At 45.3% G+C, this 122,446-nt stretch overlaps 1 protein-coding gene across 15 annotated transcripts; it reads right to left on the bottom strand.

Moving 5' to 3' along the window:
* Positions 1–22,818: 22,818 nt before the first annotated feature.
* Positions 22,819–103,094, bottom strand: Dcun1d4 (defective in cullin neddylation 1 domain containing 4). 15 transcript variants are annotated; one of them, XR_015636700.1, is made up of 13 exons: positions 102,994–103,094; positions 102,820–102,880; positions 73,782–73,852; positions 73,571–73,610; positions 65,655–65,769; positions 63,053–63,144; positions 53,647–53,717; positions 50,536–50,627; positions 40,635–40,743; positions 30,286–30,368; positions 28,367–28,471; positions 26,378–26,480; positions 22,819–26,062 (listed from the first exon to the last, which is right to left on the bottom strand). XR_015636700.1 is itself a non-coding variant. In NM_001436983.1 (12 exon segments), coding segments are annotated over 12 exon segments (921 nt in total). In that variant the 5' UTR covers positions 103,000–103,062; the 3' UTR covers positions 22,819–26,006.
* Positions 103,095–122,446: the final 19,352 nt, after the last annotated feature.

Consider the following 122,446-nt stretch of genomic DNA (forward strand, 5'->3'; position numbering starts at 1 on the left):
AAGCCTTGGTAAATTATGCAATTCCTGGAGCCACATTCACATTACTCTGATAAAATGATGGTGAAAGTGTGGAAGGAACAGAAAATCGCATTTATCACTAAGTCACTCACAGGAAGCAAAGGATCTCAGTTACACATTATGGTTCACAGCTTCTGCTTGGGTCATCGTCAGCCACTAAGACCTTCAGGGTCAGACTCCTGTGTTGCCCTTCCAAGAACCCTTTCATTTATTGGAGGTAAACTTTATAGCATGAACCCTGAGCATGCCCAATTCTTTAATGTCCCGTCCTTGCTTTAATCTCCATGACCTTAATCTGAGTATGCTCAGGAATGGATGAGCCCCTTAGGAACATGTGGAGGGCCCCTGAATGAAACAGGCTGCCTTGGTTGGAGGGAAGCCCTGGACAGAAATCTTTCTCTGCTCATTTTTGTCTCGGATGTGCTCTCGTGAGTTTTGCTCTCACCGAGATCAAAGACCACCTTTGATTCCATCTATAGCAGAACAGAGCCCAAATCACTGAGAGAATCTGTGTCAGCTCCTGTCCAAGAAACCAATGTTACGAGTCACTCCATTCCTGACTCTTGTATAATTGGCGTTTCTAAACCTCTGCTTCATCAACCTGACGACTGGAAGAGAAAATGGCCTCAAAACTAATTGTTCTATCATTAAATTGCATGACATGAGCCATACATAGCAGGAGCTGTAAGTGCTGAGCTCACCCTTGGGCAATGTTTCCAGGAGTGTGAGTGGCTTTGTCTACGCTTCATTCCAGCGAGGTAATGCTCAGCTATCGGGTGATGCCCAACCGTTACCTGGGTTGGAAGCAGAGTTCTCAGCCAGCCTGGCACCCTGAGTCTGAGCCAGGTCCTGTTTATAGATAAGTCCTCTCATAGAACTTTCTCTAAGCAAACATTTCCAGAAACTCAGAGTCGCGTGCAGAAGTGAGTCAAAATGATCTGGTGACATTCCATTGGCTACCAACTCCGCTGTGTACCGTCCATTTCGTTTCTTAGACAAAAATTTAAAGAAGCTTTCACCTACCGTAAGAGGAGGTCCAATCTAGTGGGTATGAAGCTTTGGAGGTAGAGAATGTTCTTGTTGTTTAGATGTGGGGGAAAGTGTCTGTGGTGGTCTGAATATGCTAGGCCCTATTAGGAGGTGTGGCCTTATTGGAGGAAGTGTGTCACTATGGGATGGGATTTGAGATTCTCTTCCTAGCTGCCTGAGGAGTCAGTCTTCCCCTGTTTGCCTTCAGATCAAGATGTAGACCTCTCAACTCCTCCAACCCCATGCCTGCCTAGACTCTGCCATGCTTCCCGCCATGATGATAATGGACTAAACCTCAGAACCAGCAAGCCAGCCCCAAATAAATGTTGTCCTTTATAAGAGTCACGGTGTCTGTCCACAGCAGTAAAACCCTAACTAAGACAGTGTCCAAATCTAAGGCACATTCCTGCACTGGCCCAGCGGCTCATGAGAGAAACCAGAGAGAAAAGCAGACATTCATTTATTTCACATACCCACGCATACAGGCCAATAGAAGCTAAAAATGCTCGGACCAAAAGAAAGTATGTGGGGAGGCCTACAGAGGAAAGTCTTTTATTGCAACTTGTCCCTCTTCCCAATTTATTCAGAGGCCTCCCCCAACCCTCTCTCCTGTTGTGTTGCTTGCCTTTCAGTCCTTCCCCACACACCATGTTCTTCAGATTGAACAGACCAATCTGACTTCGGTTCCGCCATCCCGTCCTCGAAACACACGCGTACACCTCTGTGTACCGGTGTAGTTCAGGGATGAGTCAGAGGCCTGGACAGGATTTATACTCAGTGTGTGAGGCTTCCCTTTGGTCTGTTTTACTGTGTGGTCATTGTTTTACTGTTCCAAGTTGTAGTCCTTTGCCCACTGTCTTAAGAGTATATTGTCCTCTATATCATAAGCCCCTGGAAATATAAAAATTCAAAGTCAAAATAAGGTGTTTTCCAATAAGTGTGTATTGCTTTTACACTATTGTCAGTTGGAAAAATAAAATGACAAGTTAAATCATCACTGAGTTTGGGACGGCGTGTTACGGTTCCTCTGAGATGGGCACGCACCCTGGGCCAGTCATCCACGGCAGGAAGAAGAGAGGGAATATTCAAACGAGACAAATGGTAACCCTTGGGTGAAATCTCAGCCGACACGGAGGAAACCATGTCTGAGGTTACAGGAAATGAACTCTGGCCCTGTCATTAGACTTCCTGGTTTGCTTTTCTTTTTACCTACTAGCGCTGCCAAAGTTCAAATGCATCTTGTCTTCAATGTGGATCTTTCCCTACTGAAGGCAAACTTTACGTCTGTGTCGCCAATGGATAATGGATTTTTCCAGGGAGTCTTTACTTCTGGTTGTGGCAGGCAGTTAGGTTGGAGCGCCCACCCGAGTCCCAGCAGGGAGTGTGCCCATTTAGGATTGAGTTTTTAGCCTCTGGTTATAGGTCTATTTTTGTCGTGTCCTTACTGGGAGCTCTTGGCTTTTCAGATCCCTCTTCACACATCTGAAGGCTTACCAAACCTTCTCTGTCTGGCCAGTGTGATCTTGATCTTTCTTTACTGTCCCCCAGTGGTACTGTCTAGAGGTCTCCTGAGGACCCCAGCCTCTGTGTTCAGTTTTGGACCTGACAACTTCCTACAGGAGAAAAAGTGACCTCATATACTAGGAACACCTCAGATTTTTTCTTTTTCCAGATGTTTGCTGTTTGCTGCTTGGATATTTATTTTCTTAGTAGCTTGACAATTTCTTCTTCTTCTTCTTCTTCTTCTTCTTCTTCTTCTTCTTCTTCTTCTTCTTCTTCTTCTTCTACTACTACTACTACTACTACTACTACTACTACTACTACTACTACTACTACTATGTTTAAATTTTATAATTATTAACAGGTACTGACTCGAGCAATTTAGCCACTTTTAGAAGCAGAACAAAAGCCATTTTAGAATAAGAATTGGTCTTGTTTCTGGGGCCCCTTTTCGCTTTCATAACAAGAGGGACTTACTGTTGACTGTTGTGATAACTGTCACACCTGGTGACTTTTCTCAAGAGTTTTCTGGAACTGTAGATCCAATGCTGTATACGATCTGTTCTTATACAAGAAGGCACACATGCTCAGCCTAAGTAACTAGTGTTTGTGAAAAAGGGCTGTCCACTGTGAAGCACATGACATTCTCTGATGGCCTTCATCTTTGACGAGGCCATAACTTCCTCCACTCTGCCTGAGATTTGAACAATAAAGAGAGTTGAGCATGAGGAAGATTGGGGAGTTCAGAATTCCTGAGTAAAACTTATTCTCCATCACCATGTGGATCTTACATATGGGTCAAAAGGACCAGAGCATGACATCTTTTTTTCTTTTTTCTTTTTTCTTGTTTTTCTCCATCTTTATTAACTTGAATATTTCTTACTTACATTTCGATTGTTATTTCCTTCCCAGTTTCCAGGCCAACATCCCCCTAACCCCTCCCCTCCCCTTCTATTTGGGTGTTCCCCTTCCCACCTTCCCCCCATTACCGCCTTCCCCCCAACAATCCTGTTCACTGGGGGTTCAGTCTTAGCAGGACCCAGGGCTTCCCCTTCCTCTGGTGCTCTTACTAGGATATTCATTGCTACCTATGAGGTCAGAGTCCAGGGTCAGTCCATGTATAGTCTTTAGGTAGTGGCTTAGTCCCTGGAAGCTCTGGTTGGTTGGCATTGTTGTTCATATAGGGTCTCGAGCCCCTTCAAGCTCTTCCAGTTCTTTCTCTGATTCCTTCAACTGGGGTCCCGTTCTTAGTTCAGTGGTTTGCTGCTGGCATTCACCTATGTATTTGCTGTATTGCAGCTGTGTCTCTCAGGAGAGATCTACATCCGGTTCCTGTCGGCCTGCACTTCTTTGCTTCATCCATCTTATCTAGTTTGGTGGTTCTATATGTATGGGCCACATGTGGGACAGGCTCTGAATGGGTGTTCCTTCTGCCTCTGTTCTATACTTTGCCTCCCTATTCCCTCCAAGGGTATTCTTGTTCCCCTTTTAAAGAAGGAGTGAAGCATTCGCATTTTGGTCATTCTTCTTGAGTTTCATGTATTCGAGGATTTGGGCTAATATCCACTTATCAATGAGTGCATACCATGTGTGTTTTTCTGTAATTGGGTTACCTCACTCAGAATGATATTTTCCAGTTCCATTCATTTGCCTATGAATTTCGTAAAGTCATTGTTTTTGATAGCTGAGTAGTATTCCATTGTGTACATGTACCACATTTTCTGTATCCATTCCTCTGTTGAAGGGCATCTGGGTTCTTTCCAGCTTCTGGCTATTATAAATAAGGCTGTTATGAACATAGTGGAGCATGTGTCTTTGTTATATGTTGGGGCAGCTTTTGGGTATATGCCCAAGAGAGGTATAGCTGGGTCCTCAGGTAGTTCAATGTCCAATTTTCTGAGGAACCTCCAGACTGATTTCCAGAATGGTTGTACCAGTCTGCAATCCCACCAACAATGGAGGAGTGTTCCTCTTTCTCTACATCCTTGCCAGCATTTGCTGTCACCTGAGGTTTTGCTCTTAGCCATTCTCACTGGTGTAAGGTGAAATCTCAGGGTTGTTTTGGTTTGCATGTCCCTTATGACTAAAGATGTTGAACATTTCTTTAGGTGTTTCTCAGCCATTTGGCATTCCTCAGCTGTGAATTCCTTGTTTACCTCTGGACCCCATGTTTTAATAGGGTTATTTGTCTCCCTGTAGTCTAACTTCTTGAGTTCTTTGTATATTTTGGATATAAGCCCTCTATCAGTTGTAGGATTGGTAAAGATCTTTTCCAAATTTGTTGGTTGCCGTTTTGTCCTAACAACAGTGTCCTTTGCCTTACAGAACCTTGTAGTTTTATGAGATCCCATTTGTCGATTCTTGCTCTTAGAGCATAAGCCATTGGTGTTATGTTCAGGAAATTTTCTCCAGTGCCCATGTGTTCGAGATGCGTCCCCACTTTTTCTTCTATTAGTTTGAGGGTATTTGGTTTGATGTGGAGGTCCTAAATCCACTTGGACTTAAGCTTTGTACAGGGTGATAGGAATGGATCGATTTGCACTCTTCTACATGCTGACCTCCAGTTGAACCAGCACCATTTGCTGAAAATGCTATCTTTTTTCCATTGGATGGATTTGGCTCCTTTGTCAAAAATCAAGTGACCATAGATGTGTGGGTTCATTTCTGGGTCTTGGGTCTTGGGTCTTTGTGTGGTTTGGGTATAAGAGTAATTGTGGCTTCATAGAAGGAATTCAGTAGCTCTCCATCTGTTTCAATTTCGTGGAATAGTTTGGATAGTATTGGTATGAGGTCTTCTATGAAGGTCTGATAGAATTCTGCACTGAACCCATCTGGACCTGGGTTCTTTTTGGTTGGGAGACTTTTAATGACTGCTTCTATTTCTTTAGGAGTTATGGGGTTGTTTAAATGGTTTATCTGTTCCTGATTTAACTTCGGTACCTGGTATCTGTCTAGGAAATTGTCCATTTCCTGCAGATTTTCAAATTTTGTTGAATATAGGCTTTTGTAGTAGGATCTGATGATTTTTTGAATTTCCTCTGAATCTGTAGTTATGTCTCCCTTTTCATTTCTGATTTTGTTAATTTGGACACACTCTCTGTGTCCTCTTGTTAGTCTGGCTAAGGGTTTATCTATCTTGTTGATTTTCTCAAAGAACCAACTTTTGGTTCTGTTGATTCTTTGTATAGTCCTTTTTGTTTCTACTTTGTTGATTTCAGCTCTGAGTTTAATTATTTCCTGCCTTCTACTCCTCCTGTGTGTATTTGCTTCTTTTTGTTCTAGAGCTCTTAGGTGTGCTGTCAAGCTGCTGATATATGCTCTCTCCTGTTTCTTTCTGCAGGCATTCAGAGCTATGAGTTTTCCTCTTAGCACAGCTTTCATTGTGTCCCATAAGTTTGGGTATGTTGTACCTTCATTTTCATTAAATTCTAAGAAGTCTTTAATTTCTTTTTTTATTTCTTCCTTGACCAGGTTATCATTGAGTAGAGTATTATTCAACTTCCATGTATATGTGGGCATTCTTTCCTTATTGTTATTGAAGACCAGCTTTAGCCCATGGTGGTCTGATAGGATACATGGGATTATTTCTATCTTCCTGTATCTGGTGAGGCCTGTTTTGTTCCCGATTATATGGTCAATTTTGGAGAAAGTACCATGAGGTGGTGAGAAGAAGGTATACCCTTTTGTTTTAGGATACAATGTTCTATAAATATCTGTTAAGTCCATTTGGTTCATGACTTCTCTTAATCTGTCTATGTCTCTGTTTAATTTCTGTTTCCATGATCTGTCCATTGATGAGAGTGGGGTGTTGAAATCTCCTACTATTATTGTGTGAGGTGCAATGTGTGCTTTGAGCTTTAGTAAGGTTTCTTTTATGTATGTAGGTGCCCTTGTATTTGGAGCATAGATATTTAGGATTGAGAGTTCATCTTGGTGGATTTTTCCTTTGATAAATATGAAGTTTCCTTCCTTATCTTTTTGATGACTTTTGGTTGAAAATCGATTTAATTCGATATTAGAATGGCTATTCCAGCTTGCTTCTTCAGACCATTTGCTTGGATAGTTGTTTTCCAGCCTTTTACTCTGAGGTAGTGTCTGTCTTTGTCTCTGAGGTGCATTTCCTATAGGCAGCAAAATGCTGGGTCCTCATTGTGTATCCAGATTGTATGTTTGGCTTTTTTTTATTGTTTTTTTCTTTCATCTTTATTAAGTTGGGTATTTCTCATTTACATTTTGATTGTTATTCCCTTTCCCGGTTTCCGGGCCAACATCCCCCTAACCTCTCCACCTCCCCTTCTCTATGGTAGTGTCTGTCTTTGTCTCTGAGGTGTGTTTCCTGTAGGCAGCAAAATGTTGGGTCCTCATTGGGTATCCAGTTTGTTAATCTGTGTCTTTTTACTGGGGAATTGAGTTCATTGATGTTGAGAGATATTAAGGAATAGTGATTGTTGCTTCCTGTTATATTCATGTTTAGATGTAAGATTATGTTTGTACTTGTCTTCTCTTTGTTTTTGTTGCAAAATGATTAGTTTCTTGCTTTTTCCAGGGTGTAGCTTGCCTCCTTGTGTTGGTCTTTAGCCTTTACTATTCTTTGTAGGGCTGGATTTATAGCAATATATTGTGTAAATTTGGTTTTGTCATGGAATATCTTGGTTTCTCCATCTATGTTAATTGAGAGTTTTGCTGAATACAGTAACCTGGGCTGTGTTCTCTTAGGGTCTGTATGACATCTATCCTGGATCTTCTGGCTGTCATAGTCTCTGGTGAGAAGTCTGGTGTAATTCTGATAGGTCTGCCTTTATATGTTATTTGACCTTTTTCCCTTACTGCTTTTAATATTCTTTCATTGTTTTGTGCATTTGGTGTTTTGACTATTATGTGACAGGAGTTTCTTTTCTCGTCCAATCTATTTGGAGTTCTGTAGGCTTCTTGTATATTTATGGGCATCTCTTTCTTTAGGTTAGGGAAGTTTTCTTCTATGATTTTGTTGAAGATATAACTGGTCCTTTGAGTTGGGAGTCTTCACTCTCTTCTATACCTATTGTCCTTAGGCTTGTTCTTCTCACTGTGGATTTCCTGTATGTTTTGGGCCAGTATCCTTTTCCGTTTTACATTATCTTTGACAGTTGTATCCATGATTTCTATGGAATCTTCTGCTCCTGAGATTCTCTCTTCTATCTCTTGCATTCTGTTGGTGATGCTTGTATCTACGGCTCCTTGTCTCTTCCTTTGGTTTTCTATATCCAGGGTTGTCTCCCTTTGTGCTTTCTTTATTGCTTCTATTTCCATTTTTAATTCCTTCACCTGTTTGATTGTGTTTTCCTATAATTCTTTCAGGGATTTTTGCATTTCCTCTCTATAGGCTTCTGCTTGTTTATTTATGTTTTCCTGCATTTCCCTAAGGGAGTTCTTTATGTCTTTCTTGAAACCCTACATCATCATGATCAAATGTGATTTTAAATCTAAATCTTGCTTTTCTGATGTGTTTGGATTTTCAGTGTTTGCTTTGGTGGGAGAATTGGGCTCCGATGATGTCATATAGTCTTGGTTTCTGTTGCTTGGGTTCCTGTGCTTGCCTCTTGCCATCACGTTGTCTCTGGTGTTACCTTGTTCTGCTATTTCTGACAGTGATTAGACCGTCCTATAGGCTTGTGTGTCAGGAGTGCTGTAGACCTGTTTTCCTGTTCTCTTTCAGCCAGTTATGGGAACAGAGTGTTCTGCTTTCAGGCATGTAGTCGTTCCTGTCTACAGGTCTTCAGGTGTTCCTGTGGGCATTTGTACTGAGTCCATCAGGAAGGTCACTTGGAGCAGAAAGCTGGTCTTGCCTCTGGTCTCGGGCCTGGAGTCACTTCTCAGATCCGGGTTTCAGCTCTCCATGAGGGGAACAACCAGAAGGGCCTGCCCCGCCTTCGCTCGGAACCCTGTGCACAGGGGGCCCAGATGGCGCTAGGCATTTTCCTCTGGCATCAGAAATGTGGGCAGAGAGTAGTCTCCTCTGGCTTCCCAGGTGTGTCTGCCCCTCTGAAGCTCTAGCTCTACCTCTCATGGGATTTGGGTGCAGGGAGCTGTTTGACTGGGTCCCTTCAGATCCAGGCAGTGTCTGGACCACAGCAATGAGTGCCCCTATCTTCCTGTTCCCAGAGGCCCTATCACATCTTTTTTCTCTAGTGATTTGAATGAGAATGACATCCATAAGCACCCATATTTGCATGCCTAGTCCCCAGTTGATGAACAGTTTGGATGGATTAGAAGGTGTGGCCTCATGGGAGGAGGTGTGGCCTTGTCAGAGGAGGTGTGGCTCCTTGGGAGGAGGTGTGCAGCTAGGAGTGGGGAAGTGAAAGGAGATCTAAAATAAAGGTCATTATCATAGCCACCGATCAACTTTCAGACTTTCAGGGTCAAAGATTTTGAGTGAGTAGGGTCCAGAATACAAGAAGATGTTGTCTGTAATGTTTGTAATGTCCGGGACACTGTAGGAGGCTGTTCTGCTTCTTTGACTGTTCATGACCCAGTGAGACGGCTACTCTCAGTTATCAACTTGACTACATCTGGAATTAACCAAAACTCAAGCACCTGGGTTCCCCTGTGAAGGATTTTCTTGATTGACTTGAAGTAGGATGATCCACCTTCATCTGCACCTTTTGAGTTGAGATCCACCTTATATCTTCAGCAGTTATTGGGCCTGAGCAAACACTGAGTGCTCGACCACAGGCACTAAATTACTACGAGACCTGAACTGCCCATCATGAGCTGGGTGTAGGCTGATCCTCCAGACCGTAAAGTTAAGTCCACTTCAGTACTTCATCATCAAGCAGAAGGCGAGTGAGTGTATGAGACCAGGCCTGAGCAGGCCTAGAAAGCATTCATAAATCATATAAAGAAAGGTTTATATAATGGTTCTGGGTCTTTATTGTGCTATGCTGTTTTCTCTATCCCAGCTGCCCTTGGGACCAGGGGCAGGGATTAATTCCCTCGATACCTACTGACAACAGAATAGAGATTTGGGTGTTCATTATAAATGGCTCCTTGTGATATGTAGGGACCACCTTAAAGAAGGTGACTGCAGCCCCATGGCCCTTCCTGGAACATCTCTGAAGGACAGTAGTGAAGGGACATCCTCCAAGCTCTTCAAAACAGAGGACTGCCAGACATATCATTACATGAACTGTGACTAATTTCTTGGCTGGATGATCAGAGACTTGGGATAAACAAGACTGTAAAATTGGAGACAAAGTAAAGGATGGACAAACCCAACTTCTGTACATCCTGTATGAATGCTCACCAAAAGGTGTTCCCAACAGAGGAAGACCTGACTAATCAACTGATAGTTGATCTTCCCTGTGGACACCAGCCAGTCTTTATTGCCAGACAGTCTTGTCATTGTCCAGTTGGTTCATGAACAAAGGACTGTGGAAGCAGACATGGCAATCATACACAGGCTTAGCAACCAAGGTTGATCTGGTTAAGATCAATGCTGGGTGGTCAGTGTGCCAGCACCAAAGACTAACAACTGAAGCACCATAAGAACCACTCTTCTGGGGTGATCAGTGAGCTCTCTCACAGCAACTGGATTGCGCTGAACAGCTTCCATCACGGACAGGGCAATGTTTTGTTCTATCTGATCAGACGCTTGACTCTGAATGTGCATTTGCCTTCCTTACACGCAGCATATTCAGTCAAACTCCCATTGTGAACTTACAGAAGGTCTTACTCTCCAGCAGCAGCTACATGCCACACAGCACTGCTCGAAATCAAGAAACTCACTCCACCGCAAGGCAAGTGCAGCCATGGGCCATGCTCACGGGATTCACTGATTATGTTCCCATCATCTTAAGGTAGCTGGCATAATAGAAACTCACAAGATAGCAATATTTTGCAGAGCTGGGACAAGAATCTCCACAAGGCTGTACATGCCCTGAATCAGGTGTGCTATTTTCTGAAAGCCTGGATTCATGGGGTGGGAACGGGAGTGGCACCATTCGTTATCATCTGTTGTGAGTCACTTGCAAAATGTACTTCCTCAGTCTGTGGCCTTTGCTCTGCTGGCCAAGACATCTTGGTGCCCAAAGAAGGATGTTTCCACCAGAGGGTAGAACAGTAGCTGTATTGAACTGGAAGTTTAGGCTGCTGCTGGCCTTCTTGGAACGGTCATACCTGTGAACTAACAAAAGGGATTACAGGTGGTTTAGGCACACCAATCTTGTCAAGGAGAAACTGTGCTCATTTCTCAATGGTGGGAACACATTCAGCCAGTTCTGGGTACGGCTCATGGTTGCATTCATTTATTTTTCTGTGAGGTGAGTTTCCTGGTTTCAAGCAATGCTGTGCATGTGCCGCTGTTGGTGAGGGAGGCACGCCGTAAGTGCACAGAGAGAAACTCCATGTAGAAGGAAAAGACAGGAGCTCCTGTAGGCATTATGTCTCGTGAGAAAGGATCTGGGGCTGTAGCTCACCTGGAAGAGCATGTGCAAATCCCTGAGTTCAATCCGCAGCCCAACATAAAGGGGGCGTGACGGTGCACGCTTAAAATCCCAGCACTTAGAGGCAGAAGGATCACAAGTTCCAAGTCATTTTCTGCCACATCGTGAGTTTAAGGCCAATGTAGCCTACGTGGGACCTTATCTTAAAACAAAATAAAAAATTTTAAAAAGGAAAAAGAACAAAGGAAACTACAATGGCCCAATCTAGGAAAAACTCCTAACACTTCAAGGGTGAAGGTCTGGCTGGCCCATTCATCCTGGTGAATAACTATGGCCAGCTGACATGCTTGCTCAGGGCAAAGGGAACTCAGTATGGTAATAGTAAAAGGCAGTTTATAAATGTCAGTCTTCCACGCGACGTTACAGTCACCAAGGCTATAATTGTCCCAGTATTTCCTCCCATTGCCACTGTGTGTGTGTGTGTGTGTGTGCCAGGCTTATCAATTATGGCATCTATAACAAAGTACAATCGACCAGGAACCTCATAAGAAATAGAAATGCACTTCTCAGAGCTCTGTAGACAGCAAGTCCAAGGTCAGAGTATTGGCAGTCTACGGAGACTTCTCCAGACGGCACTGCCAACTTCCCTCCATTTCTCCAATGGCAGAAACAATATTCTTTGGACTCTTTTTTTTTAAAAAAAAAAAATAAAGATACTAATCCTTTCATGACCCAGATACCTCCTAATATCCCTCATACAAGAAGTTGGAATTCCAGCATTCAAATTTTGTGACAGCCACTAAGTCATCTCTCAATCTCTCTCTCTCCCCTCCCACATTCTCTTCCCCTCTTCTTTTAGTCCTTTTTCTTCTAACAACTGGGAAGTTTACATTACAGATTTAAGTATTTGTTTTTCTATCTAGTATTTAAGTATATACCAAGGAGCGTAGTTACTATAGAATTCCGTTTGTATGGCATTCTGGAAAAATTAGGGAAGAAAGAAAATTTGGATTGGGGTAAGAACAAAGAGGGGACTCCTGTAAAGAGCATGTGTGGCCTTTAAATGAACCAAGCAGCCCACAGAGATTACCCGCGCCGATCTTTGTAGCTCCTGACAGAGGTTTGTGGTATCTTGTGCCTTCCCACCAAATAGTAATGGAGAAAAATATCAGCTTCCCAGTTACTCAGATAAAGGACTTAACTTTAAAAAAAAAAAAAAAACACTAGATTCTGTGTTGGAAAAATATTTTTTTTCTGAACATCTCCCTACAACACAGATGACTGATAAAAGCCAGTGACACCTAGATATCCTATAATTCAATTTTGACAGTTTCCTAGAGATAGCACCAAATCCCATAGCTGAGGCTCAGCCATTAACTTCCAAATGTCAGTCATGAGTTCTGGGAGTTTTCCTGGTGCTTTTCATTGGCTGGCTATTAAAGAGGTTTCCATACCTGCCCCTGGAGTTAATTTGTGTGAGTTCGAAGAACTTGGGGGAGACACCCCTATTTACAAGATTATACTATTTGGGACACAAATGAAATGACAGGGTATGGAGCTGTTAGGCCCCCTCTGGGACCATCACACCCCAGTAACCGCCATATATTGAGAAGTTCCTGTGCTTTGGATTTGGCTGGGTATAAATGAGGCATGGGGAAGTGCGTTAGAATATGATGGGAGTGAAATAAATGCCTTAGCACTGGTAGGCTGGGTTGAAACATAGCAAGGCCTGCCTAGATTCTTCTTGGTCTCAGGAAGGCATTCTTCTCTCCAGATTATGGGGCAGCACCTTCTAGAAGGAAAAGGTCTATGAGTATCAGACCAAGATAGCTAAGAGAAATAATTTATAGCTAATCCAAGACCGAGAGGCAGGTGGGGAAGAGCTTCCATGACTTAACTGGGTTAAGAGACATTCTAGCTTGTTATGTATTCCACCTGCATTGGGGAGGGGAAATTCAGGAACCACAATGAAACCCCAAACTAAATATATCACCCTTTTCACCTCATTTTCTCTGTATGTTTCCTAAAATGTTCCAGGGTATCAGTGAGACCAGCATGAAGAGCCTTGTCTGGCTGAAGCATGGTCTCCTAGAACTGCCATGTAGAAGTCAGTAAGCCATCGACTAGACTCAACTGTGAACTCACAGCTTGTAGACATCCAGGCTTCACAAAGCTAGCAAAACTAGATCCACGAGTGTGCACGAGTCCTCTGAGGAGAGCCTCTGCCTTCTCCATCTAGCCCTCTACTTACAGGGCTGAGGATGTCTCGGCTGAGCCAGCTGGTCTACTGTGGTGGTGTTTGGGGGCGGGGGGGGGGGGGGCTCATGCCTACTGTGGTGGTTTGAGTAAGAAATGTCCCCCTTAGTCTCAGATATTTGAGCACTTGATTCCCAGTTGATGGTGCTGCTTGGAGAGGTTTTAGATGGGGCCATGTTGCTTAGGGGTGAGCTTTGAGATTACATAACCTCACCATACTTCCAGTTCTCTACTTCGTTTTTGTAATTAGAGGTGTGGCCTTTCAGCTTCCTGCTTTGGTCACCATGAGTGCCTGCTGCCATGACTCCCCACCATGATAGACTCCTAGTCCTCTGGAACTATAAGCCTAAATAACTCTTTTGTCCATGAGCTATTCTCAGCCCTCTCATTCTATTATCCATTGACTTTCTACTCCTTGGTCCCTTTTGCATCTTCTTACCAAATTCACATGGAAAGCCTGCCTTACACAATGAAGGTTTAGATGGCTACACCAAATTCGCAAATCAGCCTTGAGGTGAAAGAGATGGTGGAAAGGGGTTCATGCTCACTGAGACACAAGAAAGGGCTGCCAAGAGGCGTGACGTCACATCTTCAGACTGTCAAAGGATTACAGCCTCTCTCTCAGGATGCATCACAGAAGAACCACCAGAGGTCAAGGAACATAAATGAATCACTAAGCTGAGAGAAGAAGACATAGTGTGGCCTGAGAAGCCAGACCTACTCTTCCAGGATACCGTTCACTAGTAATGGGAGCAAGTATGTCTTTCTCCTCATATCTGTTTTCATTTCTGGGGAACACAAGTTTGTTTACAACTTTAAACTAGGTCAATCCCAAAATGTCAGTTACGAACCTTATTAAGGGACAAACACCTAGGGCCTGCTGAGCTGACTTTCACACAGACTCACCACGGAACGCCTTCAAAGGAATTTCTTTGAGTGTGAACACATTTCTTAGGGAGATGGGACTTCCCATCTTTCTATTCAGTCTTTCTATTGTTTTTGTTTCAGTTTCCAACTCTCAGTGTGGCCTGCAGAGCATGACTTCTGAAAACAAACTTCTTTTCTGTTCAAGTGATTAGAGATGAAATGCCAGAAGTGAATTCGAACCAGGGAAAAATTAAAACTTGTCTGCCAAAAGTAGTATGTGTGTCCATGTTGGGTGGTCCTCTGCCTCACAAGCTTAGGATGGGGCCAGAAAGCCTGAGAGTCCACAGGAGTCATTTGTTGTCTTGCCTGCTGAGAGAACTACAAAGACAAGTGACCTCTAGTGGAACCAGAAACCCTTTTCTAGGATCTACATAGAAGTTATTCTTCACATAAGGATTTGGAGATATAAGAGGAATTCAATACGAAGAAACACACACAGAGACACACACGCACGCATGCACGCACGCGCGCTTCATCTCTGAAAAAGGGCACTCTGCCTTTGTTAGGCACAAACAGATCATACACAGTGCCAAGTTTCCTCATTTCTGTAGCCCTGGGTTTGACCCAATAGTCATCTTTTTTCCAAGAAGATATTTTATTAACAGACTATTTTCTGTCAGTGTTTGTGCACAACGTGCATGCTTGGGCTGGTGCCTGTAGAGGCGTCTGTCCCCTAAAGCTGGAGTTGCAAGAGGTTGTGAGCCACTGGGGGAGGGTGGGGGTGGTGGTGGTGGTGGTGGTGGTGGTGGTGGTGGTGGTGGTGGGAATTCCAGTCTGGAAATCCCAATCCTCAGGAGAGCAGCCAGTGTTCTCAATCACTAGCTACCTCTCCAGCAATGGTTGGTTTAACTTTTTTTAGTCAGGGTCTCAAACTGTAGCCCAGACCTGCCTAAACCTCATGGCAACTGAGGCCAGACCCGCCTCAGCCTCCCAGGTGTATAGAAGCACACACCACCGTGCTTGATCTGGAAAGCTCTAGAGCACTGCTTCTCAACCTTCCCAAGGCTTCAACCTTTTAATACAGTTCCTCATGTTGTGGTGACCCCCACTCCCAATCATAAAAATTATTTTTTGTTGCTATTTTATAACTATAAACATTTTACTTTTATGAACCATACTGTAAATATTTTTGGAGATGGAGGTTTGTCAAAGGGATCACGACCCACAGGCCAAAAGCCACTGCTCTAAAATGAAATCTCATGGGTGGTGCTGTAACCAAGGCCTTGTGCATGCTAGGCAAGTACCCTACCACCGAGCTGTCTTCGGCCCCGATTTTTCCCCACATCTCACTCCAAGATCCTTTTCCTATCTCATTATTTCAAAGGGTATAAAAGGTCCTTGAGATCCACCATCTTGTAACTTTCTTCTCTGCATGGCTACAACGCATCTCAGGTGGTCTGACTAGGCCTGGGTAACAGTTCCCATTTATCTTGGTCCAGTAACACTGCTGGAAAATGTATGTATGTCCTAACTCTCCGTGTGGATGGACACTGCCCAAGACCATCTCATGCCCTATAGGAAGCCTGGTTCACCCCGATCCTTCCCATTAACTTATCATTAAATACAATATTTAGATACAAATATGTCTACTTGCCATCTTCTCTCCTGGGTATCTGGAAAAATACTTCCTTGGCTTGGTCCTTAGCTTTTGGGCCAAATGACAGTCTCCAATTTGAAGAGTATGTATTTGGATTTCTCAGTCATCTTGCTATTTCCTCTCTCCCCAAAGCTTCTGAGACTCCAAACACTATCACTTCCTGGGGTGGTGGCTTGAATATGCTTGGCCCAGGGAGTGGCACTATGAGCAGGCATGGTCTTGCTGGAGAAAGTGTGTCACTGTGGGTGTGGGCTTTGAGACTCTCCTCCTAGCTGCCCAGAAGGCAAGTCTCCTGTTTGCCTTTGGAACAAGATGTAGAATCCTCAGCTCCTCCTCTGTAGGGCACCCTCCAGTGGTGAACGACGGCACTGCGCATGTGCAGGTTTTGCACCTGTTGTCAGTTGGCCGTTAATATGCTAATGAGGGGGGCGGTACCAGGCTGGTGGGGTGATTCGTTCTCCGCCAATCCCTGGAGGACAAGTAGGGGGGTGATAGTGGGGTGACCCGTGCCCCACCAATCCCTGAGAGATTATTAGCATACTGTTGTGTATATAAGGTGAGCGTGATTGCCGCTCGTGGCCCCCGTATCAGCAATGAAGGTGTCCTGCAATAAAGGCTGTTGACAAGGATCTGACCGTGTTGCGCCTTCCTTGCCGGCCGAGGTGGGCGTGACAAGTGGTGGCCCTGTACGGAGACCCGAGAATATTCTCGTGGATCCAGAAGTCTTCAGCTTCAGGATGGCGATGTCGGAAAGTTCCCGGTAAGGGACGATAAAGTTCTCTGGAGGTAAGCAGAGATGATGAAAGCCTCGGTATAGAGGCCGAAAGGTTTGTAAACTACGGCAATGTTGTTTCCAATGGATCCTTTGTGGGTAAGGCTTGTAATTTTATTTTTTTCTTTGTGTGGGAAGCCGTTACAGCCGTTAGGACAGGTCAGAGGGTCCTTGCAGAGCAACAAGAAAGTATGTCAGAGGGAGAAAAGGTCTCGAAAGAAAAAAAGAAAAGAAAAGGAGATAAAAGGAACAGAGAGAAGGCAGAGATAAAAAAAAGAGGATAATCAGGACCAGGAAACAAATAAGATATATTCTTCTTTAAAAGCCTTGGCCTTAGAAATGTCAGACAATCTAGAAAGCATCACCGACAGCTTAGAGAAAGTGAAACTAAAGGTAGAACCATCGGGTTCCGGGCCTCCCGCAGAGCAACAAAAGGAAGCGCAGGACTCGACCTCAGTTCCACCACCAGACTCGTATTGACCCCTCGAATGGGAAATCAGGTGGTGGATACAGATTTTAAAGGCCGCAGTAAGCAGAATTCAGAAGGATCTCAGAAATTGAAAGCATGTGCAAAGATAAAGATTTGGGGTAGTGGTAGTGGTCAAAAGGGGACAAGGTAATAATGGTAAAATGTTTTTGTGTATGTGCTCTTTTAGAGTTATGTTAAAATCTAGAGAAGCAAAGTCGATTCTCATAGATGCTTTTAGTCTTTGGATCCTGACTAGAGACAGTTTACACCCTGGACAAGAGACAGAATGGGGTTGAGAAAAACAGTCCTCCCGAACTCTCCACAGATGCTTTGGCAAAAGAAGGAAAAGAGTTTAAACTTTTTGGAGCTCTCCTGGGAACAGAAGGAGGTGGGAGACGTCTTGCCTCCTTGCTGGCTCCTATTGGAGAAGTGCTTATTTCTGGTTCTGGGTTCTTTAGGCAGGATGTCTGGGTCACTTTGGTGGAACACCATCTAGTTCTTTTCCTCTGTGTCTATTGTCTGTCCTTGGTGCACCAAGCTGTCCATGTATGTCAATTTATGTCTGGGTTTTGCTTCTCCTTGCTTGAATGTTTTATGTTTCATGTTTAAAAGAAAAGGTTAAAATTTTAAATGCTGGTTGATTCACCCATTGATGTAGCTTTAACTCCTTTCAAGAAAGGAACAAATAAATAAAAAGTTTCAATTGGCTTTTGGAGCCTGCATCTGTAGCTAGAAACCTAAGTCGGCTGGGCAAGCTCCCCAGGGGGCTGGCTAAATGTTTACACTAGCCGACCCTAAAGACACCAGGAGCTTCACAGCTTCTAAGGTAATGGAACTGATGGCTGTCTCTCTTAGAAAAATTTTTGACTGTGATTATTGGACTCAACAGGTGACAAGGTGTTTCTCTTAAAACTACAGCTAGAAAAAGTAAAAATGGTGATTGATTTAAATATTAAAGGTATGTGTAGCCACTTCATTTTTGTTTCTGATTGGTTTTAAATGTATAAATATTCTCTACATGCCTTGGTTATGGACTATTGGCTTTTAAGTTATTGGATATGGTTTTTTAAAAAAATGTGACATTGGTAACAGAAAGTTGACATAAAACTGGTAAATTTGGATGGAGTCATTCTAGACAACATGTGGCATGAGCCAATCTAGGGAAACAGGTCTAAATTGGGATGATATTTTTATGGAAATCTTATCCTAGAAACCAGGCTTCTAAAAGATTTTAAGGCAATGTCTCTTTATTTAAGTATTGGAGACCGCACCATCATGTGTTCATATGTAGGAATTGGCAGTCAAACCTTGTAGCATGAAGGATAGACTTGGTGTTTTGGAGAGTGGATTTTGGGATGATGAGGCTGATCTCGAGGAAGAGGCTGCTCAGTGTGAGAGGGAGAGATATGAAGATTGTGGCACCCTAGAAGTGGCCTATGCGAAAGTGGTTAAGGTGCTTGAAAACAATCAATTGTTCATAGCACCTGAAAAGGTTCAAATGGGCCAAATGGGGGAATATCTAGGAACTAAAATCACCCCTCATAGTATTTCCCCTCAAAAAATTGAATTACGAAAAGATCATTTAAAAACATTAAATGATTTTCAAAAATTACTAGGAAGCATAAATTGGATTCGACCCTATATTAAAATGCCCAATGTAGATTTACAACCACTTTATGAGATCCTGAAAGGGGATTTTTCAGCTTACTTCACCCCGTGCTTTAACCAAGAAAGCACGATTATCCTTGAGGAAAGTAGAAGAAAGACTGGAAAAGGCAATGCTAAAAAGGTACAAGGAAAAGGAGGATCTCCTTTTGTGTATACTAAGAACCTTTCGTCAGCCTACAGGAGTATTATGGCAACAAGGTCCACTTCTTTGGATTTATCCCCATATTTCTCCTAATAAGACCCTTGAATATTACCCTTCTGCTGTTGCACAGCTTGCTGTGCTAGGCGTTAAATCTTGCATTCAGCATTTTGGTATTTTACCCAAGAAAATTATTGTACCATATACAACTGCTCAGATAGAAACATTGTGTGCCTTGATAGATGATTGGGCCATATTACGCTGTAGTTTTGATGGAGAGTTTGACAATCATTATCCTAAGGATCCTTTGCTACAATTTTTTACTGAACACCCAGTGATCTTTCCTAAGATCACTGCCTCAGAGCCTTTGCCGGGAGCGTTAGATATTTATATAGATGGCTCCAAAACAGGTGTAGGTGCCTATATGGTTGATTCTCAAGAACCAGTATTAATTCAATACAGTCCAGGTACCCCCCAAATTACAGAATATAAAATTGTACTGGAAGTTTTCAAAAGATTTCATGATTCTTTTAAGTTAATTTCTGGCTCTGCTTATGTAGTTAATGTGGTGCGCTCATTTGAAATTGCAGGGCCAATTCGGTCGACTAGTACTGTATGTCAAATTCTTTTAGAATTACAAAATTTGATTTGGGCCAGAAAAAATAAATTTTTTATACAACATATTCGAGCCCATACTAATTTGCCTGGTCCCATGACCAGTAATAACGCCCTGGTGGATGCTAGTACTTGTAGAGAGTTTATTTTTCATGCTGCTCTGGTTGATCTTGCTAGAGAATTTCATCAAAAGTTTCATGTACCTGCCTTTACTCTTCAACAAAAATTTAAAATCTCTAGAGCTGCAGCTTGTGATGTGGTATTACGTTGCCAAAATTGTGTTCAAATTCACCACCCTCCTCATGTGGGAATTAACCCTCGTGGTCTGATCCCGCTAAAACTTTGGCAGATGGATGTCACACACATATCTCAATTTGGAAATTTAAAATATGCTCATGTTTCTGTTGACACCTGTTCCGGTATTATACACGCTACTCTGATGACTGGTGAAAAGGCTCGTAATGCCATTAGTCATTGCTTAGAGGCATGGGCAGCCTGGGGAAAGCCTGATAGTCTCAAGACAGACAATGGGCCTGCCTACACTGCAAAGTCCTTTCAGGCATTTTGCCAGACAATGCAGGTCGGTCATACTATAGGATTACCATACAATCCTCAGGGTCAAGGAATTGTGGAAAGAGCTCATCGTACCTTAAAAGAGCTTATACAAAAACAAAAAGAGGGAATTGCCAGCAGCCAAACACCAAAAGAACAACTTTCTTTAGCTCTTTTTACTCTAAATTTCTTTTCTTTTTTTTTTTTTTTTTTCCCGGAGCTGGGGACCGAACCCAGGGCCTTGCGCTTGCTAGGCAAGCGCTCTACCACTGAGCTAAATCCCCAACCCCTACTCTAAATTTCTTAATTCTGGATGCGCATGGCCGCTCTGCTGCAGATCGCCATGCTACTACTACACCTATAACTAATGCAGAAGTAAAGTGGAAGGATGTCTTAACTGATGAATGGCGTGGCCCAGATCCCGTGATTTCGAGATCTAGGGGAGCGATTTGTGTTTTTCCGCAGAATCAAGAAAATCCAATTTGGGTACCTGAGCGCTTGACTCGAAGATTGCCTTCTGCTCTTCCTGAAGATGAGACTACGAACCCTACTATTACTGGGAATGGTAATCCAGGTTGATTCACTCATCTTGTGGGCTATTGCCAGATCCTGGCCAGTACCCATGCCAGTTCATAGCAATTCTACTGTTTTGCCAAACTTTTTCTCTACCTCCTGTTTGTGTGATGTTCCCTGTATGGTGCCGGATGGAGAGGTGCCCCAACGGTATGCCGCCATTAACTTTTCTCTGTTGCATACCTTATGTTTTGCTGTTGGGGACTCTTCCCTGCCTTGCGTTTGGTTGCGTAGAGCCACATTTCAATATTCAATATAATATAAGCTCTAATGTGAGCAATGTACCCATTTGGCATCTGGCTTTCTATTAGCTAATCAAAGGATAGATTTAGTTCAAAAACAAATTGAAACACTGTGTCATATGATGCAGTTGTCTTGTGTTTCCTCCCTTAGAGGTTTATGCATTACTCCTTTGCAAACTAACTTTTCTCAGCATTCTCAACAGAGCAAAGAAATCTCGAATTATCTGAAAGGAAACTGGTCCATGAAAGCAGAGCAACTATCAAGACAATTGCTGATGCAGATTGCTGTCCTCAACAGCACTAGGCTGGACCCCATCACAATTGAAGACTTTACCTCATGAATTACCAATGCTTTCTCCTTTTTTAAGGAGTGGGCGGGCATGTTTGCCTGGGGAGCTATTGTCCTCCTGGGATGCGGAATAGGTCTCTGGCTTATTGGCCGTTTAAAAAGGGAACATGCCAGACACAAAGTGGTTGTTTTCCAGGCTATGACCACCATTAAAAAGGGTGCTTCTCCCAACATATGGCTGGCCTCTTTGAAAGATTGAGAGTTCTCCCTAGATCATTTTTGTCACTGTCATGTGGAGTCATTGTATCCAGAGACAGGCAACTTTCCTCGAGCTCGGACCAACCTAAGACACGGGGCCCGGTGGTGATAGGGTAACTCTACGACGGATAAGGCCGAGTTTGGATGAGAATGACCTAAGACAGGAGCAATGACAAGATTGACGTGACACCCAGATCTAGACCAGTCATTTTATTAAACAAAAAAGGGGGAGATGTAGGGCGCCCTCCAGTGGTGAACGACGGTACTGCACATGCGCAGGTTTTGCACCTGGTGTCAGTTGGCCGTTAATATGCTAATGAGGGGGGCGGTACCATGCTGGTGGGGTGATTCGTTCCCCGCCAATCCCTGGAGGACAAGTAGGGGGGCGATAGTGGGGTGATAGTGGGGTGACCCGTGCCCCACCAATCCCTGAGAGATTATTAGCATACTGTTGTGTATATAAGGCGAGCGTGATTGCCGCTCGTGGCCCCCGTATCAGCAATGAAGGTGTCCTGCAATAAAGGCTGTTGACAAGGATCTGACCGTGTTGCGCCTTCCTTGCCGGCCGAGGTGGGCGTGACACTCCTGCACCATGCCTACCTGGATGCTGCCATGCTCCCACCTTGATGATAATGGACTGAATCTCTGAACCTGTAAGCCAGACCCAATTAAATGTTGTCTTTTATAATACAGTCATGGCGTCTCTTCATAGCAATGGAAACCCTAACTAAGATACTGCTCTTTCTCATTTTTACATCCAGATCTTCTCAAGATTAATTTACATGCTGACAGTGCTTTGTCAGACTAGAAACTATTACTTCCTTCCCAGGGTGGGTCAAAACACTGTCCTCACTCACATTCTAGTATGGGACACAGTGTGGAAAGCAGACGGGTATGCAGTTTCCTGCACAGTGTGCTTTAAGGTAGTGAAATGTTCACTGCTGCCTAGCTCTTGGCCCATAATCACTTATCAATGTTTAGCAAAACACCAATAGAGTAGACAAATCATCCTGCCATCACAATGTGACGAGTGTCTAAGTTGTCCTTGCCAAGGCTTTCAGGATGCTCTTCATGGAAATATTCTTATAAAAGTCTTATCCTTGGCTGGGAAATAAAATGCCCATTATTGATAGAATTAGGGAGATTTTAATTCTGTGCATCCTGCTAAAATTCTTGAGTATGATCCCTGCATATCATAGTATATCTTATTCCAAAATGTCAGTGTGCTGTCCATATGTAATTCACTGTCAAATGATTCAGAAAATGAAGCATTACCTGTGTGTCCATCTGTCCATCTGTCTATCTCACACGCACAGACAGGAAATGCCGTAAGATCTGCCTACATAGCAGGGATATACATGTCCATTGAGTTACTCTTGCGTTTTCCCCCTGAGCCTGTAAGATTTTTGAATAAAACAGGCTGAGAAAAAGGGGAAAAAAATTTAAAAATGGTTTGGGCAGAGAAACCAAGAGTACAAAGAACCCACGAATCAGTTCGGAAACCAAACACAAATATCTGTTTATTTATGGGCTATCATTTTACATCAACTCCATTAAAACCTAAACCAGTTTGCTGTGCTCATTAAATGGCATGACAGTATTTTAGTTAAGCTGGGAGTCACAGGACTTGCACACTTGTATGAATGTAATGCAAATACTGACGACACGAGGCATTCACAGTCACAGGCTGGCTGCTGCTCACATCACAGCAGCGCCCGATGGAAATCAGTTTATGGAAAAAAGCAACCACATTTTGGTCTCATTTACAGATACCCAACATTTCAGTTGGTCAATGAATTCTATACAATTTTATACAACTATGAAAGAATAAAGGATAAGGCTTACAGAGGTATTTTAGCAGTTGTAAAAATAAAAACCAAGGACACAAACTAAACTCTTAAAGCTTTCTGTATAAACTTCAAAAGTATGGTTAGGATGGAGACTTAGAGGCAACAGAAATCTGTTAAACCAGAATCTAGAGGTTTGTCTAATCAGATATCAATACTGAACTCAAGAGTTCAGGCTTCAAAAGAGGCGCACCTAAGGCTACAATGGGTATCCAGCAAATCTTGCCACGTAACTTCTACCTAGTGCAGTGGAAATGTCTACAAGTCGCGTACCCCAACAAGACGAGTCGCAGCACCCTGAAACACAGGTGAAGGGAGGAAGGGTGGCTGGAGCTCAGGTACTGGAGAACCGAAGGCGCCCTGGCTTCTTCCTACGCTGGCCATAAGTGCTCTTGGTGATCGTTCAACTTGCGTAACTTGGCGATTCTTCAAGAAAAGGTGTCTTATTACTGTGTCTGACTCCCTTAAAAATAGCTCTGTAAAATCGAGAAATCCAAAGGCAAGCCACGTCACAGTGGTTTGTTTCTTGAGGCAGTCCAGACATTATCTAGAGTTCTAAATACTGGTTATCCCCTCCAGAATTCGAACTTCCATACCGTATACATCATGGTGGTTCTTACTTGAGTCACTATTACCAAAATGCTCACTGTAGATGAAATGGAATTTCTCACCCTGGTAACAACCCTTTATTCACAGATCCACTGTGCTTAGTGTTTAAAACATTCTCTCGATTCCCACACAGCGTTTAAAACAATCCCATCTACGGTCCATCCTTGCAATGAGGCGATCAACAGTTGATCTACCTCCAGAACAGCGCCCTGAGAGAATGATTCTGTAACCTTGGGACACCCGACAAGGAACCCTTCTCCACAGAGCCGTGCCTGTCTTTAGCAGTCCCCACTGTCACACACCCGTATGCACTGGAATGCCTTTCACAGAGCAGTCTCAACAGCTGTGGTTTTCCAAGAAGTCTACATTGTGTTCAGATACAAATCTGTGAGACTGCGGACAAAGGATGATTAACTATGCTGAAGAAACGTTGGCTTGTTTTGTTGGTTTTTCAAACTTCTGATTTATTTTTCACAGCAAACCAAATCGCATTATTTGGTGGGAAAAGGCAAGTATTTGCCTTCTACCACACCATGATTCTGCATATGCACGCACACGGTATATACATAAACATTCTATCACACCATGATTTTGCATATGCACGCACACGGTACATACATAAACATTTCTGTCTTTGGTGGTTCAATCAGGGAAAGAAATATGAAAATAGCAACACTCTGAAAAGGAACTATAGGACGGTGGTCGGGGTAGCATTGTCTGTGTGCTCTGATCATTTAATGCCATTTAAAGGTTCACATTTAATGTAGAGGACTTTTTTTTTCTTTTTGGCAGATAATCCCAATATCCTCCAGTCATCAGCAGCCTGGGCAGGCACGGATCTTATCCCACTACACCGTTTACCCAGCAAACAAGCCATGGCTCTTTACTGGGTTAAATCTCAGACGTGTTCACAAACTTCAGGGACTGAGTGAGTCATAGCACCAAATAGTTGGAAAAACTTGTAACTGTAAGCTTCTGCAAGAGGGGCAAGGCGAGCAAGTACAAACCCTAAAAATAAGACGTAAGGTACAAATGCACAACTACCACTGTGTTGGCTCTGGTTTCTCATCCACATAATGGCTACCACCCTCTGTACATGTGACTCCGGGAATGACAAGTGGCCCCTCTGAGAAAGGTCCCAATGTGAACAGGGTTAGCTCAATGCTGGTGGTTTCAAGTCCACTGCCTGCAATGGACGTGTTGCCAGGAAAAGCCCAGCACAGAAGAAACACAGACAGAAAACAAACACTTCTCACTTGTGGTTTAAAACAACAACAACAACAACAACAACAACAACAACAAGAAGAAACAAACCAAAAAACTCCAAAACCCTCGTGGGCTACAGACGCCATACAAGAAGAACTAAAGTCTCAAGCCATAGTTCAAAGTGCTTATGCCGCCAGCAAACCAGGAGGCTCATGGGACATTTTACTCACAGTGGCACAGAGAGCTTCAGCTGACCAAACACTGCTAGAGGAACACAAAGCGGGAAAGTGAAAGATTGATGGAAACTTAATTTTCAATTTAAATGAGGAGCAACTTAAGGAGGAGGAAGAGGAGGAGGAAGGAAAAACCCCCATAAACCTGTACTTTTTGTGTTAGAAATGCTTTGTAGCATGTCATATGTCTGTGCGTTCAAATAAATTATAACTTTTGTCACTTTAAAATATCAAAGTTGCCAAGGGAACCAAGTCATATTTAGCTTATGCCACAGAAAGTCATGGCTCCTACTTCTTCCAGAAGTTGGCCTCTTAAGCAGTGAGGTTGATTCTGGCAATACTTGCTTATGGGGACAGTTGTAATGTTTTCTGAAATGCTACATTTGAGACCAAATAAAGTATAACTGGTTCATTTGAAAAAAAAAGGGGGGGACTAAAAATATGCCACAAAATTATTTTTACAATACATTTTTGCAGAAATAATCTCTAGGTGAAGCTTTTCATTTTATACACATATACAAATTTAAACAGCAATATACACATAATCACAGTGAGGACGTTGGCAATTCACCAATCTGTAGTGTGAAAATGGACTGCAGAGCAGCCTCCAAGAGAACAATGCTACACATCAAGCAGAGCGGCCCATCCAATAGCAAACACCAAACACCCCTGCGAGAGGCAGACAGTGCAAGAAAAGCAGCATGCGCTTCGATACAAACAGCAGTTTATGGCTAATGGGTGACATGACCGTGGTAACAGTGACTCTCGCGCTGCTATGCATAAGGTCCTAGGACATCTGCTTGTCTTTATACCATTCCACAAATTCGTCCAACAAAACTGGCCCTGGAGAGACAAAGAATAAATCATGTGAGGCCTAGAGATGTTGTGGAGGTCAGGCATCAGCTAACATGCATGGGGCCGAGGTTCAACTGGCAGGGAGAGAAGGGACAGGGGAGAGGGAGGAGGGGGGGGGAGAGGGGAGGAGGGGAGGGGGGGGAGGGGAGAGGGCAGTGAAAGACCACAGGCTGGGCTTAGAGGCTCTTCCTGGGGAGGAAGATGTACAGAGCACGTCTGGGAGGACTGTGGGAGGACTGTGGGAGGACTGTGGGAGGACTGTGGGAGGAAGGGGAGCTCGTTCACTCGGCACCCGGTACTCACATGCTCCGTCTTCATCGTAGTTGCTGAGGTCGAGACTTATTGTCCTGCTGAACTCCAGCACATTGCACCACTGGTCTTTGTTTATCACTTTATATTTCGATTGCTGAAGAGGAGGAGAGCGATATGGTTAATGACACAAACAAGTGGGGTGGTTTCAGCTTCTGCATGAGTCAACTTGAGAAAGCTCAGGCAGGGTTAACTCAACTGAAGCATCAACTAGGAAGATCGTCAGAGAAAGTAATTCAAAACGCTGTATTTGTCAATGCGACATTGTTGTAAGGAGGTGTCTAACCGGTGGCAGTGCCTATTTCCCCGCAGTGCTGCAAGGCTTAAATGAGCAAGAGGACTGCGTAGTTTCTAGAAAGCATGTGAGCCAGCACTCGGCACAAAGGAAATGCTAAAGCCCACACAACAGTGTTGTAGCCAAGCTGCTGCCTTGAAGTGCGTGCATCTAGCAGCCAGTTGCTGGGGACCACATAAATGCTGCCAGTGCTCAGAGCTGGGAACTCTTGCGGGGACTCTCAGAAAAAAACTAGGAGAAACATGCTCTAGCACCCTTAGACGAGAAACCTGCTACAGGGAGGTTAATATGATATCCTAAAGATTCAAAAGCAAAATCCAGAACTAACATTTTAAAAATCCTTATGATAATAAATAAAAAATCAAAACCAGTGTGTGTGTGTGTGTGTGTGTGTGTGTATGTGTATATATATATATATATATATATATATATATATATATATATATATATCTTATATATATATTTAAAGGCAAAGAGGCAAGCCGATGGTTGAGGATGCAGGCACAGGACAGGCTGGAAAGGAAGAGTTGCCACCCTCCTTCTAAAAGGAAAAAAATACAAACTTACATGAGAGCAAAGCACAGACTTTAACTTCTGAGGCATAAAAAGTCTAGAAGTTTCAAAACAGCCAATTAAGTTTCTGGGACTAAGTAATGCCAAATTTACTCACAGCCCCATCTTTTAGCCAAAGGACCTTCAAATCCTACTAAAGGCCCTGTGTACAAGAACCTACTTCCATCCCTGTTCCAGTGGGGATGGCTCGTGTCATGGAAGCTAGAGCCGCTCATATGTAGAGCAGACCGTCCTGCCAACAAGTATTAATAAGCAGCTTGTATCGGCTTTTTACAGAGTCCCAGTTCTAGTAGGACTAGGAGAAGTAGTTTCTAGTAAAAATGACATCAGTTGTTTTTTGGACCACTAACTACATAAAGCAAGTAGTAAGAAAGATTATTTCAAGTGGGAATTGAATTGGGCAAGACCCAAGATTATCCCCAAATCTTATACTCGTCCTTGAAAGCAAAGACCATGTTTCAAAAGGCTTGAGTAGGAGTGGGCAAAGCAGATGCCACACTCGACAGTCATGTCTCCGCTTCCTTCAGGTTCTGCAAAAGGACATTTCACCAAAACCCACTGTCAATTATTGGTGGCTCAAAACTTTTGACCACTGTGAAAGCAAACAGCCACAGTATAGAGAAATGCTGGTTGTTTCTGACACTAGGCTAAGCACATTTAAACTGTAGAAAACACTGCTGGGTACCTAGTCCAGTGCTCACAGCTATCCAGGTACTCCGCCAGGCACTTGGGCATGAGTGGTTATGAAGAGATGACAAACAAGTTTTGGTTCGTGTTTAACAAGATGGCTTGTGTTTAATGTTGGCTTAAGACTGGACATTCATCTGAAAGTAACCCTGAGTTGTTGGCACTAAGACTGGGGATCTGATGCCAGTGGAGTCTCCATGGCTTGTGGGGAGAGAGGGAGTGCTGTGGCTGTTCAGATACACAACTAGATATGAACACACAGACACACTCCAAACCATGCAGCAGCTTGCTGATGACAGCAATCAGGGAACCACAATTTCTATGAGCAAAAAGCTACAGCAAATAAAAATCACATAAAATGGTTAGATGAAGTATGTGTTAGTTCTAAGCAAGCAAACATAACATTTTATAAAGTAGTAACTTGGTACCTCTAAGAATTGGTGAAAAACTGGAAAAAGGGGCCAGATTTTTCCTAATAACAGTCCCAACATGCACTTGGCAGTGTTTATGTCTAGGCTGCGCTGGTCCTTTTCCTGTTTAACAAACAAAAACAAAAGTAAGCCAGATGCTTCTAAATCACAAACTCTAATAAACCAAACATGTAGTTCCCTTTAGCAAGAAGTTGGTAAACAAATGGATCATTTATTACACGTCATGAAACCCTGAAGGGGAGGACGGCAGCCAAACACAATGGAAAACTGACAACTGAGTGTCACAGGTACATTTATTCTGAGAAAGACTGATGCCAAGAGAATAACTTTACCCTAATGCCTTGCCTATCATGCAGTGGTATCTATAGTCATTTCCTGGGCAAATAAAAATCATGGCTGCTTGTCTTACACTACGATAATTACCAGAGTTTCAATTGCTGACCAGAACCCCGCAGTGGACTCAGTGGACTCAAGGATTCTGCTTTTGAGTACTTTGAATTGGGTTTCCCTAGAGACTTATTTAACTTCATTTTGTGTGATAAATATTTCTCTTCTACCTAAATACACTGGAACTAAATTCAGCTCCTAGGAAGGTTTGGAGCCCTGGAGCTTCTCCCAATCATCCAGCTGCTTTAGGGAAGCCGGGTCTGTGTGTCATACACCTGACTCCTAGCCCAGTGTCTACTGACCATGGGAAATTGGAAATCAGAACGCATGTACATGCAGAGCAGCTTACTCCACTTTTAATTGTAATTAAAGATTCTATTTCTCGTTTCACACGCATTTCCATTTTAAAACCTAAACAGGCAGGCTGTTCATACAGGGAAAAATATTCTCCAACACAGGGGGCAGGCTCACACATCTACAGCTCTCTTTCGTGTGGTTCAACTAGAGTGGAATCTGCAAAAAGACTTTTCTACAAAGGGGTGAGGCTTGGCTATCCCACTGGAGTAGAGCGTCAAGTGTCCACCACATTAAGGAACCACACTGCGACCACTGTCGGCCACCCATACCTCCTGACAAGAGCAGTGATGTGCTGGTCAGTATATAGTGAGTCTTCTACTCGTGCCATTGATCCTCAGAGGACTTAAAGTGGGTACAGCAACGAGCCTCACTCAACACACTAACGACGGAAAGGAAGGTACAGCAACTTGGCACTTAAGAAAGATGTACAGGATGGCTTCTGCTCAGAGTCGGTAAGTGTGAGGACAGCTGTTGCTAATAGGCCAGGTCAATGGCGCAGCATCGGCCTTTTTGTTAAAGGCTACCCCCCACTGAAGCCGGTGATGGAGGACATTCCCTTGCACCCAGGGATGGAGGGCCCACTTCTCTGCCTACCCTTTGGCCAAGCAGATGATCCCATCGTGTCTTGGCAGCATTAACTCAGCTAGGGGAAGAGGACAGAAGAGATAATCTAACAACAGACACTCTTTCAACGCCCTGGCTGGTGTGTCGTCTTTCTGCTTTTGTGATACTCTGGGAAAACAAATATAAAACACCACTTAGCCTGCAATGTGGGCATGGCAGACAGCAACAGCGTACCACGTCATGAAGCAAGCCACAAGGAAAATAGTAAGTGCTGAGAAACACATGTGGGACCACAAGATCTGGCCAAAGTCCATTTAACAAGTGTGTTCAGCACGACTGACCACACTGGCACCCTAAAAGATTTCCTTTGGCTGAGTTTATAAGCATTCATTAGCCCCCCACACCTCTCATATTGTATGTCTCCTGTCATCACAGGATCCCAGTCTTTCTTGACATGTACTACAGTGGGAAAAATAAAAAAAGGACAGAAGACCTGGACAGACTCTGTGACACAGCAACCATCTGACAAACTGATGTCAGGAAAGGCTCTGCTGCGTGTGTGTGGCAGCCATGCCAGAACATGGAGGGAAGGAAGGCGTGAGACTCACACGAGGACAGCTGAACAGCACTCGCTCACTCCTGCTCTGCAGGGTGCAGCCAGCCGCTCCCAATCACTCCCACCATCTTCTGCCTATCGAATAAGAGAGAGGCATTATGGACGCACGCACCACCTGAACAGGAGCATCTCACTGACCACCAGCAGTGCACATGGTAGCCTTGTGGCCAAATGCCAGGACCAGAGTGGTAAACATCCAAAGTCCTGGGAATGCCATGGTGGAAAGGGCCCACAGAGCGCCTTCTCATGCACTCAAGCAGAGATACTCCCAGGTCCCCTGACAACAATGATTTCTGTGAGGGAGCTCCTGACTCAAATGACACGGTTCTGCCAGGATGCCACCAGGAGGCCATCGGCATAACAGGCTTTAGTTATTTAAAATCACCTTTCAAATTCAAGGTACATGGATGGCAGAGACATCCAAGAGCTCTCTGCAAGCAAGACACTAAAGTAGTACAGTAGCCACAGGACTGGGAGCTGCGGCTTCCGGCCATGGGGAGACATGGGCAGATGGGCAGGTGGGAATAGAAGCTCAAGTTCACTAAGATGGCTGCCAAGAGACCCAACAGGGCTGAAAGACGAGGAAACACAACTCTTCTGTCTTTCCACCCACCTCCAGACCCAAGCACTCCGTAAACTTTAAGTTGCTAAAACAAAGAGAGTCATTCTGTGCCATTTTCCAAGGAACAGAGACCCAGCAGGTCTGGGTGCCCCCTCCATCCTGACAGACACTATCTCCTGAGGGAGAAGATGCAGTGGCTGCACAGCACCAGGCTTAGCAGTGCAGCCCTCAACCTCAGGGCCTTGGTAGACACTGCAAGATGGTACTCTGCCCAGAACGAATGCACTCCAGAGGCCACTCACCACTAATGGAGAGAAATAACCAGAAGTTTTACGAGCCTTTGATTATGTCAGAGCATCCCAGTTAGACCCTTGTGAGGGGTAATAAATATTTTTTCTCAAGGGGCACTAAGGATTCAGCAAAACCCAAAGAATCTTAAGTGTGTAAAAGTAACACCAACGTTACAAAAGGAGTCGATGTTACAAAAAAGCTTTATGTGTCTGTATTGCTTACCAGAGTCCCCTAACTGCTCCTCGAAGCCTATTACAAATTTTCATTCTTTAATGGCTTGAGATTTATACTCAACTTATTTTTTCATTGAAGATTTTATCTTTTCATTTTAAGTCCAAAGTTTTCTAAGAAGCTTTATTGGACTCCCTCATCCCCCAAAAAGGTCCACAGAAGCAGCCATGACTCCTAAGGTAGAAACCAGGCTGCCAACTGGCATATGAAATCCGAGGCCTCACCAAGGCTCAGTCCCACATGGCCTGGCATAGGAGCGGACGGCCCTTCCTGGTGCAGCCTAGAAGTAGGAGCTGAAAACTGGGTTCAGGAGAACACAAACCTTCAGTCCCGGGGCTCAGCTTATAAAACTTGAAAATATAACGACCTCGTCTTTTTGACAAATGAACAGAACTATGCTCTTAGAACAGAACTGCAGCATTAGCATACAGTTCCCAGTGTTGGCAGGGCCAGCATGGTCAGATTTTGCCCCCAGGAGGCACTGCCTCCCTTACCACAGGTTTGGTGAAGCAGATGGGGAGAAGACTCAGCAAGGACACTTTCCTGAACCTGAACTCCCACTACTTCCACTTGAGGGAATGAGAATACACCCAATCTTTACATACAAACTCACGCCATGCTCACCTCACGTAAGGAAGTGACAGATAGTGGCGTGGGGCCTGGAGGTCCACCCTCTAAGGTCTATTCTGATCCTAGGCCTGAGTGCTTCCGGAACTCTGAGGTGCTTCCTGGGCACAACCCTGAGAACAGACTCCCAAGCCAACAGACTGGACAAGCAACTCCTGACAAACTACAGCCACAGCCAAGTCCAAAGCTGAACTAACCGATTTCAGGGTTATGGACCCGAGAGGAGATGATAGTGTCGTAGCTCCCATCATGCCTCTCGTCCAGACCTAGTTTTTGTTCCCACTGCACTGGACAATGAGATTATGAGGGAAAACTGGTGTGTGTGTGTGTGTGTGTGTGTGTGTGTGTGTGTGTGTGTGTGTGTGTGTGTGTGTAAGAGAGTGGAGGCACAGCTGTCAAGAGTCTGTGTCTTGGGGGTTGTGCAGAAAATGAAAGTAGACAAATACATTGGCAAGTGAGAATTTGGTGGAGATTGGAAAGCAAAATCCTCTTGTTCCTATCAGATTCCATTTAAGATTGCAGGAAGAATTCTGTTGAGCACAAGACCGGGCACAGCCCATAGCAGCCATAGTCACTTGCAGTTTGTTGTCTGACAGGAGAAGGCAATGCTGGCTGTGTCAACTCTAACTCCTGTCTCACTTCCTCAGAGGAGCTGAGCAGCAGTAACCGACAGCTTTGCTACTGTTGAACAGCGAGCAGACCACCAAAGCCCTGACTGACTGGATCTGATAACCAGCTAACTTGTCACAGGTCTTTTCTCAAACTTCTACATGTCCTCTGCTTCCAAAAACATTCTCCATTCAAATGCTATTTCAAGAAGTAGAAAGAACCCCCCCCCACACACACACACACATCATTCATGGTTCTGGATCGTTATCTCAGCCTTCTGTCCTCATCCTGAAGGCCTCTTCTCTCCACATACTCCAGCTCTGCCGGATCCCACTCCCTCCCAAGTGCCACCTCAGTTCAGCTCTCTTCCCAACAGGCTCCTCTCGACTCCTAGACTGCAAACCCACACACTTGTCACTTGAGGCCATGGCTGTTTTGCATCAGGGAAAGAGAGCACCGCTAGAGGAAGGCCAGCCATGGTGGACCAGGGATGGTGTCCACAGTGGAAACTCAGAGCCTCTTTCTCCCCTGGCCTTTACCACTGCTGCTGACAGTAGGCCTACTGCATGTAGCCATCAGTCTTCTCAAAAAGCCACCCCTCCAACTCTCACCACAGTGGCCACCCCAACTAGGGAGATTATAACAGTCAGATACAATCGGACTGACTACTCTCACATCGAAGTGAAAAATCCCTCGACTTAGCTCTTTATCTCATTTTCTTTATTCAATATCAAGTTGTTTTCCCTAAGTCCTGTTCGAATAAGGAGTCAACATCAGTTGTGGTGGCATGTGCAGTGCAGCTCTTAAGGAGGCTGAGACAGGAGGACCAGCTGAACTGTGTCAGGAGACGTCTAGGAGAGGCTAAGGCTAGCAGGTGGCCTTCCTTGAAGTGGCCCGCCTTTTGGCATGGACTAAGAAGGGTGAGCACTGAGAGTCAAGGCCCCAAAGAGACGTCGACTCGGGATTTCTCCTCACAACTGATATGGCTTTCCTGTCATTACTAAATTAATACAACAATCCCTGGGCATTAGCCCACCCTATTGATCAGATTTCTGCAGATCAACATAAAGACGAACTTTCATGAATTAATGCTGTTTGGATGAATTAATGATTTTATAGAGTTCCTGATTTGACTCAAATAATCTTAGGAAGAAAGTTTTAAGAGATGGTTTTAGTTGTTTTGCTAGAAAGATTTAATAAAGTTAGAATCAAGAATAGAATGTGCCCACTCCTTTTAATAGTGGGCTGCATAGTAAGAAATACAATGAGCTTTCACAATTACACTAAAAGGAGAAATCAGCTTGGGACAAATTTATGATCAAGGGAATTTATATTCATTCTAGATCAGGTCCAAGGATGAAGCCACAGGTGTGCCCTATGATGAAGCAAGGCCAGTGTAACTGTTACTTTGAACTTATAATGAGCTTACAGAATGAAATACTGCTTTGAACTTAATATCAACATCCTTCCTCATTTTGTAACTCTCATTTTGTGTAACATTTTATCTATGAGGTAATTTTCTATGAACTTTTGTCTATAAAAGGCCAGAGAAAAGAAATACAAATGATGGTGTTGGTTTGGGGAGTTCTGCTCCATCCATCCTCCAAATGTACATGTGTGTTTGTTTGTATGTTCATGTGTAGGTATGTGTATGTACGTAAGCATGCATGAACACTTGTGGAGTTGATTCAGACAGTGGCTGGGTCTGGCCAGACTGTGTATGTATGAGTGTACATGTGCATACCTGCCTCTTTTCCTTTCCTTCCTCTCTGGTCCACAAAGAGTTAACCAGCTTAGTCAGTGAGAGACTAGTAGAGGCTAAAGAGAAGGGGGCACTATTAATAAACCCTTTACCTACCCCCCACTCCCTTCCTGGTTAAGCAACAGGTGTTAATTCACCTGAAGCCATTGGCTTCTAGCCTCAGAATAATGAAGAATCAAGAAGAGTAAATCTTATTAATAATAAGCAGACTTTTACTTTTGAAAAATCGAGTTTTGCCCTGCCCCAGCCAATGCTCCACTCTCTCAGTTGCCTTCCAGCATCAGTGCTTGGACAGGCTCTCTAAGCTCCTGGGATAACCTGGAGTTTGGGATCAGCCTGAAAGCACGGCCAGATGCTATCTCTATAAAAGCTCAAGGGAACTGAGGGAAAACACTGTCAACGGGGCAGACTCTTCATGGCACCAGCTATATAAGAAACAACTTTCACCAGGGGGAAATCTTACGCAGAAAATAGTCAGAGGATGTCAGTTATATAAGAGAACTCTTGCAAACTTTGATTTTTATTCCCCTATTTCTCTTATAAGATGCCTGAGGACACAGGCAAAATTGAGACAGGGAAGGCAGCATGTCTCTGTGGAAAGAAGTGGCAGGGCAATGGCCTTTAACTGCCCTCCTGTCCATCACTATTTCATCACCGAGGACGGACCAGGCTGCGCCAGGTAACCTCTTAAGAGTCACAACTATATGATATCAACAAGACTACAGAGCAGTGAGAGCCACTGAAACCAATACAAACACTTGGTGTGTCACCACATATATGTATGTGCAACCATGTGTGTGCAGGTGCCTTGTGGGTATCACCCTCAGAACTGGAGGCACAGGCAGTTGTGAGCCATCAGGTGGGTGCTGGGAACCAAACCCAGGCCCTGAGTGAGAACAAATGCTCTTAACCACTGAGTCATCTGCTGAAAGAAATGATAATTCTCCTGGACTACCAATTTTGGTGAAGAGCCATCAAAAGGGCCATTTTACCATTTTCTAATATTGTATTATGGCAGTGGCTCTCAACCTTCCTACTACCACAACCTTTTAATACAGCTCTTCATGCTATGGTTATGACCCTCAACCATAAACTTACTTAATTGCTACTTCATAACTGTAATTTTGCTATTGTTAGGAATCACAATGTATTATCCATGGTCTTAGGTGACCCTATAAAAAAGATTGTTCAACCCCTTCAAGGTCTCTACCCACAGATTGAGAAGCACTGCCTTATAGTTTGTTGTTGGTATATTAAAGTGTCACTCAAAAATATTTAATGTATTATACGGTGTTGTTTTGCAACATTTAAGATATTAACACTGTCAAGTAGTTCAACTCCATTGACATGACAATTTAAAAGATCTGTTGTGCTAATTATACCTTAGGACTCCCAAAGTCATTTTCCTTAGGACTCAGAGGACAGAGGGAAGGGCTTGGACTTTGCTTTCGCTTGGACACAACTGGGTATTCTCTGAAAGCGGAAGTGGATAGGAAATGCCTGCTCTCCCACCCTGACAACAGACTGTAATATCGGAAATACCAACAGGACACCAGGCTCCAGCAAATAAAAGGGGCAACTCAAACACAGACAGCCCAAGGGTTTTCCCGAGCTACAGAAAACAGGTTGTAGGCCAAAGAGGAACAAGGAGCCAAGAGTCACAAAACAGAGGCCTGGACGTGTCCAGAGTGGCCGCTAATCTTTGGCCACTCACTCACTGGTGTGCACAGGAGAGCCTCCAGAAGGATCTACTGGAGCAGCTAAACAGAACGGAGTTGACAGAGGACTGGAGATGGTTTGCGTTTCCACAGTGAGCATATAAAGAGCTCACACTAGGCACTGAGATGCCTCTGCCTTAAGATACCATGACACTGCTACAATGAAGGCTGGTCTGACCCTTTCAACTCACACAACTGAATCTAAGTAGGAGAAGGAACCCAGCAACCTGTAACACAGAACTCACATCACCCTCCAAGGCAAGGACTAGGCAGTAACTAAACCCCACAGCAAGAGTCAGAGTCAGGAGGAACTTGCCCAATACAACATGCAATGGAAGACAGATGCCGTGAAACAGTGTCTGCGATGAGAGATGTTAACAGGAGATTAGAAAATGCTAAAGATTAGTAACAGAGAACACAACAATAAAACTCTAAAATGAAGAGAACGTGCTATCGGTGGTCCGTGGGACAATATCAAGAAATATAACAACATTTTATAGTTGAAGAAAGAGACAGAACATAAAACACATTTAAAAGGTAACACCTAAAAGATTTCGAAGTTTAATATCAGCGATGAACCCACGGAGTTAAAAATACCAACGAATCCCAATCAGAATAATAGCCAGGAAAATAAAACTGTGTCAGAAGTGTCATGGTCTACTCGCTGGACAGCAGAGAACAGAAAAACTATCTCAGTAAGCAGGCATTATGCGTGGAGAATAAATATGGGAATGGCACCGATGCCACACTCCTGGAGACAACACAAAAGACATCACCGGGAGGGCAAAGTGCCAGCCTCTAAGTCTTTACCCACAGGAGCATCTTTGGAAAAGGAAGGCAAAGCCAAAATCTTAGGGAGCAGCAGCAGCAGCAGCAGCAGCAGGTCTATCCTGCAAGGACTGTGAAGGAAGTTTTGTTCCACAGAAGGAAAATGGTATCAGACTGGTCTGCACAAGGGGAAAGAACCACCTGGAACCATCATCACCCTGGGTACCTGCAACAGACACATCCGCCTGTTTAACCAAGACTACAGCGTAAGGCTCACAGCACGGGTAGAGTGCACGATATGATGGGCAATCCATCCCTACGAAAGCACGAAGAGAGGACAAGGCACGGTAATGACATTTTCCCCTTTGAAGGACAGGTTGGATAAAGAGGGAGAAGCAGCAAACAGGAGGAGGATGTCAGTAACATCCACATCAGACAGAGTCAGCATCTGTGTGACACTTACTGTCACATCCACATGCATGCCATCTATCTGAAATCCACTCTAGATGCACAGACACGGTGGGTTGAGGTGGGGGGAAGAACCGACACACCGTGCAGACTTTAGCCAACAAGTACTGGATGCACGGCTGCGCTTCTCACACAGTGGCTTTGGAATAAAGAAGAGACACACTTCACAGTGCAAGGGGGTCAGTTCACTCAGGACCCAACAGCACAGCTTCAAAATACATTGGAGTAGGTTGGATACAGGGTAACAGGAAGTTAGAACTGAGGAGCTCGCTATTCCTCAGCTGTTAGTTCCTCAGGAACTAACAGACAGCAGTCAGGAAAGCCCTGAGCACCTTCAACCCAACTGACCCAACAGAGTCGTCAGACGACAGATATGTGACAATCAAGAGCAGGCCATATTTTGGACCATACATTAAACAGACTGAAACTGTACGTTTCTGACTAACCGAATTAAATAAACTAGGTCTCCATAATACAAAGATTGCCCAGGAAATCCCAGATACCTGCAAAATAATTAACATGCTTCTAAATAACATACCAAAAAGGAAGGCTGAGGGGAGGATTAGGAGCTGCTGTGCTATGCCACAAGCCGGTGCAAACAGAACCTAGAAATATTCTGACTAATGCAAATGAAGACACAACTTCCCCAAACTTGTATGATACAGCTAAACAAAAGAAGCACTATTCAAGATTCACCTCAGTGTGTGTTCAAGCTGAAATGAATGGCTTTGGTAAGGAAATGATAAAATGAGCAGTAGTTATTCCTCGTTGCATAAAAAGGAGTAACTCACCACTACTGTTGAAGAGCCTGTAGGTTGCTATCATTATGCAGGTGAAGGCAGACAAGATGAAACAAGGCCTGTCATTGGACGAGAAGGAAGGGAGGCGGACACAGAGGTTTTAGAAGGCAGGGAAAGGCAGGGGAGAATGAGCAGGAGTGAGAAAGAGGACCTGGGAGAACATGGAGGCAGCTGTTACGATTCTTCTCTGCACGCGGATAGAGGTTGCTGTGACTATTTCTAAGGGTGGGTGTGTACAGGATTTTGTGCTGTCTAGATGGGCAAATTTTATCTTATGAATTGGGTCAGAGGTTATTGTGTTCTTTCATGTGGCTACTTGAGTTCACAGTAAGAAAATGCGAGATAGGCGATCCCTGTATGAAACTGGCATGGCAGCAACCCGCCTTGGGAACGAGATGGGTAGAGAGATTGCTGCCGGGCTCAGAGAGTAGCCGTCGGCAGTGTGAGATGCGATGGAGCTTAGCGGGTGAGACACTTTGCTGAGATGAAAATATCCCGGGGTTGGGGATTTAGCTCAGTGGTAGAGCGCTTGCCTAGGAAGCGCAAGGCCCTGGGTTCGGTCCCCAGCTCCGAAAAAAAGAACCAAAAAAAAAAAAAGAAAATATCCCGCAGATGCCATGTGGCCCTATGGTGCCAGCGCTAGCGTGGGATAAAATAAATCAGTTTTTTATTATTATTTTTTTTACCAAAACAGATGCCCCTCAAAAACAAAGAACTCTACTGAACACACAGAAAATTCACAGTCCTCAATCTACCAGGAATATAGAAAGCATGTACTCAAACTCCAATGTCACAGCAAGGAGTTACTGGGCTGTGTAAGTGACCGTGGCACAAACCCTTCAACATAGGCTGACCCAGAAAGCTGCAAGTGGCTGGAGATAATGTGGGAGTGCAAACAGGGCTCCAGGCAATGGCCCAGCATGACCAGAAGCAGACAGCAGAAAAGCTGAAAGGTCAGGCGTCAGGCTCAGCAGGTCACAAAATACAGTTAGTTCCCTGCAGATATCACGAGCTCAGGAGCTTAGAACACGATTATGTGGGGCTAGAGGAAACCACAGATTCAACTGTTTCAGTGAGAGATCCACTGTCTGTTAATAACGTGACAAAGGTCATTTCTCTTCCTCCCTCTGGCTCCCTTTCCTCCTGTATGAAGTGAGTAAAACCTCCTGGCTGCTATGCGGCAGATGCATCAGCCCCATGAGGACACGCGCTGGCATGCATGTAGCAGAGGTGCCGAAGGCTTCAGGAGTCAGGTGGGGATGGAGAAAGACTGATGACTTCCAGAGTGTGGAAAGACAGCTAGCGAAAGAGGCAGGTTACAAGTAACAAGGATCTCACTGACAAGCTTGCAGTGGGGTAGAAGCACCAAGAAAGAGGAGATGAAAGCTCCCATAAGGTGGGCCACAGTGACCGATCCAGAACCGGAGAAGCCAGGAAGGAGCAAATGAGACCTGAATCTAAAGTACGGAGGGCGGCGAACAGAACTGGGACACCTAAGCAAGAAGCCAAAAAGAGCTGACTTGGGTGCAGAAAGTTCGTATATTCCTGAAGAAACCTCTGTGTGTTTAAAGGGAGGGGGATTATGTACTGAACCCAGAAACTAGTACCAACCTCTACGTCCTACAAATAATTCCATAAATGTCACTCTATCAAGCACCGTGTGTGACTCTCATCCTTCCAGTCCTAGCTTCGGTTAACTCCATGCACATCGTGACTCTGTAAGGCTGCGGTTTCAGAATGCCATGAATTAACTCCACATAGCGCTGCTCACGTTCTGCTGCAGACTATAATTCATCATGGAATGCATTTTTGGTGCTAAAACTGGAAAAGCCAAAGAGTAAAGAACAAAAAAGGCCAGCACAGAAAAGGGAAGAATCATTCCTCACTCTACTGGGAATAAGTAAACTAATTAATAAGTAAAAAAGAAAGAAATATAAAAGAATGTAGCCAACCAAAGTCTAGTCATCTAAACCCAACAAACACAGAGAAGATACCAATCAGAGTAAAGTGTGGTTATAAGGGCTGAGGCCAGGTCTCCATGGTCATACCACTAAGTCCTTTACTACCTAAAGTGACCGTGTTTTTGTTCACTCCTGATACACAGGAAATCGGCCTTGGTTTGGATCACCTTCTCCCTGTGACCGCCTTCAAAGTGAAACTGGATTAGCTACAGTCAGTAGTCTGGTCTCTCTAGGGGAGAAGTCGGTTAGTGAGAACGGACGGACGGACAGCCTCCCCCGACCACCTGACAGTTCTAAGCATCAGAAGCGGGGCTCACACACAACCTGCTCCTCAGCCCCTCACAGGAGCTGCTCAGTGACACCACGGAAGCTTTTAACTAACACACATTTGCCCAGAATCAGTTTCCCGAAGCATTAGAAACACTAGCTCATGCCCTGGAAGTAACATTTCAAGGTCTTTGCTGTGGTGTAAAAAGCAAATCTCCAAAGGCAATAAAAGAAGGGAGGGAGAGGGGGACATCTGGACAGGTTCCAGAGAACTCACCCGTGCAAAGTCAAACGCGTATCTGTAAATGAGCTTAAAGTTTGTTGTATCGTTTAATAATGATCTTAAGTAATCCAAAGTAGTTCTGAGTTTTTCTGTTGTATCACATCTAGGAAACAGAATAAAGGTAAATTACAACCTGAGTGGTTTTTTTAATTGGAGTATTTAATATAAAAACCAAAAGAATAAAAAGCTGGAAATGGGACTGTGTCCATAATGACTAGTTGCTCTCTGCACTTTTTAATAAATGCTAAAGGCATAGAATGAGGATACACAGCAACCCAGCACAACTTTACACACTCCCCTTCACACGTATGCTCTTCTCACGTGTGTGTCTGTGTGTGTGCATGAGTGAGTGTGTGCTGTGCCACCTGAAAGCCTCAATGGCATTTCCCATCAGCCCTCACACCATGTCAGTGTCCCATGTTACTTTCTCAGCCTGCCTACTCCAACTGCTGTGCAAAGTGCCTTTGTAGTTGCGTTTTAGAGACCATTACAGTTGTCTTTGTAGCATGTCACTTTGTCACGTAGGTTCCCATGATTATGCATGTTGCTGATGGGAACACGACACCAAGTCCTCGTGTCCTTCCAGAGCACACCATGGGGAACCTGGCCACATCAGGCTGTCCCCTATTGCAGAAATTAATCTGTGTTGCTGCAGGGAGGGGCATGCACCAGATCCTCCAGTTATTATTTATTTGTGTGTTCATGTGTGTGTGTACATTTGGGGGCCAAAGGTCGGCTTCAAGTGCTGCTCCTCAGGTGCTGTCCACCCTGTGTTTTGAGACAAGGTCTCTTACTGGCCAGCAATCTACTGAGTAAGCTAGAATGGCTGGCCAATGAGCCCAGCGACCTTCCTGTCTCCGTCTCCCCTGTGCTGGGCTTTACATGTGTATACTACTATGCTTGAGGACAGAACATGGGGTCTGAGAACCAAGCTCAGACCTTAGCCCTGTACAGCAAATAAAAAATACTTTATCAACTGAGCCTTCTCCCCATCCCCGGAGTGTACTTGCCTAGCTTTGAAATACTAAGCAGCCCATGGGGGACACACAAGACTGTGACTACTCAGCTCATCATTTTTTTTTTAACTTGCTGTTTTCCTGACGCCTCAATTTCCCCTTAAGAAGTCTATAAATAAACTTACCGACCACACATACTTGTGCAGAGACACTGATCCTTACTGTGACACGGTGACATTCATCAATGAAAGTCCTCCGTGCCTTCTGCTAGTGCTCCCCTTAGCCACTGCAAGCACCACCCCAGCCTCTGACACCTCACGTGCATCTCCTAGCAGCAAATGCAGCGCTGCTGGATGGCTGCTGAACACCCCGTCTACACGAAGCACCTTCACACCCTGTGAGGGTCACACCTGAAGACAGCACATGGGTTCCTGACCCGCCGTCCTCCTGTGAAGAGTTATCCCTGGATAACACTGTTCTCACTCTGTAGACTTAAGGGTTGCCGTTTCCGATTCCACGTGTTCACCCATTCTGCAGTGCGTAAGCCTTCCAGTTTGGGCAGTGGCCCTTGAACCTGGCTGCATGCTTCTGGTGTGTGCCCACCAATCTCTGCACACTTCCTCCTTCTCTGGCACAGAATTTCCCAGCCCCCAATTTGTTCTTTCTCTGCTCCAAACTTGAAACCAACTGTTTCTCCAGGGAGCCCTGATGATGACAACCTGTTCTTACCAGTAACAGTGCTTAGCTTTGATAGATAAGCACACTAGCTATTTTCACAAATGAATTTTGTTTGTAACATGTAAGCCTTAAAAACTGAGACCCAGGCTGACAAGATGGCAGGGTGGGGGCAGTGACAGTGCTTACTGCACAATGTGGTGACCTGAGCTCTATCCCAGGAGCTCACTTAACAGTACAAAGCCCTCCTCTGACCTTGTAATGAACGGTGCACTGGTGAATTGTCATGTACCGCTTGAACTCACTGAGAAGCTGGCTCTTGAAAGAGGGGTGGACTGTCCTCTGGTCCCAGTCCCATCCTGCACAGTCCCTGCTCAAACACATGTAAGTGTCATCTTTGTCAGGGGCACAGGGTGTCTTCCCTGGTGGGTGGCAGGGATTACAGAGAACTGAACAGCAGACGTGGTCTCCTTAAAAACTGCTTGAAAGCAAAGTTCTTCCACAGAAGCTTCCACGGCTTGTTTACCCAGTAATATAAAAGTGCCTAAAATGAGGGAAAGGAGGGATGGGGGAGTGGGAAAGACTGGAAGCTCAGCCTAGGGATGCTGGGGGTGGTGTTGGGAATGGGGGAGCCCCACTGGGCTGCCTCAACTTCTCCAATGGGTTTCCAGCTGCTCTACCTGGACCACCCAATCAGGAACTACAGCCAATGCCTTAGTGGGGTTTCCCAGTCAGTGTCTGGGGGATGTGTGAGCTCCTGACTTAATGACATAACTTTCCTGTTGTTTTTGTTCTTTTACTTGGAAATTTACTTGAGGGGACTCAGCTCTGCCAGGGACTCTATCAGGAATGCCATTGGTTGCTTTAAAAGGGCTCCCACGATCAATTCTGCTGGACAGTTTGAGCCCTCAATTTGATGTTTGTTACTAACTATATTTATCTTTTACCTTCATTTGCTGATATACTTAATGAACTCACTCATTCAAAACCAAAAGAATATCTGAACAAGTCTCCCACAGTCCACTGTGGAAAGCTTTATATTGAATCCTACAAACAACAGAGGCAGCCCCCTAACAAAGGTGAGAGCGAGCAGGCTAGCACCCTCACCAGCTCTTCAGATCTCTCGAAGTTGGGGTAGGAAGGAAAGTTAAGAAGCTGAGAGTCTGACTATAGTCCTAGTGTCGGGACCCACATGAGGATGGCAGAGGCGTGGGGTAGGGTGGCTGGGACCCACATGAGGGTGGCAGAGGCATGGGTAGCGTGGCTGGGATTGGAGTGGCTGGCTTGGGCTTACTTGGCGTTGGGTGCACTACTGCAGAACCTAGACCCTATTAATAAAGGAAAAATTAATAACGTTACCAATACTAAGGAGGGCTTGGAGAGGGGGAAGCTAGTCCAAAACCATGTAAGGCTGGGTTCCTAACTGTCACTAGAAAGGAACCCCAAGGGGCACATTTAGTCCCGGGCAACAGATCCAGGTGCAGGCACCTGAGCGGACAGAGCTGCTGAGAGAGAACAGTGTGTGTGTGTGTGTGGGTGCTGGGGCAGAACAGTGTGTGAAACCAAGACAAGAGCTGGGCTAGGCCAGGGCGACCTCTCTCCTACAGAAAGACACCTGCAGCTCAGGTCCAGCTGTGAGACATGAGCACGGCTCCTATTTTAGATGAGATCACATATCAAATGTATATCCAAAGTTCCACCTCGAGTATCCAGTAGCACTATCACGGGGCTCTTCTTTGTAAACTCCATTCATGCCACTAAGAAGACAGGGCTCTGCTGCCCTGCCCGGGACAAGAGGTTGCCATCTAGTGGCCACCCAACAAGGCCCTGTCAGAGGATAAGGGACAGTGGTCAAACAAGTTTGTGTTCAACCCAGAGGGCTTACTGGAAAGTGGCTGGTTTCCATCTCAAGTGTACTATGCAGGGTAAGTCACAAAGTTCAAGGAGGGAAACACACTTCTAAGGTCAGATCGCTTTCCCCACAGCCCCTCAAACCTGCATCCAAAGCTGCTTTCCTAGCCCACCAGAGTTTTACATGAAAACTGGCTACCAGCCCTCCCCCTCCCCAAACTCAAGGCCCTTCCAGTTCTAACGCATTCCCACTGTGGGGTAACGACCACCGTGAGAGGCTGTCTTTTTACCAAAGGTTGGACTGCTGCAGTCTCTACCTGTGTCTGCCCCTCTCTCCCAGTCATACACACCACCCATTTGTATATGCTGGAATCTTAATGCCCAAGGCAATGGCAGTAAACTGTGGAGTATCATTCCCAGCGGATGGCCTCACGCCCAGGCACGCAGGGAAGAATTAACTACATTCAGGGGTTATTAATACCAAAAAAAAAAAAAAATGTAAAAAAAAAAAAAAGAGAGAGAGAGAGAGAGAGAGAGAGAGAGAGAGAGAGAAGTCTTTAGGAGGGAGATGGGGTGAGGGTCACCAGAAGGTAGGAAGAGTAGTGAACTGTTATGATCGAAATATATACATGTTTCATAAGATTTTAAACAAGCAGATTCAAAATATTTTTAAAATTTTGAACTGAGTCATGGAGGCAAAGCCTTTGTGAATGGATTAATGTCCTTAAAAGCAACCTAAAGCAGCTCGATTGTCCTAGCCAGCGTGTGAGCACACAGCCACCAGGCACTCCTTGATAAGCCAAATTCAAGCTGCCCCTAGACAGCAGAGCTGCTGGAGCCTGGGCCTACAGCTTCACCCAGAGCTGCAAGACAAACGCCTGCTCTTCCTAAGCCACTCGCTCTATAGCACTTAGCTATATCCATCTAAATAAAGAAAAATGCGTGTCATTGCATATAAATACAGGTTTTTACTGTATACACATGGGTTCCAACTTGAATCTAAAATATTTAACAGGACAGACTTAATAAATGTGAAGATGACCAAAACCAGGGGAAGAACTCTAAAACAGAAAACAGGTAAGTAAAGACAGACCACTTCCACTTTAGTATGCACAAGCAACTTGCCTCTGAGCTGTCCTGAGGACTAGGTAAACACAGCTTACAAACACAGGGCTCTTTGATTCAAATAGCAGAATGACTAGTATTTCTCAACTTTTCAACTATTCTTTCTTAGTCCTGCCCCTAAAGCACTTCGTCTTGGTGAGGGGTCACCTTTATGGTCAAGCTGGCTGCACTAGATTCACCCAGAAGGTGGGTAGCAGCACCCCAGGGGCTGGATTCCTGAAATGAACCAGAAGGAAGCATAAAGGTAAGTACCTGACAGTGTGGTTCATGCTCACCAAGAGTGAATTTTCTGGAGGGCTGCAGAAGAGTAAAGCCGCAAAGGTTTGAGGCTCGTGAAGTTCTAGAATGTCATAGTCAGAGCTTCTGGGGCAAGCCCAGTCCACGTGTGGAAGACTAGAGTGCCAACGGCGGGGAGGGCACACGTGGATGACCACTCACCACTTCTCATGGGGCATGGGTGGGGGATGGAGCTTTGGGAACTGGACTGGAGACCAATCATATTTGCCAAGGAACCAACTGTTCTTGTCCTAAAACCCTGAAGGCTGAGTTCAAAAGTATTGGTCCATTCTGTCCAAGGGGACACTTCACACGAAGTGTAAAATGTTTAAGCTGCAGCATACACGGCTCACATGCGTTCACCTACACTGACCATCAGGAGAACGGGAAGAAAGGAGTGTGAACACGGCTAGGTGAAGACAGACGGGCCAGTCTGGTGAGGATTTGAACTGCGTTAATACTGGGATCAGATGAGAACTGAGGGGTACAGAGCAGCTAGCTGGAACTGGTAAGAGACGAGCATCACTGCCAGGGAAAGCCTCCGCCTTCGGCTCACACTGATCCCACTTCTAAATGCAGCGATGCGGACTCACGTGACAGCTCCATGTGAAGACAGAGACGGATTCAAGCAGCACCCAGGCCGCCTGGGAGTGCTAGGAAGGTACTCCCCGGGCTCAGCTTCGAAGGCACACAAGGGTGGCTGAAGGTTGTATTTAGAGCTGGCAACACAACTTGGCTATGTTTTCAGGCATGCACACAGTACAAGAACTATGGAGTCCCAGAGAGAGAACTGCCAAGGTTCCCTAAGGACACGGAAGCCAGGCAACATGAAGTAGAAAAGGAGACCCTGCCCAGAACTCCTGAGTGGGCAGGGCATCAAGCAGTGAAACTAAAGTCACACTGCAATACAGATCCTGAAATACCACAGATGCCAGCCAGGAAGGTGGGCAAGTTTACTGAGGAACCTGTGTGAGCACAAAGGCAGCTGGCCTGAGAGATATGCCATGTGTTCCACAGGTGACACAGTGGGAGAGACACAGCTACTCCATCCCACTGGAGCACTGAGAAAGCCACCGTGAGCCCTCAGATCCTGGGCATGGAGTGTCAAGGTTCTGTGTTCACTTAGGGCTTCTGGTCTCACTTAGGCAGGTCTTTCTTGCTATCCTCCCAACTCCCCGATTGGAGATTGGAGTGTTTACTCTATGCCAAAGTGTACCGGAAGTATGTTTGTTTTCTTAATTTTACAGGGCCCATAACTAACCCATTGCCTTGACTCTAAAAAGAGACTTTGAACTTTTAAAAAGTGTTGGAATCCTAAGACTATTAAAGACTTCTAGGTTGATCTAAATGCACTTGGCATTATGAGGTGGCCATGAGCCTATGCAAAGTGTCCACCAGAGGCTTATGTTTGAAAACTTAAGTCAGCGGCATGGTTTTGAGAGGCTGTGGAGCTCTTGGGAAGTGAGGCCAGGCTGGAGGAAGCAGACCAGTATGCCTCTGCGGCCAGACCTCCCCCACTTCAGACATCCATTCATGGCGTGCGCCAACACAAGCCTCTCCTCTCTCTGGGCTGCTTCTTGCATTAGTTTTCTGTTGTTTCAATAAAGCACTTTGATCAAGGAAACTTAGAGAAGTTTATTCTGGCTTACAATTCTAGATGGCTCAGAGTCCATCATGCAGCAGGCACAATAGTAGGCAACAGGCATGGTAGCAGGAAGCCAGATCACTCAAGCAAGGAACAGGGAGAAAAGTAGAAGGCGAGGCTATATGATCTCAAATCCCAACCCAGTGACATATTTCCTCCAGCAAAGACACACCTTCTAGATGTCCCCAAATAGTGCCAGCAACTTGGGAACCAAATGTTCAAATACCCAGGCTGTGGGGTACATTCTCATTCAAATCACCACTCTTCTTGTCAGGTTGTGGTGACAGAGCTGTGACTGCCAACCTTCCCAATGCTGTGATCCTTTAATACAATTCCTCATATTGTAGTGACCCCCAACCATAGGACTATTTCATTGCTACTTTGTAACTGTAATTTTGCTACTGTTATGAATTGTATGTAAATATCTGAGTTTCTCAATGGTCAGAGATAACCCCTGTAAAACGGTTGTTTGATTTCCCCAAGGGTTATGACCCACAGGTTGAGAACCACTGAGATAGAATCTTGTTCACGGGGTTTCTTTCCCAGGATATGACATATCAGAGCCATTCAAACATTTCCTAAACAGAGGGCTAATCTGGGGAGGCTGCAGGGGGGTCCTTAAAAACTTGAGATTGTACAAAGAACAGTAACTCTATCCTGAATGAATGCCTCCATGTTGGATAAGAAAACCAGTCTCCAAATTTTACAACACACACACACACACACACACACACACACACACACACACACACACACAGATAGCAGATTCCTCTGCCTTTACAGTGAGTCTAAATTTCTAGAATTAAGTCATAGCCGCCTTGGAGAATCCACCCATCACAGACTGTGCTACATCACAGAACCTGGTTTACAACCAAGAGCTTCATGGAGTCCTGTGTCCCCACAAAGGAGACACTGGTCTCTTTCAGGAAGTGTAGTACTCAAACACACGGGCAAGACCGCATGAATAAGAAATCTGTGGAAAAAAAAATGCCTGACATAGCCTAAGACTATATGAAAATGAGTACCATCCCATCAAGAACAAATAAGCATGGGCCTTTGAGCACTGGCCTGAAAGATGGCACTGCCTCTGAAGAGCTGAAGAAAGTCTCCACATAAGGACTCTCAGAGAACAACTACAAAATACTCTTGCTGTCAGCAGCAGAAAAAGTAATGAGGGAAAGGATGGGTCAGCAGGCTCCAACACGACAGTCACCATTACACAGGCATTTCATAGGCCACCACCCCACAACTGTAGCACACACAGACAAAAATATGTGTTTATATTTCAAGCTTTTGGGCTAATATCCATTTATCAGTGAGTGCATATCATGTGTTTTTCTGTGATTGGGTTACCTCCCTCAGGTTGATATTTTCTAGTTCCATCCATTTGCCTACAAATTTCATAAAGTCATTGTTTTTGATAGCTGAGTAATATTCCATTGTGTAGATGTACCACATTTTCTGTATCCATTCCTCTGTTGAAGGGCATCTGGGTTCTTTCCAGCTTCTGGCTATTATAAATAAGGCTGCGATGAACATAGTGGAACATGTGTCCTTGTTATATGTTGGAGCATCTTTTGGGTATATGCCCAGGAGTATTGGGAAAAAAAAAAAAAAAAAGCTTGGAATACCCAAGATATAATTCACAGACCATATAAAGCTCAAGAAGAAGGAAGACCAAAATGTGGATGCTTCAGTCCTTCTTAGAAGGGAGAACAAGATACTCGGAGGAGGAAATACAGGGACAAAGAGTGGAGCAGAGACTGAAGGAAAGGTCATCTAGAGACTGCCCGACCTGGGAATCCATCCTATATGCAGCCACCAAACCCAGACACTACTGCTGATGCCAAGAAGTGCTTACTGACAGAGCCTGATATGGGTGTCTCCTGAGAGGCTGTGCCAGAGCTGCACTGATGCAGATTAAGATGCTTGCAGCTAATCATCAGACTGAACACAGGGACCCCAATGGAGGAGTTAGAGAAAGGACTGAGGTAGATGAGGGGATTGCAACCCCACAGAAGAACAACAATATCAACCGACCAGATAACTAAACCAACCAGGAACTAAACCAACAACCAACGAGTACACAAGGAGGGACCCATGGCTGCAGCTGCATATGTAACAGTGGAGGGCCTTATCTGGCATCAATAGGAGGAGAGGCCCTTGGTCCTGTGAAGGTTCATTTCCCCAGCTGGTTGAGGTGGGAGTGGGTGGGGGAAGGGGAGTGGAAGCCGGGAGCTGAGAAAGGAGATAACATTTGAAATGTAAATACATTTGAAATGTAAATACATAAACTAGCCAAAAAAAAGATATGCAAAAAGAAAAAGAAAAAAGAAATGTGTTTGTAAAAGGATGGTGACGCCACAGGATGCTAGCAGAGGAAACTGAGTTAAGAAACAAGTCTTGGTTTTCCTTCCCAGCCCTACTCTCCTAAGCCCTCAGTTTCCCCATCTGTGCAATGCTCAGCATTCAGCCAAGCTGCCCGCTTTCACACTGTGGGGTTCAAACTGGAACACAGAAAAGAGAAGGCCCTCGGTGAAGGCTGTCCCACAAAGGCAGCCAACAAGGCCAACAAACCCATCATGGCTTAAATAAAATCATGAAGCCATTTCAGTTACAACTTCAATTCAATAAATTTTAAATCTGTTATTCCTTGTTAAGGGGTAAAGAAAAAGATAAAAACACCCTGGTCCCCTGGTTCTTAGACCAAAGCTAACTAGTGCTTCATCTTGGACACCATTTGAATCATTACCTCTCCCAAGTTGCTCCTTCCCATAGAGCAAATAATGTCTTTTTGAATGAAACTCTAAGCTAAGAAAGTACGTGCGCGCGCATACACACGCGCACACACACACACACACACACACACACACACACACACACACAAATTAAATACATAAAACTACCAATCTTGGGGCTGGGGATTTAGCTCAGTGGTAGAGCGCTTACCTAGGAAGCGCAAGGCCCTGGGTTCGGTCCCCAGCTCTGAAAAAAAGAACCCCAAAAAAAAAAAAACCTACCAATCTTTTTTCTTAGTCTGGACTAAGGGGTTCAACATGGCTAATAACTGATTGGATAGACTAAAAATGTAAAATGCACAATAAATTTTTAAAAGAAAATATAAAATAGCATAATTTTTAAAGCACGATTATGTATGGGAGTATTAATGTTTTGGGTATCTGTGGCTAAATAAATTGTATTGAAACTATTTTTTTAATGTGGCTATTATAACATTTTACTTTACATACATGCCTCTCATGGATGGGTAAAGGGAGACCAGAGGAGATTGGAGAGGCCCCTCCTTTACTCTACCCATATTCCACACCCCTCCACTAACCACCCTCAACCCGCATAGCCCCGGACTTACTGTAGGGAAGTCATTCCTTTCAGCCATTCCTGCAGAGTAAAATAGCCCATGTTTTGTGCATCCAATTTCCAAGCTAGGACAAGCATAACCACCTGTTAAAATACAGAGATACAGTGACAGATCAGACCTCAGCAGTTAGCTACTCCAGCGTCCCGCAAGAACTTCTATGCACAGTGGTCCAGTCACAGAGGTGTGAAGGGTGGCTTCGAAACAGTCTGAGTTTGACAAAGATAATAGAATAAAACTAGTGATAAAATCATTTTCATTTAAAACATTAAATTAAAAAATCAGTAAGGTTTTTAGATTTAAAGAGGTCAAAATATGATTATTAAATAGAGGTAAAAAAATGTGATTTATAAATTAGTGGGCTGCTAAGGAAAGTTTCTCTCTCAAAGCACACTATATGCTCTTCAGATTAGTCATTGTAGAGTTTCTCCCAGCTCAGAGGTGTCCTGCAATTCTGCCATGTTAATACCAATTCACTCAGGTAAGCCAGGCCACATTCCTAACTGTCTGTGCATATTGTCAAGCTTAGTCTCCATTCAGTTCTGTCACAAAGACTCAAAGTAAACATGAGCGCAACGTGGATGGCTCGCTAACACGGACACACTAGCACGGACACGCTAGCACAGACAGGGGAAATCCATGAGGCATCAATCCTACACAAAGAACTGCAGGTCAGTAAGGAATGCCAGTAAGGACTGTCCAGAGTGGGAGAACTAGTCTTCCCTGGGAAGAGTATGCATCACATGTGCACAGACAGACAGACAGACACCAATTAAGGAAAAAAAGGTCATGAATTTTAAAGAGCAAAGAGGGGTATATGTATATATTTTGAAGAAGAAAGGGGAAGGGAATAGTATTTTAGCATTTGATACTAATTCATATCTAGTTTGTAATAGATGTAATAGTGTTTTTAAAGTTCTGCATAAAAACATGTTTAATAAGCAGCTAAGAGTGAAGGAACATGAACTCATACACATGAACACTCATGCACACATGCATGCATGCACAAGATAGCGCGCGCGCGCACACACACACACACACACACACACACACACACAGAGCTAAAGAGCTGCAGTGGACATTCACTATCCTTGGGTTAAGTCAATGAGAAAGCTATGTGTTTTTAAGGACTCCCTACCCCTTAACAAATGAACTTTATGGGCCTGATAAAATCAGGAAGCAGGGAGTTAAAGCGCCTTTAAAGTGCTCATTAGTAAAGGCAGAAAAATCTTTATAAGCAAACACTGCCCTCAACCATTGCTTTGCTTGCTGTAGGCTGCGGCCTGAGGACTGACATACGGCGGGCTTTATTAAACACTTCTTACCTCAGGGTATGAAACACACCGCCACCCCTGGGCATCTCAGAACAGAAGCACATACTTGGAAACACTCCAACTCTGAATTTAGTCTTTTAGTCTTCCACATAATTTTACATGTCAAGACTGTCTCTATTCCTACAGAAAGAGTTCTACAGGGTTCCTAACTGCCAGCGAGGATGCCAGGAATAGCTAGCTGCCTTTTCTCGAGAACTGCTATTGGTGAGGAACTTGGAGCACTTTCCTTTTCCAGTCAGAATCAAAGCCAGGCCATCCCACATGGAGACAGGCTTTCTGCTTCAGGTTAAACGTTCAGCTCATCCCTCAGACTCCTGCAGCCTGACCCTGAACCTCTACTCTCATCGACCTGTGACCAGTCCCTCTTCCATCTCCTCTTTGCCCGTTTCTCTAACCCCTGCCAGGCCCAACTCCCTCCCACCCTTCAGCCAACGCCTAGAGAGAACCGCCTCCCGAAGGGCAGCGGAGCCAACGTTCGCACAGCAGAGGCTGCCATGAGAGACACTAATGACCTGCTCCTCTCTAAACTTTCAGAGCAAGGTGAATAACTGCAGCCAGAACACCTTAAGACCACTTTAACATGTCAAAGCAAAACTCCACCTAATAAAACACATTCTAAAAGTACTTTAGAAAATTTAACTCTCCTCTTGGAGAGACTATGGGGAGGAAGTAGCCAGCAAAGTGGAGAAAAGACAAAAAGGGAAATGAAGACCAGAAGGTGTAAAGTCTCAATTCCCAGTTTTCATTAGAAGTACAGTATACTGGGTTCGGTCCCCAGCGCCGAAAAAAAGAAAAGAAGAAAAAAAAAAAAAGAAGAAGTACAGTATACACCGTGCGCACCAGATGTCTTTAAAAGTCTGACAAAAGGGACAGTCCCTCGAGACCTCTCCAGACCATAGCTCCTCTAGGATCTGCCCTGTCTGTTACACTGGCAGGCAGAGTAACCCTGACCTGCATCATTTATGAACTGGGGCACACATGTAATTTTTCATTTTATTGTAACATATTATGTGAGGATAAGACAGATTATTTAACAGTCATGATCCAAAGAACTAGGCAAAAATAATTACGCATATATAAAATAATTCTAAATTCCGAGGGAAATATTTAATGCTTTTACACTAAAATTCAGTCAGTTTGAGTTAAGTTCAATTAGAAGTGAAAGACCTGTGGGAAATTTATGGAAATTACCACCTACTCAACACTTTATGAATATTTATTTAAAATCTGGAACTCTTTATTAAATTGGGATAGCTACTGAGGGGGATAAAGGCACACAGCACACGGTGACTCGGACCCACTGTTCATCTGGCACTGGGTATTTATTTATGTGTGCCCACACCTTCTATACATCAGAATTAATCACTTAATGTACAAGAAATCAACCCAGTAAATGATCACAGTTACAGCACAACACTTAAAGGGAAGACATGGGGTGGGGGGGGTGGGGGGGACGCATGCCTTCAATCCCAGCATTTGGGAAGCAGAGGCCACTGGATCTCTGAGTTTGAGGCCAGCCTGGTCTACAGAGCAAGTTTCAGGACACAGGGCTACACAGAGAAATCCTGTCTCCAACAAAGAAAGAGAGAGGAGGCGGAGGGAGAGGAGAGAAAACATTGCACTTACAAATCAAACTAGAATTAGAACATATTTCTTAGCTGGCCTTACGTAAACCAGCACACAATTACTTCTTCCTTTACTGCTTTGCTTGGCAAAAGACCAACAGAGACAGGAGAGGAAGCCCAACCCACACTGCCCAAGGTGGACTTACGTTCTCTGGCTCAACACCAATGTCTTCACAGAACTTCTCCATGCCTTCAGGACCCACCGCATCCTCAGTTCCTGTAAATGAAATGTGGTGTCACGTGAACCAAATCTGGCACACTATCAAATTCGACCGAGAAGAAGGAAAGGCCCTAACTCCTTTGGGAAGAAATCAAGTACAAATTAGAAAATATTCGATTGAGCCCTTAAGGATTAAACCTTTAAGGGTCTACTTTGAACTCTGCCTGAGCTCACCAGTGTGCCTTGGAGAAGGCAGTCAGTTCTAAGGACAAGGCTATTTCAAACCACTGCTTTTTAAAGTGTCTAAAAACTCTACATTCTGACTTGGTAATGGTTCCTATAATAAACAGAGGCAACAATTTTTAGGATCATTACAAAGAGCCACACACTATCTCTATAAAATAGCAAATAAAACCTGTTTTTTATGTAGAAAAAAATCCAATGCAATCCCACATGTCTAAATTCAAAGTTTTTGAAAAAATGATTTCTATACTAAAGCCGTACTAAATTTTCCTTGCCATTATTTCCTAAGTAGGACATAATATATACTGGCATGGAATATAAATTATACTATATATTTAGTATTAGAAACAAAATGACTTAGAGTAGGCAGGCGGTTTTTATAGACCATACGATCCCAGTGCTAGCTCATGTGATACTGGAGACTTGAGTACTGTGGACTCTGGTCCCTGCTCCAGGCCCGGAACCAATGTCCAGAATGTATCATGGAGCATCTATCATTTTGTCCCCCCCCCCTTTTTTTTTCTTTTTTTTTTCAGAGCTGGGGACTGAACCCAGGGCCTTGCACTTGCTAGGCAAGCCCTCTACCACTGAGCTAAATCCCCAACCCCTTGTTCCCTTTTTATAATCAATCAATCAATCACTCCCCCCCCTCCCTCTCTCTTTCTGTGTGTCTGTCTGTCTGTCTGTCTTTGTGGCTGCCTGCCTGCCTTCTGAGGCTCAGAGGGTGTAGGATCCACTTGAGCTGGGGTTGTGATGGTGGGTGATGGTATGAATGAGGGCCAGGAACCAAACACAGTCCCCAGAAAGCTCAGTGCATCTGTCCAGCCAGATCTTACCCTCGATCTATACTCACACCTCAGTTCTACCTGTTCCTTCCCAGAGACTGCCTGTATTCTCCACTTCAGCTCATGCTTCTTCTTTCCTGAAATTTTCTCTTTCCTACACCTATCTTCCCCCTGAAATTCTTGCCCAAGTCACCAATAACTCCTTAGCTTTCCAATCTAATGGCCGACTTCCATCTGGATTGGACTTGATCTCTGGAGGTTTGATACAGCTCTTTATTCAAGAAGCTCTCCTCTCACAGACTCCAGAAATGCCTTCTCATCCTTTGGCTTCTCTGCAGGCTCTTTAGCTCATTAAAATAGATATGAGGGGTCAACATTAACTGATAGCCTTTAGACCTCCAGGCTCTCAACCTACTATAGGTTGTGACCCTTTCGGTAAACCTCTATTTCTGAAACATTTTAGATTACAATTCATTCCCAACAGTAGCAAAATTACAGTTATAAAGTAGTGACCAAAAGTTTTAGGGTTGGGAGGTTACCACAACATGAGGAAGTGTATTAAAGGGTCACAGCATGAGGAAGGGTGAGAACCACTGCTTAGACTCTTGTCCAAAATTTCCAACCAGCAAAAGTGTAACTACTCAGATCTCCTGACCAATCTACAGCGTCCACCTGACCACCCACTCTGGTCCCACGTCTGAAACTAAATCAACCTTCTCCCCAAGCTCACTGCCACCCCACTTCATTCTCCAGCACACCTCAAGGTGACATGTGGCCTCTCTGTCAAGCGTACAAACCTAGAAACAAGCCTGGGAGTCCCTCTCCCTTCTCCCTCACCAGGCAGCTATCCCAAATGCCCCACCTCCTCAGTGTGACTTAATGGCACCCCTCCTTCCCAGCCCGGGCTCCATTCTCTGAGACCACTGACTCATGCTGCACAGGTCATTAAGAGGTCCTCCCTAAATACAAATCTCATGCTGACTTAAATCCTCCAACGGTTCCTCATTACCTAAAGTCTAAGCCCAAGTCTTTAGCACATCAGCTAAGGTTCGCTATGATTTAGCAACACACACACACACACACACACACACACACACCCCACAGACACACACAGGCACACATGCACACATACACCCAGAGGTCCTATATATTAGGGCAACAATAATGGTCCTAGCCAGTAACCCTAGCACTCAGGAAGTGAAGTCAAGAAGATCAGGAGCTCAAAGTCAGCTACACAAGCAAGATGAGGCCAGCATGGGTTCTGGGAGACATTTTCTCAAAAATGGGTGGGTGGGTGGATAGAAACACATACTGACCTGTATGTGGTTTCACAATACAAGACACTGCCAGATGCCATAACATGTTTATGCCCCCGCCTACCTGTCCTCCTTCCCCTTCATCACGGGATAACTCATTCAACCACTGAGAATAAAACCAAGCAATCTCCCCCAACTCCCACTTCAAGCCACATTAACCATGTCCATTATGACTCCTTTCAATGCTGGGGACAGTGGTCCCCATTTAGCATGCCACATTCAAGAGTGCCAGCCATTTTCCCTTCCCTGAAAACTCGGGGGCAAGACCCATTTATTTTCCTCCAGCTGCAGCATTAACCTAGCATTACTTTGAAGAGCTTACTCAGCGAGTGACGTCATAATAGGGGGATTCCTGAAGAATATGTTTGTGTCCAGATCCAGTAAGCCACTAAGTCCAGCAGGATCTATCACCTTCCTATGCTTCCTTCCCAAATAAGCTCTTCGCAAAAATGTAAATGTATGGAATGTATACATACTGTACACATTGCTACCTTTGTTCAGGAAATTCTCTTTGGCCATCCAGGAAACCATGGTCTACCAGTGTTTCGCTCTGGGTGAGTAACCACTTGCCTATCCTTTCCAATATTTATATTCAGTTCTTTTTCTTATGCAATAGCACTGGCTAGTACCCCGAGCAATGGCAAGTAAGAACAGTGAGAAGGACATGCTTACATCACTCACAACTCACGTGATGCTGATGTACCTGCAGCTGTGGCTCCAGGACACACGATCACATGTGCAATGCCGAAGGAACTACACATTAATGCATTAACATGACAAACTCTTCGAGTATAAAGGATACAAAGTAAAGCTGGAAGCTGCACTTCCATCTCCTCCTGACTGGGCAAGCATCCCCTAGGCTTGCTATACCGTGTGATACAGTTGTTCAGTGGCTGACAAGTTTAAAGCTTGCTCGATTTATGTGTAACTCAGTTTTTGTCCTTGAGTCTGGTACTCCTTGTGACTCCACCTGAGTATTTATTCTTGCTTAACTGGTGCAGAGGCAGGAGATTAAAGATTACCTAAGAAAAGACCTTTATTCCCATTTTACTATAAGGTTTGCTTTGAGGAACAAACATCTTTCTGGTATTTACAGATCTTCTTGTGATTTGTTTTCATTCCTATTCTTCCTGATTTTAAAAACTCATTGAAGACAACCACTGAACCTACATACCTGTGTGTGTGTGTGTGTGTGTGTGTGAGTGAGTGTGTGTGTGAGTGTGTGTGTGTGAGTGTGTGTGTGAGTGTGTATTGTATGAGTATGTGTGTATGTGTGTGTATTGTATGAGTGTGAGTGTATGTGAGTGTGAGTGTGTGAGTGTGTGTATTGTATGAGTGTGAGTGTGAGTGTGTGTGAGTGTGTGCGTGTGTGCGTGTTTCCCATCTCGCTCTACTACCATCCACATTTATTACCAAGATGATAGTTTTCAACTTATTAGCCTGCAAACCACACTAGAACCCAGAAACACTTTACAGAAAGCCTGTAACAAGAGTTAGCATCCGGTGTGGCAGCACATGCTGGGGCAAAGAGACAAAGGCAAGAGATCTCTATGAGTTCAAAGCCAGCCTGGTCTACATAGCCAGTTCTAGGACATCCAGAGCTAACAGAGACTCATCTGTGTATTATAAGAGAACATGACTTCAGTAAATACTTTATGATGCTTTACTGTCAAAAGTATATTCTAAAATATAGCAAAACATAGCTTGTTAATAAATGTCATTTAAAACTTGCTTGCCATTGTCATTTAACACTGCTTTCAATCTGGTGGTCAGCAGACTGCTCACTGCTGGCTGCTGTATATGTCAACATGACATAGCTAGGACCATCTGGGAATAAGGAAATCTTGACTGAGAAAACGTCCCCATAAGACTGACCTATAGGCAAGTCTATAGGGCATTTTCATGAAAGAAAGAAACAAAGGAGGGAGGGAGGGAGAGAGGGAGGGAGAGAGGGAGGGAGAGAGGGAGGGAGAGAGGGAGGGAGAGAGGGAGGGAGAGAGGGAGGGAGAGAGGGAGGGAGGGAGGGAACTTAATCACTACAATTAACTGAAATGCCACTTTTATCTGCTGAGAAAGGAAAAAATCAGTTTTTCCAAAAGATAGACTGACACTGGGTATATGAACCATTCCAGGACAGGTCTCATGTTTAGGAATAGCTGACCAACATTTAATGGACCTCACAGAATTTTTGGTTTTGTATGCTTTTATTTGGTTATAGTTTGGTATTTTGTTTGACTTGATTGGGGGTGTGGTTTTATTTTGTTTTCTTGGTTTGGGGAGATTTTATTGTGTTTGGTTTTTGTTTTCTGATAACTTAAAGTTGGATGGGTATGAAGGGGGAGAGGATCTGGAAAGACTTAGGGGAGGGGAAGAATACGATCAAAATAAATTTTAAATTGTCCTAATAAAAAAAGTAAGAATAAAATACAGTAAGATTAAACAAAAGTTTCTATCAGAATTGGATGAACAGAAGGAACTAACATCATAATTGCATAAAACAAACAAACAAAAGGAAAAGAGCTCAAGAGAAGGCACAAGAATCAGAGCTCGCTCCTCCGCTGACTCAGGAATCCCACAGAGACACTAAACTGAAAGTCTAAGAGACACACCATGATGTGGTACAGGCCCACGCAGGCCCTGTGCATGCTGCCCATCTCTGTGAATTTACGTGAGCTTTGTCTGTGTGAACTTAGAGGCCCTTGCTTTCCTAATGGTCTCCATATCCCCTGGCTCTGCCTCCTCTTTGCAAGGTTCCTTTGCCCTGAGGGGCAAGGTCTGACGGATACATCCTGTCTACTGTTTGTTTACGGATGAGTGTTCCTAGGTCTCTCACTCTGCCTACTGTCCGGCTGTGGTCACTCCCATGAGTTCTGTGCCACTATTGCACTAAAATATCTTGCAGGCAACACACCACAGTCAGAGGGGTTGTGGCTAGGTGCTTACCTTTCTCTTTTGGTAGCATACAGAGTACCTTCCTTTACCAAAGTCACCAGAAGGTAGGGGTGAGGATTCTATGTAGGCACCAGCCCCACCCCTCCATGTTCGATGAGTTGTACAGGAATCTTCAGCAATGGGGCCTTGCTACAGTTCCTGAGTTTTTCCAGAATTCCCATCGGCCCTTTGACCAACACCACATTAGATGTGATCCAATCCCCGGACAAGAAGCTTCATGTGGTGACAAGAGATGGCCAGCTGGTTATTTGTCACCTTTATCTAGATCACTTGAACACGTCTTAGGAAGCATCTACTGTGTTGGGTCTCCACATGACCCCTCAAGTGGCCCTTAATTTTCAGGTGTCTCTCCCATATTCACTTATGGGAAGACCCAGCTCACGCTGGGTGGCACTGCCTCTGTCAGGTGGTCCTGGGCTCTGTAAGGGAGCAGGCTGAGCAAGCTCTGTTCCAAGGCCTCCAGGTAAGTTTCTGCTTCCAGGTTCCTTCCTTGAGTGCCTGCCCTGACTACCCTCAGTGATGGCACAAACCTGAAAGTTCTAAGTTGCTCCACAAGTTGCTTTCAGTCATGGTGTGTAACAACACAACAGAAACCCTGAGGGGAATTATGGATATATTTTAGAGTAAATCTGTCAGCTCATCTGTATAATTAAGATAATAACTTCTGTCAAGCAAGGATGTGCCATGCAGGAATATGCCACTGGATCAAGAAGGGTGGTCTGAAGGTAGAGCGAGAGAAAGATCTAAGACAAATGCATCTGTGTTAAACAGTGAGCCATGCGATGCCCTGGCGGGAAACTGGGCCACGGCTCACTGAGCACCGGAGGGAAACTGGGCAAGGCAGATTACGAGAAAAATCAAAGAGCTAAGTCATGTCCCCCATTTTCCTGCCCCTTACACAGGGCGTCTAACTAAACACATCTAACCCTTTCTGGACACCCAAGACCCTCACAATGACGTTCTCATATAGTACTAGGACATATCACTGGAACGAGAGGCTTTCCGTGGTTCTCTTCACTGGTTTTTAACATATCTTCACAGAAGACACTTTCATATTTTTATGAATGCCCACTTTGGTATTTTATTAATTTTTAGAAATAAAAAAATACTTTATATATTCTATAAACAAATTTTAAAATATATTTTATTACATTTTCCTAGTCTCTAATCCCATTTTGTTTTTTGTTTTTTTCTCATGCACCAAAACACAAATACTACAGAACTTAACTCAAAATGGCCTGAGGGTTTATAGTCACAGCCTACACAAATAACATAACCTATATGTGTGAGCACCATTTAAAAAATAAATAAAAAGTTTTAAAACCTGTAAAAACTCTGACATCTTATTGTTATATTGACTTCATAAATTATAAGGTATCTGATAAACTGTTAATATAAAATTGAGTATTTCCATTTTTCAGAAAGAATTGAAACTAAACCATGCCTTTCCCGGAGCCAATCCTATTTCCAAATTAGAATATGGAATAAATGTATGAACATAGACACTGGGAGGAAGGAGTCCCAGAGGAAATGGTTTATTTACTGAATGTCTGGAATCACTGATTGAGTATACACCGGTCTAGAAAGCTGAGAAACTCCACCTTAGCATGTGCTAGCCCATGCTGGCCTTGGACTGTGGGCTCCTAAGAGCAGCAGCAGAACTTGGGCTGCAGGCTCCTAAGAGCAGCAGCAGAACTTGGGCTGCAGGCTCCTAAGAGCAGCAGTAGAACTTGGGCTGTGGGCTCCTAGGAGCAGCAGTAGAACTTGGGCTGTGGGCTCCTAGGAGTAGCAGTAGAACTTGGGCTGTGGGCTCCTAGGAGCAGCAGTAGAACTTGGGCTGTGGGCTCCTGGGAGCAGCAGTAGAACTTGGGCTGTGGGCTCCTAAGAGCAGCAGTAGAACTTGGGCTGTGGGCTCCTAGGAGCAGCAGTAGAACTTGGGCTGCGGGCTCCAAGAGCAGCAGTAGAACTTGGGCTGTGGGCTCCTGGGAGCAGCAGTAGAACTGGAGCCTCTGGACCAGAGATCCACCACATGAATCCATCTGCCCATGGCTGTGCTCTGTTCACCCTCACCTCAGGTTAAAAGGCAGGAATGTGCTTTTGTCCTCAGCCCAAAGCAGCACACTTGCTCTGGGGCCACCCTTGTAGAGCCTCACAGCCTCTACCTGCAGACACATGCCACAGTGCATACCCAAGTCCCCCAGTGCCTCTCACAGCCTATGGGCAACTGCACTGCCAAGACATGTGTCCTAGAGAGAGTGAGTGTGGTGCCGACTGGAACTTTCAGTTACTCCCAATCTGAAGGCACTGTTCCTACTGAGAAGGCACAAAAGAAGAAAAGGATAAAATGGGGAGAGGGTGTAAGGACTAGGAACATACAGATAAAATCGCCCACATAAACTATGCAGGGATGAGTGTCTATAATTGCTTAGCAGGGACCCCAAGGAATCTAAAGAACACGGCTGTACTTTTAATTCCAAATGTCAGCTTCTGAAGTCAAAGAAAAAAGATCAAGCGAGATGGTAATTCCATCTTGCCCTCTTTATTTTTAAAAAAAAAAGACCTTTTTTCCATCTGCATTTAAAGAAAAACATATACCCCAAAAATAGCTATATTTTATATTTCTATTTTATAACATATTTTCATAGAGATAAATATGACTCACTATAGGCAACCAAATACCCTCCTAACTTAGTGAGAGTGGCACAGCGCTTCATCCACTCAGCCCTTTCTGGGCCTGTGGAAACTGTCAACCACTTGTACACCCGATTAACACATCTTCAAGAATCATGTTCTAATGAACATGAACACAGACACACTCCAGCACCATCAAATGTTTGGACCGATGCCCATACCCTGCACATACAATCTGGCTGGGAATTTACTAGATGTACAGAGGGGCTTCACAAAGACACTACACTAAGTGAAAACTAAGGAGTCAGGACTGTGTCCTTTCGACCACACCCCCTACCCCCAAAGAACACACACACAACGCTCTTCTCCCAGCACATGTCTACACAACCCAGAACCTGGTCCCTGTGGTCAGTCGCTCTGGTGAAAGAGCACGACTCTCGATAGAGCAAGGGAAAAGGGAAAACCAACTTTTATACTCGAAGTTGGACAAAACAAGTTCTGGTCAAAGTCCTGCAGATGCACAGAGAAGCCGATAAGCTGCTGTAATTCAGGAGCCCAGCCTGGGTCTCAGTGGTCAGCAGATATCAGTGGAAGTAAAACGAAGGGTCACTGTCAGATGAGAAAGTGAAGAGGGCACTCTGTAGAGTGATGTTTGAGCCATTTCTGGCATCCTGGAGGCAGCAGAGATTTTCAAGCAGCAGGCAGGGGAATGCCAGGGAGTAAGGCACATATGAGCTGCTCCATCTACTTCTATTCTACATAAGACAACCAGAGACACGTGGGGCTCAGTCTAGAACCAAGACTGGTGACACAAAAGTGGGTGTGAAAGCTGTTCAAACAGTCAAGGTGATTGTGCAAAAGTTCAACGGTCTGGTTGAAAGGCCTAAGATACGGTGAGGAGATGAGATTCTCCCTCATGCTCTGTCCCAGCACCAAGCACAGACCACAGGCCCAGGCTGCAATGCACCATCACCAGTCACAGAAAACTTAAAACAAGACTCGACCTCAAGACATTTTTTTAAAGGACAAAGTAAACATTTTCTGCCAGACGGTCTTCCCAAATTAGAGACACTGGGTATACAGAAACCCCACCACACCATGATGAGGTTCAAAACAGCAATGCTTACTTGGAGGTTAAACAAGTAACTACCCACCATAGTACTCTAACTAATCTTTCCAGTTCCTGTCCAGAGTTCTCAATTCTTGGGCTTAGCTACTGGCTATAAATAGGTACTCGTGATTGGCTCCAACTATCTCTCTTTCTTCCATTTTGACTCTTTGCTACCTGCCCTGACCCCACCCCAGCGTGCACGCACACATGCACACACATATGCACATGCACATGCACACACATGCACATACACACACAATTTTATAAGTACATGCTTTAAAATTCTGTAACCTCCTCTAAGATGCCCCACATTTCCCTAAGGATCAGTTTTACATGACACAGGTCATTACCTACCTGCATATTCATAAAACCACTCCAGGCACCGCTTACTGGAGAAGGCCTCTTCTTCAGTCTTTATTCTAGTTGACTCGTATTTCCTATACATGCTGCAAATTGAAAACACATCTTTACGTTATTTAAAGACACTGAGTTCAAGTAGCAGGTAATTTCCACTTTGGCCTAAACCAGCCATCCCCTCCACCAGTGCTTAAGTGTATTTTAAACTGCATTTTTAAGCATTAGCAGTTTCATAACTAGTGCTGAAATACACCCATACTTTAATAAAGAATTAAATAGTAGGCACTTACTGCAACTATCTTATCAATAAACAATTAGAATTAAATAGATTAGTTATTTAATAAACTTTCCTCTGCCTCACAACCTAGAAGTAAAATATGGCAAGAAATCAGGCACTAAAATGCTCCTTAAAAAGCATTAATTATCCCTACCTCTCTATTGAGTTCTGACTCCTGTGCCATGAGTTAAGCACAGGCAGGAGGAATTTGTCAGTAATAGTGCCAGAAAACCTCACGCAAATGAAGAGAACCAACAACTCATGCCCAGTCTTCTAGAACAAATTAATCCAGGTGCAAGGCTGAACAAACACATCTCCGGTGGTTCCCGTATTAACATAGCCCTAGGCCTCAGGAGAGAGCAGCCTGGCTCCTGGTGCTACTCTGTAAGCCTGCAAAGCCAGGGCAGAGACATGAATAACAGGGAGAACACCTCGGGCAACTCAGGAGCCCCTTATCTTGCGATATGCCTGAAGAGAGTTTCCACATGGGAGACAGGAGCAGGGGCTTCAAACTGTGAGTTAGATACAAAATATGAACAAAGTTTAACCCATCACACTTATCTACATATATTAATATTTATGGTTATAATTTTCACTTATGTAGCAATATAAAGATCTTAAACAATTCTCCTATGAATTTATGAATTCATATGAACATGTATTTGTGAGTGACTGATTACCTGTGCAGACCTCTGACATCTACTACCTTTAGAACATCATGCTGGAAAGTATTAAGTTATCAAAACTACAAACCCCGAGGTCTCGTCTCCTACATAGCTAGAGACAATGGATGCCATCTAAGGGGTCAGAGACAAAGGGACAGAGAGATCTTAGCTCAGAGCCTGTTATTCATCAATGAACTTGTAGTTCTCTGGTATGGCAGCATTAAATTAACAATTTCCTAGAAATAAAATTTGCCCAAAACCATGCCATGGAAAAATAATGCAGCAGCTAAATGAAACAAAATACTGTGCTCATTATCATACAGATGAGCCTCAAAAAACATCATGCTAGCTAAAAACCATGAAACACAGAAACTTACCTACACAAGATGCTGTAACAGCGAGCTAGGCCATAAAGTATACGAGTGACTGACTGGGACAGTGGACATGTTCCAATACTGGCTTGTAATGACCGTCTGTATAACTCAGTTAACTTAAAAAACACACTGAATTAGACTCTTAGAATGTATCAAAGTTATGGTCTATAAATAAAGTTACTAAGAGGCCAAGAATCAAACTCAAAAAGTTCACCTGACTGTCAATGTTTAGGCTGGCTTTTCTTATTTTTTTTTTTTAAGATTTATTTATTTTATGTGTGTGAGTACAGTGTAGCTGTCTCCAGACACACCAGAAGAGGGCATCAGATCCCATTACAGATGGTTGTGAGCCGCCATGTGGTTCTGGGATTTGAACTCAGGACCTCTGGAAGAGCAGTCAGTGCTCTTAACCTCTGAGCCACCTCTCCAGCCCCCTAAGCTGGCTTTTCCATAGAACAATAATATCATACCAAATTATACTGAAGAAAAATACAGCACAGAGGCCTACATGAGTGTGAGAATTTATCAGCTTTGTAAAACTGAAAACCACTGGCCGGAAGACAGCTGGTGATTATCTCAGAAGTCACTGTCTGCTCCTGGATAACAGTTTCTGCTGAGATATTAACTGTGGTGTTATTTTCATTTTTGCTGTCTGTCTCTGCTCTTCCAACTGAGTTGTAACGAATGAAGCATGACAGCAAGAAAAACACCAAACTCATCTAACTCCCTCCACTTAAAGAAGAAAACTGCAGCCCACGGATGAAACGACCCACACAGTGGGAATGGGGAAAGACAGAAACATGGAGGAAAGATGACAAGACATGAAAAAGTTACTTATTACATCAGGGTGGAACAATAAGGAAAACGTAAAGCATGGTAGGTTTGGCATCGCTGTGGTTAGCACACGACCGGCCCACAATCGAGAAGGACACTCACAACAGCTGCCTCGCTCTGGCCCAGGGCTGTAGCTCCTGAGACCCTCTCTGAAGGACAGACACCCAGTCCTGACAGACTGCCAGCCAGGCTTCAACGGAAATAAACTGATGCCACCCAAGTTTCAGAAAATCAATTGATTAGATGAAACTAATTTCTAATAACTCAAATTGCCTTTTTTTTCTTAAATACAAACCAAGACCTAAAATAAGTATCATTAAATAATTAACCTTGAAGTCACCTACAGAAACAGAGGATTGCGGCCCACCTGCAGGCTACGGTGCCCCTCGCTGCATAGGCAGACCTCACACCTCTGCGCATGCGCTGGGTCGGCGGCCTTTGTATCCTACCTGTCATGCCTGCTTTTTTTGGCAGATAAGTCGTCTCCAGAGGCAGGTCTTCTCTTTTTCCTGGGCGGCATCACTTTGCTAAAGCAGTCCGAAGAACTGCAAGACCGCAGGCTTCCTATGGAACGAATTTGGAGCACACAAAATTGAGGCATGGCACACGCATTGCTTCCGAACAGAGTCACCACTAAATAATCCACCCCAAGGCCTGCCTACCCTGTGAAGCGGTTACCCGTTATCAGTCAGTGCCATTACACAGAGACGTGAGTTTTAGTTCCTCTTTTAGGAAAATGGTGCAGTCAAGAAATAAACCTTACCATTACACAAATAAATACTCCCCACCACCCTGCCACAGCAGAAGTAGAAGTGAATTCACTGTCAAGATGGCACTCAGGGAAGTCACTTCTTACACGTCAATGCTCCTTCAAGACAAACTGGCTTCCCATCACAGACACACACTTCATGAGGCTAAGCAGACTGATCAGCACCCCTGCCTAGGGCACGCCAGTCCTACCACAGGCTGCAGGCATAGTGGATGGGGTAGGCAAGGTTTGGGAGGTGGGCAGAGATCTGACTTCAAAACAGAAGTCTCACGTTAACTGTTCCCCATTTCTGCCGCTTGTAAATGACTGCTTCCTTCAGATAGGGCTCGTGTGAGGAAGTACAACTGTACCTCAGAGAGGAGATGGAATCTGGCACAGTAACACCGACATCTTCACAGTGCACAGGCCCTGCTTTCAAGCCCTGCGCAGACACACTCAGTCATGCTCCTAAGGAAAAGGACTATGAAGAAAGAGGCGCAACCGAGAAGAGAAGGCTGGCAGGAGAGCGGCAAACCAGGGTCAAATCTGAGCTGCTTCACTACAGACACTCAAACTGTGAATAGAAGATATTAGATACCCCATCTGGGTATGAGTGCCACTGGACATGACGCTTAATTCTCCCAAGAACTCCGTACACGATAAGCAATGGTAATTCTCTACATAACAGCTTGGAGAAACCACAGCTCAGGCATTTGGCAACTTTCCAAGGTCTCTAAAACGGTTAAAAGGCTGTTGGATAACCATGCCGCAAGCATGCGGGGCTATAGCAATCTGCACTCAAAGTCAGCTTTCCAGTAACACTGTAGCATGGGCCACTGCTAACATATTTTAGGCCTCTTATTCCTTCATCATTTGAAGAATGGTAAAGGTGTCTCTCTCATTGACTCTCTCACAATTGTGAGAGACATCTATTCAGCAAGCATTTGAAGACACACATAGTATGTAGGTGGCAGTCAGCCAGTTCTCACCCACCATCAGCTGCAACCTCTGTAACCCCTAACCCTAGGAAGTACAGCTCTTCAAGAGGCCAAAAAGGAAGGTCAACAACCTGGCAGAACAGGAAAAGGAAGCTAATAACTGCTATGGTGTCCCAGACACCAGAGGAGATTCGGGGGGTGGGGGGGTGGCTCCATGGCCACACGAAGGCTTCTGTGTGAGGTGGCTCAGGCTACATTTAGTAGTAAAGAGCTAGGCTGATGGGTGGGGGCCAGACACAGTTAGCTGGGAGGCGTGACAAGCAAGGCAAGAGGTCAGCAGTCAGAGCCACAACCTACAGAGAGCAATGATGAGCTGGGACCAAATCCTGGGTCACCCTTAGGCTTGCACTGCTCTGCTACATTTCAGGGTCTCCCAGATGGACTCGAGTCCTCAGAGCATACTGGACAGTCGCTGTGCATTAGAGCCCGTTTGCTCCCTTAGCCCAGACCTGATTTCCAGCAGGCTTAGGCAAATCACTTCCGGCCACCGTACCTGGAGCCTACCTACATCTGTCCAAGAGTGAAAGCTTCCACAGACATACAAAGCTCTCTCTACCTCTTGCAACAGCAGCTGAGGACAGGAAAAGAGCCAGAGAGGATGCTGCCTAGCACCTGACACACTCAATTCACCTTCCCTACGGAGAAGTGTCCAGGACTCAAACCACACGCCAGCATATGCCAGGGTTCAAACACTGCTGTGACCTAAGCTTCCGAGGACTATCAGCCCTGAACATGATGCTGTCCTTGCTTACCAATGCCTTGGGTCAGGCTCACAGAAGGAAAATGTTGGCTACCTAACTGTACAGCTTGAGACAGAGTCCAGAACTGGGAGTGTGCCTACGGCTGGAGTGGACTTCTGCTGCCCTACATACGGACACACGTGAGAAAAGGCAGCTCCTTCCCAGAGCATCTGGTCTAGCAGCGGCCTTTCTCTCCCACGGTATTTACAGAACACAGGAAATGCACTTCTCTCCTCAGTCCATGAGCAATGAGCACTTGAAAATAATGTCTCCTAGTAAACCGCGACTCATTAGGTCCTTTAGCGCCTGCTGCATAAGGAACAGTAACACAAATGCCTTCACCGATCCTACTCACCACAGTAGCACATCTTCCATAAGCACACAAACATCTCACATCACCCCATCACCCTATTTCCTTACATTTCTTTTTCCTTACTGAGTATCTTAGTTAGGGTTTCATTGCTGTGAAGAGACACCATGACCACAGCAGCTCTTATAAAGGAAAACTTGGGGCTGGCTTACAGTTCCGGAAGTTCAGTCCATTATCATGGTGGAAGCACGGCAGCGTGCAGGCAGACATAGTGCTGGAGAAGGAGCTGAGAGGTCTACATCTTGATCCGCAGGCAGCAGGAGACTGGGTGCCACACTAAGCACAGCTTGAGCAAAGGACCTCAAAGCCCACGCCCCAGTGACACACTTCCTCCAAGGCCACACCTCCTAAGAGTGCCACTCCCTATGGGCAAACATTTACCCGCGGGAGTCTATGGGGCTCATACTTATTCAAACCACCACTCTGAGGCTTTCTTCTCCACATCTCACGAACCATTTTTTTCTCATATCTGTGTAGACCTTGCTTACATCTCCTCCAGTTTGGTACCTTACTGTATCCAAAACTTTGATCTCATAGCTAGGAGACAAGACTTTCTTTTAGATCTTTCTGCTCTAAGTATTCACATAAGAGAGTCACTGTTAACTGGCCATTTCCCCCAAATACGCCATGACTGCTCTCTGATGACCACTATTCAATCGCTCTGCCCCTGCCCCTGCCCCTGCCCAGCAGCTGCCTCACAAGATGGATGGGGGAGACACTGACTCAGAGAATTTTCCAGGCTACAAAGAAAGCTATGCTTTGCATGTTTACAATTTACCATCAAGACCCCGGGTCAGCAGCACACACACAAGTTCTGCCCAACACCTGCCTGCTCTCTCCTCTGCTCCTCCCGTTGCCAAATCACAAGCACCAGGACTTTCTAAAGTGCACTGTGGACAGAGAGTGGCCACTGTCTACTGTCTCGGCCTGAGGTCACCACTCAGGGGGCTGAGGTAGAAAGGATGCAAGTTCAACATGGGCTACCAGAGAGAGCCCAAGGCCAATTGGAGTTAAAGATTAAAACATGGTCTCTACACAACAACAAAAATACAGGAAAAAGGGGGAAAAAGCATGTCTTTGTTTGGGTTTCCTGTTGGTTCACTGGTAATATATACCGCAAATGTAATTTATAATAGTGAAATACACTTTACTGAGTTCCATAGACAATTAAGTATTCACTGAGCAAATGTGTTCATACAACATGTATAAACGGAGTCGCTTAAAACTGGAGCATTTCCAGACACTGAAACCCTTGAGCAGAGAGAGAGAGAGAGAGAGAGACACAGAGAGACAGAGACAGAGAGAGACAGACAGAGAGAGACAGACAGACAGACAGAGACAGAGAAAGACAGACAGAGACAGAGAGAGAGAGACAGAGACAGAGAGAGACAGAGAGACAGAGAGAGACAGACAGACAGACAGAGACAGAGATATACAGAGACAGAGACAGAGAGAGAGACAGAGACAGAGACAGAGAGACAGAGAGTGACAGAGACAGAGACAGACAGAGACAGAGAGACAGACAGAGACAGAGAGACAGAGAGAGAGAGACAGAGAGAGAGAGAGAGAGAGACAACGCACCAATCTTCCAGGCTGACTCCATGTCTACTTCATGTTTACTGGCAGGTAGAGTGTATGCTTCTTAGAACAATTGAGATAAGTCTTTTTACAATTAAAAAATGTTTAAATCTATAGATTCGTATGTATTTCTATCAGTAAATTTAGGCTTCAAAGCTTAGATACATACTTTACCTCCATTTAACTATACTTTACAGAAAAAGAATCAGAAAGTAGCTAGCACAAGCAAGAGCTCCCGAGTCTGTTTACTTCACAAAGAGCCTACAAGCCAGCGGCAGTTCAGGTGGAGGGGATGCAAAGCCGCAGCTTTAGGGGCACAGAGACACAGAGCTTCTCCTTCAGCATGGAGTTCAGACTTCACGAAAGCCAGGCAAATGTTCTACTGCTGACCACAAAGCCCAATCCACTGAGTGGACAAAAATTTCCTACTACTGAAGACAAAAGAAATTCCCTTTATCTCTAAGTAACAGGCACTCTGGCATGGACAATCATTGTCCTGACATTTTTCTGCCTCTGTTTTTCTTTTGTTCATCGTTTCTCTGTTTCTGAGCTGCTTCTCCTCTCACTCATCTCCCTCTGCCCCATGGAAGATCAGGAGCACAGGCAGCACATGAGATGCTCCCATTCTGAAGTGGCCTTGGCTCTCCTGTACACAATGCTTAGTGCCCACACTCCCACTGGGCCCACACAGTCCCAGGAAAACTCTCGCTCATATCTCCAAGCCTCACGCTCACTGCCTCACTTTTACAGTGCACACTGCCAAGTAGGAAACACAACAGATACCATAGCCAGGTGTGCGACAGTGGGGAAAGACTGGAAAACAAGCCTTGGTCCAGGGAGATGGTTCCATGAATACAAATATAAGGACATGAGTTTAGATCCCCAACACCCACATACAAAGATAAGTATGGTGGCTTTTGCCTGTAACCAAGGCCCCAGAGGAATAGACAAAGACAGGCAGATCTGGGTGCTTGTTGGCCAACCAAGTTTAGCCAAAACCAGAGAGCTCAAGGCTCAGTGAGACTGTTTTAAAAAATAGGGTGGAGAAGCAAGTGAAGACATCTTAAGACATCAACTTCTGGCCCCTACACCATCACCCACATAGTATACCTGCACACACGTATACATCAGTACACACACACAGATATATACACCACACACACACTCACACCATACACATACACACACATATTACATATATACCATACATATATCATATATACACACATATATACCATACACACACATACATATACACACACCATACACACATACATACACATGCATATTACATATATACCATACATACATATATATACACACATATATATACCATACAGACACGCATGCATACACACACACACACACACACACACACACACACACACACACACACACCCCATGAGCACACAAACAAGCACACATACATCATGAGCAGTAATCAGCACATCTAGGCACTGTGGCAGCAGTGGACCAAAAGGTAAACAGGGCCCAGGGCCAAAACCCTTTCCTCCATTACTGTCCTTAACTGAAACTTAGTTATCATAGTGCCATTTTCAAGTTTAACACTTAGATATGAAATTACTATAGTAACAATTACTCATTTAAATCTAAACTCCAAAATTAACTATAAAATATTCACAAGTCAGAAATAAGAGGTGTTGTTACCATAGCTAAGATAATCTTAAGAGTCTTAATAATACAAAATCTTATTTTAAAAACTAAAACTACAGGGGAGGGAGATGGGAAAGGGGGAAACTGGGAAAGGGGATAGCATTTGAAATGTAAATATATAAACTATCCAATAAAAAATTGAAAAAACAAAACTAAAACTACACCAACTCCTTTAAGTTTTTTTTGTTTTTTGGTTTTTTGTTTGTTTTTAAAAAAAAACAAAAAACAAAAAACCTTCCCAACCACTGGCAGTTCCAAGCAGAGAACTGTCGTTTTCTCCTTAAATATCAACTTGACCCTTGGAAATTACTTTGGAAATTTCATTCCCGTATTACTGAAAATAGCCGAAAGTTAGGCTCAAGCATACACAAGCACATCAGAAGCCTGAAGAACATATGACATACCCATGAACTTGACATAAGCAGCAATTAAGAACGGACTGCTTGCAGCCAACCTCAACATACCTGCCGCGGTCTGTTCCCGTCTCATACTCCTATGAACTGGGAGTCCTGTCTGCTCTGAGAGCCAGAGAGCCAAGCCACTCTGAGATGCTGCCACCCCAGCATAGCAGGAAGTCTTTCTCCATTACAGGGCCGGCGGAGAGCATGCAGGTGTGCCAGCCTGGACCCAGGGAGGACCGACTGAAAGGCCAGGGCACTCCAGCAGACTATTTCTTCAACCTCCACCTCACGTTTAAATTCCACCTTACTCTGAATCAATCTGGGGAGAAGTTGCTGGGGAGAACTACATGTCAACAATCTACCACTGAATGAAAATGTAAAACACATGGATGCTTCAGGGACACAAACATGTATGTTTATAACAGTATTTGGAAGGAAAACAAATTACAGAGAGTAGTACTAAGAGAGTGTTAGATTGGGAGAGCCAAAGACAACCAGGTTTCACTCCATTCACTTTGGTGCTGTTCAAATGTCTTCAACAAGCTGTGGCCTGAATGTGTCACTCCAAAAATCATCCGCTGGCATCTAATCCCCAAAATGTTGGGATGGAAAGCTGGGGTCTTTAGGGCTGACTGAGTAATGGGAGAAACCCCAGCAACTGAGAATGAACCTTTATAAAAGAAGCCTGCAGGGAGCCCTCACCCCATCTAAGGGCCCTCACCAGACAGCAATCTGCCACCTGCCTCTCCAGCCTCCAGAACTGACAGGCAGACATGACTATTTATAAGTTACTTGCTCTAGGGTGTTCTGTAGCGGCAGCCTGGATCAGCTAACATGAAGCTGTAGTAATTTTTCCATTTTACAATACATTTAAAGGTTTTTTGCCACAACTTTGTAACTTTAGATCAGATGCACATTCCTGAACTTTTATAATCCTAACTGGATTAGAGAAGTGGTTCTCTGAGCCTGGTCCCCTGGTCGGCTGCATCATGACCTAGGTGCCGGTCAGATGGGCAAACACTGAGACCATACCTCAAACTTACATCAAGGGCTGAGCTAAGGCAATCATCGTGCTACTTAAACCATGAGGACCTCAGGTTTAAGATTTCCACTTCCCACGATGAGGTCATAAACCTGGGGCAAAGGCTAAGAGAGGTGCCTATTGACATATGAAAGCTGACAGTGTCTACCAGATTCTCCCAGCAAGTTACAGAGTCCTCCTAACAGGTATACCCCACCCCTACCTAAAACTTCCTAGCCCAGGGACTAGGCTGGGCTGCTCCTTCCTCAGCTGTTCTTCCCTATATTTGACGACTGTCAGTCTTTTGGCCTCTTGTGCTCTTAGTTCCCCTCTCTTGAGCTCTCCCCACAACCCCTCTCTCCTCTCATGGCCCAGTTCAGTTAGCAGGTCATGTTCAGACTGGACCCTTCCAGATGCTTCTGTGTATGCGCTCCCTCTTATCTACAATAAACCTTCTCTACCATACCTGGGAGCAGTCAGGCACCCCGCTTATCTCTTTAAATTCACTCAGGACCTCCCCTCATGGCAAAATCACAGAAACCTTCCCAAGTTTCAAACCACTCTGCCTTGTAACTGACACCCACCTTTCCAGGGCAAGAGCTGAGATGCTTAGGTAAGGAGAAGGATTGCACCTGAAAGCTACTGGAAACTCTTCCTGCACCTCAGGAATCGAGTCCCCACGGGAAGGAGCTGTACCCTGACTGCCTTTTCCCCCTGGTCCTCAAGTGTGGCAACTTGTTAACGGAGGGCAATAGGGGGACCAATTATCCGCTTCCCTTGCACAATTCCATCTCGGCACCTTCACTTAAACATCAGTAGTGTTGTCTGCATTTACCTGTTTGGTGATCGTCTTGGCCAACGTCTTCTGTCAGATTCTGTAAGAAATACGATCATTAACACCAAGAAATCGCAGTAAGCCCTACAGTAAGCCCGAAAACTCAGTATTGTGATAAGCAAGGGACGGCCACAGTGTAAATTCTTTATCAAACACACTTGCACAAAAGGGCCGCCTCAAAGCTGGCGACTGTCTTTAAAGACTCACTTACTAGCTTGTTAAGGGTGTGGTAGATCTTATGAATGTTTGCCAGTGTTGAGAGATGAGAGTTCAGCTGAAAGTCTTTAAAAGAGAGAAAAGAAATCAGCGTTAGCTGTTTCTCACTCAGCAAGAAATTGCAAACGTTCAAGAGTAAACGCGAATGGTTCTCAGCAGCTCGACTAACGCGATACTTACAAGTACATGGCAACACTGAACCAGCCCCCAGGAATAAGCTCTGACAGTAAAGTCGAATCTCCACCCAAATGCTAAAAGTCATGGGAGTTCATGTCAGCTCTCAAGTAAAAGAAAACACTGCAGTGGCTGTGAAACTGTGCCAGCAGCCGACCTGCATTTCTTAGGATATAAATAATGTTAGGGACTCAGACGATCGCAAAGAGAAGACGGCTCAGCTCTCAGAGGAACAGGCTTGCTTCCCCATCCTTCCCCAGAGTTTTGGTATGATAAGCATGCTCCTGCTCAGAAGAATGACAGAGCGGTGTCCCGGAGTCCAGCACTTTACAACCTAACAGTGTATTCCTGCAGATTACATGATTCCATCACAGGAATCTACCACCCTCCACCTGCCCTTAGGCAGGCAGATGAAGAATGTCTTGCGAACTGTTGGTCCCAGAGTGCAGGGTGGTGTGCAGTCACCTGCAGGCCCTGCAGCAGTGGAGAATGACAGATTCTAAAGCCGCACTCATGGGGAAGCAGCCCCAGTACAGAGGGGCATCCATCCATCCACCACCTGTAAGCGCCTCAGGACTGCGTGCTCAGTCAAGCAGGAGACTCCCAGGCTGCTCGGTCCAGAGTGTCATGTAGTGCGGCCGCAGCACACTACCAGGCTTTGGGATTTCCCACCCTAACGTCTCCATGGCTGAGTGCAGCTTAGTGGTAGAATCCGAACCCAGAATGCATGAAGCCCTAGGTCAGTCCCTAGTGCCACACAGGCAGGCACGTTTTTATAAAGTATACCCACATACATATATGCAGGCTATAGAGAAATGCTAACGGGTTATTAATAATTTCATATTTGGAAAAGTATTGTATAAATACCAGGATTGGCATTAATTCTGTTTCTTTCCTATCACAAATGTTAGGGAAAGTGACCTCGAAGAGACACTCTATTCTAGGGAGCATACCATTCTAGGGAGAAAGAAGTAAGTCACTTCACTGAGTTATTACTTGGGACGTGCACCAGACATGGAGAACCCAGCCAGGGGTCAGTGCCACCCTCTGAGTTGGCTGCTGGGCTGGACCCTCTGTCAAAAAGGCTTACTTGCACTAGGAAGCCATTCCTGAGAAGCCCTGCAGGGCTAGAAGATAAGCAACAAGCTGTCCCTTCACACGTGTGTACATGCACTGCTCTCATGGTCACTGCCAGTGCCGGCTAAGTGACGGCCAGAGCAGGGCCTGAGCTTCTACATGGGCCCTAACGATGGCCTCCTGGCCAGGTGTGCTGACGCACTGTGGGGGTGAGGGGACAGCATGCTCAAGACCCAATCTTAGAAAGACACACACACAAACCTAAGACCCCTGATAATTGTTTGCATCTGAATAATCTAGCCATACTTAAGGTAAACGGCACAGAACCCACTTGGCACAACCACACAGAGGAAGTCCAGAAAAGCCACAGGTGAGAATGTGCGTGTGTGCAGTGTATGCCAAATGTAGAACTCCTCCTGTGTATACTTGATAAAAGTGGACAGGAGTCTCCAAGCTAGAAACGAAGCCATGAGGAACTGAAGACTCACGCCCATACCCTTCTGCAGACGCAGGACCACAGGAATCATCTTGGTATTTTTGTTCCTGTTTAGAAACAGGAACAGGGTCAACACATCCACCATCGCTTTGCTACACACACCCCCCTGAGTCAAAGCTGAGACAACGGCTTGTCTTGCCACAGAGGACAACAGAAGAGAAGGAGAAAGGATGTGTCAAAGGCTTAGACACACACACATGCATCTTTGTGGCCACCACATGTCACTTCACAAGCCTGGGGTTCAGGCCTGCCAGCCTTTGTGTAAGTGTCAGAACAAACCTTCCTCTTCCTGTAGTAAAGATGGAAGGCTCACAAGGTAAGAAACAAATTATCTTTACACCGAATCCCCAGACGTTCATGAGCTACTACACCCTGCCCTGGCTTCCAAGTGTCTTCTCCCTCCACTCCAGTCTTCCCACCACACTCAACCTAGTCCACAGTGCACATACCAAAAGCACTACTGGGCTTCACATTCTGACCTCTGGGCCTACAAGATGGTTCAAATCTCCAGCTCACTGGTTTAGTTTTTCAACCCAACTTTCAATTTCATCTAGAGATGAGATGCTGTCTTTACAGTGTGGTAAGAACAAAACTATCTAACTGGCTGCCTACCACAATGCCTACAAGTGTCGGGCCCCAACCATAACGCCTAGAGTAGAGTAAGTACTCAATAAAAACTATCAACTTCCCACCAATAATCAGAGAAAACAGTATCTATCTGCATCCATCTAACACCAGCCCTGTATTAAAAACCCAAAGTCAGAGCTTGGTGACTGAGGTGAGCAGCCTGAGACAGCTCCACAGCCTGTGAGAGAGAGCACTGATCTACACCATGAATGTATATCCATAATGGCTGTGCCAGGGAATCTCCACACACTAGACAAGACACAGGAGTGCCTACCATTACATTCCATACATGAAGTCACACGTCACTAAAGCCAATAAAACGGTTCATTTCACAAGTCAACACACTGTGTCAATTATCCATTTCTGTACCAATTCCTACCACAGCCACGGGCCATCACTGCACTCAAAAGGGAAAAACAGATGAAACCAGTAATATGAATGGCCCTTTCATCTCTCAGTGTAAGAAGACAGGAATTTAGAAGAAAAACAAAAAGGAAAAAATAGCAATAAAAGATAACCTCACAAAGGTTAACAGATATTGGATTTATGGTTCATCCGTTCCATGCTTAGGGCAAGTAACAGACCTTGAAATCTAAAATAGATTTCACATCCTTAAGGCAGAGATGTCAGGGTAAAGATCAAATGCTTTACAGAGAATACATCAGGAAAGCACTAACTGATTCATAAAAACCCGCTCATCTTTCAATTCCAAAGGGAAAATACAAGGTTAAGTCAACCGTACTCCATGATCCGCAGGCTTTCCACAGCGAGCGAGCAGTGGTGGTGTGAGTGCAGGTGACAGCACCCTCCACAGCCAGCCATCAGCTCCACACAGCAGTCTGTCTGATAAAGAGCTCACCTAAACTATCTTCTGGGTGTTTTCAAAACCACCAACGGATGCTAACTGGGTATGAAAATGCTGTTTGCTTTAATTACTGTTTGCAAGATGAAAGGGAAGAGAGGACACAGACCACTCTGCACTGTAGCTATGACGGACGGACGCAGGGAATCAGGAGTCAGATGATCTGGGGCAGTAAATGCAGACGTGAATGTCAAACAACCATTTACGTTCTGATAGTTTATGTATCCATAAGAATCAGAAACAAATGCACAATAAGCAAAACCCTTCCTTTCTTCCATAATGCCAACTGTAAAATATAACCGAGATCTCAATTATAATAGCATCAAAAGGCAATAATACATAAAGGAATAAACGTCAAAAGGTGAGACGGAAATGCAGACACTCTCGTTTGGTGGCCGATGTAAGTGCCAACAGAGATGGCTGTTTCTGGAAGGGGAAAGTGCCAACGCTGTGAAGCAACGGCTTCTCCCTTCAGTAAACTACAAATTAAAGGCAATCAAACTCCTCTTCTGCCTGCCCTGCAGTTCTCACACACTCCACCCCTGTATGCCCACCCATCCCCCACAGCCATCTCCTACCCTTGGAAAAATCATGGGAGGAGAAAGGAAGGTAAGGCTTGGAACCAATCTGAGAACAAAGATGCTGGCCCTGCCAAGCACGTGCTGAGGTAAGCATGAGCTTCCTCCTCAGGTCTAACATCAGGTATGGAGCAGAGGCAAAGAGACTGCAGGGGGCACACTATGACCCTGGGGTTCTGTGGACTCCGCTACTACTTGGCCACTACAGCTCGAGTGCAGTTAGCTAATACATAAACAAGGAGTGAGGCTGTGTGCCGAAGAAGTATCATCTGTAAAACCTCGGTGGCAGGTCGCCCTGGCCCCTAGGCACTGCCAGTCAGCACCTGGTGGATATGCACAGCGGTACAACAGCGGACAGTGCAGAGTGAGGGTGACCAGAAGGGAAAGGACGTGCCTAGGTCTCTGTGCATACACAGGATATAATCAACACCATAAAAGGACCTGTTTGTTTTACACAGGGTCTCTCTACATAGTCCTGGCTGCCCTGAAGGGGACAGTAAACCAGACTTCTGCCTTGAATTTAGAGATCCTCCTGCCTCTGCCTCTCAAGTGCTGTGACTGAAGAATTGAGCCACTATATTCCACTAAATAAGAGAGCATTTCTCCTTATTAGAAAGAGGTTGTCTTTCAGGAGGAACAACGAACAATCAGGAAGCATTTGAAACCAACTGAAATTGGCTCCCACCTCAGCCACAGTAGAAGGGGAAGGCATTCAAGGCAAGAGACAGCAGCTCATCGCTGGGCCCGGAGCCCCGCATCTCATCGGTTCCACACACTCACTTTGCCCTCACCTCTCTGCCAGACTCCAGTGCACAGCTGCACTGTCCACTGCGCTAACAGGGCAGGCCAGCTGCTGCAGCTGCTTCAGGCTAACCAACTCCCTCAGAGAACACACATACTCACACACTACTGAAGCCAAAAGGAAGTCTTTATTTGCCTTAGTGAGGAACTTAAGAAATGGCCCACACACAAATTTTTACTGGAATGCATGGGGGTGGGGGAAATGGGATTACTTCGAGATGCCTTGTTCTGTGTCTGTCCGATTCTCTCCCTTTTCACTATTTCACATAGGAGTTAGATGGCAGCCGTGGCCACCCTGGGAATACATATGTCACACTTCCTGTTAGCCCAAAGGCATTTCTCCACTCTACCTCCCTATGAGACTAAGACCATGTCCCACATAGACTGTACTACCCTATCAAGTATACAAATTATTTTAAAACTGGCTGAGTCTCTCTCTACAAACTTCAGAGGGAAACAGGCAAGAGAATACAATAACGAGCAGGAGACAGGGAAGAGTCCAAGTTATCCATCCGCAGGCAGAAGATCCGACTGCTTCAGTGACTGAGACAGTGAGGCAATGTAGCTAGACCACGGGACACCAAGAGTGGTTAGAACTCATGAAGTCCATAATCGGGGATAGAAAGACATGCAAAGACCGATAATATCTTTGTCACTCACCAAGATCACTGTTCCCAAAGACGCTGAGAAAGCAGTACTACTTACACGATACCTACAAAACCCAAAATCCTTGCAAGGAAAATCAACCATCATTTACACTAAATACAAAATTCTGGTAAAATTGGACAGGCCACAAAACAGAAAAATGCCCCATGTTCATGGAATAGTGTCAAAAAGCCCGGGCCACCCAAAGTGATCTCAATATAGAGAAAATACTATTAAAATATTGACATCCTTAATCGAAGTAGGAAAAACACTAAAAGTCTGTGTGGAACTCATAAGACTGAACAATGAAAACAATCCTGAGCAAAAAGAAAAAAAATCTTGAGGCTCCAATACCTGGTTTTAAAAACTATTATAAAGCCCAGAAATATTGGCGCACGCCTTTCGGATCAGCACGTGGAGGCAGAGGCAGGTGGATCTCTGAGTTCAAGGCCAGCCTGGTCTACAGAGCAAGTTTCAAGGCAGCTAGGACTACATAGAGAAACCTTGTCCTAAAAAACTAAACCAAACAAACAAAAACATACTTCAAAGCAATAACAATATACTACCAAAAACGGAACAAAAACAAAAACCCACCCAGCATGATACTGGTATTAAAAATAAGACACAGGGGGGTTGGGGATTTAGCTCAGCGGTAGAGCGCTTGCCTAGGAAGCGCAAGGCCCTGGGTTCGGTCCCCAGCTCCGAAAAAAAGAACCAAAAAAAAAAAAAAAAAAAAAGACACAGGGGGTTGGGGATTTAGCTCAGCTCAAGGCCTGGGTTCGGTCCCCAGCTCCAAAAAAAGGAAAGAAAAAACAAACAAACAAACAAACAAAAAAAGACACAGACCAAATAAACAGACTAAAGAAGCCAAAAATAAGCCTATATATCTATAGCCAGATTAACAACAAATGCAACAAGAACATAATTACATAAAGTCTCATCCTTAAATCTTTGAAAAATCAGACAAAACAAGAATATCAGTATCTCTCTCTCTCTCTCTCTCTCTCTCTCTCTCTCTCACACACACACACACACACACACACACACACACACACACATTTAAAAGAAAAATCAAGGCCTATGCATCCAACCCCAGCACTCAGTAGACTGAGGCAGGTGAATCTCTGTGAGCTGGAGTCCAGCCTGGTCTACAAGGTGAGTTCCAGGATTCTAGGGCTATAGAGTGAGACCATGCCTCAAAAACAAACACAAAATAGATGACAGATAGTTGATTGATAGAGGTTAGATAAATAGATAAATTAAAAATCAATTCAAAACAGGTCAACAACTTAAACACAAACCCCAAACTACTACTGTGAAAATACAGGGGAAGTGCTTTAGGGCATGGGTCTGGATAAAGATTATGTTTTAGATATGAATCCCCCAAAAAATAAGCTGCAAAAGCAAAATCTGACAAATGGTAAATGAAAATCTTCTGTGCAGCAAAGGAAACAATCAATGGGGAGAGAGAGAGAGAGAGAGAGAGAGAGAGAGAGAGGCACAAGCCCACAGCGCAGAAGAGAGGGTCTGAGAGTCTCTTTATCACCTGAGAGTTTAAGTCATAAACGGTCTTAAACATGTCGACAGCAAAAAAGGAAACCACCAAAACAAACCCCACTTCAAAATGGACAAATGACCTGTGTGGACACTGGCTTATGAGATTTCTTAAGACAGTAGATAAATGAGTAACATGTGAATTAATACAAAAATCTTCAACATTAGTTGAATGGCACGATGCCATTCGGTCATAACGGGACATCGCCTTACACAGGTTAAAATAGCATTATCAAAAAGACAGAAAGAAACTGCTGCACTAGGTCTGAGAAGAACTCTTACAGGCAGCTGGTGGGAACAAATTAGGACTTAGTTATATTAATACTTTAACTAATTAATTATCAATAATTAGCCATTAAGAAACACTCCTCAAACACTAGGAGAGGGAGCCCTCACGATGTGGCACCTCCCTGCTGGGGATGTAGAGACTGAAGTGAGAGGGACATGGGAGGCTCCGCATATGTACTGGACACAGCTCACTAAGGCATGCGGTCAGGTCAGCACACGCCAACAGACAAATGCAAAGACTACCACACACGAACACTATACAGCTGTAACAGAATGGAATCTGCCACCTGACGTGACAAGAGGCAACTGGAGGCCATTTAAAGAGAAATAAGGCAGAGAAGACCAATACTGCATATTTTTACTTAGCTTTAATTGATACATAGTTTTGGAAGTAGTGTGTGAATATATATACGTGTGCGTGTGTGTGCGCGTGTGTGTGTGTGTGTGTGTGTAATGTGTGGTGAACAGATCAGGGTGACTGGATGTGTGTGTGTGTGTGTGTGTAATGTGTGGTGAACAGATCAGGGTGACTGGATGTGTGTGTGTGTGTGTGTGTGTGTGTGTGTGTGTGTGTGTGTGTGTGTAATGTGTGGTGAACAAATCAGGGTGACTGGATGTGTGTGTGTGTGTGTGTGTGTGTAATGTGTGGTGAACAGATCAGGGTGACTGGATGTGTGTGTGTGTGTGTAATGTGTGGTGAACAGATCAGGGTGACTGGATATGTGTGTGTGTGTGTGTGTGTGTGTGTGTGTGTGTGTGTAATGTGTAGTGAACAGATCAGGGTGACTGGATATGTGTGTGTGTGTGTGTGTGTGTGTGTGTGTGTGTGTGTGTGTGTGTGTGTGTGTGTGTGTAATGTGTGGTGAACAGATCAGCATGACTGGCATGTCAGTTACATATGTCGTTTCCATTAGAATATGCATAATCAATGTAAAAGCTAAGAAGTTCTTCTCAAAGTACAGGCCAGGCACTTTGGAAGCAGGGACAGGAGGACTGGTGGGAGTCCAAGCCAGTCTACCCTACAGAGTGAGCTCCAGGCCAGCTTAGTAAACTATAATGAGCACCAGGCCAGCCTGGGCTAGAGAGTAAGATCCTGTAGCAAAAGGAACAGAATATTGGCCAACAGAGCCTAGCAAGGGTCTGAGGGAGGAATGACGAGGGCTGGCTCAAGAGTCTGGTGTAAAGTGGACAGGGGGGAATCTGTTCCCCTGCCACACAGGACAGGAGGCTCAGCAGCCTGTATACTTCAGACTACCTAGTTAAGGTCCCATTGTGCTCACAATAAATGCCTTCTCTGTGACAATGAAATGCATGAAATACCCTGCAGGGGCAGTAGGAGAGGCTCACTGGTAAGGGCAGGATAACAGCCAGCTATTGCCAGAAAACCAAAACAAAATGAAAGGTTATCAAAACCACTATATCACAGGGACCAAGCAGTGCAGGGCTGTGACTCTCCCACAGGATTCGACTGGCATACAGCCTCATCGGCTCTGGCTTCCCCACCCCAGGCAGGCAGGACAGCATCCTCCGGGAGACTCAGCCTCACAGACCTTGCCCCTTGCTGGTATTCTCAACAGCTCTGTTGATATACAGTCCACATTCCACATCCCTCACCATCTGAGGGTCACAATGCGCCAGCTTTAGTGAGCTCAGGGAGTTATCTAACCATCACCACAATCAAATTCCCGGCCCCTTTACCACATTCGCTGCCAGTCCTCACTGTCAGGAGACATGTCTACTAAATGGCTAATGGTGCCTGCCTCACAAAGAGGCTGCAAGAATTAAAAAGTTTAGATCAGCGCCTAGAGCATGGGAGGGAACACCTACGTGCTGGCAACGAGTCAGAGGGTGGCATCTTTTAACCATCTCCCAGCACAGACAAACCAACCCCAGCTTGCTACCTACTTAGGCAACACAAAAGTAGCCTATATGCCACAGAAGCCAGGGTATGGCCCAATCAATTCATGAAAATGGGAGCATGGATTCTAACACACTCAACAACTCAGCCATCACCTGCTACTCCAACAAGGCACACCCAGTCCCTTGCAGTGTGGGAACCAAGGGTCAAGGCAGGACAGGCATACCGGACAAAGGAAGGCAGGCAGCAGACAGGAAAGTGTTAACTTCATTTGTCTGGTCAATGGATATTTGCTACTGGAACAAAGAGCCAACAGAAGGGAGCTATAGAAGGAGCAGGGATAAGCAGGTCACTGTGTAATGCACCATTTGCATAGAGCACAAGAGCCAAAATTACATCCTTCCACGCATCTGGCTATGGGCAGTTTCCCCTCACTCTCAGAGAACCCAGGGAAGAAGCTGGTAAGAGAAACCCAAGAGGAGACCTGCCATCAGAGCCCTGTCTGTGCCTGCCACTGCCATCTCAAAGGATCCAGTCACTTCAGGACACATGGGCTGGCTGTGTTCCCAATGTGACAAGGTACAAAGGCCTCCAGATTCCTTCTTCGCACCCTGCCTACCACTGAGAAGAGAGCTTCACAGGGTCACTAAGAGACAAAATACCATCCAATCTCGATAATGTTGCAGGGCCCAGGTTTACAGCAAAGAATACCAGGCCTAGTACACTCTAGTCCAGAGTCCCAACTCTGCTGTGTCCCAGCTGAGTCACCTCACATATCACCAATCTAACTCCGCCCCATCTGTAGAGCCAGAATGACAGAACCCCCTCCACAAGCTCCTGGGGGCACAGTGAGCAGCAGGTACACGAAGCACGCTGACAGAGTGATGCCCACACCCCACCCCAGCTCCGCTCGGCCTGGACCTGGAACAGCTGCACAGAAAGGCATGTAAGAAGGATAGCAAGGAGATGTATCTTTAAGGCCATTAACACAGTATCCCCTGAACTGACTGACAACGTCCCCGATTTAACTGACCGGGTCTAGGAATCTGTAGAATAGCTCAGGGAATGGCATCTATAAAAAAGAGACGTTAAAAATAAATACTTGGGCTGGAGATGGCTCAGTGGTTAAGAGCACTGACTGCTCTTCCAGAGGTCCTGAGTTCAATTCCCAGCAACCACATGGTGGCTCACAACCATCTGTAAAGGGATCTGATGCCTTCTTCTGGTGTGTCTGAAGATAGTTACAGTGTACACATATACATGAAATAAATAAATCTTAAAAATAAAAAAATAAATACTTAGCCATGCCCTAAGATGTAAAAACGGGGATGGGGATTACCTTCATTATAAAGCTGCTGAGTGGCTCTACGCCAAGTCTCGTTCTCTGGCTTTCTGCAATGTTAGCTATCACCTGTACTTTCCAGCTTGCAAGGTTATTTCCTTATCTCCAACAACTTAAACTGCTTCAGCAGCAAACAAGAAGGTGCAGAGTACTTTTCTGGGCCACAGTTCTCCAGCAGGGTTAGATACCTGTCATCACTGCAGACCACCTTGCCTAGAACTATGCAGAGGAGCAAGCTGCAAGACTCCAGACGACTACCAGCTGCACTGCTCCAAGAGGAAGAGCCCAAAGCAAAGGAGACCAGTACCAGTGGGCTCTGACCACTCACAGGCCAGTACAACGTCCCCTCTGAGGAGCAAGTGAAAAGCAAGAATACAACTAGGACCCGTTCACTTGCAGTGGAGAGCACCCGACCCTCGAGCTGGAAGGCCAAGGCACTGTGTAAAGAACCTTAACCCCAGTGGCCTTGAGGTCCCTCTTCCTATAGTTCAGCTTCCTCACCCGTGACCTCCTTGGAGAGGAGGGTGGAGAACTCGGTAATAAAAGGCCTAGTTCCCCCTCCTCTTGTCCCTTTCTAGCCATCTCCTTTCCCCTCTCCTCCTGCTTCCTCTCCACTCAGACATCCCACATGTCCCTACTCTCTGTACCTTACCTCCTCCCTCCCGTCAGGCCTTCTCTGACCACCGACATCCAACTGCACTCGCGCACACACCCACACGCACACACTCACACACGCGCACACGCACACACGCATGCACACACACCCACACACCCACACACGCACACACGCGCACACGCTTCCTCCACTTTGTTTTCTCTACAGAACTGATCACTACAAACCATACCTACTTATTATCTGCCTCTCGACTGAAGCATAATGAAAACTTTCAGACACATGAAGAACTGGGCTTTGCGCACAGTAGGTACTCAATATTCACACCTGATGACTGACGGCCCCATATCCCAGAGAGGCTAGTTTTTATACATGAAATCTCTCAGCACAAAATAGTTGAGGAACTCAACTACAATCTCACAGCTAATAAATGGCATAGGGCTGTCATGAATCCAGATATTCTGGCTCAAGGCTCTACTCCTACCAAGCAATGTCCTGACTTCCCAAAGTGCCACAGAGCAGAGGGGACACCACTGCACCACACCCATGGAATAGATGCCGGGGTGGGCATGTCTTTGGGCCACAGAAACACTGCCCCAGTAAATGTTTGGAGTCATCATTCTCAGTGGCAAAAGCACCAATCATGAGGTATGGGGCTCACACAGCCTCGACAGTTTCCTTTAGATCAGTGTGTGATGCTGTAGTACCTTCATGCAAAGAAAAACAACCACCCATGAACACGAAGAAGGCCATAAATACAACGTAAGAGCCAAGTATCTGGGGTGGGGGGCCCTCGGGGAGGCACTGACTCACGGGAGGTCGGGACATAAAGGGGCTCTTAAGCGCGATGGGTATCTCTATATCTGGGTTTAGCAGTTGCTCTGACAGGGCATTTGTTCACCAGTCTATCCAACTACACATTTAAGTGGTATAACTTTTTAACATGTAAATTATAACCTCAGTAAAGATGACCAGAAAGGCTTCCTTTAGAACTATCAGACATTATTTCTGGCTAAACAAAATACTTCACCCAAGAAAAACCTACAAATAGTATTCTCAAATCAGTACATGCACAGGGGGTTAGAGGCCAGCTTCTAAGCATCCCACCTCTGAAATGGATTTCTTAGAGACAAAAGAGGCTATCCATGGGGACAGGAGTCCACAGCTCCAGCTAAGAGCTAGCAGGCTGGCCTGCCTGTGTTGTGTTTTATAAAAAAAGAGCCAAGGATAGGTTTTGTAGAGCACGGTATGCTGAGGTGGGAGGGGTGCGGGGGCGGGCATGCTGAGGCATCCCTTCACCCTAAGGTACCAGCCATATAATGGGTATAGTGTAGAGTTTATTTGGAGCATGTGAAGGGAAGTTGAGGCAGAGAAAGACAGACAGACAGACAAAAGAGGTCAGCCAGGAACACGTGGAGAGAGAGAAGGGAGGGGGAAAAGGGGTCAGGGAGAGAAGAGAGTTAGAGAGAGAGAAGAAGCAGAGAAAGTGAGGGGGGGTAAACAGCCCCTTTTATAGCAACCAGGCCTACCTGGCTATTGCCAGGCAACTGCTGGGAGGAGCATAGAAGAAATGCTAACATTGAATACCTGCAATGCTGGTAGTCGGCTTTTGGTCATCTCTGAGTAGAGCCTACAGGCAGCTATACTGAGAAGGAAAAACGCAGCTCTTCTCCACGAGAGCCTCTGCCAGGTAAATGGACAGTGAGCGGCGAGGACTGAGTTTTTAGTTGCCAGCATGGGAAACCAGCTGTGGCAAGTTTAAACGAAAAAGCATTGGTTTTGTTTCCTTTTGTTTGTTTTAAATATAGCACTAAGACTCACTAGGAAAATGAGAAAGCCAGGCCTGTCGATCACACAACAGAAAGAAGTCCTGTGGGCACACGGCGAGATTCCCCACAGACAGAACCAGGACTAGACCAACTCCAGCTCCAAAACCAACAGAGCTGCCATGGCTAAGCACCCACCACAGCAGTTCTCCTCAGGCTACAGCCTTCTTCCCTTTGCTGGCCTCCACCTTCAGTTCTCCTCAGGCTACAGCCTTCTTCCCTTTGCTGGCCTCCACCTTCAGTTCTCCTCAGGCTACAGCCTTCTTCCCTTTGCTGGTCTCCACCTTCAGTTCTCCTCAAGCTACAGCCTTCTTCCCTTTGCTGGACTCCACCTTCAGGAGGTCTGAGGTGGGAGGAGTGCTTCCAAGCAGCTCCCTGCTAAGGAAGAGATCCCCAAGGCCAGACAGCACTATTGGGATGACTCTGCAGGCCCTACTGATACAGGCAGAGGTAGACAAAGGTTTGCTAAACACTCATCAGAAAAGGAAGTCCACAAAGAACTACGAAAAACAAAAAACAGAACAAAAATCCATCCCACACAGAGGGGTGGTGCACCTGGAAGGAGGGGTCTTTTCCCCACCATTAAGTGTTTTTATTCCATACATTCAGCAATTTCAAGAACAACAGACTGTCTTCCTAGGTGACAGTAACTTGTTTAACATTTCCTAATTAAAAGAAAAGAAATTCAAACCTCAGGTAGAAGGTACTCTCTGAAGAGCCATGGACACTCCACTAAAAAAAAAAAAAAAAGAAAAGAAAAAAGAAAAAGTGGTCCTGGCTCTAAAACTGTCATGTGACACTAACTAAAGCATGAAATTCTATTTAAAATGCATGTAAGTGTTTTTCTTCCTAAGATACACTTTCTAAAGTATGTTCTTAAAATAATAATTCTCCAGAGGTACTTCTGACCTGAATTTCACAGTAAGAATAAGCTGTAGGAGGCAATCAACACCAATTCGGGCTCCCAACCAGCACACTTCCCTCTGTCAATGTTAGCTTTAACTTGCACATTTAACATCTAACATAGTAAGTGAAAAGACACCAACAAACTTATTGTACTGTTTTCTGGTTTTATGTGCATTTAGTATTTTACTGGCCTGGATGTCTGTGACTGTGTGTGATGGATGCCTTCAGAGGCCAAAGAGGGTTATCAGATTCCCTGGAACTGGAGTTACAGACTGTGGTTAGCCATCATGGGGGTGCTGGGAACTGGGAACCAAACCCAGGTTCACTGCCAGAGCAACTAGTGCTCTTAACCACCAAGCCCTTGCACCAGCTCCTATCTCACTCTACTGTTAACTGACCAGGACCTGGCCATAAGTGAGAGAAAAATTAAAATAGTGTCAACCCATCTCCCAAACAGATCTGCTGACAGATCTAACCTCCTGTCCCAAAAAGACTTTTCCTAGTCCCTGTTCGTACCTTGCAGCATTTAATCTCTCCATATCAAACATGCTGCTTACTTACTGCTATGTTATGATTTGAACAGGGAATGTCCCGAAAAGGTTCACATCTTGAGTGACTAGCGCTCAGCTCTTACTTGGAGATTGTAAAAACTATGGAACCTCTGGAGCAAGGAGGTCACTGGTGCTAGGTCTTAGAGAGGAGGATATCGTCCCATGCTCTGAGGACAGGGAGGAAGGAGGGAGCCTTCCAAGGAGAGAAGCCAGGCCTCAATGACAGAAGCCATCCTACAACACCAGATTCTTGTTCTGAGGAGGCCTGGAAGCCTTTAAGGTTTTTGAGTAGGAAAGGAAATACCAAAAGTAAAGATGATTCAACAACTGAGAGACCAATGTAGCACAGACTAGGCCTCACACAGATTCACTCTTTTCAGAAAGCAAGCTGCCTCAGACCCAAGATGGTGGTAATGAGTTGGGGGGTGGGGAGGGCAACTGTAGGGGACAGGAAGAGATGCAACCTGTGATCGTTTATCTTGTCAACGTTTGGAATCATGAAAAAGACACTGTGGGTCTCTCTGTGAGGGCATTGGGGGGGGGGCGGGGTTAACAGAGGAAGGACCCACCATGAGTGTGGACTCATGGGCTGAACTACAAAAAAGAAAGTGGCAGAGAGCCAGTATCGTCCCTCCTTCCTACTGATACAATGTAACCAGCCGCCAGTATTGTCCCTCCTTCCTACTGAAACAGTGTAACCAAACGCCAGTATCGTCTCTGTAACCAGCCACCAGTATCTTCTCTCCTTCCTGACACAGTGTAACCAGCCGCCTCCCAAATCCGGCCCCTCACTCCCAGAGTATATCCTCTCTGCTCTGCCAGAGTGTATCCTCAAACTGTAATCCAGAATAAACCCTTTCTTCTTCAAGTTGTTGTGGTCAGCTATTTGGTCACAGCAAAAAGACATTGCATACACAGACTCTCCCTCTCACTACCTAACAGGAAAACATGGGAAGCATCTAAGGTTCCAATGAGGATGACTAAAATTACTGTGGCTTCATTAACCAAAGGAACTAAACCAACTAACTAGTTTTGGTTTCCTATTGCCTTGCCTAACTACAAAGCTAGGGCCACACACACAGCCTATTTCCAGTACATGGGTACCTTGGTACAACTCATATCTAAATGCCCCTGGGAACGAACACTTACCAAAGTCACCAGGCTATAAAGTACTGGATACTTAACTGATAGACTGCATTTTGCTGTTATGTCAGCAGAATGACTAGCTATTATTAGCTACAATTATAAGAATGACCATGATGGTGATTAAGATGAGAATAATGCAACATCAAAACAGGAAGAAGGAAGGAAGTTACAGAGGTAAGAACGCCATCAAGCATCAAGTATGGTCCTGCTGTGAGCCAAGAATGGAGAATGGAGAAAGTCACTGTACACAGATCCCAAATAGGAAGAGGAGGAGAGAGCTTTTGTCTTTGGCAGTTATAGACAAGACTACTGTGATGACTATTCTCCTTGTCAACTTGACTAGTTCTGGAATTAATTAAAACCCAAAATGGAGTGGCACGCCTGTGTGTGATTTTTGCTTAATTTGAAGTAGGAAGAGTCACCTCTAATCTGGACCTTTGAGGTGGGAAGACACAGCTCTAATCTAGGCCACGCCTTCTGCTGGAAGTCTAATATAAGGACGTGGAAGAAAGAAGCTTTTGTTGTTTGCCTGCTTGCTCCTGCCTCATTCATTACCAAGTCCATTCCTTCACTGGCATTAGAGCCTACTTCTTCAGGATTCCAGTATATATCAGCTGAAGCATCCAGCCTAGTAGACCAAACAATTACTGAATTCTGTGTGTGTTACACACACACGTACATACTTAGGATTTATATGTATATATACAAATATACAGACAGATTCATTCTATAAGTTGATACCCTTAGAGAACTTTAATACAACCCCCCTGCAAATAATTCCAATACAGAGTCAAACATCTTCAATAAAACTTCTGAACTGCTTGAATGCATAGTTAAATCCACAAGAAAATATAAGACCTAGCCAAGGGCCAAAACTCAAAGGTCACAAACACTAGAGTAGACAGTACAGGTTGATAGTACCTAGGTCTTTGGGGCTTCCAGACTAGCTGGAGGATTGTGTGAGGGAAGGGGACTTGTCCTTCAGGATGTGATGAGAACAAATGAAAACAAAAGAAATGCAGACTAATGTTTTCTTTAGATCCTGAAGACAGTTCTAGAGCTCATGGTTTGTTTTTGTTTTGTTTTGTTTTGTTTTGTTTTTTGTTTTTTTTTCCCTTATCATTTGGCAATAGCAAATCCTAAATTAAATACTTTTTTGAAAAATGTCTGTAATATATACAAGACGGTTCTTAGAGATTTTACTGCAGATGTAAGTCAAAACAGGATAGATATAAATTATTTCTCTAAAACACCATATTCTAACGAGTTTCTTATTTCAAAAGCCATCCTGTAAGGTCTAGAGAGACTGCCCAATACCTAAGAGGATCTGAGTTTCATTCCCCGCACTCAGTTGAGCAGCTCACGACCACCTATAACTCCAGTTCTATGGGATCCCAAGCCTTCATCTGATCTCTATGGCATCTATATGCACGTGCACATACCCACACATATATACACTTAAAAATAGTAAAAATAAGTTTTAAAGAATTGTCTGCTACATATACAAGTTCAATACTGTCTTAATTGTGTCAGGTCGTTTCCAGATCTTAAAACTCATCAAGAAATGTATATAAGAAATACTCAAGTTAATAAAAAAAAAATAATAATAAAAAAATTAAAAAAAAAAAACTCATCAAGATGTTTACAATTGGGGGCTGGGGATTTAGCTCAGTGGTAGAAGCGCTTACCTAGGAAGCGCAAGGCCCTGGGTTCGATCCCCAGCTCCGGGAAAAAAAAAAAAAACCAAAAAAAAAAAAAAGATGTTTACAATTGGGTTATTAAAACACCCCTCCAATGACCATTCCAATTACTGATGGTTCATAGAATTCGATACACCACACACACAAAAAAAAAAAAAAAAAATCTTAAAGCCCCCACATTTGATTTGGGAGTGATCACTAAGGAGAACTGGCAAAGGATGTGGCTGGTGGCTGGAAGTCCACAAACTCAGGAAGACATGTAATGGTCAAGAGAGAAGGACAGCTTGGCATCCAAAGGGCAAACAGCAGCCCCGTTTGCTTTACTTACATAAAAGTTAAGACATCACAGTTCCCCTTTGCTCACCTTTAGGGTTTCATTTCAGGTTCTGGCATGAGACTACTTCAACCTCAAATTCCACTAAGCTGCCATTCTTGATTTGCTTCCAAAAACAAAAAACAAAACCCTAATTCTTGGGCAAACCAAGTTGCCCAAGAAATATCAGTGCAGTTGTCTGTATTTTCTTCACAAGGGATGTATTTGTCTCTACTTAGTTTCCATACTTATGTAAGGATGTATATACTTCACCCTAGACTTCCATACACTGAATACACTCTAAATATTCCATGATAAACATTGCTTTAAAACGAATGTATGCAAGATGTTTCAAAACTAAGCATTCGTTCCGCAAGGCTACCAGATGCAGGGGAAAATTAACTCGGAGAAAGGCCAGGGCTTGGCCTGGGCTCGCCCTCTGCGGTGCCCAAGGAATCCAGGAATCTCCCGAAGAGAACGCATTGGGTCTCCGCGGCATAAAGCACGAGTTAGTCAAGCAAGGAGGTTCCAAGGGACGCGCTGCATTCTGGGACTCGTTTCCACAGTTACCCACGTGCACCCAATCCAACCACGGCCCGGGCAGCTGAGACTACAAGTCCCAGAATTCCATGAGCCTGCCTTTCCCTTTACACCGGTTCCAGGAGCCAGACCCTAAAGGAAACCCCTAAAGGACCCTCCCGGTGCTTCGGGCGGAGGTAGCTTCTCGCACGCGCGTTGCTATGCCTCCAAAGCGGCCCTCCATACAGGTTAACAGGTCCTGACGCATCAGTCTCTACACCTGATAGTCAGAAATTAGGGAACTGCGTCACACACTGCCAAACCTACGGACCGCCGGGGACCCTGACACCTCTTACGCTAATTCCTCCACCCCGCCTCTAGGACCCCTGCAGGTCCGGTCAGCAAGCAGACAGCGGCCTCCGGGTCCTGTAATCCCAGCCCGCGTTGACCTCACTCCCGGTTGCTCGCTAAAAGTGGCAGCCACTGCCAGCCTCGGGACACCTCCCGAGTACCCGGCCCCGCCCCCTCTCCTCTGTGCACCCCGATGCTCAGGGTGGTCCCCTCCTAGGCTGGACCGGGCCTCTCCCGGGAGGAAGCACCTCCCCCAATGCACAGTTCAACGCTCCCCACCCCGCCCCAAGAGCACCGAACCCGAGGATGACAGCCCTCCCCATCCCGCTCCTCCCCACCTACTCTTCTTCCTAACTCACTCTGCACACCCTCCCCGACCCCTATCTCAGCCCACAAACTGCATCGCAGTCCTACCCACCATCCACTCCTCCAGGGACCCCCATCCCAACACCTGCCCCCAAGCCCTCTCGCCACTCCCGGCCGCCGTCCCGCACACCAGACTCCACAACTCTCCCATCCCACTGCAGTGTCTCCCACTCCGTGTCCGGGTTACATCAGCCCCCAACCCCTCACCCGCCCGGTCGCTGCCCCTGCTCCCCACCCATTGTTCCCGCCCCCGCCCCCAGCCCTCCTTCCTATTGTCCCCGCCCCCGCTCCTCTCGCACTCCCCCGCCTTCCCCGGTAGACTGCACAGCTCCGGCACCGCAAGCCTCACCCGGTACTCAGACCGTAGGGTCTCTCCCTGCCCGCTCGTACCACCCCTGACCCCATCTGCCAGCGCCCGCCGCGGTCTCCACCTCCGTGCACCACCGACTCCCGGCCCCCGGCCTTCAGAATATGTCCCCCCTCCCCCCACCGCGGAAAGCCAGCCAGTCCCCACCCCCTCCCCGCCGCCCCTGCCCCCGCCCCAGCCGCCCGCAGCGTCACGGCCCTCGGACTCCAGGAGGGGAACAGCTCGTTCCCGGGCCAGGGACTCCAGCGCGGTAGGAACCGGAGAAGTGGAGAAGGGAGCACGGGAGCGGACCGGGTGTGCGGGCCCGCGCCGGCCCGCTGGCTCTGTGCTACTCACTGACAGCTGCAGCATCCGAGTGCATTTTCGGGCAGCTCACACCCGCCTGCCGCCCGGGCTCCCGCGCTCCACTCGCGGTCCCCCTACCGACTCCCCAAACCTTAGCTCTCAACAGAGGACCGGCGGCTCCTACTCCGACCCGCCCATCCCGCCTTTCTCATTGGCTAGACCACCACCGAGGGACCGCCCCTCTTCGGCTCTCATTTGACCGAAGGAGTGCAGGTTGCGCCGCCTGCAGCAGGCAAAAGGACCCCGCCCCCTAGACTGCAACGTGATTGGCCCCGGCTCCTCACCTCGGACCGCCCCTGGTAGAGGCCACTATTCGGAGCCGCAGGTTGGACCCAACGGCTGTCAGTCATTCAAGGGTCCGAAAGCGCGTGGAGGGGCGAGACAGGGGACTTGGTCTATCTTGACCCTGAAGCCCCGCCCTGTGGCGGGCGGGTCCTGGAGCGGGAGACCAACAGAGAGACCAACGGAGAACCTAGGTTAAGCATCCGAAACAAAGCGGGCGGAGGGACCCGGAGCCAAGCTGGGGGCCACAGGGACCGGTGCTCCCTGGTAGGCGGTCGGCCAGATCCTGATCCTGCCCGTGCCCTGGTCGCGCCAGTTCTCATCAATCGTTTCCCATCGTGGGAAATTAGAAAAAAAAAAAAAGCCTCCGCTTTCCTCCCTTTTATGCCACAACCTTTCTGTCCCCAACTTTGGAAATGCGCCTCCTTTTTTTAGAGTCAATTATTCAGAGTTGTGCATTGCTTGCGCCAAAGGTTTCGAATGCGCAGGCATTGTCCGTCCGACACTTCTATGCTCCCCAGACAGCGAGAGAAAAACCCAGTGCCACATTAGGCTCTGGGGTCAGTCAGCCTGTCACCAGGACAAGCTAGGTCCCCTGACTATACGTCTAAGAAACATAAGTTGAACCTGGCCAAACCGCTGTTTAACAGAGGAAAGCGTTAATAGGGTTGTGATTGTTAAGTGTCTTGAATCAAAATACTGCTTTTGTTGTTGTTTCTTTACGTTTTTCAGTACTTGAAAACCAATTCTCCTCAATCACTATGGTAATGCAATAACGCAAAGAGATGCTCGAGGACGGGCGCCCCGCCCCCACCGCGAACACACTCTCCACTTGGGAACCTCCAACAGCCCTTGCCCCAAGCACAGCCTGGACTGCCTATAGATTCTGCCACAGACATTGGATGATACGTCCAAAAATAACAAAGGGGTCCGGTCCAGCGTTAGTATTCTGAATTCTACCGCCTTGGCTCTTGAGTTGCAGAGTTTCGAAATCTGGACGGATGTTTGGACGGATGTTACAATAGCGAAGTAGCTGACAGTCCTTGTCATCTACATTACTGTGTTACTGGGATATGTTCCATCCCATCACCCTCTATTTCTCTGTAATTAAGTTGAATCCCTGTAATGTTATCTCTCATATTTGTCATTCAAGTGCATAGGATTCACGTCATCAAATTGCAGAATCTCAGAATTGCACCTGAAGACAATCCTTCATAAAGCATTCTTTTGGGTTCACTTAACAGAACAGTGTCTTAGCTGTTCTGTAAGCTAAGCCTCATAGACAAAGGAAGGTGCTTGTGGGCTCCTAAGTAGGGAACTTCTGTAATTTAAAAAAAAAAAAAAAAAAAAAAGGCTTATTGTGGGCAAAGTCTTCTTGCGTTTGTTTTTCTGTTCCTGATTTCAGCCTAATCCAGTAAGAACTACAGTTTATTCTTGTTCCTGGGATTTTTTTTATGTATAATATTTGTATGTGTTTGAGTTTTGTTTTCCCATATTGTTTTGCAAGAAAAGGGCTTGCTTCTTGGTACTTCAAAATTAAAATAACCCCATGGTTTATATTAGCAATTAATTTGCTATATTGATTTATCTGCAGCAAACTTTATCGTTGTGAGATTATTAAACCTAAAGGACCTGCCAGTTTGCTTTCTCCCTGGCTCTCAGAACTTCCTTGACACAAAGTATCCAGAAAAAAAATATGAACAGAATTCTAACCTTTGCTGTTTCTCAGAGTTTGTTCTAGTAAAGTCAGACCGATTGTTTTCAAGTAAAATAAAGATTTGATTTACTCAGACCAGGGTAGTGGTCGTGAGTAGTGGGTAGGTTCAAAATAGTGGCCTCCACCAGAGGCGATCAGAGGCGAGGTGTCAGAACCAATCGTGGTCAGCTAGAGCCTGAGAAGGAAATACTATTTCTTAGTCAGCTGAGCCTCATTACTCCACAAGTCTCATGAATAATAAAACAACGAAATGACGCTCTTTGACTATCACCCAGACATTTCAACCATCCATAAGATTAAAAATCTTCATGGTCAGGGAATTTGTTATAGTTATGTTCTCCGTTCTCCTGCACTTAGTCCAGTGGCTTCCAAGAGTGGATACTGGCTCACTGTTCCTGAGTGTGAAGGGATGACAACTATTGGGGAATTTTATCTCTGAAAGAAACCTCGGAGATTCCAAACCCAACTTCCTCGTTATAAGAATATGAGACCTGAAGTTCAAAGGAATTAAACATCTAATCCGAGTAACCGGGCTACACAAGAACAAAGCAGTATTTAAAAACTCAAGTTTCCAGCTCCTTGTCTATATCTCTCCATCACCACACTGGTCAAATGAGAAAATCTCATATTCCTGGGACAGTACTCTCCCTGACTACTTGAGTTCTATCACGCTGATACAAAGTCTATTCTTCATATTTGAAATATAGCCTCTTCAAGGAATCATTCAATAAATAATCTTATTTCAATTTTTCTTCTCATTCAATAACTTTCCCAAATAGCAAGGTCCCCCTATAGAAATGTTTACTGAAATACCATCTTTTATATTCAAATCGGCGGGGGAGGGGTGGAGAATGTCTTGAGACTTGGGGGTGGGCAGATTTGAGAATATAACACATCACTTTATTGACTTGGTTAGGATTTAAAACACAATATGAACAAGTTTCAAAATGTATTAGTCAGGATTCTCTAGAGTCACAGAACTTAGGAATGTCTCTAATCTATTAATGAAAATTACTGGTATGACTTACAGTCTGCAGTCCAGCTAAGCCAACAATGGGCAGCTGTGAATAGAAAGTCCAAGAATCTAGTAGTTGCTCAGTCCCACAAGGCTAGGTGCTTCCGCTGGTCTTCTGTGTAAGCTGGAATCCTGAAGAAGTAGGTTCCAACGGATGTGCTGCCAGGTAAGTGCAAGCAGGTAGAGAAGCTTCTTCCTTCCACTGTCCTTCTGTGGGCCTCCAGCAGAAGGTATGGCCCAGATTCAAGGTCTCTATCACCACACCTGGACCTAAACTGTTCTTTATGTGGAACTTACTCTGTCTTGGGCTGGCCTCGAACTCACAGATCTGTTTGCCTCTCTCTCCTGGGATTAAAGGCATGCACTACCATGTCTGGGCCCAAGCTTTTCTTGGCCACTATGCCTCAAGATCTAGACCAAAAGCCTGTGTCTTCCAGTCTCAGGATCTCCATTTCTGAATTCTAGTTCATTCCAGATATAGTCATGTTGCCAACTAGGAATAGCCAAGTCACTGGTGCCTGACTTACCTATTTTGTTAGTTGAGAATTTGATGGGAGTCTAGTGAAAGGATAGCACAAGTTTTGGGGTTTAAACGTTTCCTCCCAATATCCCAAATTCCACTATGTATGCTTGTCCTGTGTAAACTAGGTTGGGATACTGAATTGAAAACAGCATAGCCCTGGAGACTTAGATAGAATTCAGCCTTTAGATTAGTAGATAAATGTGTCTCTGGTATGGCTTGAAGAAAAGAAACATAGCATGTTGCAATTCATGTAACCTTTGATTCCACAGCGTATGTAAAACTCCTCCAGTTATCAAAAGTCGGGCTAAGTAGGTATTCAAGATATGGAAATGAGAATGAATAAAAATTTAAGTGTATTCATAAAGGACAGGATAGTTAATTTCCTCAAACCTTTTAGAATAGATATTACTCGTCTGTGAGCTTAAAATGCACAAAAAACCCTGTTGTGCAGGGAGGACACGTTAATGGTGCCTCCATTTTCTTACAAGCCACCACTGTATCTGTAAGACAGCCTCAAAACGGAAAGCTGGAGAAGTGTCTCAGTGGCTAAGGGAGAGCATTACTTTTGCAGAGAACTGAAGTTCAGTTCCTAGCATCCACGTCAAACAGCACAGAGCAGCCTTTGAACTCAGCTTTGGGGACTCCCAGCCCCTCCCAGGCTACCTGCATCCACATATACACAGGCACACGCAGACACAATAAAAATAAATAACTCTTTAGAGCATGTCCCCCAAATAGTTTTTTTTTTAATTAACACATAGAATTTTAAGACCGTTCTTGAGTCAACACCTCGATGGCCATTTTTGGCTTAAGGAATATACTTCTGCTCATTTTCTCAAAAATAGTAAAAAAAAACAACAGGTTCTATAATTGCTTGTAATACTGGGCACAGTGTAGCTCAATATCATAGTGATGGTTAACACTTTAGACTCTGAGTCCCGGAACACAGGTGAGACGGTTGCTATGGCTACCACCCTCTAAGTACTATCACATCCCCTGCATGCTGATTCGCACACCACCTCTTTCTTTTACCTAAGCTAGTTCCTCACTGGTTCGTAGATATTTACTTACTGTGCTAGTTGGGTTTTGCCAACTTGATACATACTAGAGTGACTTGGAAAAGGCGGGTGGGGGATGTAATGGAGTTCTTGCCTCCATCCAACTGGCCTGTGTGCATGTCTGCGTGGCGTCCTCTTGATTAATGATCAGTGAGGCCGAGACCAGCCTACTGTGGGTGATGTCAACCCTGGGCACGTGTTCTGTTCTTGGGTTGTATATGAAAGCAATAGCCATCGTCTTGGAAAGCCAAGGTAGGAACTCAAGACGATGGCGTGGAATCTGGAAGCCAAATTAACCCTTTCCTCCCCAAGCTCTTTTGGTCAGTGCTTTCTGAGAGCAACAGAAAGCTAACCGGGACACTTGCGTTCCTTCTTCACTAGCTTCGGAAATTAACGGTGGGGGTAGAGGCCAGGGATGCAAGAGCAAACTAGACAAGACAAGTCACCAGTGCAGCCTGCTTCTGCAGAAAATGCAAACGTTCGTATAGCAAAGAAAAAGTCATGTTCATATCGGGAATCACACAGGGAAGTCCTGTGAGTACAGAAAGTTAGTATCCGAAAAATGAGCCGACTGAAGTACATTCCAGAAGATTTTCTATGAACACTCATATTGTATTCCCATAATGAATGATTTCTCTTCTTTGTACTTTTTTTTTCTCTTTTTTTCGGAGCTGGGGACCGAACCCAGGGCCTTGCGCTTCCTAGGCAAGCGCTCTACCACTGAGCTAAATCCCCAACCCCTTCTTTGTACTTTGAAATAATTACTCTTCTCTGAGAGCCACAGTTGCTGATATTAAACACTGTGTGTATGTGTGTGTGTGCACGTGTGCCTCTGTATGTGTGCACGCAAGTGTGTGTGTGTGTGTGTGTGTGTACGTTTGCATAAGCATATACTTGCGTGCACATATGCAATGATCAGAATGCTATCAAGTGCCCTCCCCAGTTGTTCTCTACAATATTTTGTCTGAGACAGGGTCTCCCACCAAACCTGTTGTTCACCTAGAATGGCTAACTAGCAAGCCACAGGGACCCACCTGACTCCACCTTCCCACTGCTAAGATTTCATGCTTACACTAAGGCTTTTTACTGGCCTCCTGCACCCATAGCAACCTTTTCTACCAAGACACCTTCCCAGTCCTGCTTAAGACACTTTGAATCAGGTAGGCTGACGTGAAAGCAAATGATTTTGAGTGCTTTGTATGAGGAGGCAAGCTGGAGTAAGAAAGACCCTACCATTTCCAATCATCAAAGGAAGACGTTAAGCTTATCAGAGAGCCAAGTAGTACAATGGGACCCAGGGGACTGATTGCAGGAGGATGACAAGGTCAAGGCTCTATTGCATGGGCATGTCTAAAAGAAAAAACAAAAACAAAAAACAAAAAAACAAGCCAACTTGTCTGGGCTTCAGTTTCTTCATCTACAAAAACAGGAATAATTTCACCAAGGTGTAATTCAGGATGTCAAGTATATAAAACCACTTCTATAGGAGAATACAGCAGGAAGGGGCGCGTGAACTCCCACTGCCCAGGATCTCTTCCTATTTCCTGATGAGCCTAACACATGTCTGTCTGGTAGAGCTGGCTTCTTCCCAACTCAGGGATAATTTCAACTAAAAATGACTCTTTCTTGATGAAGCAGTCATCTGGAGGATCCCTTAACAGAGCTGAGAATTTTCCAATTAGACTTAACATCGTGTTTTCATTTTGGTCTCATTTAGCAATGAATTTGTTTTGCCTATAGTGGCAATACAGGAATTTTTGGGTTTTGTTGTTGGTGGTGGTGGTGGTGGTGGTGGTGGGATTTTTTTTATTTTGTTTTTGTTTGTTTTTTGGGGGGTTGTCTTTTTACTATTTCTAACTTCCAAGATTTCTTGTCATCAGGTAGCATTAATCGATCTTTTAACTAATCGTTTCTTCTAGAGCAGATATGGGATGCTTCAGTGGGGTTTTTCCTTTCTATCCAGGGCCTTTCACTTTGTGGAGATTACACTTGCCTAGGGAATTAACAGAGTTTGAATAAAAATGTATTCATTCCTTACCCCAACCTCTCCGAATTGGATTTTCTTTCCTTACTCCACATTGAGCTAATCAAGTCCTAATGATGCTGCATTTGATTCAATCTCAGAAGGAATAACTTCCCAATTCTGAACAATGCCTGACCTTGGCGCTGACTCTCATGAATACAGCATTTCTTCAATTACCGCAGCTAGCAGGAGATGGACAGAAAGAATAACCATTCTCCTTGTACAATGGCTTCTGTGTGTTGATGTGCTCTCCGTTTTGTTGCCTCCTCTCTCCTGCTTTCATGAACACAATGTCTTTTTAACATCCCTCTCAGGGCGGTACAGGAGACCCCATCCATCTCCAGAGCTCGCATCTCATTATGGCAGAGTGAAGCATGCTGGGAGAGTGGATGGAGAAGGCAGACTGCAGTAGGGAAGAGGGGGGAGGGGAGAGAGGAGATACTACTCTATGGGATAAGAACTTCCTGTTTTAGAAAGAACTAGCATGCAGAATACCCAAACCCCATGAGTCAGCAAATTCCAGCCTCACCTAGCCTACATAGTTGAAGCTGCCTTAGACTCTTCCCATCTCCGACCACATACTCTCTCTCCACAACCTACCATGGGTCTCACGCTGATGGGACAAAAGCAAGGTATCTTACACACTCAAGAAAGTTCAATGGTTCCAAACTAGGGATAGAACATACAAACACTCACACGTAGTTCAAATGCTGGCCCAATCACGAACAACAGAGCTCATATTTACCTACCTGAAAATTATTTCCTTCAACTAACCCAGATATTTCCCTATTACTTTATTTTCCTTATGGCAGTGTCCTTAGCATTCTGAGACGCCTCAGACCCTTTTCAGAGTCATTGATAATTCTCTATTGAAGGTCTGAAATGCAGCCATAACCACCCACCATCACCCTCCTCCACTAAGAATGCCTGGTTTAGACATTCATTCGGGCTGGCAGGTTTTGCCTTCTTGAAGTCCCAGGGCTTCTGGCAACAGTTGGTGGTCACCTGTAATTTTGTCAGGTGGGATTCATTTCTTTCTTTTTTAGATTTCCTCCCAAGCACTGCTGACAACTGCGCTTGCACCCGAATGTGAATTTTGGTGAAGAGCTGGTAGGTAAGGGTAGCCGCTTTAGGCTGAGGAACTCCTATGGCGCCTTCAGTGAGAAGATCCTGGGCACTGGGCAAGAGCAGTCGTGTTCTCTGGGACAGAAATGCCAAGAATAGACTTTATCTCGTTCCAGATTTTTCTTCCAAGTCCAACTTGGACCCAAGCCAGCGCTGCTTCTTCTGAGGCCACCCTTCGAGCTCTGTGCCCTGTCCACGGTCCTTCTATATGTCTTTGCTGTCATCTGATGATGATGATGATGATGATGATGATGATGATGATGATGATGTCCTCTCCTCACTCCCCTGGCTCCAGGACCCCAAATCAACATCTTGCCTCTCCCCCAAAGGGACACAAGGGCTCCCAGCTGACCTGCCCCCCATTCTGCAGGTAAAGTTGTGTACCCTGAGTCCATCCTTGAAGTCCACACTAGCCCATGTTATATTTTCTATCCCTCCATCTCCGCCATCTCTGGGTCCGAAGCTCTAACACCACAAGCTCCATTTACATTCCATAACTTCATCTTGGCAAAACCTTCCAAGATACCACCCGTAACAGACTTCACAAATTTGTGCTATTACTAAACGTGCTGCTCACTCACTCAGGTACTGTTCTGAACACCCCCATGTTAACTCACTCCTCCCAACCATCCCAGTAGGTTCTTTCGTATAACCCATCTTACAAATGAGGAGACCAAGACCCAGAGGTAAGATAACTTGCCCAGAGTCACACAGTTAGAGCTGGGAAAATCTACCCCAGCAGGCTCTCCCCGAATCTGTTTTAACCGGCATAGCACGCTCTATCAGTTTTCTCTACGATATTCCAGCCAGGACTGCTTGTTCACCCTTAAAACACTCCTGGAGCCCTTGAACACGAGTGGGTCCGAGTCTATTCTTCTAGCCCTAGTAGCTAGGCACATTGAGCATAGATCGTCCTTGGGCGCAAACCCATTCTCCATCCCCACGAAGTCTTAGTGAGAAGCACCGATCTTTGGTCCAGGGCAGGAGCCTTTCCTCCCTTCCTTGTTAAGCTTCAGAGCAGATCTAAAGCAGGATCTCATTATTAGAACAGGGGAATATTAGAACAGGACCCAAAGCAGCACTGTTGTCTGGGGAGGGGCATGGCCAGAACTGTGCTCCCTTCCCCTGAGCTCCCCCCCCCCTTCGGCCCTTCCCAGCTTCCTTTCCAGATACCCAGGGGACCTGGTTGAAAGGCGTGCCCAAAGTGATTCGTATTGCTGACCTATCCTTAGCTGGTGAAGGCAAGCCTCAGTGTTCCTTATCTGGGTTGAAGAGAATTACAATGGGCTGGAACAAAAGCCAAGAGGAAAGTCACAGACAAGGAGCCTGGAGAATCCAAGCAGGAGCCAACAAGATCCAAGGTCATATGATCTTAGTGGGCCTAGGAAGCTGTTGGGGCTGACTGGACCAGTAGAGAGCATCTCGCAACTTAATAGCACAAGATGGAGACACTTCTCTCTGCTGCCCTGTCTCCCAGCGATCCTTTGGATCCGGAATGCCTCCCTACCTCTCAAAACCACTAAACCCATGATTTAAAGGCTAAGTCTTCAGTTAGGCACAAAGCTTAGGACACTGAGAAAGCGGGAGGGGGGACGACGACCCACTTGCCATGGCCTTGAAAGGGGCTGTGGTACTCCAATCTCTCTTTTGCCTCTTGAGTTCCCTGCAATTTGCATCCTTTCCTGCTAGTCGTGAGTGAGCTCCTGCCGTACTGTGCTGCCTTACTACAGGTCCAAGACAACAGTTAACGAGTCACGGGCCTCAACCGTGGAACCAGGGGCCAAATAAACCTTTACTCTTCATTGTCTTTGGTATTTTCGCTTTAGATTTGAAGGCATCCCTACGCAGACCTTGGGATCAGTCTACTTTAGTGTCAATCAGACTCCACCCCCAGCAGAGTAAAGACCTTCAGGGGCCCAGAGAGACTGCGCACTAAGGGAGCAATGGATGGATGTTGTGATCCGTTTGCTCCTATCAAAACTTGCCTTTCCAATGTTTCATTTCCTCAGACCCTTGTGGATGACAGGCTTGATGTTCTTGGGTAAACTGAGTTGGGGGAGAAAGAGAGATCAGTTAAGAAATTGATGGGGTAACACCCCCCAACCTTCGTCCTTCAGCCCCCAGCCCACCCTTCTTGTTCCTCTCTCCGCTCAACTCACCTCCATTAAGCCTTGCTTGGCCAAGGCTGCCCACTGTCATGGCTTTATCCACAGGTCTTCTCTAACACTGAAACCGAATTTTGCCTCAGAACAGAACCAAGACAAAGGGGATGGAACGATGGTGCTGAGGCACGTGAGAGGTGAGCTCAGAAAGCTACCCCCACCGCAACCCCAGGAGCTTCTGGCAACACCTGCAAAGGCATAGATAGGGGACAACAACAGTTCCTGTTTAGCACACCCCATCTTTTACTTCCCTCTTTTTTGGACCCCAATATTTACCAAACAAAGCCATGATGAAGCTTGCCAGTCAGGAAGCCCCACCCCAACTCCAGGGAACATGTGACCTGAGCTGGGCCAATCAACTTCCTTCCCTGGAATTTTAAACCAGTAAAGGCAAAACAGAGGCTCTGCTTAATGGACTCACAGCAGCCAGAGATCAGAGCTCCCCCACTCAGGGAAAAGGCATCTGGGGAAGCAGATGACAGAAACATTCGTTTACTTCTGCAGCCATTCACTCATTTATTCTCGAAATAACCATTGCTTATCAAGGATTTCTGATATTTCAGCTCACTCAACTCTAGAAACGACAAACAACCACAGTTGCTCCCCCTTTATGGGGCTTCTGAGTTTATGAGGAGACCTTCCTTAATTAGATGTCCCTTAACTAGCAAAATAAAGCCGCCATCTTAGCAGGCACTGAAAAGGGTCGTTTTTCAGACTGTGTATAACCAAAACTGTGGTTCAACGTCTGTGAACAATTGCACAGGTTGGGCACTGTACAAAGATAAACCCATGTAGACTGAGCTCACCTAGCCAGGAGCCCCATTCTGAAGCCACATTCATTTCCAGGAAAGGTCAGCTGGTTTTTCAAATGTTGGTTCTATCCTGCCCTTCCAAAATGCCTCTCAGTGGTTCAAATTAGGTCTCAGTCACAACCAGTCTCAGGAGCTTCAGCGGTGAAGAGCACTGACTGTTCTTCCAAAGGTCCTGAATTCAATTGTCAGCAACCACATGGTGGCTCACAACCATCTGTAATGGGGATCTGATGCGCTCTTCTGGTGTGTCTGAAGACAGTGACAGTGTACTCACATATGTAAAGTTAAACACACACACACACACACACACACACACACACACACACACGCACACACACAGAGGCAAAGCTTGTCTGGACGGCCCCTCTGATCTAGCCAGCCTTCATGCTCTCTGCCAGGTTCACCTTCTCATAGTTTCCATGGAAACATCTCCTCCATGTGGCTAAGAAAGGAGAAACTCAATCAACATTTCCTGCATCACAAGAAGGATTCACTTGTGGACATTTTTGTCTTAGGCACCAGGGACAGAAGCACAACTATACTCTCTCACCTGCAGGAAGCTAAGCACACTCTCATAATTGTTTAGGAACTCAGGTAAAGCTGGTTTCCTGACTGGAAGCAGAAAAGAATTTGAAGATGTGTGTTAGTCAGGGTTCTCTGGAGTCACGGAACTTAGGAATGTCTCTAAACATTAAGGGAAATTGTTGGAAGGACTTACAGTTTTTAGTCCAACTAACCCAACAATGGGAAGTGCAAGAATTGAGCAGTTGCTCAGTCCCACGAGGCTGGGTGTTTCAGCTGGTCTTCTGTAGAAGCTGGAATCCTGAAGCAGTAGGTTCCAACAGATGTGCTGGCAAGTCGGTACTAGCAGATGAAGAAGAGTGAGCCTTCCTTCTTCCATTCCGTAGGCTTCCAGCAGAAGGTGCAGCCCAGATTAAAGATCTGGACCTACACTGTTCTTTACTTGGAACTTGCTCTGTCTCAGGCTGCCCTTGAACTCAGGGATCTGCTCGCCCCTCTTCTCTGCAAGGCCTTCTTGCTGTGGCTTCCAATGGCAGAAAAGCATTAAAAGGGTCACCCACCATGTCCTCTAATGCCTCTAATGGAAAGCAGAAGGACAAAGAAGACATGGCAAGTTCCCTCAAGCCTTTCACAAGGCACTAGTCACACATACGGACTCTGCTGCTCATGATGTGGCTACCTCTTTAAGGCCCTACTCCCAATATTGTCACAAAGGAGAGCGCTTCCATGTACGACTTTAGGCAGGACAGATACCTTGAATCCATATCTGACCAAATAGGGACACTAACTCTACCTTGAAGACAAAAATAGATAACACACTCACTATTCCTAGCACCCCATGTCCTCAGTGACAAATAAGACAGGCAGATGTCCATTGATACATGAAAATGTTCCCAAGGGACCAGGGATTGGTAAAGAGTTTGCTTTACAAATTTGAGAGACCCTGTTTCAAAAAAAAGAAAGAAAGAAAGAAAGAAAAGGAAAAGGAAAAGATAGAAAGCTCCTGACAAACCACGCTGGAGGTTGACTTCCGGCCCCTTACAAACATAACAGCATACACACATGCACGTAGCTGAATAAGCATACACACCTCCAGCCCCAAACAAGGAAAAGGCATTCAACATCCCATTTCTTTAGGAAAGCGTGACTGCAAACCATAATGAGAGGCTATTTCAGGCCTGCTCTGCTGGTCAATACTGAAAATCTTGTCTAACAGGTGGGAGGACGTGTGGCAAGTGGAAACGTGAGGCCCACCGCAGGCTTGCAGAACAGTTGGTAATTTCTCAAAGGGTTGATCATGGAGACTCCCCATAACCCACCCATTCTCCTTGGCACATATCCAAAAATACAAAAAAAAAAAAAAAAAAAAAAAACAAACCCACATGACCACTTAAGAACATAGAAACGTTCCTGGCAACATTGCTTATCTGTTAACGAATCAATGGATGAATAAAATGTAACACACACACACACACACACACACACACACAAAATGGAGCATTATTTAGTGATAAGAAGGAAATATTCATGTATATTGAAACATGAACCTTGATAAGACTATGCTAACTCAAAGAGGCTACATCTTGCACAGTTCCAGTTTTGATGAACTGTGCAGAATAGGCAATCTATATAGGTAGAAAGATTGATTACTTGATTCTTATGAGGAAAGAGAATAAAGATGGTGACCACTCATGAGAATGAAGTACAGCTATGAAAATAGTGCCCATGGTTTGACAAAGGCCTGGCATCCAGAGTATGGAAAGAACTCTCATACCAGACCTGGAACCCAAGGCCCAGGCCAGCCTTGACAACTTAGTAAGCTCAAAATTAAAAGGAGAGAGAGAGAGAGAGAGAGAGAGAGAGAGAGAGAGAGAGAGAGCCTTTACAATATAGCAACAATAAGAAAACACCCACAAATTTTTAAATGGACAGGAGCCTGAAGTAAACCTTTCCCTGGATGATAAGTACACATCATCGATGAGCAAAGGAAACACTGGCCACTAACTGTTAGGTAAAAGCAAGACCAGACCACAGAGAACTAAACACCTCCATAAGTGTGAGTGTAACTAAAAGCTAATAAGTAGCAGTTGTCAGTGATGGTGTGAGCAAACTTAAACCTTTATCTATTTCTGATTCAGCATAAAATGTTTGTGCCAGTCTGTGAAATAATTTGGCAGTTCCTTTTCAAAGTTCACACATAGAATTGCCATCTGACCTAGCAATTTTAGTCCAAGGTATACCCACCCCAAACTGAAACAAAAACTCAAGTATCTGTGCACAAACAATGCACAGTTCAAAATAGCCAAAAAGTCACAATGGGCTAATACAATAAATCGTTCAGCCATAGCAGGACATCACTCTCCATAAAGGGGAATGAACTGTATGTAGTCCATGCTGGGAGTAAGGGTGGGAGTGGGGGTGTGGCTCTGAAACACTCCAATAAGTGAAAGAAGACCCTCTCAAAAGACATTCAGAACAGGAAACTCACTCGCATACCAGACCTGGTGCAACAACGGGGGTGGGGGTGGGGGAGGCAGGGGGGGCGGAGGCAGAAGGAACAAGTCCAGCCTTGACAATCTAGTAAGCTCAAATTGGAAGGAGAGAGAGAGAGAGAGAGAGAGAGAGAGAGAGAGAGAGAGAGAGACAGAGAGACAGAGAGACAGAGAGACAGAGAGAGAGAGAGACAGAGACAGAGACAGAGACAGAAACAGAGAGACAGAGAGAGAGAGAGAGAGAGAGAGAGAGAGAGAGAGAGAGAGAATGGTGACTGGCAGGAACTCCAGAGGGTAAATACTGGGAAGGAGTTGCTCAGTGGGAAGTTTTTTTAATCACTATGTTGAAATATTTTTGAGCTAGAAGTTGATGGTAATTGTGCAACCTCAGGGAAAACCTAATGTTTGTTTTTAAAGCAGTTTAGTGTTATGTGAGTTTCACCGCAATAAAAATACTTAATAAAGCAGTCCAATTTAGGGACGGTATTATGGATAAAAATAACGTACTGACAACATTCACTGTGACCAGACACCGCAATCGAAAGTGCCCTTCATGTAACAAAATTGCTTCAGTTTCTCTTTTCCTTAATTCTCACCTTTTCCCTCACCCGCTCTCGTGTGCGCTCCCCATGCAGGTGCATGGATTGCTAAGGGGTCATGCATTCTGAGATAAGCATTTCATTCTGCTTTCTCCTCTGTCAGCTGGTGTCTTCAGACACCCCAGAAGAGGGCATCGGATTCCATTACAGATAGTTGTGAGCCACCATGTGGTTGCTGGGATTTGAACTCAGGACCTCTGGAAGAGCAGACAGTGCTCTGAACTGCTTAGCTCCAGTCTGGGATGCCACTCTTAGATTACCTGGGATCAATGGTGAGAGACAGCTCTAAGGTTCTCTTTTCCCTCATATTAACACTGTAAGTCCTTGTTCTTTTTGTTTTTTGTTTTTGTTTTTTGGTTGTTGTTGTTGTTGTTGTTGCTTTAGACAGGGTTTCACTGTGTACCCCTGGCTGTCCTGGAACTCACTCTGTAGACCAGGCTGGCTTTGAACTCAGAGATCTGCCTGACTCTGCCTCCATACTGGAAGGTCATCACCATACAACTCTACTGACATTCGTCCTAGAGAGTAGATTCTCTAGGACACCTGATGTAGACACCGACTAAATTAGACTCTATGGGAACAGCCTTAGGAACCTGTATGTTTAGCAAGCTGCCACTGCCGTATGCTTGCTGTATAGTCAGGCGTGTGAGAGCATTAATTTTGCTTTTTTCTCTTTAATAACTTACTAACTCAGTCAAATGTCATCGAGTACCTACACAGGCGCTGTGCTGCGTGCCGCAGTGAGAACACAGTAGAAACTGTGATTGGCAAACGAGGTTCGCAAAACAGACAAATCCCATCAGCCTCCTGTGCCCAGCACGAACTGCCTAAACTTAAGTAATTCTAATAGCTGCTCCTTTGAGCCCATCTATTCCGAAATAAAACCTTTTGAACTAGGGAACGTAGCTCAGTTGGTAGAGTGACCAAGAGAGCTTGCCTAGCATGCGTGAGGCCCTGAGTTCAATTCCTGGTCCCCTATAAACCAGGCATGGTGGTGCACACTTTGAAGGATAGAAATATAAAGTCGTGAGGAAGCTACATGGAGACGTTCCAGTCTAGTCTGACTAGAGATTGTATACAAAAACAAAACAAAGAAACAAAACATTTCCTAACAACATCACCAAAAAACAAAAGAACAAAAACAAAAAACAAAAAAACAAAAAAAAAAACCCCAAGAAAACAGAGACAGCTCCAGTCACTTACCAGATTTACAAATTCAGTCAGTCTTTGCTCTCAAATGACTCCCTGTCTCTACCTGTTCAAAGCCCACAAGCACCCCTTCCCTAGCTTCCTCCTGGGTGGACATACTACAGAGAAGCTATTCTGTCAAGGTCAGAATTCTCTTTAGTAAGATTCTGATCAAGTCAGCTCACATAAATGCCAGGCTTCCCTGATCTCCTTTCTGTGGGGCAGCAATATAAAAGTTATTCCCTCCATGAATTATTATTTACCCAGCTTGCTATTAGTTTGTATTCTGTCACGCCTGATGCTACGCCGAGAATCTAAATGTGTTATTTTTGTGGATATTTTCCTCTTGAGGCACATCCATCAGGGCTACTTTGAATATAGAAATAGCTGTTTCAGGCATTAGAGGTGCTGAAACGATAACTCACAAACCCATAATCCTAGGCCACTGTGAGGCACCTGCTCCTCAGTGGACATTTTGTCCCCTTCGTCCCGTCCAGGATCAGAAGGTGCCTTCCCCTAATGTTGCTAGTGTTAATATGTATGTGTCTGGCTGCGTAGATGGCACACAGGTACAGGTGCCTAGGGAGGCCAGAAGAGAGTATCAGATCTCTGAGGACTGGAGCTACCGACACTGGTGAGTTGGTGAATGTGGCTACTTGGAACCCAAATGGGATCTTCTGGAAGGGCATCCAGAGCTCTTACACAAAGCTGCCTCTCGGGGCTCATTTTCCTAACCCCAAATATGATGGCCTCAAGAAGCAGATTTTGTGATTATGGCCAGCCTTTTCTTCATGAGTGGAATGAATGTCTTTGTAAAAGTGATCTCTGGGGAGCACGTTGCTTGTTCTATCACAGGAGTGCACAGCCAGTGGGGAACACCCACGAACCAGAAAGTCAGCCCTCACCAGATTCAGAGGATACTGATGCCTGGATCTTGAAATTTTTGGCCTCTAGAACAGTGAGAAATCAATTTTAGTGGTTTGTAGGCCACCAGTCTATGGTGCTTTGCTCTGTCAGTCCAATCAAATAACACAAAACCTCACCCCCAATGTAATGGTGTTCGGTCATAGGGCCTTTGAATGGGAATTAAATTTATATGAAGTAAAGATGTTGGCCCCCATAATGAGAGTAATATCCCTATAGGAAGAGAGACTACATGACTCTCCCAAACAAGGGCATGATGAAAAGGTAGCCAGTTGCAAGCCAGAAAGCAGAGGCTTAATAGAAGCCAGTGATAGGCCGATATCTTGATCTTGGCCTTTCTACAATTCAGAGCTGTGGAAATATATATATTTGTTGTTTAAGCCACTCAGCCTGAAGTTCTCGGCTATAACATGTCAGTTAAAGACACTGTGGTAGTTTGAATAGGTATAGCTCTCCTACACTTGTGCTTGGCCCATAGCACTATTAGGAGGGATGGCCTTGTTGGAGAAAGTGTGTCACTGTGGAGGCAGGCTTTGAGGTCCCATATATGTTCAAGCCATGCCCAATGAGACAATTCTGCCTCTGCTGCCCTGTGGACCAAGATGTCGCACTCTCAGCTCCTTCTCGAGCACCGTCTCTGCCTGCATGATGCCATGCTTCCCACCATGGTGACAAGAGACCCAACCTCTGAAACTCAAGCCAGCCCCAATTAAATGTTCTTCTTTATACAAGTTACTGTGGTCATGATGTCTCTTCACAGCAACAGAACCCTAAGCCCTTACTGTATTCCACTGGAGTCATTCTCAATACATACTGCAGCCAAAGCCGTGCTCGCCGGGCCTGGACCCACCCCTTTCTTGAACGTCACACTTTGAGGTGACTCTCCAGACCAGGGACTGTGTTCTTGGCATCAAAAGCAACAAAACTAGAAATCACATAGACAGGCAAATCCTCTGCTTCCACCTTCCTCATCCTCCTCACAGTTATCGTCATGAATTCCTTGCCTATTCCAATCTTGTCATGTGTATACCAAAACCTACCATACCTCTGTGGGATTTTTTTAGAGATTTTTTTTTAATTTCTGTGCGAGGCTTTTTGCCTCCATGTATGGAAGTACAGCACGTGCGTGCCTGCCTGGTGTCCCCAGAGGTCAGAATTGAGCATTGGATCCCTTGGAACGAGAGTTTATGAATGGTCATGAGCCATTTTGTTGATGCTAGGATCTGAACCCAGGTTCTCTGAAAGAGCAGCGAGTCTTCTTGACTACTGAGCCATCTCTCCAGCACCCCCTAAGATTTTTACTATACATCTTCTGCAACCCAGAGACCAAAGAGATCATCTCTTCAAGGAGCCCTGTCTTCATGTTTGTCCCTATAGTGGGCTCCCATGATACAGGTAGCATCTCTTGGGCCCCTCCCACTCCTGTTCAATCTCTTTCCCTGCCCCTTTCTGTGGCTCAGATGTATTTTCTCCTTCTGAGGGCAATGCCCTCCCTTGTTTGAGTGATGGAGAGAGATGCAACTGGGGGGGGGGGGACATCACAGGATTATTGAAAACTAAGAATCTCTCTCTCTCTCTCTCTCTCTCTCTCTGAATGTATTATGTATGTGAATATGTACATGTATGCATGTAGGTGCATGTATGCACATGCTTGTAGAAGCCAGAGATTGATTTGGGTGTCTTCTTCCATTAATCCTCATTTAATCTTTTGAGACAGACTCTCTCTCACTGAACAGAGGCTGGTTGGACAGTGAGCTCCAGGGATCTCCGTGTCTCCACCTCCACAGTGTCGGGATTTAGGCTTTTATATGGTCACTGGAGATCTGAACTCAGTCTTCATTATTGCCCAGCAAGCACTCTACCAAACAAACCACCTTTCCAGCCCCTGAAAACCCAGCAATCTTAAACCAAAACAATCCTTTGGAGCTTTCTGTGAGGATGTTGTCTGGAAGTCACACATTGCTGCCCTTTTTTGTCTTGTTAGCAAGAAAGCTCATGGCCATGCCTGGCTGACAGAGATGATGGGACATGTATGTAGTCTGTAGTCAGTTGTGGTCTTTTTCTCTGTGTGTCCATATGTAGTAGTCAGGGTTCTCTGGAATAACAGAACTTACAGAATGAATCTCTCTACATATAGAAAGGGGAATTGTTAGAATGACTCATAGGCTGTGGTCCAGCTAATCCAATAATGGCTGGCCATGAACGGAAAGTTCAAGAATTCAATAGTTGCTCAGTCCATGAGACTGGATGTCTCAATTGGTCTCCAGTATCTGCTGGAATCCAAAGAAATAGGCTCTAATGTCAGTGAAGTAATAGACTTGTTAGCAAGGGGAGGGCAGGCAGGCAAAGAACAAACATTTCCTTTTTCTATGTCCTTGTATGGGTTACCAGCAGACCACACGGCCCAGGTTAAATGTCTCCAGCACAGAGGTATCTTCCTGCTTCAAATATCTGGAATAGAAGTGGAACTTCCTACTTCAAATTAAGCAAAAATCCCTCACAGATGTACCCCCCCAGTTTTGGATTTTAGTTCATTCCAAATATAGTCCACCTGACAACCAAGAAGAGCTATCACATCCTGTTTCTAGATAGAACTAGAAAGTTCTCACACAAGACAGAGAGGAACAAAAGAGTCATAGAGCGAGTTGTATTCTCTGGAAATCTATTACTGATAAAGTGCATACTAACAAACTATTTTAGAAACATACAGAAATTCAAGGCCATCCGAGCTCACTCTTACTCTTTCTTCCTGGGTACGTTTTCAGGAGAGACGGCATTTAGTTAAACAAATCGTATCTATGCTTCAGTCCGTGGTGAATATTATAATATTAATATAATATTATATACTATATAATATTATAGACAGTTATCTTACAGACTCTGATAGCTTTGTCAAACCTGAATATGTTAGTGAGAAAGTGTCATGCATTTATCTTAACGACAATCATCTTGACTCTTAAGAGAAAAAAAAAACGTGAAGCTATCCTACACAGGATGAACTCTACACGGTTTATCAGTTCTAAAATGTCCACAGTTACGGGCAGATAAATTCTTTCTGTGTGCGACCACTTGCAGTGTGAGCAATTTCCTTGGAAAGGTTGATAACAATGAGGCGTTGGAGGCCCATTTTCTACCCAGAGAATCAAACCCTCTGTGGGTGAAGCAAAAACCCGCCACCCACCCCCATGATTCTCATGTGTGGATGGGGGCGGAGGGTCTTTAGTGAAAAACTTCGGTCAAACTTGTCGTAATCGTACATGAGCTGGCCCAGCTGGACCCAGCTGTGAAGATGAAGCATTCCTGGCAGGAGTCAGACTTCGTTCTCCAGGGTAAACATCCCTGCAGCTTCACTGGTTCCTTGCAGCCATGCGATGTTGAACGGTTGCAGTCAGTGGGCAGCCGCTGGATTTACTGATGTTTCCCGCAGCTTGCCGTTTCGGTGGGAAATTACATGTGACTTTCAAATATATGTTGGACAACCCTGTTCACTGCTGTCCCCATCCACCTTTAATTGTCAGGGCTTCTGAACAAGTAATAAATATACCAGGTTCTGGTTTCCATATATGGAATATTGCAATGAGCTTGGGGACTGATAATCTTTCTGCCCCAGCAAGCCGGGGAATAGAAACTACTTCTGCCTGGGGTCTCCAGCTACAGAGGAAAAGAGAAACTGAGCACCTACCTCATGCTCAAGTGCTTTGAGTGTGTACCAGCTCACTTAGTCCTCAGGGTAGCAGCGGCAGGGTAACCTCTCACTGTAGGGAGTGGAGGAGGGAAGGAAGTCCTGGGTGACTGTGCTGTCTTGTGGGCATTACCATGTCAAGGACTCTAGCTCCAGACCCATGAAAAGACACCAAACCTTTACCCTGGGGGATTGGGGGAGGCTCTGAGGGATGGCGAAGCCTTCTGTGGACCCAAGTGCAGATATTGATAGTATGTCTTAGTTAGGGTCTTATTGCTGTGAACAGACACCATGATCAATGCAAGTTTTATAAAGGACAACGTTTAATTGGGGCTGGCTTACAGGTTCAGAGGTTCAACCCATTATTATCAAGGCAGGAGCACGGCAGCATTGCAGCATCCAGGCAGGCATGGTGCAGGAGGAGCTGAGTTCTACATCTTCACCCAAAGGAAGTCAGGAACAGATTCAGCATCCCCATGTAGCTAGGAGGAGGGTCTCCAAGCCCACCCCCACAGTGACACACTTCTTCCAACAAGGCCACACCTTCTAATAGTGTCTCTTCCTGGGCCAAGCATATACAAACCATCACATAGTATATATAGACAATGTCCACCATAGTGTTCTCGGCGCTTATTTTTATGAGATTGCTCCCCTATAGAGATAACTTTTGCTGAGATTAGCTGACCCTGTCCCCTTGATGTACACTGTAACTCTGCCTCTTGTTTATTGCTATGTAATAAGCCTTGTTCAGCTGTATACAGTAACTGCTCAACTGTATACGATAAACACACTGAGCTCCCAGGGTTCTGTGGCTTCACCCTGCCCCAGCTCCTCTGTATGTCTGTCCTGGTCTTTTCTTCAGTCCCTCAATGATGCGGCGGCTGGGTTAAGCCCTTGGATCTCTTCAAGGATTTGGCATCTACTATATTACGCTTCTCTCCAGAGGAGTAAAGTGATTCACCTAAGTTCACCCAGGAAGTAAAAGACTCAAAATGACACCCACACCCCATCCCAGGGTACTCGTCAAGATTAAGAAATTAAGAGACTTTGCAGCTGTCACTATAGCATGGTCTTCAGACTTACAGTAGTAAGCTCTCCGGTATACCTTATATATCCTTATTTATGCGCACTTATTTATATGTATACTGTAGACATTGGAAACCCATTTGCTCTGCAAACTGTCACAGCTACCAGGATCGCATGCGGTTGGAAGCACAGATCTCCCAGAATTTCCAACCTGCAGTAGGACTGAGATGGGACCCAAGAATTTGCATTTTTAACAGGAAATACTGATTCTGCCTGTGGTGATCTCCTCGAAGGCATCACTTTAAACATAACCTGAGGTAGAAATTCAGAATATTAGAACACGATGAGGTACAGTGAGGAGAGGATTCCGTTGGTACGATGCTTGCCAGGCAGGCGTGAGAACTTGAGTTTGATGGCCCAGCATGCACCTAAAAACATCTGCATACATGCCTATCTTCCAAGTGCTGGAAAAGGGAGGCAGTTTGGGGATTTGCTGAGTCATTCAGTGAGCTCAACCAGTGAGTTCCAGGTTCAGTGAGAGAATTTGTCTCGAAAACTATGAGGGAAAGCAATGGAGGACGACACCTGATATTCAGACTCCTGGACGTACACATGCAAACATTCCCCCTCCCTCTCCCTCTCCCTCTCCCTCTCCCTCTCCCTCTCCCTCTCCCTCTCCCTCTCCCTCTCCCTCTCCCTCTCCCTCTCCCTCTCCCTCTCCCTCTCCCTCTCCCTCTCCCTCTCCCTCTCCCTCTCCTCCTCCCTCTCCTCCTCCCCCTCCCTCTCCTCCTCCCCCTCCCTCTCCTCCTCCCCCTCCCTCCCTCTTCTCTCTAATGAATACTTTTTCCTGCACCCACCGAGTTTTCTCAGGCAGATCTAGAAGAAACATTGTTTGCAAACCCATTGTACTAACCGGAGGCAGAGAGACCAGCTAGAAGAAAACCCACAGAAATTGCCCAGGCCTCCCACCCTGCCGGTAAGATGAGGAGGGTGAGCTCGCTGGTGCTCCCACCGATGATACATCCCCACCGTGCTCAGACACCTGCTTTCCTTTTCCGCCTGACTCGGCTTTTGTAATCTTTCCTTCACCTTCGTTTCCTTCCCTTGGTGAGAACAGCCACCATCACTTTCAATACAATGAATGCATTCTGCAGCCCTCTGTTTCTTTCATGAGAGTTCTAGGGGCTGCAACACTGGACGTGACAGCCACAAAGCACAACCTTCTGGGTGAGTAGTGCTTTGATCGAATTTGAGTTTGTGGTACCTTTGAAGTCCAGGCTCTGTGTACCTGATGTGCTAGGCCTCGGAGCTATAGCCGGGAGTGCCTGGAGGGGTATCCCTCTGTACAGTCCGGTTTCTCCAGATTCTCTTCAGCGTGTTGTCATTTGGTGTAAAATAAAGAAGGCCTCTAGGCAGTGAATAAGACAAATCCCAGAGCTTTGAAGGAAAGAGGTGTTTGCAAAGGTTTAGAGAAGGGAATTAAATCTCCAGGATGTTCTGAAAAGATTCTGCTTTAACAGGAACCAGGGGAAAGGTTGGTGTTGCCTCTGCTTCAACCAAGGAAAGGAAATTTCTTCTGATGGTCTGAGATAAAGGAAAGTAGAAAGAGTTTACCAGTAAAGACAAAGAGCCTCCTGTTAGATAATGGCAGGACTTCCTACAGCTGAGCAGAGCAGCAGATGCGGGGTGGAAAAAGAAACATTGTGTCCAGTGTGGTGGCTCCCTGTAATCCCAGGAAGCAAAAGGGCTTTGGTGAGTTCAAGGTCACCCCACACTGCATAAGGAACTCCTAGCCCGGTGGTTCTCATGGGCAGTGACTCCTTCCGGGTCAAATGACCCTTTCACAGAGGTCACCTAAAACCCATCAGAAATTACATTACGATTCATAACAGTGGAAAAATTATAGTTATGAAGTAGCAACCATAAAATAATTTTATGGTTGCGGATCATATAGCAAGAGGAACTGATTTAAGGGGTTGAAGCATTAAGAAGGTTGAGAACCACTGTCCTAAGGAGACTGAAACCCTGCCTCAAGAGAATCATTGTTACTGGGCAAGAAAGTTGCTGCGAAATGTGCTCTTGCTTTCCAAGGACAATGTCTCAGTTTAAGGACTGATTGATATTGTTATGAAATACAACGTGGCAGTGGGCCGGGACACCTAGCGGCCCATGCCAAGGGTTCCCCCACCCCCGAAGAAATCACACCAAGTGACAGACCTGGTATAAGAGAGGTTTATTTGGGGGAAAGGAGGGGAGTGAGAAAATTGGAGAAGAGGTAGAGGCAGACAGAGGGAACGGATCCACAAGGGTAGAGAAGCGGGGACAGAAAGAAGGACAAGAGAGAAAGAAAAGCCAGATGGAAAAATGTGGGAACAAAGAGCGAGTGAAAGAGAGAGCTGGAGAGGCACCTGCACCAGGTAATGACATAAGCTGTTGCTAGGTCCCTGGGAGGAGCCTAGCGGAAACGCCTGTAAGCTAAGGAGTATAGTCAAAACATCACTTCAGCCCTCCAAAAGACCCAACAAGCAGCTGAAAGAGTCAGATGCAGATATGTGCACCCAACCAATGAACAGAAGCCGCTGACCCCTCTGGCTGAATTAGGGGAAAGCTGGAAGCTGAGAAGGATGGGCAACCTCGTAGGAGGACCAGCAGTTAACCTGGACCCCCGAGATCTCTCAGACACTGGATCACCAACCAGGCAGCATACACCAGCTGAGGTGAGGCCTCTAACACTTATACAACAGAGGACTCCAGGGGTCTGGACTCAGTCAGAGAAGATGCACCTAATCCTCAAGAGACTGGAGGCCACAGGGAGTTTAGAGGTCTGGTAGGGTGTGTGGGGTGGGGACATCCTAGTGGAGACTGGGGGAAGTGGGGTGCGGGGAGGAGGTGTGGGATATGGAACAGTCTAGGGGTAGACCAGGAGAGGAATAAAGTCTGGAGTGTAAAAATAATTAAATTTTAAAAAATTTAAAAAATCATCACTTCACCCTCATTCTCCACCTGTTATTTATTCCTTATATTCCCAACCCCACCCATCTAAATCCACAGTGGTTTTAGTCACAGACCAAGAATCCCCTCGGTTACTCAGAAGGCAAGATAATCTGAACATTAAAGGCAAAATCCATCCCAATGTCCTGCCTCCCTCCTCTTAATGGAAAAGGCCTCTCATGTCCCCCATTTCTGCCTCTCCAAGTCCCACGTCGGAAAGGTCAATGATGAATGGGAAGAGACAAGCACTGCAGAGACACCAGCAGAGATAGAGAGACAGACAGAGTCTTCAAGGGTTCTCAATCCTGTCCCCAGTAACTTACCTCAAAAAGGGGGGGCACACTGATTTTTTAAAAAGTCGTAGCAATGTGTTACGTTGTTCTTTGTGGGCAGCAAGGTGTTCAGAAATGTATGCATAGCTACAGGGCAGAGGTCCCACTGGTGTTGGACTCTGAGGTCTCCTTCCCCACCTACACAATGTACTGTGTGGGCAAGTCACTCAATCAAGTCACCTCCTCTGGAGAATGCCAGGACTCTCTCTTGAAATCTAGCCCCGGCCTGTTACAGTTGCCTCACATCTTAGGAAAGAGTTCAGGAAACCTCAACTCCTGACAGGACTATGTTCTGTAACTCTATTCATAAGGTGAGGGTTTGCAACTCAAAATGTGTTTGCCCAAAGGAATCATGCCACAAAAAGTCAACAGATTCCCAACATGCTGTGATTGTGTACCAGGTAACCTCGTAAGATGAGAAGAAAAGGAAAAAAAAAATCCTCACGACCAACGTCTTGCAGTCACTTTTAAAAAATATCACAAAATAATATATTCACCCAGATAAAAGCTTATCGGATGCTGGGAGAAGAGTTTTAAGATGGCACAGGCTCCATTTGTCTTCTTGGTGCAGAGATAACGCAAGGAAACGGTCAGCAAATGTTTGCCTTCAAGCCCTGCAGAGCGGTGGCCCGGAGATTGACACAGGCTCCCGGTCCAGGAGACTCAAGCGCAAAGCTCAGGCACCTACAGCCTCGATTTCTTAGCAAAAGAATGGTAAACACAGTGTCTAACACATGGAGCACCTGTGGAGAAGCAAGGGGTTCAGGATTTTATGTAAAGGCCTACTTTTCATTGAGAACTCTAAATGTGACAGCTGTCATAATGGCACGATGCCACTGTACCCAGCATGCACTTTACCTCATTTATGAGGTAGAGAGAGGAAGTACAAGGAGAAACTATTTCTATTTCTTTTTACATTTTTTACACACACAAACACACACACATATATTTACATTTATACACAAATATGTGTGTATATATTTATATACATATTATATGTGTGTATATATGTATAAATGTTTATATATGTATATATAATGGATTTATAGTAATACTAATGGTGAGAGTTTCTGCTCATTAAAAAAAACCATCAAAATGCTTTGAAGAGCTTTGATTTCTTCTTTCAGAAAAGTCTCATAACTAAAGCAAGAACAGTTAGACCTCCATAGGAACCCGTTGGTCCCTCCATAGGAACAGCAAGCTAATGTCCTCAGCCACACAGGAAATCTTGACTCTGTCCTTTTAGAATGTACCAGAAGCAAAGTCCTCGTCTCTTAGGGAGGTAACAAAATTGGAGGGAAAAGCAAGGGAGCTGGTGAGAGGAGTGACCTCTGGTAACTAACCAGTCAGTCAAGCAAACTGCCCATGATCATGGAGCCAGGGAGTAGCCGCTTCTCAGGAGGCCCCATTAGACAGGGCAGTAAATTTCCCATAGAATGTCAATACCAGAACTCACAAAATAAAGGAGAAAAATAAAGTCAAAGAGGGTTCTGGGAGAGGGGTCTCCTCCTAAGATTGAGAAGCTGGCTTGTGGTAGCACCAGGGGCAAGAAGGAAGGAGTAAGAAACAGGCTGTAGGTGAAAAGCAAGTATCTGTCCTGACTGGATGAGGAGCTGGGGCCAGATGCTACAATGTGTTTGACACACGCATGAGCCTGCCTCAACTCAAGTACTAACCCCTTCAGAGACCAGGGCCTTGGATGGCCGCTAAATTGGTATTCAGAAATGTCACTTTTCATAGTATGCAAGTCTGAACTATATATCCAGGCCTCACAGTTGCCCTGAAAATACTTTCTCTGATGTTCTTTTGTATATGTATATATATACATATATATAATATATTCTCTCTCTCTCTCTCTCTCTCTCTCTCTCTCTCTCTCTCTCTCTGTGTGTGTGTGTGTGTGTGTGTGTGTGTGTGTGTGTGTGTGTGTGTGTATGTAGAGGATGGAAAGCTAGACCAGATGTCCTAATTTCTATCACCAGTCTTGTCTTTGCACAAGTTGCCTCAAGCCTCAAGATTCTGTTTTCTCACCTCGGGAAAAAAAAAAGAGCTGAATTCTCAGGCTTCTGTTTCCCTTCCAGCCCTTTGGAAGGGGTGTTGTGGGAATATTTTCTAAAGATTTGCCTATTTCACCTAGAAACTGAGTGCAGAGGACTGTATTGAACATGTCTGATTATTTGTCTCAAGTCAATGCTTGGCTAGGTGCCTCCCATTTTTTCTTAATTGTTTCTTTTTTATTTTGATGTTTATTTTGGGAGTGCATTTCAGTGTCTAGCCCAAGATGGAGGCTAACCTGGGACTTACTCTGTAACCCAGGCTAACCTCAAACTCAGAATTCTCTTGCCTCGGACTCCCTGGCGCTGGGTGTCAGGTGTACACCCCCACAGCTAGCTCCAAGTGTCCTCCAGGGTCTTTAATTATTTTGCAGCTCATGAATTGAAGGGAACTAAAGGCATTCACTCTTAAAAGCTCCTGAATACAGACTAATTCTATAAGAGAGAATAGACACATTAAATGGCATTGATATTAGAGTGTAGAAAGCTGTAATCATAGTAATCAAATACTGTCCAAACCCATGGGAATCACAGTAGATAGCACAGGCTCCCCCTTATCCTTACTTATAAGTGATATATATCCCAAGACCTTCAGCAGATGCCTGACCCCCCAAATAGTACCAAACTCTGTGTGTCTATCTATCTATCTATCTATCTATCTATCTATCTATCTATCTATCTATCTATCTATCATGTCTTAGTCTATACCTACATACCTATTATCTCTTATATAGATATTAATTTCTAAGTCAAGCACAGTGATTTCATAAAAATAACCAAAAGTAAAACAGAATAATATTACCACAGTATAGTACAATAACAAATTAAGTATATGCAGTCTCCTTGAAAGTATTTTGTGGTGTGTTCCCCCCTTCCCTTAAGGGAAACACTTTTCTCTTTAACATATCTACATTGCCAGCAGCCCTCCTCTTGCTCTTTGGTAACATTATGAAAACAAAATTCGTAGGTCGATGGGATGGTTCAGTGGTCAGATGCACATGATGACCTGACTTTTATTCCCTGGATCTGCGTAGTAGATCCAACTAGACAAGACCCAACTCCCACAAATTGTCCTCTGACCTCCATATGTGAGCCGTGGCATTCGTACCCCTCTCCACAAATAAATAAAACTTTAAAGATTTCAGGAAGTGCTCACACAAATACACCGTGTTTCTGAGACAGTGGATCTGATCATCAAGGCAGCTTCTGAGTAAAGGGTGAGTAGCATATACAGTGTGAACGCATGCGCTAGGCAGAGATGCGGTTTACCACACGACTCGGAACACCATCCAATTTTACATCTATGTTTAGTTCTGAAGTTTTCCATCTCATATTTTTAGGCACAGTTAAACTTGAAGTCACAAGAAGAAGAAAAAATTCTATGGACAAGTAAGGCTACTGGCCCAAATGATTAAGACAAGATAAATTCATTATTGCCGTGTATTGCAGATAAGCCCCTTCTCTTTAATTTAACATCATAGTCCAGTGTCACAGATGGCCCTGGTTAAGCTACGTGTGTAACAAAATGGATAATCATGAACATTAGAAAGGGATAGTGTGGGGTCGGAAGAGAGGGGTGGGAAGAGAGGGGTGGGAAGAGAGGGGTGGGAAGAGAGGGGTGGGGTTGGGAAGAGAGGGGTGGGAAGAGAGGGGTGGGGGTGGGAAGAGAGAGGGGTGGGAGTGGGAAGAGAGGGGTGAGGAGTGGGAAGAGAGGGGTGGGAAGAGAGGGGTGGGAAGAGAGGGGTGGGAAGAGAGGGGTGGGGGTGGGAAGAGAGGGGTGGGGGTGGGAAGAGAGGGGTGGGAAGAGAGGGGTGGGAAGAGAGGGGTGGGGGTGGGAAGAGAGGGGTGGGGTTGGGAAGAGAGGGGTGGGAGTGGGAAGAGAGGGGTGGGAAGAGAGGGGTGGGAAGAGAGGGGTGGGAAGAGAGGGGTGGGAAGAGAGGGGTGGGGTGGGAAGAGAGGGGTGGGGGTGGGAAGAGAGGGGTGGGAAGAGAGGGGTGGGAAGAGAGGGGTGGGAAGAGAGGGGTGGGGGTGGGAAGAGAGGGGTGGGGTTGGGAAGAGAGGGGTGGGGTTGGGAAGAGAGGGGTGGGAAGAGAGGGGTGGGGGTGGGAAGAGAGGGGTGGGGTTGGGAAGAGAGGGGTGGGAGTGGGAAGAGAGGGGTGGGAAGAGAGGGGTGGGGGTGGGAAGAGAGGGGTGGGGTTGGGAAGAGAGGGGTGGGAGTGGGAAGAGAGGGGTGGGAAGAGAGGGGTGGGAAGAGAGGGGTGGGAAGAGAGGGGTGGGAAGAGAGGGGTGGGGGTGGGAAGAGAGGGGTGGGGGTGGGAAGAGAGGGGTGGGGTTGGGAAGAGAGGGGTGGGAAGAGAGGGGTGGGAAGAGAGGGGTGGGAAGAGAGGGGTGGGGGTGGGAAGAGAGGGGTGGGGTTGGGAAGAGAGGGGTGGGGTTGGGAAGAGAGGGGTGGGAAGAGAGGGGTGGGGGTGGGAAGAGAGGGGTGGGGTTGGGAAGAGAGGGGTGGGAAGAGAGGGGTGGGAAGAGAGGGGTGGGAAGAGAGGGGTGGGGGTGGGAAGAGAGGGGTGGGGGTGGGAAGAGAGGGGTGGGGGTGGGAAGAGAGGGGTGGGAATGGGAAGAGAGGGGTGGGAGTGGGAAGAGAGGGGTGGGGTTGGGAAGAGAGGGGTGGGAAGAGAGGGGTGGGAGTGGGAAGAGAGGGGTGGGGGTGGGAAGAGAGGGGTGGGAGTGGGAAGGAGAGAGTAACTAGACTTCAGTATTTGCATGTATGAATTGTCCAAGAATAATTTAATAAAAATTGTAACTTCAATCATGTAGAAGGAGGAAGCAGA

Source organism: Rattus norvegicus, chromosome 14 (assembly GCF_021556685.1).
Source record: "Rattus norvegicus strain SHRSP/BbbUtx chromosome 14, alternate assembly SHRSP_T2T, whole genome shotgun sequence".
In the NCBI taxonomy this organism is placed as follows: domain Eukaryota; kingdom Metazoa; phylum Chordata; class Mammalia; order Rodentia; family Muridae; genus Rattus; species Rattus norvegicus.

Excerpts from the sequence above, each read along its gene's own strand:
- Dcun1d4 (XM_087583781.1), bottom strand. The coding sequence starts at position 65,725 with ATGCCGCCCAGGAAAAAGAGAAGACCTGCCTCTGGAGACGACTTATCT. Across the intron at positions 53,718-63,052 it reads GTGGTTTTATGAATATGCAG|GAACTGAGGATGCGGTGGGT; the intron begins GTAGGTAATGAC and ends TTTCATTTACAG. Across the intron at positions 50,628-53,646 it reads TTGGTGTTGAGCCAGAGAAC|GTGGTTATGCTTGTCCTAGC; the intron begins GTAAGTCCACCT and ends GTATTTTAACAG.